The 144179-nt window shown below is 39.5% G+C and overlaps 1 protein-coding gene and 1 non-coding gene across 3 annotated transcripts; both read right to left on the bottom strand.

The window, feature by feature from the left end:
- Window positions 1-49791: 49791 nt before the first annotated feature.
- On the bottom strand, window positions 49792-115805 carry MBD2 (methyl-CpG binding domain protein 2). 2 transcript variants are annotated; one of them, XM_003926119.4, is made up of 7 exons: window positions 115083-115753; window positions 97799-97958; window positions 82655-82792; window positions 60326-60416; window positions 58788-58965; window positions 54432-54570; window positions 49792-50266 (listed from the first exon to the last, which is right to left on the bottom strand). In XM_003926119.4, the coding sequence occupies exons 1-6, from the start codon at window positions 115640-115642 to the stop codon at window positions 54444-54446; spliced, it is 1254 nt and encodes a 417-aa protein (XP_003926168.4). In that variant the 5' UTR covers window positions 115643-115753; the 3' UTR covers window positions 49792-50266; window positions 54432-54443. The 2 variants fall into 2 exon arrangements, with proteins under 2 accessions (XP_003926168.4, XP_039319750.2); XM_039463816.2 differs by lacking the exons at window positions 49792-50266; window positions 54432-54570; window positions 58788-58965; window positions 60326-60416; window positions 82655-82792 and adding an exon at window positions 82799-95871 and having other exon boundaries at window positions 115083-115805.
- LOC120361736 (small nucleolar RNA SNORA30/SNORA37 family) lies at window positions 112768-112896 on the bottom strand. Its single transcript, XR_005577869.1, has one exon. It is a non-coding gene; the product is annotated as a small nucleolar RNA SNORA30/SNORA37 family (small nucleolar RNA).
- Window positions 115806-144179: the final 28374 nt, after the last annotated feature.

The raw sequence follows: 144179 nt of genomic DNA, 5'->3' as shown, positions 1-144179 counted from the left end.
GCTGAGGATGCTGTTGGAGAGTCAATAAGCTCCTGCTCCCAGCAGGCTTACAGTATAGAGGAGGCTGTAGAAGGCTTTCACAGTCAGGCGGGTATAGTCAATATTGCATACGAGGTTCCCTCATCAAGGAGTCACAATATTCGTCAGGAGTAAATGAACCAAACTCTTTTACCACCATGTTTCAATCTCAATTAATGCTTTCATCACAGCACACACATTAAGTCTAGAACCCTGAGAAACAGTAATGTAGATTAAAATTGCTCCAAGAATTCAGGAAATAAGAGAGCAATAAAGACTGGAGTCATCAGAAAGGCTTAAATAGAGGAAATGAGACTGGCCCATGGACAGCTTGATTCTTGTTTTTAGACAGTTTGCCCCCAAACATTAAGGATGAGTTTCAGCCTCTGTTCTATGAAAACATCCAATGTAAACAAGCTTAGCACTTACCTGGTTCCCCAAGGATACACTTGACACAAGGCTACTTGCCTGGTAGCCTGGCCATGTCTGTCACTTGACCTTTCTAGAATGAAGCAGGGATCTTGAGGCCTTACAAAGGAGTTTTTCTATCTACAAAGGACTTTAAAACCATCTAGCCCAGAGTTTCTAAAACTGTGATTATAATCTATGAGTGAAATCCAATTCAGTGAGTCTCAACCAGCATTTTTCTTTCAATAAAATAAGAGGCCAGGCATGGTAGCTTATGCCTATAATCCTAGCATTTTGGGAGGCTAAAGGAGGAGGATCACTTGAGGTCAGGAATTTGAGACCAGCCCGACCAACATGGTGAAAACCCATCTCTACTGAAAATACAAAAATTAGCTGGGTGTGGTGGTATGCACCTGTAATACCAGCTACTCGGGAGGCTGAGTAACAAGAATTGCTTGAACCAAGAGGTGGAGGTTGCAGTGAGCTGAGATCACACCACTGCACTCCAGCCTGGGGGTTGGAATGAGACTCTGTCTCAAAAAAAGAAAAAGATATATAGATAGATAGAATGGAATCAAAAGTATCAGAAAATATCAGAGCATCATCCACAGAAAGAGTGACACTAATTTTTTCTTGAAACTTTATGTTCATGTACCTATTCATACATGTGTGTATGTATACTAGGTTATAATATAAAATTCATTTCTTACTGTGAGTTGTAACCAAAATGTTTAAATGTCCATGGTACAACTTAATACCCTCATTTTATACATGAGGCCAGTCTCATTTTCTCTATTTAAGCCTTTCTGATGACTCAATTAATGAAGAGAAGTAGAGTAGGTTGCTTACAGACACAGAGCTAGCTAGTGACAAAGCCATAATTAGAATCCAGCTCCTGGGACTCCCTGTTCAGTGCTCCTGCCACTACATCAACTATTCAAAAACAAAGTTACACCTTTTAATACAGCACATTCCTGCCTATAAACTTGTTTAAAGATGTATATACAATAACTCTCTGTTCCTTGCCTTAAAACTCTAAACAAGATAATAATATCGACCTCTGTTGAGAGCTATACCAGACGGACATGGAGCCTGAGGCAAACCTAAAGGTGTTTAATTTTTTGCCTTGTAAATTTTCTCACTAAATATGACAGAAGGGAATATAGCTGGAAGCACTATAAACTCCTATTAAAGAAGTTATCTCTTAAATAGATACTGCTTACAAAATAAACCATACAGTCCCATTTTCTCCTTTATGATCTAATTTTCTTGTCAGAAGGGCTTAGATATTTTTTTCCTAAGTCGGGGGAACCTTCTTTAGCTGCAGTGATGTCTTCCTTACTCCCCAGTCAACCAGAGCTAGTTATAAATAATAACAACGTGATCCTAGGTTATAGTAGCTTTTAAATTGCAAAGAATTCTCTCAAGGGATTTAAGTCAAAGGGGTAAAGCCTAAAATATAGTATTTTCAATTAATCTGCTTACTGGCAAAAGTTGCTAAAGAAGAGAAGGAAAATGAATATTGTTTTTGTTTCTTCTTTAAATCTTTTACAAATAATTATGCCAGGTACTTCAGCTATTTAAACTGAACTTCAAGCCTGCAAAAAATATTTGTGCTCATGTTTCTGAAGAGAAATTCTCTAAAATAATAACTGGCACATGGGAAAATACATGCTGGCAGGTGTTTCAAAGGCAAGAACTTTTATTTTTGTTTTGTTTTTTCCTCCAGGGCAACTTTGTGAGCCATCATTTTTCTTGCAAGATTTCTATCCCCTGAGGTGTTCCACATATACACTGTAATAAATGAAACAGGTGCAATTCAAAATGTATGGAAAAGGGATGTGGACAGAATAGATTTGATTGAGATCCCATGGTACTGGCCTGAGTGATGGGAATTTCACTGAAATGCCCAAGTCTGCTGAGTTTATGTTAGAACCATTCACCCCACTCTCCATTCTGCACCTGGTTTGTGAGTCCACAGAGCAATTACCCTGACACAGCTCCAATAAAGGCAAGTCCTAACTTACCAGCATTTGTCTTTCGAATGTTTGCTTTTAATGTGATTAGTTGCTGCTAGATTATCACTTTCACTTTAAAAAATAATGCAATGCTGTCTGTAACAATGATAACAATAGTTCATATTGATGAAGTACATTCTTTGTGCCAATTTTTGTTCCAATTGCTTTACATGCTTTAACTCGTGTCTGTAATCCCAGCACTTTGGGAGGCCAAGGTGGGAGGATCACTTGAGCCCAGGAGGTTGAGGCTATAGCGAGCTAGGATGACTCCACTGCACTTCAGCCTCAGTAACAGAGTGAGACCCTGTCTCTAAAAGGAAAAGAAGCAATTGGATGGCCAAGTAACTGGATTCAAGTTGTCAGGAAATTAAGTCATTATCAAGACAGGCGCAGAAATAAAGAAAATGCATGAGGATGGCCTGAGACGTAAATCAACCTGTGGCCTCCAATTTTCTCTTATTTTTCACTAGTATCACGAAAATATTTTTAAGTGTACACTTCTAATATATTCTAATATAGGCATTTTTCTTTTAACAAATACATGTCACTGTATTACTATATAATAAATATTACAAACCATATGCATAAAATAGATGTTTTTAATGAGATGAAAATAGTTACATGTCACTACTTGCCTATAACACATCAGTTTTCCTCAGAAGTGTATTTTACTGTAGAAGGAAAAGGAGGGGATGAGCCCTTGAAACATGAAAGAAGGATGTCCTAAAACCCCAGCAAAGGCTCCTTAAGGTGAGAATACTGTAAACAGTGAGAATGATGTCCTGTTGGTCAAAGTGATGTATTTCAAGAGATGAAAATTTCAAGAATGTCAAATTCCCCAAAGTCATCTTGTATCATGGTGCTACCTTATTGGTCCACGACAAAGAGGTAAGCTTGACTTAAGAGCATCACATTCATTTTGCTCTTGATAATTCTTCCATTATATTTTTATGTGTTTCCTATATACTACTTATAAAAATCTTGTGATCAAGGCCAGATGTGGTGTCTCATGTCTATAACCTCAGTGCTTTGAGAGGCCAAAGTGAGAGGATCTCTTGAGAAGAAGAGTTCAAAACAAGCCTGGGCAACACAATGAGACCCTATTTCTACAACAAATTTAAAAATTAGCCAAGTGTGGTCGGGCACGCCTCTGGTCCCAGCTACTCTGGGGGCTGAGGCAAACACATCACTTGACCCAGGAGTGTGAGGCTGCAGTGAGCCATGATCACACCACTGCACTTCAGTTCAAGCTACAGAGTAAGACTTTGTCTTTAGAGATAGAGAGAGAGAGAGAGGAAGAGAGGGAGGGAGGAAGGGAGGGAGGGAGGAAAGAAGGGAGGGAAAGGGGAGAGAGAGAGAGGAGGGGAGAGAGAGAGAGAGGAGGAGAGAGAGAGAGAGAAGGAGTTCTTGTGATTACAGTCATTTTACAGAAGAGAAAATATGGTTATACAATCAGTGGATTATGACTTTAAGATTCAAATGCTGAACAACTCATTCTGAGTTCATGAGTTTTCTTATTGTAATCAACTGTCTTTTACTTATAGATTTTAATTAATTTGGGTTTAATTATTTAGAAAAAATAACTTTTAATATTTATTCCACATACCAATGCACATTGCGCATTGCAGCATACATTCACTGTCCTAGTTGGAAACCACTGACAAGCTGACTGAGGCAGTCTGGTTTTTAACTGTGCTTGCTTTTCTTAAATTCATTTTATCTTTGTCTTAAGGTGGTCTTGCTCATGGTAGTAATTAAAGTTTAAATTCTTTCTGATCATAATCTTGCTTAATCTAGATTTTTTCCCACACAAAAATCAATAAAAGACAAATAGCTAAAACGCTGTACTGAATCTCACATCACATGCTCATTTTATGTCATTCCCCAAAGCCATGAGATATTAGGAGGAATTTCTCCTTTCACAAATCAAATGAATACGTAATTTGCTGTAGGCACAAATATGCAATTCAAAAGAGAAATCGAAATAGCCAAATCATGAAAAGAATAGCCAAAGCAATCTTGAAAAATAACAAAGCTGGGGGACTCAGACTTCCCAATTTCAAAACTTATGTCAAAGCTACACTCATCAGGAGAGGGACAGCAGAGTAGTGGGAGGCTAGGGGAGGGATAGCATTAGAAGAAATACATAATGTAGATAACGAGGTGATGGATGCAGCAAACCACCATTGCACATGCATACCTATGCAACAAACCTGCACGTTCTGCACATGTACCCCAGAATTTAAAGTATAATAAAAAAATAACAAAAAAAAAACAGTGCCATACTGGTATAAAATAGATGTATAGTCGTCCCCCCTTATCTCTGGGGGATGTGTTCCAAGATCCCCCAGTGGATTCCTGAAACCACGGGTAGTACCAAACCAGATTGCCATAATCACAACACCCTTCTGCTCACATTTTCTACCCACAAATTTAATACCTTTCCCATCTTAACTAAACATTCATCATATACTTTGGCTGTAACTTTTGCAGTTTGAGGTGTGATAGCAAAACCAGATTTTTTTTCCTGTCTTCACAATTTCATAGACTATTTGTTCTCATCACAGATCTTAGCAACCTTGGCATACAGGGATTTTTTTCTTTCCTGATTAAGTAGAGAACTTTCGCCTTTTCACCTAAAGGAAGCACCCTAAGGTTTCTCTTTGGCATATCCCAATTGCTAGCCTCACTACTCTTGTGCTCTGAAGCCATTACTAAGAGTGACTTGAACTCAAGCACTGCATGACAGTCCATCTGATAACCTAGATGGCTTCTAAGTGACTAACGTAAGGTGGGCAGCTTAGACAGCAGGGATCTGCTGGACAAACGGATGATTCATGTGCCCGGCAGGACAGAGCAGGATGGCACAAGATTTCATCATGCAATTTAAAACTATTCATTTGTGGAATTTTCCATTTAATATTTTCGGATTATAGTTGACCGCAGGTAACTGAAACCTCAGAAAGCAAATCCACATGAGTGAGGACTACTGTATGTATCGATAGAATAGGGTTGAGTGTTCAAGAAATAAATTCATACCTTTATGGTCAATTGATTTTGCAACAGTCTTGTCAACAAATACTGCTGAAACAACTGGATGTGCCCATCTGAAAGGATGAAGTTGGACCCATCCCTCACACCACATAGGAAAATTAACTTGGCCAGGTGCATTGGCTCATGCCTGAAATTCCAGCACTTTGGGAGGCAGAAGCAGTGGATCACAATGTCCAGGGTTCAAGATGAGCCTGACCAACGTGACGAAACCCCATGTCTACTAAAAATACAAAACTTAACCGGACGTGGTGGCACATGCCTATAATCCCAACTACTTGAGAGGCTGAGGTAGGAAAATCCCTTGAACCCGGGAGCCGGAGGTTGCAGTGAGCCGAGATAGTGCCACACTGCACTCCAGCCTGGGCAACAGAGCGAGACTCCATCTCAAAAAAAAGGAAAAAGAAAATTAACTCAAAATGGACCAAAGACTTAAATGTAAGAGCTAAAATGATAGAACTCTTAGAAATTGTGAAAAGATGTTTAAAATCACTAATAATCAAAAAATACGAATTGAAATGTTAAGAAACTATTTTATTTCACCAATTGATGAAAGAAATTCTAAAGACCAGTACAGATTTTGGTTTGGAGGAAACAGAACATGGATATACTTTTTATGGTTATGTGTATTGGCCCCTTCTGGAAAGCAGCTTGGCAACATGAATCAGTGTTAAAATGTTTAACTCAGCAATTTCATTGAAAAGGGATTACCCTAAAGACACATTGGATAAGGATACAAAGTTGTACATACAAAGACGCTCATCTAGGCTTTTTTTATTTTTGAGACAGAGTCTCACTCCGTCACCAGGCACCAGGCTGGAGTGCAGTGGCACAACCTCGGCTCACCGCAACCTCCACCTCCCGGGTTCAAGCAATTCTCCTGCCTCAGCCTCCCGAGTAGCTGGGACTACAGGCGTGTGCCACCACACCCAGCTAATTTTTTTGTATTTTTAGTAGAGGTGGGGTTTCACCATGTTGGCCAGGATGGTCTTGATCTCATGACCTCGTGATTCGCCCGCCTCGGCCTCCCAAAGTGCTGGGATTACAGGCGTGAGCCACTGCGCCCGGCCTTACCTCAGCATTTTAAAGAAGAGCAAGTAATTTAGAGTAAAATAAATGCTTATCAGTTAGGGTTTGGTTATATACAGATATACAATAAAGTAATAAGCAACCACTGAAATCATTGATAGATAGGTGTGTTTTATTGACATAGAAAAAATGTTGAGAATGTATTATTAAGGTAAAACGATTAGGCAACAAAATAATATATTTTTTCTCTTCTTTTTCTTCTCAACTTTTATTTTAGGTTCAGGGGTACATATTCACATTCAGGTTTTACATGGGTAAACTGTGTGTCATGGGAGTTTGGTATACAGTTTATTTTGTCACCCAAATTATAAGCATAATACCCGATAGGTAATTTTTTGATCCTCACCCCTCTTCCCACACTTCACCCTCAAGAACGCCCTGGTTTCTGTTATTCCCTTCTTTGCATCCACGTGTACTGAATGTCTGCCCTCCACTTATAAGGGAAAACATGCCATATCTGGTTTTCTTTCCACCTTAATTTGCTTAAGATAACAGCCTCTAGCTTCATCTGTGTTGCTGCAAAGGACAGTTCTTGTTATGGCTGTGTAGTATTCCATGGTGTATGTGTACCACATTTTCTTTTTCCAGTCCACCATGGATGACCGTTTAGATTGGTTCCATGTCTTTGCTATTGTAAATAGCACTACAACGAACATACACGTGCATGTGGGTTTATGATAGAATTATTTATATTCTCTTGGGTATATACTAAGCAGTAGGATTGCTTAGTTTAATGGTGGTTCTGTTTAAATGTATTTAAATGAAAACTCCAAACTGCTTTCCACAGTGGCTGAACTAATTACATTCCCACCAACAGTGTATAAGCATTTCCTTTTCTCTACAACCTCATCAGCAACTGTTATTTTTTGACTTTTTGATAATAGTCATTCTGACTGGTATGAGGTGGTATCTCATTGCGGTTTTGATTTTTATTTCTTTAATGATTAGTGATGTTGAGCATTTTTTCATGTGCTTGTTGGCCATGCATATGTCTTCTTTTGAAAAGTGTTCATATCCTTTGCTTATTTTTAATCCAGTTGTTTATTTTTTTCTTCTTTTCTTTTCTTTTTTTATTTATTTTTTAAATTGCACTTTAGGTTTTGGGGTACATGTGAAGAACATGCAAGATTGTGGCATAGGTACACACATGGCAGCGTGGTTTTCTGCCTTCCGTCCCCTCACCTGTATCTGTCATTTCTCTTTCATTTTAAGTTGCTTATAGATTCCAGATATTAGACTTTTGTCAGATGCATAGTTTGCAAATATTTCCTCCCATTCTGTTTCTGCAAAGTTTTTCTAGTTTTAGGTTTCACATTTAAGTCTTTAATACATTTTGACTTTATTTTTGTATATGGTTAAATGAAGGGGTCCAGTTTAAATCTTCTGCATATGGCTAGCCAGTTATCCTAGCACCATTTATTGAATAGGGAGTCCTTTTCTCATTGTTTGTTTTTGTCCACTTTGTCAAAGATCAGATGGTTGTGTGTGGCCTTATTTCTGGTTCTCTCTTCTGTTCCACTGGTCTATGTGTCTGTTTTGCACCAGCATCATACTGTTTTGGTTACTGTAGCCTTGCATAGTTTGAAGTCTGGCAGAGTGATGTCTCCAGCTTTGTTCTTCTTGCTTAGGATTGCTTTAGCTATTCAGGCTCTTTTTTGATTCCACATAAATTTTAGAATAGGTTTTTTTTTCCCAATTCTGTGAAAAATGTCATTGGTAGTTTGATAGAAATCGTGTTGAATCTGTACATTGCTTTGGTCTGTATGGCTATTTTAATGATATTGAGTCTTCCTAACCATGAGCATGGAATGTTTCTCCATTTGTCTGTGTCATCTCTGATTTCTCTGAGCAGTGTTTTGTAATTCTCATTGAAGAGATCTTTCACCTTCCTGGTTAGCTGTATTCCAAGGCAGTATTTGTGTGTTTGTGTGTGTGTGTGTGTGTGTGTGTGTGTGTGTGTCTGTGTGTCTATTGTGAGTGGCATTGCATTCTTGATTTGGCACTCGGCTTGAACATTATTGGTGTATAGAAATGCTGCTAATTTAAATACATTAATTTTTTATACTGAAACTTTGCTAAAGTTGCTTATCAGATCTAGGCACTTTTGGGCAGAGTCTATAAGGTTTTCAAGGTATAAAATCATATCATTTGTAAAGAAAGGTTGTATGACTTCCTCTGTACATATTGAATGCTTTTTATTTCCTGATTCCTCTGGCTAGGACTTCCAGTACCACGTTGTTAAACAGGAGTGAAAAGACCATCCTTATCTTGCTCTGGTTCTCAAGGGGAATGCTTCCACCTTTTGCCCAATCAGTATGATGTTGGCTATGAGTTTGTCATAGATGGCCCTTATTATTTTGAGGTACGTTCCTTCATGCCTAGTTTGCTGGAAGTTTTATCATGAAGGGATCTTAAATTTTATCCAAAGCTTTCTCTGCATCTACTTAGAAGATTATGTACTTTTTGTTTTTAGTTCTGTTTATGTGATGAATCACACTTATTGATTTGCATATGTTGAACAAACCTTATATCCTAGGGATAAAGTCTACTTGATTGTGAGGAATTCACTTTTTCATGTGCTGCTGGATTAAGTTTGCTAATATTTTGTTGAGGATGCTTGCAAATATGTTCACAGAGATATTGGCCTGAAGTTTCCTTTTTCTGTTGTGTCTCTGCCAAGTTTTGGTATCAGGATGATGCTGGCCTCATAGAAGGAGGTACAGAGGAGTCTCTCCTTCTCATTTTTTTGTAATAGTTTCAATAGGATTGGTACCAGCTCTTCTTTATATATCTCATAGATGGCTGTGAATCTGTCTGATCCAGGGCTTTTTCTGGTTGGAGAGCTATTTATTACTGATTTCATTTTGTAACTTGGTATTGGTCTGTTTGGGGTTTCTATTTCTTCCTGGTTCAATCTTGGTGGGGTAGGATGTTTCCAGGAATTTATCCATTTCTTCTAGGTTTTCTGGTTTGTATGCATAGAGATGCTTGTAATAGTCCCTGAGGGTTTTTTTTTTTTTTTTCTATTTCTGTGGGGTTGATGGTAATGCCTTCTTTGTCATTCCTGAGTGTGTTTATTTGGATCTTCTCTATTTTTTTTTTATTACTCTCGCTAGTAGTCTGTAAATCTTATTTGTTCTTTCAAACAACCAACTTTTGGTTTTGTTGATATTTGTACGGTTTTTCATGTCTCAATTTCATTCAGTTCAGCTCTAATTTTAATTATTTCTTTTCTTCTGCTAGCTTTGGAGTTGTTTTGTTTTTGTTTTTCTAGTTCCTCCGTGTTTAATGTCAGTTTTGTCAGTTTGTTAATTTGAGGTCTTTCTTCTTGATGGGAGCATTTAGCAGTATAATCTCTTTTAATGCTGCTATTGCTGTGTCTCTGAGATTCTGCCTTTTTATAAAAACAAAAAGATTTATAGTATCATTTTTATAAAAAGGCATAATCTATCTCAAAACGTTAAAAATGTTTTTCTCTGGATGTCTCAATTAGAGCTGATCTTCATTCTTTTCTTTTATATCTTTTTTTGTTTGTTTGTTTTCTGCAATGAGTTTTTATATTTGTAATTTTTAAACTATATGGATGGCATTTGGAAAAAAGAGCCCCTTTCTTAACAAGTATGCAGCTACGTATCTATTCCACTAACTATCATATAGTCGCCCCACTTGCAAAAATAACATGTGACTGGAAAAGCCTCTCTATTCCCACAAGCCTACCCCTCCCCTATAACTAAGACTGAAATTTCTTTAAGAGAAAACAAGACCATGGAGCCATATTTGGCAAAAAAATATATATTTTTCTAGAAAAAGTAGCACATAACTCAAGCATTGAGGATATGTTTTATCTCATTCCTACCCATTCCTCTAATACCTTTCTCTCTTGCCTCTACTCCCTCCTCAACACCAGTATACTTGGCTCCACAACTGTCTGTTGAATGAATTAACAAGATCAACCTATTATCTATAATCAGAGAATTTTCTTAAAGCTGATTTTGATAGGAATATGTGGAGAGCCTATAAACATTGTATTCCTAACACAAGGAAGAGAAAATGCAATAGAATACTATAGAATACTAGATAGAATAGAATACTAAGCAACCATTTAAATTGCTAATGAATACATATATTGATGGACATCAAAAGTATTAAAATCTTATTGTTAAGGTAAAAAGAAAACAACTATGCATTCCTGCCTCAGCTGGGGAGTACAGAAAAGAAAAATTAATATCCATTGAGAATAGCTGAGTTGCTGAAGTTGAACTTTGTCTCCCCGTCTGCTTTTTCTTGGGTCAAATCTGGCTGTATATTTCCTTCAATATGCTACAGTTTAATTTTTTTTTTCTTCAAATAGCTTTATTTCCATTTGCTCCAAGGCTTGTTAGGGTAGTTAGAAAGCTGCCTAGTGGCTGGAGGGAGAGGCTTAGGCAGAAGCCCCGTTATTTTGCAAGGGCTCTTCAGAAGTCGCTGGACTCAGTAGGCTCTTAGTCGTGCTTGAAAGTGAGCCTTTCAAAGAGATACTCGCCCAGCCCAGCCTGTGGGCGGGCCAGCCTGGGAGGATGGTCAGGTGGTCATCCATCTTCTTGATGATTTTCACTTCCTCATCTAGGAAGTGACTCTCCAGGAGGTCACAGAGATGGGGGTCCGTGCGGGCAGAACCCAGGCCATGAAGATCCAAAACGGCCTGGTTCAGATTTTTCTCCAGGGCCATGGTGGCTTCCATGGCATCCAGGGTTTTACCCCACTCATCTCGAGCCGGCTTCCTGATGCCCTGAAAGAGAGCTTGGCCACCCCACTGGTCTGGCATCTTCCGGCCTCGGGCTTCTCCTCGGCCAGTTTGCGGAGTCAGTGGCTCACGCCTTCCAGAGCCACATCATCACGGTCGAAACAGCAGCGCAGAGGAGGCAGGCGTGGGAGGCCTGCAGGTACACACGGACCCGGCGGTTCACCGCCGCCTCCACGTCCGTGGAGGAAGAATTCTGACGAACCTGGGCGCTCATGGTTGGTCGGCAAAGGAGCTAAGAACAAAAACTGTGTTAGCAGGTTCCCAGAAGCAGGAGGTGGCCGAGAAGATGGTCCCGGAGGTTGCAAGTGGAGAGGAAATTGGAGGGCAGTCGGAGGCTTGAAGAAAGAGTCCCTGGGATCTGTTCCGTCCAAAAACTATTGAAGCAAGAGACAGATCCGCGGGACGGCCTAACTGCCTAATTTTTTTCTCTTATAAATGTGTCTGAGAAGAACATGTGCTCCACCCAGCTTCTGGGCTGGAAACAATCTGAACATTAGACCAACAATTATAATCCAATAATTTTAGATTGGCTGGTAGATGTCAAGGAGCATTATTAGACAGTTTTCCCCTATTACTCCAGCCTATGGCAAGAGGTTCTAATCTTTAGATAATTGGGATTGATGATCGAAAGTGACTGGATAATCCCAAAAACTCTAAATCCTTTAAGTAAAACAAATCATAACAACCAGCATTCTCAGCTGAGTGGTGGTATTCCTTTGTACTGTAAAACACAAACCTGAGAAATCCTTCCCTGCTCACTTAGTTGGAACCCTCTGGAGAAAATGCCTGTCTGACCCAAGGAAGAGATGTATTTTTTTCCTCCCACAAACTCCCTGGTGACATGCATCTGTCAATACAACTAATGCCTACCCCACCCCAAACAGAGCAAAAATCAATAGCTTTTCTTCCTATCTCCTTCAAGAGAGTGCTTACAGCATTAAAACAGCACATAAAAGATAAGAGATCAACTGTTTTTATTACTTGTCAACTGCTTGAGCTATATTTCATAACATTTTGGACACACTTCCAACAGCCACAAAGAAGGTCCCTAGATGTACTACATTATGCAGGTATCGAAGAAACCGGGCAGCTTGCAAAGCTCCAGAGACAAAATACCAAGGACTGAGGCACCTGTCTCAAAGCACCTCCTTCCCTTCCTGGTGTTAAACTAAAGCACATATTCTCATTCACTATCCATGTGTCATCCAAGCACAAAGGAGACTGGCATTGCGATGAATCAGGCAGTGGTATGTTTAGTTTCACTCCTGAAATGCTCAATTAAATGTGACAGTAAATTCATATTTAAAAAAAAAAAAAACTGGGCACACATCTGTAACCCCAGCTGCTTGGGAGGCTGAGTCAGGAGGACTACGTGAGCCTAGGAGTTTAAGACCAGCCTGGGCAATGTAGCAAAACTCCATCTCTAAAAAATATTTTTAATTTTAAAAAAATGTTTAAACTCGAGTCAAGTTAATGTTCCAAACAAGTTTCACATCTCCAAGTGTAGGCCATTTCCCAAGGTGGAAGAAGAAGGAGTTCTTGTCATCTAATTCCAAGCATCACTAATGAGACAGCCTTAACTTTCTGTTCTCTCCCTTTCATGAGAAATCTGTGCCCCTGGACCATTGCCTATGCCAGCTCAATTATCCTCAAAGATTTAACCTGATGATATTTTACCTTATTCTGTATCTGCCCTTCCAAAACCCCATGAGATATAGGGTATGGAATTTTTTAAAGAGAAGCACTACTAGACTGTTGCAAGAGGGGAAGGATGTATTTAATCGTGGTGCATGAAAAGCACCTGGCATACTATCAGACAGAAGATCCATTTTTAGTTCTAACACTGATCAGAAAGTGACTTCTACCGTCAATGGTAGGGTAAGTGAAGGGTAGATCATGGAAAACACAAGGAAAAATGGCCAAAGCCCTAAGAGCAATTGGATTGAGAATCAAAAAGCTATCAGAACAAACAGCTGGCATCCCATTCTTGAGATAATAATAACAACAGTTTTCAGAGCCTTCTGGGGATAATAAGCTTCATTAGACAAACACTATAAGTAAAAGAATATCTTGCTGCTTCTTAAAAACAAAATCTTTTGTTTTTCTGCCACTAGGTTTCAGGACGGAAGCAACTGAAGTCTCTGGATACACAAGTATAAGGGGAAAAAATATATAAGAAATTCTTCAGAGAATAATCATATTTTATATAATGCAAAAAGAGATGCCCAGAGCAGACAAGAATAGGGCCTCTTCCCTTTGCATTCACTCATCATTTTCTTACTGAGGAACTTTCTACCAGAACCCTGCTTTTGATTTGTTGTATGTATTTAAGTGCGTAGAAAACCTGTGTGACTTTCATTTCAAAGTATAAGTTCAATCATTATGAACTAATATATCTTTACAAATTTCTGAAGTAAGGACTAACTCCAGATAGCATGGGGGACAGATATCTGAACACAGGGGGCCCAAATGACTACAGCAGTTAGTAATCTAGCACCAGGAGGGAACTGCTCCAACTGCATAAAGAATGTTACTCCAGAAAATCACCTGCCTCCTAATACATTATCTTGGCAGGATTTTTAATCTGTCTGGGAGGACTCTTCGCATTTACTTAGATGACAAAGATGTGATTCTTTCTAAGTAAAGCCTAGAAAAGAAGGCCTATTTTTAAAAACCTTATCTGCCTGTGTGAACAAGCAAGGTTTCCTGCAGATCTGAGTTCTTTGTATTGACCTGAGAAGTGACTCTATGCACAAGCATAGCTAGCCTCTGAGATAAACAACTGTTTGAGATGTAACTGGTAAGTCAAAGCTTTTCAGTGAAGCAGCCATAGTTTCCTTCTTCCTCTTTAGTGTTTCACAGTTATTAACATTCAAATATAGCTACAATTTCTAAGCCAAATACTAATTTTTATTATCTGATATTTTAGATGAATTGCATTATTCCTGCCTCTGTGGGAAGAGATAACAAATCAGTGTTTCACCAGGTTTTTGTAGCTGCCTTGCTCAGAGGTCAAATTCTTGCTCCTTTCTAAAAGTATCAGTAATTGTGCAGTAGATTGCAAAGACTTTGATCCAACAAGCTTGTGTGAAATACTATTACATGCTAGACACTGGATGCATAACAATGAGAAAAACAAAGTCTGTGACCTCCAAATACTCTCGAAGAAATGGTCAAAAACACAGATGGCGCTATAGAAATATAAATACCATGTTAGAGATATGAACAAGACCCATGCGAATCCAGAAGAATTGGTGATCACAGCAGCTATTTCAATGTGGTTTACCAGTTACAGGTAATATTTTGGGGCCCAAGAAATACATTTGTGCTGTTGCTTCGTGTTCTGCTGGAATCTATCTGCTTTTCCTAGGGAGGGTTTTACTGCCAGAGAGGACTTTACAAGCTCAAATCAAGTGTTAATACCACTATTACTATTCATCAGGCTGAAGGGTCGTTTTTCTTGAATTCATCTTTAGGCGTCTCCTCTGATAATTCAACTTCATTGAGGTCTTTGGCTTCATAAGGATGTGAAGCAATAGAGTTATATAGGTTGGTAGATGAATAAAAAGAAGTGATTCTGGACTGTAGACTTAGAGAAATTAGGATGAAATGGGAAAAAGAAATGAGAAGACTGGTTAAGAGCTCTTTCAGAAATTTATCAATAATGAATGTGCACAAAACTACTATCTATACAATCACGTCTCAATTTATGTGTTATGTGCCATCTGAAAAACTGGACTGTGAAGTAATATTTGAGTCAAATTCTATTTCACACATACCCCGAGGCAATTTTTTAAAATAACTTGGATAATTTCTCTGTAAAGCAGAGACTCTCTTACAACGTGAATAATCACTTCCCTATTTTATGTCTTGTAAGTTGAAATTTTGTCAAGTTTGCTTAATGAAAGACAAACTGCATCTATTTATGTTTAAAAAAATAAGTAATATTGAAGAGTATATAGGACTTTATCTTTCTATGCAGTCTACTCATTAGGTTCATGAGGTCAGTTGCTCTAGTTCTGGATCACTGGCACCAAATAGACCAGCATCCCAGAAAATCCTCAGAATAGGAGGACAGTCCCTGCTCCAGGAAACCTCAATTAAAAAACAAAGTGTTATCTAAGCCAGCACTTCTCAAATTTTAACTCATATGCAAAGCACCTGGATTTTGTTAAAATGCAGATTCTAATTCAGGAGGTCTGGAGTGAGACACGAAGTTTTGCATTTCTAGCAAGTTCCTGGGTGCTGACGCCAATGCAGCCTGTCCATGCACCACACTTTAAGCAGCAAGGATCTAAGCTTAGCTGATGAAATAAATGGCAAGAAGCATGTGTTGTACTGTGCAGTTTATCAGAAACTTGAATATCCAGACAAAATATATTTGAGCAAGGTTTCCAAACCATATCATTGATGAAACAAGCAGAAAAAAAAGGAGGGGGACTCATTGAGAAAATGTTTTCTGTTTCCTCCTGTCTTCTCCTATCACCTTCCCATCTCCATCTTCACTTCCATAGGAGGGGGCGCTCCATTTAGAGTAGAGAGTCTAAACCTTATCATTTCCAGCAGTCTTCCTATTTCACAACCGCAGTGAAAAAGCAGGCTAACTGGGGAATGGTCAAAAGTTTAGCTTTGATCTCACATAATATCATTTGTTTGAGCCTCCTATGCTCATTCTTTCAAACAAATTAACGCAATGTCTTTTACTCTGGCTTCTTCCTCTCTTGAGATATTTCTGGAACAGTAGTGAGGTACTGGATATGCTAAGTTTTTCCTTTGAACTAAGGCAAAAGGAGTGCATAGGCCCCAGAATACCTTCGGGCTTAAGCACTGTATCAACTTTGAAACTAACTATGAGACTGTAGCTCTATATTTTTAGAAATACATGTTTAACTGAAAAATTGTGGATAAGCCATTGCACCAATTTTTTAAAAGCCATGGCCCAAAAACAGGCACATAAAGAACTTTCCTCTCTTTGAGCCTCAGAATTATTTCCGTACCTTGGTTTTCTCAATAGTCAAAGAGTAATCCATAAGAAGATATACCTCATATTGCCCTTGTAAAGCTTCCATTTTCACATGATTTAGAGAACTCCTTAAAACCACAAATCAATCATGGCACTCAAAACGATTTAATCTCCAATCGGTAGAAGTAAATTGACAGCAAGGATATTCAAAATCAAAATATTGTCACTTAGAAATTGCAGATAGCTATTCTACAAGCTGAAAAAAAAATCTTCAAGTGGAAAAAAGTAGGGTATCAGAATTATTGTTTCAAAGATATATCAGGCAAAAGTAGGACATAAGAGCAAAAATTCTTGCAAAATGGCATGCCGTGTCAATTAATTCCACATTTATTTTTTTAATCTCTTTTTTGTATGACGCCTATTTTATGCTTCAAAGGAAAACCAGGGTATACAAAACAATTTCTATTGCTAAATACCCTTTCTGTGTCCATAAAACCACTATAAGAATATACATTCACTTTGGATAGATATCAATATTATATATAAATATACTCTAGATGCTCGTAAATATTAAAGATATGCAGAGAAAGATACAGGAATGTAATTCTTAGGTTACGTTTTTTACTAACGTGGTTTTTATTGTAAAACAGAGCCTGTGTATGTTTCAAAAGATATGCCAGATCTGCCCTCTGGTGGAAAGATGGGATTAGCACTTCAAGCTTGCTACTCTGGTTTCCTCAATAGAAATTTGCCTACAAGTAGAGGAACATCATCACTGAACTAGCAGAAAAGTATGGATTCCATCCTTACTGTCATGTTGTGCTAGGAAAAAAGACACATCTTGTTATGTCTTTTGGTCAGTTGGGTAGGCTTTGCAGAGGTATGAGATATGAGAGAGCAGAGAAATGGAGAACCCTTGGGTAAGAGCTCAAGTGGAAGCCATCATGCCCATCCACTTGATGACAATGTTCTAGACGCCAAGGGATAATTTTGAGCACAACACATATTTTTCTCTGAGACTGTCCTCTGGCCCAAGGAGCTCTGGTCTTCTGTCAGAATTTTAGAAAACTGAGAGCTGCTCAAACAGAATAATTTATTTTCAGGGTTATCATAGAAGCAGACGGTAGCATTGCCCTGGAACCAAGAGGGTTTGACACAAAGCTAGGAGAATGATGTCCCCTCACTTCATCTGTCAGCATAGCATGGCACCATCACATCAAGGGCACTGGACATAAAATAGCGTCAGCAGTGTCAGTGTTTTAGCACACAGCAGTAACTACAGGACCCTTTACAGTTAGCACTGCACAACTTCAGGGGCCAAGAGCAAATACTGGTAACCAAGAGCTGCTTAGCAAGCAGCAGCACCAGAATCAAAAGCAACAAGGCACCATTCATTGCAGGGGTCCACATCACCAACGACTTTGGCAGAACAGGTCAGGATATGTTGTTAAAAGAGGAAAATGGAAATGCCTTGTGATGGCTGACAGGATTCTATTCATGAGCAACATGAGACACTCTCTGATGATCCCTAGAAATAACTGGCTGGCTGGCACAGTGGCTCATGCCTGTAATTCCAGCACTTTGGGAGGCTGAGGCAGGTAGATCACGAGGTCAAGAGATCGAGACCATCCTGGCTAACATGGTGAAAACCCGTCTCTGCTAAAAATACAAAAATTAGCCAGGCATGGTGGCACACACCTGTAGTCCCAGCTACTCAGGAGGCTGAGGCAGGAGAATCACTTGGACCCAGGCGGTGGAGGTTGCAGTGAGCCAAGATCGCCCCACTGCACTCCAGCCTGGCAACAGAGTGAGACTGCTTCTTAGGGGGAAAAAAGAAAAGAAAAGAGAAAAGAAATAACTGGTGGTTGGAGATCCTAAAACTGCAGGACAGAAAAGAGCCAGACAAGTAGTATTTACACTACTATTGTGAGCAAGCTACTGTGGCTTGATGAAGAAAGTCCCATTAGTCCTGTGCACCATCTGGAACATTGTCCTGACTTACCAATATACAACATAAACTTTCTTGCTGATAAGGCAGCAACAGTTCTGATGAACAAACACACATCAAGAACAAAAGAAATAGAAGAAGTCTAGAAGAAACTAAAGAGTTTGGTTAAGACTAGAACAATCCAGGTTCCACAGAGATAAACCCCAGCAGATCTTCAATTGTTTAAACCTCAAACGTGCAAGAAACCTGTCAGCATCTGCACTGTGTTAATCATTCCCACCACGGGAGTTCATGCTTTGTATGTTTCAATTGGGTTTTTCACTTGGCTATCTGAACTCCTTATCATCATTCACGTCAAACTTGTTCCACACGTTTTCACCTCTGGGTTTTTCCGTGTCACTTTTAAAATCTATTTCCTCCACAATGTCTGGAACAGAGTAAGGGGCCAATACATTTTAAATGAACATATTTTATAAGCTAAATATTTTCCCCAATACGGAAGGTAAACCATTCTTAAAACTTACATAGAAATCAGGCTTCACTTCACTCCACCTGCTTTTTATATTTATTCCTTCAGTATTAGTTAGACATCAGGAATATCCCAGGAATGAGACATACCAAAATCATCAGATACTAAAATTCTCATCCATAATTCCTGCACTATCCAAGTTTCCTAAAATAAATGTATATTACTTTCAACATCAAAATCAAAAAACAAAATCTTAAAAATCCTTTCAGCTTAATTATCTTCTCCTAAACCATTTTTACCTACATGGTTACTCTCTGTTCATGGTGGGGCCACACCTCCCAGTCACCCAGTATCAAACCTCAGGTGTCTCTGGACTTTTCCTTTCTCTGTTGCTCACCTCCCATATGCAAACAGCCTCCAGATTACATCTGGGCTTTTTTTCCCTTTCATAAAGTATCTTGCAAACATCTTTTTTTTTTTTTTTTCCATTCCCTCTGTCAGGACTCCACTGAAGATTCTATAACCTTATGGCTAGATGGCTGCAATCTCCTATTGCACTTCTAGCTTTTCCCTGCTACATCCTGAAAATATTGCAAGGTTAACCTTACTTTAAAAATAGGCTGGGTGTGGTTGCTTACACCTGTAATCCCAGCACTTTGGGATTCCAAGGTGGGTGAATCACAAGGTCAAGAGATCGAAACCATCCTGGCTAGCATTGTGAAACCCTGTCTCTACTAAAAAATACAAAAATTAGCTAGCCATGGTGGCACATGCCTGTAATCCCAGCTACTAGGGAGGGTGAGGCAGGAGAATTGCTTGAACCCAGGAGGCGGAGGTTGCAGTGAGCTGAGATTGTGCCACTGCACTCCAGCCTGGCACCTGGTGACAGAACCAGACTGTCTCAAAAAAAAAGAAAAAAAATATATATATATATATATACACACATATATATATATATGGGCTGGGTGTGGTTGCTCATGCCTATAATCCCAGTACTTTAGGAAGCTCAAGAGGGAGGATCCCTTGAACCTAGGAGTTTGAGACCAACCTGTGCAAAATAGCAAAACCCCATATTTACAAAAAATAAAGAAAAAGGGGGGAAAAAAAAAGCCTGACTTGATGGCATGCGCTTGTAGTCCTGAGGTGAGAGGATTACAGCAAGCCAGGAAGTAGAGGCTACAGTAAGCCACGATTGCATCACCGCATCTCATCCTGGTCAAGAGGGTGAGACCCTGTCTCAAAAAAATAAATAAAAGATAAACAAAAAATACACACATATATATATTACATATGTGTTATGGATCTGTTTTATATATATATATGTATATCTTCTTTGGTTTGAGCAAATCACTTCATTAAAACTGTCATTCGTCCTGTTATTAGTTAGACACTGCTAATAAAGACATACCTGAGACCGGGTAATTTATAAAGAAAAAGAGATTTAATGGACTCACAGTTCCACATGGCTGGGGAGGTCTCACAATCACGATGAAAGGTGAAGAAGGAGCAAAGGCACATCTTACTCTTACATGGCAGCAGGCAAGAGAGGGTGTGCATGGGAACTGCCCTTTACAAAACCATCAGATCTCATGAGACTTACTCACTATCATGAAAACAGGATGGGGGAAGCCACCACCATGATTCATGGTCCCTCCCATGACACACAGGAATTATGGGAACTATAATTCAAGATGCAATTTGAATGGGGACACAAAGCCTAACCATATCAGTCCCTCATTGCTTTGAATAAAAAATCCAAATGTTCTAGCTTGACAAAGTTTTCTCCAGCTCCTGCTTGGCATTCAGCTACCCTCCCAACTTCTACACTCCCTCTTCTACCTGTCTCATCACTACCTTCTATAAATTCTCTGCTCTCTATTCTTCATACAAACCATCTTATGTATCCCCAGTGAATTCATGTCACTCACTTTTCCACACTTCAACATCTTCTCTCACCCCGTCACTAAGAAAATCCTCCTGTTTCTTCAAGGCCTAGGTCAAGGCACCCCTCTTCAGAGATTCTCTCTGTGGACTCCCAGTTTTGTAGTGATTGCTTTCTCCTCTGAACCTAGGATATCTGTGGTCCATATTACACATTGGACCACATCCTTAATGGGACCAGGTGTCCCCAGTTTGTGTGGAACAATCCTGGTTTGCACCTGTATTGCTGGTGAAATACTTAATAACATTTAAAAATGCTCAAAAATGTCCCAGTCTGGATGATGAAATACAATCAACCACCTTATCAAACCTATCTTTGCAAAAATATCACCTCTCAGCTGGGCTGCAAAGGACTCCATGATGGAACTGTGTCCCATTCCTCCGTATCCCTCTGCACATACTACTCTGTGCTTTATCCAAAGGAGCGGCTCAAACAGCACTTGAAAATCAAAAGTCTTATTATCCTTGACAATGGGAAATGTTCATTTTGCTTACAAACAGATGGAGCAGGTAATTCCATGGGGAATTACCTACTCCATCATCCTCCTTGCACATGCACACACACACACACACACACACACAGAGAGAGAGAGAGAGAGAGAGAGAGAGAGAGAGAGAGACTGACCAGAGTACAGAGAGTCTAAACTTCCACAGACACAATCTTATTCTCTTCTTCATCCCAGCTCAGGGTGGGGAAGGGGTTCCTTTGTGCCTTGCAGAGCACAGAACTACACTTTTAGATTTCAAATGTCCTTACTAGGGATTGGCCTGAAGCAAAATTCTAATGACATTATTGTCAACAATAACACTCATTTTCTCTTTTAGCACATCCACTGCCTCCTTCATTCACAAAACAATGAAAGTCTGCCTTGCGCTAGACATGAAGCAAGGTGCTGTGGACTCAAAAAATCAGCAGCAGTCTTTCCGTCTAGGAACTTGGAACTTGAATCTGGTGGCAGAAAACAATCAGCACTCTACAGGATACACACAATGGAGAAATGGATCCTGTGCTAGGGGAGCATAGTGGAGAAGAACCTAATTGGTCTGCTTGAATGAGTTGGGGAAGATTTCCCAGAGATGACATTAAAGCTCAGTGACCCTGTTTACAAGAGCAAAGACCTGGAACCAACCCAAATGCCCACCAATGACAGACTGAACAAGAAAAATGTGGCACATATACACCATGGAATATTATGCAGTCATAAAAAAATGATGAGTTTGTGTTCTTTGTAGGGATATGGGTGAATCTGGAAACCATCATTCTCAGCAAACTGACACAAGAGCAGAAAATCAAACACTGCATGTTCTCACTCGTAGGTGGATGTTGAACAATGAGAACACATGGACATGGCGGGGAGCATCACACACTGGGGTCTTTTGGGGGGGAATAGAGGAGGGACAGAAGGGGATAGGGAAGTTGGGAAGAAATAACATGGAGAGAAATGCCAGATATAGGTGATGGGGGGATGGAGGCAGCAAACCACATTGCTATGCGTGTACCTATTACAACAATCCTGCACGTTCTGCACATGTACCCCAGAACCTAAAATGCAATATGTATGTATGTATGTGTATATATATATATATACATATTTTAAAGCACAGTCTCCAAATAGAGAATTAGTAGGAAAAGTCACACCAAACAGAATTGCAAAGAAATTGTCCTGGAAAATGTCAATTAATTAACTGTGTAAGAAACATGCCAGGCATGGGGGCTAGGTGTTGGGGAAGGAATGGGCAGAAAATATATTTGGAAAGGGAGCGTGGAGCCAGGTAAAGCCTTTGATAACATGCTAAGAGGTTTAGGATTTATGTTATAGGCAAAGATACACATATACACACACACACACACACACACACACAGAGAGAGAGAGAGAGAGAGAGAGAGAGATTTGTTGTTGGGAAGTGGTATGACTATATTTATGTTTAAGATATCTTGCCTATACAGAAAGCTCCAAAACTCATACACAAATGTTTATGGGCAGCTTTCCTCAAATGAGAGGTTGGGTGGAGAAGCTGTGTTTGCAGAGAAACTATATCATTATACTTACAATGTGTTTACATAGGATGGTTGGCTGGGAAGGGTGGTTTAATCGAGATTACAAAAAAGCAGCTGGGCACAGTGTCTCAGGCTGGTAATCCCGACACTTTAGGAGGCCAAGGCAGGCAGATCATATGACGTCAGGAGTTTGAGACCAACCTAGCCAACACGGTGAAACCCCGTCTCTACTAAAAATACTTTGTCAGATGTGGTGGCACATGCTTATAATCCCAGCTACTCGGAAGACTGAGACAGAAGTGCTTGAACCTGAGAAGCAGAGGTTGCAGTGAGCAGAGATCAGGCCACTGCACTCTAGCTTGGATGACAGACTGAGACTTTGTCTCAAAAAAAAATAATAACTAAAACTCTCTCCATCAAATAAATACCTATTTTACTCATTTGGCACCTTATATATGCCCTTTGTTATGGTTGAATTTTGAGGGAAAGGAAGAAGCCATGATGGGTCAGGAGTGTGAGGAATTAAAAAAAGAGGAAGAGAAGCACCTGGCTTGGTCTACCAGATGGATAATAATGCCATTAATAAAGGTGGAGAATATCGGCCACTGAGATTTGGGGGCATATGATGAGCTTCGTTTTGGACATGCTAAATTGAAAAATGTTTGTAGGAGTTGCAGATGGAGAAATTGCATTGGTTATGTTAGAAGAAAAACTAAAGACAAATTAAATTTAGCAGAGTTTAATTGAACAAAGAACAATTTGTGAATCAGGCAGCCACACACACCAGAATAGGTTCAGAGTGACTCTGGGCCTGCTACATGGTAGGATAAGATTTATGAACAGAAAAATGGAGTAAGGTCCAGAAAATGGAAGTGAGGTACAGAAACAGCTGAATTTATTACAGCTCAGCATTTCCCTTATTTGAATACTTGAGTAGTCAGCCTCCTGTAATTGGCAGATTCTCTGTGATTGGCACAAGAGTAGATTACAGTCTGTTTCCACATCCAGTTGGGTTACAGTTCACTACGTAGGAAGAAACCTTTAGGCTGAACTTAAAATATGAAAGGAGGTGACTTCGACTTAATTTAACAATTGTCAGTGTTAGAGGCCAGGGAAAATATTTGTTCTCAAGCTAAAGATTGGCATGTTTTTTGCACCTGAGTACTAATTGAAACAGCAAGAAGAGATGATGTCATCCACGGAAAGGATGGATACCAAAATGAAATGGAATCAAGGACTGTATGAGAGGCACAATTAAGGGAGGAAGGAAAGGAGGTCTCATCCACCATGTTGACATTGATCTATTGGTAGTGTCTGCAGGGAGTCCCCAAGGAAGACTCTAGGGCCACATTCAGGGTGGATTCACAGAGTTGTTAGTCGGTGGGGGAGGGGGAAGTGGTAGCACCCCAGATTTAGGAGGCTGACAGAGAAAAAGGAGGTAGCAAGAGGTGACGGTACAAAAGAATAACAAGAAAGAACATCAGAAAGACATGTTTAATGGAGGCAGGTGCCTCAGGAGATGATACAGAATTACGTGCTGAGAAAAGGAAGGCTGGAAATGAAACATTTGTGATTTCATGGAGAGCTGTCATGTTGATTTAGAGGGGGCAGAACTGAGGAGAGTTAAAGAGCAAAAGGGAGGAGCTGAAATGACCTTGGTGAGTAAAGACGATGACCTCAAGAAATTCCCAGTGTCTTACCCACACTGTGAAACAATCCAGTTCTACATAAAGGAGCTTTGCCCTTCCAAGACTGCATCTCCGATTTTAAAGTGGCTTCGTTTGCACCTGGCCTAGAATCAGGACTCAGGGCCACCTGATCCCCATGGAGTGAACAATGCTCCCCAGCTGCCCTGGAGAGTTTATTGGGCTCAATAGGAGAAGGTGCATGGTGTCCGGAATCCTCATTGCCAGACTGTCTGTCTGAGCATGTGAGAGTCCTGATCGATTTTCCTCTGAGTAATTGCATTCCAGCCCAGGTGACATAGTCTGCAATGTCTCCCTAGGAATCTCAACATAATTCTTCATCCCAGCCTACCACTTTGGTGTGTCCTGTGCTTTTTGGGTTTTTGTTGTTTTTTTTGTTTTGAAACAGGGTCTTGCTCTGTCACCCAGGCTGGAGTGCAGTGGCACAGTGAGTCATAGCTTACTGCAGCCTCCACTACCCAGACTCAAGTGATCTCCCGCCTCAGCCTCCCAAGTAGCTGGGACGACAGGTGAGCACCACCACACCCAGCTAATTTTTAATTATTTGTAGAGACAGAGTCTCACTATGTTGCCCATGTCCTGTGTTTTTGTATCATCTCTACCACAAAACCCCACACTGCCCACAACGTGCCCTAAACTGAATTATCCTTTGACAATATAATGAAAGACGTAGAAAGTTTCCAATTTAAAAGATAGGCTGGGTATGGTGGCTCATGCCTGTAATCCCAACACTTTGGGAGGCCAAGGCAGACCGATCATTTGAGATCAGGATTTTGAGACCAGCTTGACCAACATAGTAAAACCCCGTCTCTACTGAAAACACAAAGATTAGCCAGGCATGGTGGCACGTGCCTGTAATCCCAGTTACTCAGGAAGCGGAGGCAGGAGAATCACTTGAACCTGGGAGGCAGAGGTTGCAGTAAGCAGAGAAGATTGTACCACTGCACTCCACCCTGAGCGACAGACTGAGACTCTGTCTCAAAAAAAAAAAAAGACAAAGGCCAAAGGGGCATATACATACAAAAGAAAAAGAACACACACAGACACACACACACACACACACACAACCAAGACTCTCCCTAAAAGAAACAGAAGTTGGCGGCAGCTAAAGGGAAGTAAAAGAACAGCAGTCCCCACCTACGCTGGCCTGAACCCATGCAAGGACAGAGGGAGGAGAGAACCTTAAGTTCAGACAGAAAAGGTGAAAAGCATCGCATTTGAAAACAGCATTCCCAATCCTAAATTTCAAATTAGAGCTGCCTTTGATTGCAAATGTTTAAACTTATATTAAAGGAAAATGACCACCAAGGGGATTGTTTCTGGAGCCGGGCTCAGCATGAAGTCATGGGACTGTTTCCTCATTAGAATGAAACAGGAACAAAGCTATGTTTGAAACCTTGAAAGACCGGGCTCCGGGGCCTGAGCTTGTACCATTTTTTACGCTGCACTGACCCCTAGAGGTTCTTCCTTTTCATTCACAATCTGCTATACACTTGGCCCAGGGTAAAAATAAATACAGTAAGAGAATATGTTGCTTTTCTTTCTTACAATTGAAAGGGGTATAAAGAGTAGGAAAGAGAAGGAAAGCGTGATCTCGCTGCCAAGTGCTATCAATTAAAACCACCTTAATATGAGCAAATCTCGTCAGTGAATTTCTCATGCCCCAAGTGCCAGCAGTTAAGCTTGCTACAATATTAGTAAAACATTGGGAACAAGCGCTTGCATTTTAAATGTGCGTCTTTGATTCCCTACCCCATGTGGCAGCTGAGACCCTCGACCAGCTGCCAACCCCGTCCGGTCCCTTCCCAAGGACAGTGGGAAGTTTTGGCCCTGTCTGAAGACCCGGTTACTTGGATTGCTTTATCACTGCCACCTGGCTTAATTTCTCACCCAGAGGAGAAGGTTGAGTCCCCAAAGGGCCCACGTGCATATTAGGTTGAAACACAACTCTGCTCGGGGAAGCAAGCTATGGGGTGGAGGAAAAAAAGAGTGTGGCATGTCCTCACAAGAATCTTAATGACACTCTTATGGCAATAGAAAATTTGATTTTTAACCACAGGCCATCCAGAAATCTGTCCTTTTATGGAGAAGGAAGGGAGGAAATCAGAAACATTGAAGAAGCTGGGATCCCCAGCCTGCAAGTGTGACCTAGGGATAATTTTGAGAGTCCCTAAAATTAAGGAATTAAACCCTCTTCAGGGCAGACCATCCAGAGGAATAAGAGTTCGAAAAGGGACTGGGACATGGGCCCTAAAATGCAAATAATCCACAACTGTGCATCCATCATTATAATTACATAGATTATATTATACAGTTACATATCATGTACATCATCTACAGTCTCACTAAAAGGGAAGAAAGAAAACCATAAGGCCCTTTGGAAACAACAGTTTGAAAACAGTAACTTGGTTACTCTCTAAACATCATGTACAGACTTTTTCACATGTGAAGCAGTGCAGTTCTACCTGAAGGAGACTCGCCCTTCCAAGAAAGCTTCTCTGGTTTCAAAGTGGCTTCTTTTGCACCGGGCCTAGGATCAGGACTCAGGGCCACCTGATCGCCACTGAGCGGACGATGCTCCCCAACTGCCCTGGTGAGTTCACTGGGGTCAGTGGGAGAAGCTGCATGTGGTATCTGGGATCCTCACTGCCAGACTGTCTTTGTCTGAGCATGCAAGAGTTCCTGTGAGAGTCCTGATCGATTTTCCTCTGGGTAATAATGGTCTTACCTGCACGACAGCTTCCCGAAAGCTCCTTTCCTCAGCGGTGGTGATCGTTACCACCTCAAATTCCGCCTCTCCAGAGCACGCACCTGGGAAGAGGCTGAATTTATTGAAAATTGGTGAGCCTGAAAAACGTAATCTTAGGTAAATCTCTTTATCTCTACGAACTTTGGAGGAAGCATTTTTAAACCTGTATAAAGGCTGAATCTTTTTCTTCTGAAAAACGAATACTGAGTAAAGCGCTTTTATCTGAGTGCACGTCTTTGTAACTGATCAGGCTCAGAAAGACAAGACAATGAGGCTGCAATCACGCACTACTCCCCCCTTGGAGCTCTGTATTCATCTCTTGAAACTGCTTGCCAGTGCCACAAATAGCCATAAATTCACCTAAGAATGCTGCACCGGCCACGATTACCCACACACACACCCTGTAGCTTAACAGTGTATAGCCAATCACTAACCAGTGTCGTTTCTATAAACCCATGAGAATTCCTGGGTTTATACAAAGCAATTTTATATCAGCCCACTCCCTTTCCCTCTTTTTTGCCTTTAAGAACATGCTTATAACAAAAGCCAAGGGAAGCCCAGATTACTGGGGTCTGAGTCTTCCAGACAGCTGTCCTCACTTTGGCTCAAGTAAACTCTCTATATTGTATGTTTTGCCTCAGCCTCTTCCTTTTAGGTCTACAAAACTTACAAGAGGAGGGAGTTATTTCTAGTCTAGACATTTGATTTGACAGCAAAAATTAAAACATGGAAAGTAATTAAGCCACTGATGTCCTGTGACTTAACCAGTTACCTTTTTCATGAAATTACACTTATGCCTTAGACACTGGCCCAAGCATTATTCATTTGGAATTTCAGGCTGTCTTTACTACTGATCATCTAGTAATTGATTGGGTAGTGATCTAATTTAATGGGTAAGCTAGCTGAAATAATCGGATTGACAATTTCCATACAAGAGGTGTTCACTCACCACACCATCTTTCACCCATTAGGATGTTATACGTTTACTCCAATAGATTCAAAGAGAATCATTCACAATATTTTCCAATTTCCCACTGCAACTGTTGCTCAGAAAATATGCCAAGAAGCTCAGCAGAAGAAATGCATACATATGTAAGCCCTTATTAAATAATCCACCTCACTGTTGGCAACCTTCAGTCTAGGAGCTCCCATTTTCATTTACTTAAGGAATTTTGACACAGTCCTAAGGCATATAGGACTACGAATGCCTTAAAAATGTATCCTGCCGGGCGCGGTGGCTCAAGCCTGTAATCCCAGCACTTTGGGAGGCTGAGGCGGGTGGATTTCGAGGTCAAAAGATCGAGACCATCCTGGTCAACATGGTGAAACCCCGTCTCTACTAAAAATACAAAAAATTAGCTGGGCATGGTGGCGCCTGCCTGTAATCCCAGCTACTCAGGAGGCTGAGGCAGGAGAATTGCCTGAACCCAGGAGGCAGAGGTTGCGGTGAGCCGAGATCGTGCCATTGCACTCCAGCCTGTGTAACAAGAGTGAAACTTCGTCTAAAAAAAAAAAAAAAAAAGAAAAGAAAAAAGTGTCCTGTTTCCTTACATGTATATTGAGTTTCCAAAAAGTATCAGAACAAATACCAGTTGCAATATTACAAGGCTGCATGGTTACAGCTATGATTTCTGCAAAACTGCGTGCATACAAATATTTTCCAGTTACAGAAAGATGTCACTAGTATTTACTTTCCCCGTCAGTTGTGTTTTGTTAATTAAGCATCTTTTGCCTGAGGAAATAAGGCACTTCTTGTTCTCCCCCGGGCTGGAAGGTAAAAGTAAGTAGAGATGAGGCAGTCACCGGAATCCTAAAAGCAAGTGCTGTCTGGCTAACCCCTGCCCCCACCCTAGCCCAAGGCAAATGATAGAATGTTCTATTTAAAGAAGCCCATTGACAGTACTGTTGTTCTTTTAAAGCCTAGGAGAAAGTAAAAATTGTATTGAGAATCTTTTCTTCCCTCCCTTCAAAATGTTGGGTACACATAAAACGACTGAGAAAAGAAAAATAACTCAGAGAAGTCTGAGCTATGTGAGCTATGCAAAAATGCATCAGTCCCAGAAAGGCATGAGAATGAGACTTCAGTCATTTATCAGGCCCAGAAAGACAGGAGCATGGGACTTCCACTCCTCCCAAACCCTGCCTGGAGGCAACTGTTTAAGGGCATTTTGTTCTTGACTTGCTGCTTCACTCATAGTATTCTTGTTTCTAGACTTTGTGATACAAAAATCAATAACTTGTTATTTTAATGTAGACTTTTGGTGAACAATTTAGGAACTGTCTTTTCCTTTAAAAAAATTATTTTCCTTTAATAACCTACTTGTAACATCTGCTAATAGGAGTATATATTCAGGGCAACTTGAATCTATGCTTGCAATCCTCAAGCTTGAACCAAATAAAGTCTCTACTTGTATTAATTCTGCCTCTGCTTCTTCCTTTTAGGTCAACATACTGTGACATTCTAGAAAGCCTGATACAGTTTTAAAGATTGTTATTTGTATTATTAAAGCAATTTCTGATAGTTATTGAGTTATAGATGCAATTATTATTGTTCATACATCTTGGGCAAATAGAAGGGTTTAATTTAGGAGGTTTGGATGTGTTTGAATGCATGATTGTGGAAACACAAAATTATTGACTCCCTGGAGGTAGAGAGCTGTAATACCAGCAGTTACCAAAGTCAGACGCATACACAGCAAGGGCTTTTACAGAACTTTCAAATTCCTTCTCACTGTAAGTTTTGGGTAAAAATGTAAGTTATGTCAATAGTTACTGATATAGTTTGGATATTTTTCTCCACCCAAATCTCATGTTGAAATGTAATCCCCAGTGTTGGAGGTGGGGCCTGGTGGGAGATGACTGGATCATGAACAGGATTTCTCATGAATGGTTCAGCACCATCCTCTTGGTACTCTTCTCAGGATAGTGAGTTCTTGCAGGATCTAGTCGTTTAAAAGTGTGTGACACATCCCCACTCTCTTGCTCCTGCTCTGGCCACATGATCTGCCTACTCCCCCTTCACCCTCCACCATGATTATAAGTTTCCAGAGGCCTTCCAAGAAGCCAGGCAGATGCCAACACCATGCTTCCTCTACAGCCGGCAAACCTGTGAGCCAATTAAACTTATTTTCTTTATAAATTACCCAATCTCAGGTGTTTCCTTATATTAATCACAGTGCAAGAACAGACTAACACAGTAATGAAGATCATTGATTCTATGGGCACAAATAATATGGCTTGAAATTCTCGTGCATAATAGGGGAAAGGAGAGGCAGTGCAGGGTAGTGGTTAACGCTCTTGACCCAGACCATCTAGTTTTGAATCCTGGCTCTGACATTTGCTAATTCTGCTACCTAAGTTACTTAACCTTTGTGTACCTCAGTTTCCCATCTGTAAATATTACCTCCCTCAAGTGTCCCTGTGAGGATTAAATGAGGTCCTATTAGGGAAGCACTTAAAACAGAGTCTGGCACATTATCAGGGCTATGCAATGCTCTATATGTGTTTGCTGAATACAGAAACAAAAGGTGGAGTGCTTGTTAATTATTGGGAAGATATTGTGAGATGAACAAGACAAAAACCCTTTATGTCAGTCATTAGATCCTTTTTTTTTTTTTGGCATGCCAAACACTTTAAGAGTCTGATAGAAAAGTGATCATAATGTATAACACAATACATTTTGGCACATGATTTCAGCATGTTTATGGACCCTTACTCCATGTAGCCCATGGGCTCTAAATAAGAAGTTTTGCAATAACCTAAAATCGTGTTTATGGTGAAAATATGCTGGCACAGCGGACATTCAATATGAACTTAACAAATATAAACATCTAAGATGTTGTATGAGATATTTAAGGTGTTAAGGGCAGAATTGTGTCCCCACACCCCCAACCCCTGCCAAATTCATATGTTGAAGTTCTAACCCCCAGTGGCTTAGAATGAGGCCATTAGGCTGGGCCTTCACCTAATATGACTAGTGTCCTTAAAAGATGCGGAAATTTGAATACAGGCAGGAAAAGAGTGAAAACTCAGGGAACACAAGATGGTCATCCACCAGCCAAGGAGAAAGGCCTCATAAGAAACCAACCCTGCTGACATCTTCATCTTGAACTTCTAGCCTCCAGAACTATAAGAAAGTACAATTCTGTTGCTTAAACCATTCATCTGTCACACTTTCTTGTGGAAGCCCTAGCAAACCAATAGCCCGGGTAATAGAAACACCTGGAGCAATGAAGTACCCTAGACCAAAAAGTGGAAAGTGTGGCAAAAAAGAAGAACATTTATTCCTTTATACTTTGATGTGCTGATATTGAAAAAAGGTGGAGAACAGCAGTGAATTCTACTGGGATTGCTATTATGAATTTTACTGGGACCTTGTTTTGAAATACTACTACATGCTCTGGAATTCCTAAATTAAAATGTGATACTATGTAAGATACAAATGATTGCTTCCAATGAGTCAGCAATAAATACAAAGCTTTGCATATCCAGATAATTTCAATTATATGGTAAGAGGAAAAGAATTCATAGGCAAGTACTCACAAGCATGAAAGATATAGATGTAGGTATTTATGTTTGGGGGGAAACTGTGACTGTCCCTTGTGAAAAACACTCATTAGGTTTGGCCAGAAGGCAAAGATTGTATCTCCCTGTATAATACCTAGACTATCACCATACATAATTAAGGGTAATGGTATGGCTGTATTTCAGGCAGATAGGAAGTGAATGTTAACACCAAATTGTATGTTCAAGTGAAATCATAGTTTAATTCTGTGAGCAAACCCTGATTGCTTTTCCTCTCCTAAAACAGATTCTGAAATGAAACTATGCAGGCTGTGGTGCTGACTAATGAGAGGAAAGAAAGAAAAGAGGAGGCCGGGTGGGGAGGCTCAGGTGTGTAATCCCAGCACTTCTGGAGGCCAAGATAGGAGAGCCACTTGAGGCCAAGAGTTTGAGATCAGCCTGGGCAACATAGCAAGACTCTGTTTCGACCAAAACAAAAAAATTAGCTAGGGGATGGTGGTATATGTAAGCCTGTAGTCCCAGCTACTCAAGAGGCTAAGGCAGGAGGATTCCTTGCATGCAGAATTTGAAGCTGCAGTGAGCTATGATCAGGCCACTGCACTCCTATTTGGGTGACAAAGTAAGACCCTATTTCAAAAAAAGGAAGAAAGGAGAGGAAAGAAAGGAAAGCCACCCCATCCTAGAAATGGTTGCCGTTGATGTAGCTTGGACAATCATTGCATACCAGCTCTGTAAAGGAATTAGGACAAAATGTCTGAGTGTGGTAAACTTGAATAGAACCTCAGAAGAGTTATTTTAGAAATTTATCAGTGACTTTTTAATGCCTGCTTCATAGAACACATTTCATTTTAAGTATTTCACTGACATTGATGAATGAGCTTGCAATGCTCATCTTAAATTTTCTTGAATAAAAACAATTCAGAAACTGATTTGCACACATATTTTTATATTATTTTTAGAAAGAATGTAGCATTTGGGAAAGATATTAAATTGATGACTTATTCCCAAGAGTACAGAAAGTTTCCCATTTACCCTGCCTGGGTCATTAACTCTGCTTGGCCCATCTGAACCTGAGCTATCTGGACAGCTGGGAAAAAAATGAAAGTAATGAGGCTGCCTCCCCAACCAAAGGCTAGAAAAAGTGAAGCATTAAAGAAGCACAGCAAAGATGCAAAACACTAAAGAAGCGACATTTTCTAAAGTATCTAAATGTGGCTTCTTTCACCATGAGACTATTGCCCTTATTTTCTTTCAATCTTTGACACAAGTTGTTGGTTTTTTTAATCATCATTTTACCTTATTATTCCCTGTATGTATGTGAATGTATACCTGTATATATGAGTATGGTTCTATATATACATTTTAAAATACGGAATGGGGCAGGCATGTGGCTCAGGCCTGTAATTCTAGCACCTTGGGAGGCCAAGGTAGACAGATCACAAGGTCAAGTGATCGAGACCATCCTGGCCAACATGGTGAAACCCCATCTCTACTAAAAATACAAATATTAGCTGGGCATAGTGGTGCACACCTGTAGTCCCAGCTACTCAGGAGGCTGAGGCAGGAGAATCGCTTGAACCCCAGAAGTAGAGGTTGCAGAGAGCTGAGATGGCACCACTGCACTCCAGCCTGGGTGACAGAAGAGAGACTCCATCTCTAAATAAATAAATAAATAAATAAATAAAATAGAGAATAAGAAGGCATATATATGTATATATTTCTATCATAACCCACATTTTCTCACCTTTCTCATTCTTTTTTCATTCCCAATTCCCCTACTGCTCTCAAACTCTCCATTCACCACTTGTTAGAGGTTATTTTACTTCTCTAAATTCTGGAGTTTCTACAATAATTATTGCCAAAAATGTTGTTCTCTCCCTTTAACACAATCCATGTCTCTCTAGGATCATGGTGGTTCCCCAATGCCATTATTTCTCCGAATATACTAACCTGACCCACACAGACAGAATCGAGAGGTGAAGATGGTGTCCTGTGTGGACCCTGGCACCACGCTGCTGGGGTTCAAGGTCTGTCCGAGGCCCACCAGCTGAGTGGCCCTGCTGAAGGTCCTCTAGGACTCAGTTCTCTCAGCTGCAAAATGGGGATAGTAGCATCTTTCATGTAGGGTTATTGTGAGTCTAAATTAAGATCATGTATACATGGTGTTATTGTTATTACAGTTGACCTTTGAACAACACGGGTTTGAACAGCGCTGGTCCACTTACATGCAGGCTTTCTTCTGCCTCTACCACCCCTGAGATGGCAAGACCAACCCCTCCTCTTCCCCCTCCTCAGCCTACCCAAAGTGAAACCAATGAGGAAGAAAACCTGTATAACGAAGCACTTCCACTTAACGAATAATAAATGTTTTCTCTTCCTTATGATTTTAATGCCTTTCTATTCTCCAGCTTACTTTATCTCAAAAATACAGTATGTAATACATATAACAAATATCATATGTGTTAAATGACTGTTTATGTTATCGACAAGGGTTCCAGTCAGCAGTACGCTATTAGTAGTTGAGTTTTGGGGAAGCTGAAAGTTACGTGCAGATTTTTGGCTATGCACGTTATTTCAGAGTCTACTCTATTTCATGAGGTAGGCTCTGGAAGTTCACCAATTTAGTAAAGACTGATTAACATTTTCTATGGCAGCAAAAATTGATTGTGGTAAGAAACAAGAAAGTAATATTTATCTTGGATGTGTCTAACCTGTGTAATTTCCCCAGCAGGAAGGGAATTTATTGCAGGATGTTCTCAACATTTTCCAATGCGGCTCCCTAAATTGATCACAAGAGTGACCCTGGGTTCATGTCTCCTATATCCCTTCCCCTTCTCATGTTTCTTCACACAGTGTTCTAAAAGTAGTGCATCTTTTGAAAACACATTACTGAGTCAAACTGAGAGTTATTTTCTATGCTCACCAGTTCAGCCTACCAATTTTTCATTATTTAGGATTATTAAGATGATGAAATCAGATTTCACCTTTTATTCTTCAGGAATTAACCAAAAATTGTCCCCCAAACTGTCCAAGAAAACAAATAAACTAGTCTTCCATCAAAAAAGGAAATAAATGAAAACTGAAATGAGTGTAGTAAGGAAGATGCGATTATGGTTTGTAAGTTCCACATTTGTACTACTGTGGCTAAGATCTACCTGGAAAGCCTGACTTCTCAGAGCTTCAGGAGGGTAACACTGATAAATGAGAAAGGCAACACACACTTTTCTGGCCAGATCTGCTGAATCTATCCTGCAGGTTTGTGGTATGGCAGATGTTGCAGCCAAATGTGTAGTCTCCTATCCACATTTGTTTAATCATATGATAGCCAAAGAAATTCTGATCTCTAAGGATGAAAGTCACTAAATTAAGAAAAAGGTCACTCAAAAACGCTTACTAGGAAAATGTGGAAATAAATATCAAAATTAAGTTATAGTTCCATAAGAATATCATTAACATTATACTATATTGTTTTCTTTTTCTCTTTAGCCCCACAAAGACTGTGATTACCAGGCAAATCACATCCCCATATTATCTTGGGTTAGGCCAGAGGACAAAAATGATGTCCAACTCGTTGTCTAACACAACTAGTTTATTTTTATAAAATAAATGTGGTAAGATATACATAATATAGAATTCACAGTTTTAACAATTAGTATATATCAAAGTCAAGTACTGTGATGCCTTCTGCTTTGCTTACTTTTGCTTGATTGTTTGGACTGTTCATCATTTTTTGTGGTCCCATATAAACTGGGGGATTCTTTTTGTATGTGAAGAACGTCATTGGTATTTTGACGGTGATTGTGTTAAACCTGTAGATCACTTTATGTAATATAAACATTGTAACAAAATTAATTCTACAAATTTGTAAATAAAAAACATCTTTCTTGTCTTTTACTTAATATTTTTCCAGACAGTCTTGGTCACCCAGGCAGCCATGCACTGACACAACCATGGCTCATGCAGCCTAAACTTCTTGGGCTCAAGTAATCCTGCCACCTCAGCCTTCTGAATAGCTGTGACAGCAGGTGTGTGCCACCATACCTGGCTAAATTTTAAAATTTTGTAGAGATGAGGTCTCTCTATGTTGCCCATGCTAGTCTTGAACTTCTGGACTCAAATGATTTTCCTGCCTTGGTCTCTCAAAATGCCGAGATTAGAGGAGTGAGCCACCAGGCCCAATTTTTACTTAATTTCTTACCTTAATGTTCCTTGGCTTTTAATGTAGAGATCTTTCATTTTCTTGGTTAAATGTATTTCTACCTACACTTTTTATATCTATGGTGGTTGTAATTCTTTCTTGATTTCTTTTTCAGAGAATGTGTTCTTACTGTACAGAAATGCTACTGACTTTGTGTTTTAATTTTGTATACTGAAAGTTTGCAGAATTTATGAATTCTAACAGTTCTTTAGTGGATTCTTTAAATTTTTTTATTATATAAGATCACATTATCTGCAAAGAAAGATTACTTAACTTTTTCCTTTACAGTCTGGATAACTTTGATTTTGTTCTCTAAAGGCTTAGATTTGGACATCCAGTACTATGTTGAACAAAAGTGATGAAAGTGACCATCCTTGTCTTCTTACAGGTCTTAGAGAAAAAGCCTTACTTGTCTTGTTTAGTACGATGTTACCTGTGCATTTGTCATACGGTCAGTATTGGCTTGAGGCACATTTGTTCTATACTGAATATGATGAGTTGTTATCATAAAAGCATGATAAGTTATGTCAAATATTTTTTCTTAATCTATTTAAATTTTATACTTGGTCCTGGGGTCAGAATTTGAAGAAATGCATCCATACCTAGAGGAGTCCCCTATAGGGCATGACATTTAACATTCTGTGGACATGACCTGCCTATAATGTATACTGTGAGTGTCTGACTCCCAGAAGAGAACTGAGGCCCAGGACTGTCATCTTTGTTCACTGAAGTATGCCTAGTTTTTAGAAACACAGCTGTATAAATTAAGTGCTTAATATCTGTCTTCAATAAATAAACACCAACCAGGAAAAACAAAAACAAAAGTAGGATGGTATGCAGATTTTCAGGCATGCTGGAACATTTTAGAATTCTCTACCCTCCCATCCACCCTCCATTCACTTCTGGAGATAGACGGTTACCTGAAAGACAAAATGAAATGATCAGACATCTCCACAGAATCTTAAAAATATATATATTTCCTTAAGCCAGGGTTTTGGCACTGATGATATTTTGGGGGAGTGACCTGTGCATTGTAGGGCTTGTAGCAGCATGCCTTGCCTTTATGCACTTGATGTCAGCAGCAACTGCTCACTTCTCCCCTCATTATGACTATCAAAAATGGTTTAATGTTGTCATATATTTCCTAGGCAGTCTAAGGCAAAGCTAACTTAGATTGAGAATCACTGCTTTAGACTAATTTTAAGAATGACTTCGGCCAAACTCCGAGGCTCATTCCTATAATCATAACACTTTTGGAGGCCAAGCCAGGAGGATTCCTTAAGCTTGGGCAACCTAGTGAGACCTAATTTCTATTTTTTAAAAAAAGAAATTAGCTGGGCATAGTAACACATGCCAGTAGTCCCAGCTACTCAGGAGGCTGAGGTGGGAGGATCATTTGAGCCTGGGAAGCTGAGGCTGCAGTAAGCCAAGGTCTCGCCACTACACTCCAGCCTGAGTGTCAGAGCAAGACCCTGTCTCAAAAGAAAAAAAGAATTAATTTATAGAATTGTGTATGCCAAACTATATCTGGTGTGCTTTATAGGGGTTTAGAGAGTTTTCTAGGGTAATTCTGACTGGTGGATAGAGATATTTTTCACCTTCTCGACTTTGGAACCTCAGAACTCAGATAATGATGACTTTATTATAGAAATAATATATGTCAAGACGTTGTCTCTTGTCCTGTAGCCTCACTGAGTTGGTTTACCTCTTTTATTAGAGTCATAGATTAGAACCAAAATAGTTCTAATATGATATAGGCAAAAAAATGGATTAAAAAGTTTTAAAAATATGAAAGATAGAGAAGACCTATGGCTTCGTAATTGCTGCAATAACTATTATTGCTGAGGTTTAATGGAGATCATTGCTTTTTCTTTCCAGGAGGTAAAGTGTTTGCAAGATTGCTGAGTCTATGTCCCTGTTGTTTATTCCTGAACCATTTATTTGCTCCAGATTAAGGAAAAAGAAAGCAATTATGTCTTAATTATCTTATATAATTTGTGAAGAAAGCGCAACAGAGAAATTATCTTGCTTATTTTATGTGATGATTACAAGAACGTATTCCTATAAAGTTGAAAATAAAGCTTTAGTGGAATGGCATTAAATGTTAATTGTTCTTAAAATATGATCATTCTAGAATACCTAAATAATAATTTGATTGATTATCAAGGGAACTTTTCTCAGGGCCATAGTAATAACGAAATTAGTGTTTACTAACAAAATATTTATCACAAAGTATGGAATAAAGAATTTGACCTTGCCTAAAGAGAGAACTAGCCTTTCTCCACAGTGTCTGGGGGATGTTCTAGGTCATATCTGATAAAAGTGCCTTCTTTTTAGGGTGTGACCTGGTCAGACTGGATTTTAGGGTAAGGCCACTTCCACCCAACAGTCTCAGGGTAGGATCTGACCACTCCAGAAAGGAGGTTTACACCCCCGGGATATTTGTCAGTAATATCTCCCTCTTCCCATGAATATTAGAAAGAATACCATAGGGAAGGAGCATATTCCCTGTTAGATTAGGAGTAATATCATCCTTTTTTGCCCTGGATATTAGAAATAATATCACAGAAGGGGTGTACACCCCCAGCAATATGAGCAGTACTATCATCCTCTCCTTCCCTGGATATTAGGAACACTAACACAGGGTGGGTGTACAGCCCCAGCCACATTGGGAGTAATATCATCTCTCATCCCCTAGATATTAGGAACACTATCACAGGCAGGTTGTGCACTCCCTGCAATATTTGGAGTAATATCATCCTCTCCGTTTTTGGATATTAGAAACAATATTACAGTGATGGTGTACACTCCCTGCGATATTGAGAGTATAATCATCCTCTCTCCCCCGGATATTAGGAACTATATCACAGAAGCATTGTACACTGCCTATGATATTGGAACAATATCACAGGGGCACGTAAACTCAATGGGATATTGTGAGTAATATTATCCTCTCCTCCCTAAGTATTGGAAAATATCACAAGGGGTGATACATCCCTTGTGATGTACATCCCTGGATATTAGGGACTATTTCACAGGGTGGGGGAGGTGTACACCTTCTAGGATATTGGGAGTAATATCATCCTCTTTCCCCCTGGATATTAAGAACAATATCACAGGGGATGGGCACTGCTGCTTTATTGGGAGTAATATTATTCTGTCCACCCCATCACACTGGGTATTAGGAACAGTATCATAGAGGGGGTGTAGACTCCCTGCAACTTTATGAGTAAGATCCCCCTCTGCCCCTTAGGTATTAGGAACAACATTATGGATGGTGTGTACACCACCAGTGATACTGGGAGGAATTTTATCCTCTACCCCCCAGATACCAAGAAAAATAGCAAAGCATGGGTGTACAATTCTTTCAACATTGGGAGTAATATCATCCTTTCCCCATCCTGGATATCAGAAACAAGACCACAGAGGGTGTGTACACCCGCTGGGATATTGGAAGCAATTTGATCCTCTCCCTTCCTAGATGTTAGAAAAAATATCACAGGGGTTCATACACCTTCTGTGATACTGGAAGTCATATCATCCTCGCCTCCTCTGAATATTAGAAACGCTATCATAGTGGGGGTGTACATTTCCTGTGATATTGGGAATAATGTAATCCTCTCCGCCACCCCTGCCCCAGATATTAGGAACAATCACGGGGGTGGGTTAACACCCTCGCAATATTAGGAGTAATATTATCTTCTTCCCACATGGATATTAGGAACCATATCACAGAATGGGTGTACACCCCCTGAGATATTGAAATTAATATCGTTCTCTCCTAGATATTAGGAACAATAAAAACAGGAAGATGTAAACTCTCTGTGATATTGGGTGTAATATTATCTTCTTCCCCCCAGATATTAGTAACGATATCACAGAAAGGTGAACACCTTCTGGGATTTGGGGAGTAATATTATCTTCTTCCCTTCTGAAAATTAAGAACAATAGCACAATGAGGGTGTACACACCCTGAGATACTGGGAGTAATATCAGCCTATCTCGGTTGCCTGTAATCCCAGCACTTTGGGAGGCCGAGGCGGGTGGATCACTTGAGGTCGGGAGTTCGAGACCAGTCTGATCAACATGGAGACACCCCATCTCTACAAAAACACAAAAAATTAACCAGGTGTGGTGGTGCATGCCTATAATCCCAGCTACTCGGGAGGCTGAGGTAGAAGAATCACTTGAACCCAGGAGATGGAGGTTGTGGTGAGCCCAGATCATACCATTGCACCCCAACCTGGGCAAAAAGAGCAAAACTCCATCTCAAAACAAAACAAAACAAAACAAAAACATCAGCCTATCTCCTTTTGGATATTAAGAACAATATCAGAGGAAGGGTGTACATCCTTTGCGATACTGGGAGTAATATCATCTTTTTCAAAAATTAATATTGAAAATAATATCACAGGGGGGTGTACACCCCTTGCGATATTGGGAGTTATAACCTCTCTCACCCCTGGATATTAGAAACGGTATCTCACGGTGGGTGGGGGTAGTGTTAACCTGCTTCAATATTGCAAGTAATATGATCCTCTCCCCTGCCCCCAGTATTAGGAACAATATCACAGGGAGAGTGTACACCCTCTGCAATACTGGGAGTAATATCCTCCTCTCTCCCTCTGGGTATTAGAAACAATATCACATGAATGGTGTGCACCCTTTGCAATATTGAGAGTAATATTATCCTCTTTCCCCCCTAGATATTAGAAACAGCATCACAAGTGGGTTGTGCACCCCCTGTGATATTAGGAGTAATACCATCCTCTCCCCCCTGGATATTAGGGAGAATAAAACGAGAAGGGTGTATACCACCTGCGATATTAGGAGTAATATCATCCTCTCTCCCTTTGGATATAAAGAACCACATCACAGAATGGGTATACACTCAATTCGATACTGGGAGTAATATCATCCTCTCCTCCCCTGGATATTAGGAACAATATCACAGTGGGTGTACGCCTACTGCAATACTGGGAGTAATATCATCGTCTCCCTACCTGGATATTAGGAACAATATCACAGGGAGGGTGCACACTTTCTGTGATGTTGGGAGTAGTATCATCCTCTCCCCTCCTGGATATTACAAAGAATATCTCATGGGGGTGTACACCCCCTGCAATATTTGGAGTAGCATAATCCTCTTCTGCCTTAGATATTAGGAAGAATATCACAGGTGGGGTGCACACCCCTGCAATATTGGCAGTAATATCATTCTTTTCCCCCCAGAATATTAGAAACAATATCATTGGGGGGTGTACACTTGCTGTGATACTGGTAGCAATATCATCTTCTCTCCCCCCAGATGTTAAAAACAATATCACAGGGGTGGTGTACTCTGATATTCAGAATAATATCATCTTTTTCCCCCTGGATATAAGAAACAATATCACAGGAGGCAGGGGTGTATACGCCCACGATATTGAAGGTAATATCATTTTCTCCCCCGACGGATATTAGAAACAGTATCAAAGGGGGGTTGCACATCATGCGATATTGGTAGTAATAATAACCATGTGACTTAGGGTGGGATTTTGCATTATGCATTTACTGCCATCTTGGCTTCCCAGGCTCAAGTGATCTTCCCATCCCAGCCTCCCAAGTAGCTGGGACTCCCGGCACAAGCTACTATGCCTAGCTAATTTCTTTTTAAAAAAATAGAAATGAGGTTTCACTATGTTGCCCAAGCTCAAGTGATCCTGCTGCCTTGGCTTCCCAAAGTGTTGGGATTGTAGGCATTAGCCTCTGGGCCTGGCTAAACTAATTCTTAAAATTAGTCTAGGATTCTCAGTCTAAGACAGCTTTGCCTTAGAATGCCTAGGAAACATACAACAACATAGCTGGAGACTGAGTAAAATCATGTGGGTAATCAATCAATTAATCATGTGTTAAGTGCAATCCTATTAAAAACTCTGAACACCAAAGCTCGGGTGAGCTTTCCTGGTTAGCAATACTGCATGTATATCACACATCAATGCTAGGAGGGTAACGTGCCCTCACTCAGTGGAAGGAGGACAAGGTGGGCTTTATGTTTGGAACCCTTGAAGACTGTATGTCTCTCTGGATAATGTTAACATGTATTCTTTCCCTACAACAAACCATAACCAAGAACATAATCGTTTTTAGTAAGTCCTGTGAGTCCTTCCTATTATCCAACTTGAGGCTGATTTGGGGAATCCCCTAAACTTGCAGTGGTGTCAGAAGTGAGGGTGTTCCTGTGAAGGACTGTGCCCTCCAACTTTGCAGTATGCTTATCCCAGATAATTAACTTATTTGGGGATGAGTTGATGAACTCAGGCTAAAATTCATTCCTTTAAAAGTCATTGTTTACGTCTTAGAGGAACTCATAACCTAGTTAAGATGAGAAGCATTTGAGGAGCAGGCAATATGTACTCACATACAAGGTATCAGGCAGAGTCACACCACTAAGAAGGGACAGATTGGAGGGAGGAATGCATTTGACAAGCCTTTAGGAAAGAAATGTGATACTTTTTGTTTGCTTAGGTAAAAGATAGGATCTGGAAAAAGAAAAGAAAGCAAAGGGTCTAGACTGATTGTGAGAACAAGAAGAAGCTAATTCTACAGAGAAATGAGTAAAAATGAAAGCACACAGGCAGGGGAAAGCACAAAAGAATAGTAGGCAGTTTGAGGCAGAAGATTGAAGCAGGTGTTGTGGTTGACTCCCCAGCAGCCCCAACACTCCCATATGGTGATTAATCTAAGCCATCTGAGGTAATTCTAACCCCCTTTCTCAGCGACTAGTTTAGGAACGGGCGTATTAACCAATTCTAGACAATGAGGTACAAGGGAAAGTCTTTGGGGCCTTCTAAAAAGTAGGCATGTGGCTGGGTGTGCTGGTTCATACCTGTAATCCCAGCACTTTGGGAAGCTAAGACAGAATTGCTTGAGATCAGGAGTTCAAGACCAACCTGGCCAACATACTGAGATTCTATCTCTATCATATATTTAAAAGAGTAAATAAATAAATAAAAGCAGACATAGGAAGAAGTCTATCTTCTCTTGCTTGCCATTGTCGTGTCTGGGCATGTCACCTGAAACCATCTTGCTACTGAGCTGAGGCTGAAGTCAATTCGTGGAGGAGAGGCCATGGCTAAAGAACTACACAGAGGCAAAGCTAAAGCCCTGGTGGTTCCCATTAAGAATCTAAAGTAGCCTAGAATTGTCTTTTAGATACATTTAATATATATTTATTTATTGTTTAAACCATCTGAGACTGATATTCTGTTACTTGCAACTAACAGTGTGTGGCAGGCAGAATGCCCTTCCCCCAAAAACTTATCCATGCCGTAATGTCTAGAAACTGTAATCATGTTAGGTTACACGGCCAAAGTGATTCTGCCAGTATAATTAAGGTTCCAGATCTCAAAATGGAAAGATTATCTTGGATTAGCTGGGTGAGCTTAATCTAATTAAATGAGTTCTTGAAGGCAGAGAAGTTTCTCTGGCTGGAGTGAAAGACATGAGGCAGAAGTGGAAGTTGGAGCAATAAGAAAAATTTGACCTAATTTCTGGCTGTAAAGATGAAGGCAGCAGGCTGGGCAAGGTGGCTCATGCCTGTTATCCCAGCACTTTGGGAGGCTGAGGCAGGCGGATCACCTGAGGTCAGGAGGTCGAGCCTGGCCAACATGGTGTAACCCCATCTCTACTAAAACCACAAAAATTAACCAGGAGTGGCGGTGCATGTGCCTGTAATCCCAGATACGCAGGAGGCTGAGGCAGGAGAATTGCTAGAACCCAGGAGGTGGAGAGGCTGCAGTGAGCCAAGATTGCAACACTGCACTCTAGCCTGGGCGACACAGCAAGGCTCTATCTCAAACCAAAAAAAAAAAAACTGATGACAGGAGCATAAAGGGAGCTATGAGCCAAGGAATGTGAGGCAGCCTGTAGACATTGAGAACAACACCTGACTAAGAGTCAGCAAAAAACCAGGAACCTCAGTCCCACTCTAGCAGGACGAAATTTCCTTGAGTAGGTTGAATTATCTCTATTCTTTAACTTTCACCCATATTTCCTCTTGCCTTTCCACTGATCTTTAAGAATATGGCAGTAGAACCTATAGAATTTCATTTTTTAAGAAAGAAGAAGAGGAAGAAAAACAACAGTGAAGATTGTGACCATTCCTAGAATGAATACGAAGTTCCAGGAAGGTTGAATGTGTCTGACTCACTGAGTAATGATGCATTCACCCTTCCCCCAGCACGCCACCCCCAGTGTTAAATGTTTTCCAACTTAGGTGACTAATTCATCCTCCTCTCACAGAAGCTTCGGTTAAACCAAAATCGTGTTTGTTCCAAAAAGCCACAAGAGTTTCTTAAAATAAAACTCATAGTTATAGGGTTATAGTTTTCTAATTTGTAAAATTTTACTAAGTGACTCGGCTCTTGGAGCAGACAGAGGAAGGGAAGAGAAAGGTTTAAAAAAAGGCATTCATTCCCGATAGCACACTACCATGTTGCTCTTTGTATCAGTCTCCTCAAGTTTCCAAATATTTCTGTGTTCACACAACTAGCTATTGTTTGGTGTAAGGCCTTTGTATGAATCATGTTCAACAAGCATATTCTTGTTTGCTATCAATCTCTCCCAACACACACACAATTAACTCCCTGCTCTGGTTCTCTTTCAGTCCAGGGAATATTTATCCAGTCAGCAAAAATCAAGGTAACTACCCCAAAAGCATGTTTCAATCCCTAATGATTTACCATTGTTTTCTGTTTGTTTGTTTATTTGTGAGGGAAGAGGTTGTTAACATTTATGAAATACATTATTACGTGCAGGCCACTGTATTACGTATTTTGTTAGCACTGATTTATTAAGTCAAAATGGAAAGTCAGTTGGAGCCTACCAACAAATGCAACCACAATAACAAAATATCAAGCTGCAGATGATCTAAATTTTTATGTGCCAGCCATCCTGCCTCAAGAGTGGAGTGAAATCACTAGACCAGCCCTCGGTGGCTCATTCTTGGATATACATTCCCCATTGAGAATTTTACAAAAGCTATTAATACTACCCCAGGGGAAAGGCACATTGTCATAAAATTGTGTATGTAATGGCAAGAGTCTGACAGGCTCCTTGACTCCAGGGGAATATGGACCCCTGATGAGGAGTCCTGCACTGGAGTGGTGGTCTCAAAACTCCTTTGCCAATACATCATTTCCAAAACAAACACATATTTCCAAATGTATGGATATTTACTTACAAATTATATATGTGTACTATTCTACTAATACGTTTATAAGAAAACACTCAAAAATTAGAATCACAAAAATATTAGATAAAAATATTAAAAGGTCAGTTATTTTCCAAAAACAAATATTAAAAGGTCAACTATTTTCCCACTCCCTGTGAATGGTTTTACACATCCCTACATCAGAGGCCCCAACTCCCAGGTGGCAGCAGACTGGTACTGATCTTCAGCCTGTTAGGAAGCCGGCCACACAGCAGGAGGTTAGCAGGTGAGCAGGTGAGCAGCTGAGCGAGCATTTATGCCTGAGCTCTGCCTCCTCTCAGATCAGCCGCGGCTTTAGATTCTCATCGACTCATGAACTCTATTGTGAACTGCACATGTGAGGGATCTAGGCTGCACACTCCTTATGGGAATCTGATGCCTGATGATCTGAGGTGGAACACTTTCATCTAAAATCCATCACCTCTCCCTACCCTGGTTTGTGGGAAAATTGTCTTCCGTGAAACCAGTCCCTGGTGCCAAAAAGGTTGGGGACTCTTGCCCCAGGGCCTACAGTCCAGTTGCATCTTGCTGCCAGACTTCTCAGAGCATCAAGTTTATGAGGCAAAAAACCGAAAGTACTACGAAGAAAATGCTAACCAGCAGATAAAAATAATTCCCAACATTCTGTGATTAAGAAGCTTTACCTAGTCTCACCTCTTTTGTAAGAGAAATAATCCTAGTAAAGATTTCTCAGCAGGGCAGTTTACTAGAAAAGCTTTGGTCACTCACAAAAGAACCAGATTTCCTAGGAAGAATCACTCTGCCCTCAGGCCACAGTCATACTGTACTTATTAAACTAAACTGTGTTGCTTTTTGTCAGCTTAAGACTTGAGTAGAGAACAGCACTGGAGGTTGCATGGCGTTCTAGAAACAGAAAACCTCTACATTCAAATTTCCCTCTCTGGATCTTATTGGCTAGGATAAGTCATTTAATTTGTCTGGGTCTTAGATTCCTTAACTCATAAATGAAGATAAGAAGACTATGTACATATTACATGGCTTACATGTGATTAAAATCCAAAGATGACATTAATGGAGGTGCAAGTGCTCCATAAATTATAAAATGCTATATAAATGTGAGAAAATAAAAAACTTTTTGTTTTCCCATCATTAAAAGTCAAATAATTGAAAAAAATTAACTATTTTCCCATAAAATTTGCATGTGCCCTTGTAGAGAAAACCAGCATGCAAACTGAAATTTTAAAGTCTACTCCAGACCCTTTGAGACATTCATTTTGACAAGCTGCTGCTCCAAGTCCAAATCCACAGCTACTCCGAGCTAATTAGGTTGTAACTGACTGGTGTTCCCTGCCACACTGTGAACTTTGGGACCTCACCCCCGCAGTCAGATGTCCCCTGTGCCCAAGAAACATGATCCAGAGATGTCCTTCATGAATTAAGTCATTGAAGATGACTTACACAAATGTTTTTAAAGCTTCAAAATTTATTGCTGTACATTTTCTCATAGCATTTACTATGGAAATACTAATAGTGCAAATATTTATTTTGGACTTCATAGCATTTGAGAGATCACAAAGCTTTTTTATATCTTTGCAATTATTTATGAAGATTTATATTATTTTTTAAATCCAAACAAGTAATCTTATATTCAAATAGACTGTATAACACTCTCTAGATCTCCTTTGTAGACCAAAAAAACAAAACAAAACAAAACAAAACAAAACAAAACTCTGGAAGCCACCAAGGGCATTTCTTTCCTTTATAATACATACAGCTTCTAACACTTTCCAACTGCAGGACTCTTTGTTCAATCACAGATTCATTCGACAAATATTTAATGACAAGCTATTATGTGCCAGGCACTGGGCTAGGCTCTGGGAACATCAGGATTAAAAAAACACAATCTCTGCTTTCACGGTGCTTACAGTCTAATAGTAGAAACAGACATGCAAAAAAAATTACAATACAATACAATAAAGTGCTTCCATGGAGGTATTTACAAAGTGCAGTGGGAACTGGGAAGGGGGAAAGTACATCCGCCTGGAGAAATCAGGGACAGCTTCACAGAGGAGGTAGCCATTGAGCTGAGACTTCACCAATGATTAGGAACTCACCATGTAGACAGGCAGGCCAAGGGTGTTTCAGGCAAAGGGAACAACAGGTACAAAGACACGGAAGCCCAAGGGGCACCTCAAAGAAGCAAGTAAAGAGGTTTTTCTTGAGCTGAAGGAGCAATGAAGATAGTGGCAGGATGAGGCCAGACAGAAAAGCAGGGGTCAGATCATGAAGAGCCTTTTGACCATTCTTCCATTTATTAAGCAAACATTTACTGAGTGCTTACTAGGTGCCAGACACTCAGCTAAGTGCTGGGGCTGTAAACAGGACATCAGACAAGCACATCCTTGCTCTCATGGAGCTTACATTCTAGTAGAGAAATAGACAAAAAGCAAACAAATAAATAAAATACAGATTTAGAAAATGTCTACAAGGAAAATAAACTAGGTGCTGAGGCAGAAAGTAGTGTCACAGGGATAGGCGGTAGTTAGGGTTATTAGCAAATGCCTCTTGGAAGGGATGTAAAACTCACACCTGCAGGGATAGGGACAATAGTGTGCTCCAATGTGAGCACCCACTATGTGCCAGGCACTGTGCTACACACTTTAGAAACAGTCTATCTCACTGAATCCTCACAACAACTCTATGAGGTAGGTATTATTATTCCTATTTCACTGAGGAGGGACAGGCTCCAAGAGATTAAATAACCTGACAAGTCACACAAATGGCAAAATCAGGATTCAGACACAGGTTCTTCTAATTTCAAAGTGCGTGCTCTTAAAAACCACTCTAAGCTGCATACAAAGATAAGTGAGGGAAATGATACGGTCACATTTGCCTGTTTTGATGATCTTTCTGATGACTATACGGAGGGAAAAAAGGGGGATGGAGAGAGGGAAGGGAAAGGAAGTGGATAGGTGAGCAAAAAAGGAAGCCACTGAAAGTGCAGCGGACAGGAAAGGAAGTTCATACAAAGGCAGTGATCATGGGGATGGAGGAGAGATGTGGGGTGCAGTCAGCAGTTCTAACAGGATTGATAAGAAGTCAGAAGCAAGGGAAAAAGTGGCATTTGGGCCCACTCCAGGGCTTCTGCCTTGGACAACTGGAGAAGACGGCTTGCTTTTACCAGAGTGAAGGAATGCAAGAGGGTGGTAGGTTTGTGGGGATCAGGTGATGAAGTTTTGAACACATTGTCTTGTGGGTATATTGGGAACACCCTGGACTTATGGGATGGTCCCCAAGGGACACCATATAATGGCTTTCATACTTTGTTCTCCACCTGAGCAAAGTATATAAGAAAAAAAAAAATCAGTTTTATATGTGTATACATTGTGTTTTTGCTTTTACAAGCTGTTTATAAAAGCACATATATCTTGGTTGGATTGGTTTGTAAAAAGAATATATGATCACCAAGGTGAAGCTCCCAACCCTGATCACAAATAAAGAATCATGGACTTGGGGGAGGAAGAGAAAAGTCCTTGGACATCCATTCTCACTAGTCATACTGGCTTTTTAAAAAGAAATCACCGTGACTCCTCACCCCACCCCAACTGGGAGAATTTGATGGCGCCAGGGCAGGCATCCTCCACCAATCGGCCTCCCAGAATCCACAAGCTTCCCTGCCCATCCATCAGCAGGACTTCTCCAAGTTAACTAATGGCCCTAGGGCCCAGGGATCAAAGTTGAGTGTAAATCAGAAATTCCAAAAAGTATTTACGTAGTTTGGCATAAAAGTCCCAAAAAAACAGCAGCCCACACCTAGCCACTCATATTGCTTTGACTATTCCACTCTTCTTCCCTGCCTTGGGAACTGGAGGTAGTGGTAATAAAACGTACAGGTGACACTCATGTGGAACTGTCCACACTCCTGACTGCATCATTTAGGGTCTAATTTTAAAAGAACTCAAGAGTTAAGAAGAAATAAATACACCTTTTTTATAGAATAATTCTACTTTGCTCTATCTCTCAAAATTTGTTTTGATTTGCTTATAACCACTCCCTCCCTTCCTTGGTATCAGATTATGTTTCGATTTTAGAACTCATTTAATAAGTAATGTTAGTGTTTATAATTAAATATCAATAAATTCAAATGGTAATGAAAGTTAAACTCATGAATTTCAACAGAAAAATAATGTTAATATTTTGGAAGCCAGGCAAGGTACAGGTAATGGTTTGTAAAGTATTACAAACCCTTTCATTAAGCAACTCTGCCTAGAAGCTGCCTCTCATTATAGCCGGGAGTCTGACCTGCACCTGTTAATTCAGTAAGCTAGTGGACGTTACTGAGTGCCAAACATTCTTTAAAAACCAATAAACATGGACAACTTCTAGTAACACCTGAAGGGTACTTGTGAATCTAATTCATGCCCGAGGTTAGAAAAGGCCTTATTCTTACAGAACTATCAAAAGTCTGAGTCACAGGCAAGAAAAAAAAATGACACATGCTAGATGGTATTTCGCAGCAATTCTTAGAAATTCTGGTGAAAGCACAATTCTCACAATGTCCAGAGGCAATAGTTCATACTGCAAATGTATGCACTACCTTCCACCACCTCCATTTCAAACCTAAGGCCCAGGGATCAGAGTTGAATGTAAATCAGGAAGGTAAATGAGGGGCTCTTTATTGTGTGTGCTCTTTAACAAAAAGAATTCCAATCAGTCTGTGAATATAATCATTTATTTGTCTTTACAGTAATGATGGAAGAATGTACAGGTGTCCCCTTTCAATAAAGTATAAAAATATGTTTATATACAGTGAAGTCACAATAATCTTTAACTGGGAAATTTATTTAGAATTCCTGATCTGTTCATATTAAAACTGTGGGGGAAACAAATATTTTATGTAAGTGCTACATTTCCAGTAGATTGCACCTGGCATCAAAAGCTCAGCTTCATCTTAGGGTCCTGCTTGATATTACAAAACACTAATTTTAAGTCCTAGGACTCAAAATAAACATGATTTTTTTGAATAATAGATATATACATCAAAAATACATCTAAAAAGGCATTGGTTAGTGCTATTAAAAAGCTCTATGTGCTCGGGTACATTTTTTTCTTACAGGCAAAAGCCAGTGGAAACATTTTTGTTCAATTTCTAGGAATTTTCTCTTGGGGAAAGTCGGTCGGAAGTTACCTGTTAAAAAAAAAAAAAAAAAGAACAAACTTAAGTAATCCAGTGATTTATCAGGTGAGAGGCCAGCAATACTTGAAAAAGAATTAGAGAATGAATTCTACTTAGAATCATGTTTTCACAGCCTTGGTGAGCATTTAGTTATAGCACTTCATAAATAAAAAGTACTCAGCATATCCCCTCACTGTTTTAAGTGTTTTATTTTGATGATAACCTTTACTATCCTGTTCATTTTCCAAAGAAATCACATGTGTTCTTTTATATGTTTATGCAACATTTTCTATCTACAATTAACCACTTCAGCATAAAAAGAGAATTCAAAGGTCATACAAATGAAAAAGCAGGATAGATACATCCCAATCCAAACATATTTTGAGAAAATGTAGAAAAATTTCTACTCATGAGAGAGTAGAAATAATTTCGTTTACATGAGAGCATTTACAGATGACAGGTATGCACCGAGTCTTCCTATCCGTTTAGTCTGGGTGAAATGGCACTGTGTGACTGCAAATGGAAATATTTTTGATATGCTATCTCATGGATAGCTAAACATTTTCACACCTTTGTTTTTAGTCATCTTCTTTTTGTAATCACTCCTAAAATATCTGTCTAATAACCTGGCACTTCTCTAGGATTGTAAAATTTAAGTAACACTGTAAATTGCAACCTGTTATTTAACTAACCAAACAAATAAATGAATAAACATCCACCTTACTAATAAGGAGGAACTGAAAGAGCTGAGGCATGATGAGGCTGGCAGAACTGAACGGACCTTGGTTATCTCTTATGAGCTGTGAAGATGGCCACATCCCATCCTTTGCCAATTAAGTCCTACCTATGCCACAGGTTATTATAGACAGCTGATTAAATCACGTGGTCATGATCTAGTTTATTAAACCTTTTAGGTATATATGGGGTTATCTGAGTAAGGTAGCTGTAATTTTCATGATTAAGAAGTACATCTAAATCTTCCCCAATCTACAAGTCTAATAGCTTGGTCTAATAATGCCATTCTCAAGCTTAGAAGATGACATACATAATTTAAATCTCTTCCTACCTAACATGCCAAAATAATGGCTATTTTAAAGAACTGATTAAAATTCTAGTCATTCAACATTAGTTGTTACTACTATTATCCACATTTGTGCAAGGCAATGAGCAGCTGCCAACTTCTATATAAGTATAGTGCCACTGCCTACAACACAGGCTTGCTCACATAAACAAGGGTATAGCCTGATGCCAATCTGCAAAATAATCTGTAAAGGAAGCAAAAGTCTAGTAAAACCTCAGTTAAGTGACCCTTGATTATCTGAAAAAGTGATTTCATGAGAAAAGTCTGAAAGAAAACCAGAAAGTTCCGATAGAAGAGAAGGGCTTTCTGAGAGTCCACTGTGAAGCAATGGTGCAGAAGCTGCATCGGGGAAGATCCAGATCCCCTCTGTGCTCCAGAGACGGCATGGCTGGAGCCGTGGACAGTAGAAACATACTTCAGACTTCTCTCTGAAAGACTTTCAGCATATTAAGTATACTCATCAAAGCCCATAAACACATCCTTGCCAGCCTGGAAAACAAAATCCAAGTAATAACACAGCACCCTCCTGTCTTCAACAAGGGAGGAGAAAAAGAGCTAAAATAGAATAGCACCGAACTGAATTGAAATGATTCTTTCCTTTTTTTTTGAGATGGAGTTTTGCTCCTGTCACCCAGACTGTGGTGCAATGGTGTGATCTTGGCTCACTGTAACCTCTGCTTCCTGGGTTCAAGCGATTCTCCTGCCTCAGCCTCCTGAGTAGCTGGGATTACAGGTGCCTGCCACCATGCCCAGCTAATTTTAATATTTTTAGTAGAGGCGGGGTTTCAACAAGTTGGCTAGGCTGGTCTCAAACTCCCAACCTCAGGAAATCCACCCACCTCATCCTCCCAAAGTTCTGGGATTACAGGTGTGAGCCCCCACGCCTAGCCTGAAATGATTCTGTATGGTCAGGAAACTGTGACCCAGCAGTGCTGCCATGAGTAGACATGTAAATGTAAGATATTATATTTATTACTGGATTTTGGTATTGCTGTGGCATGAGCCACTCCTTGATTAAGACAAAGGCACTCATGGAAGTGTTAACAATTAAACTCACCCTCCCTGCAATCCCTACCCTTAGCCTGTTCCCCTACCAAACAGAATTCCCTCCCACCCAGCTCAAATGAAAACCCTGAGGCATCCTGGCCACTCTCTCACCCTCACTTCCAGTCTGTCACCTGGTCATGTGATTCCGTCTCTAGATAATATCTCAGATCTACCCATCTCCCATCTCTTCTTTTTCTACCAACCCGTCAGCATGTCCTCCTCCTAAAGCCACCATCATCTCTTGCGATACTACCACAGCAACATCCCAACTGGTCTCCTTGCTTCCAAGCTTCCCCTACTCCAATCCTTTTATTCATGCAGCAGCCACAGGGCTCTTGTAAAGAAGCAAATCTGATCATGCTACTGACTCTTCAGTGATTCTTACTAATTTTCTGGATCAGTCTCAAGCAGTCATCCATCTCCCTAACAATCCACCGTTCCTACGTGACTAGGCTCACCGCCCATACCTTCCCCCCACCCCTCCCCAGACATACTACATTCCAACCACACACGATATTTTCTTCATTCCTTAAAGAAACCAAGTTTCTCCTTGCTGTTCCTTCTAATGAAAACACTTTTACCCAAACCTCCCTTGACTCACGTCTATGTATCTTTCAGGCTCAACATAAATGTCACTTTCTCAGAGAGGCTTTGTTGACTTGACATCATGTTAGCACCCCCATCCCTCCATCTGTTTTGGCTTCAAAGGAAACTAATAAATAATCGGTTCTGGGGTGCAAAAAGGAAGACAAGGCCTGCAAAAACAAAGCAGGATGGAAGCTGGGAAGCAAGAGCCCACAGGAAGCCTTGGAGAGCAGCAGGTGCCCTTCTGAACACAATGTATGCCCACAGCACAGAGCTATGAGCCTGGAATGTGAGTTTGAGATAAGATCAAAATGTGTATTTGTGTTGTTGCTGTTTGAGTCAGTCTTACTCCATCACCCAGGCTCGAGTGTAGTGGTTCGATCTTGGCTCACAACCTCCACCTCCTGGGTTCAAGCGATTCTCCTGCTTCAGCCTCTGGAGTAGCTGGGATTAAAGGTGCATACCCCCACACCCAGCTAATTGTTTGTATTTTCATAATTAAGAAGTACACAGGGTCTCACTATGTTGACCAGACTGGTCTCAAACTCCTGACCTCGTGATCCACCCACATTGGCCTCCCAGGGTGCTGGGATTACATGCGTGAGCCAACTGTGCCCAGCCTAAAATCTGTATTTTTTAAGATAAAGTATTTATTATATTTTTCAGTAACTTTCTTGTTCTCCCTGCATCAAATTTGTGCTAGGGAGAACCTAGAAAAAGGGAGAGATTTTGCCTACTTCACCACCATAATTTTAAAGAGGAAGCAGTATTTCCCGGGAGGCTACTGTGATGGAGATGACAACCACCTTCCTTTCCTGGGGCTACTCCTTCCTACCTGACCAAGTCTGCTTCTTCTGCTGCTGCTCTTCTCTAGCGACACCTTACAGGTTTTCCACCTGGCTTTAATAAAGGAGACTAGATCCCTTGCAAGTGACTGCAGGGGAACCAGTGTCCTCCCAGAATGCGAACAAATGGATGCAATAAACTTATATGGTCCTTAAATCCAGCGAGAAGAATCAAACAACAGCACATGCATGACCCTAACAGAGGAGTAGCTTTTTCATTCACTGCTGAGGAGCCCATAAAGGGAAAATAACAGGAAAATATGACATAGTTGTTTTGTTTTTTTTTTTTCTGATATGGGGTCTCACTCTGTTACCCAAGTTGGAGAACAGTGGCATGATTTTGGCTCACTGCAACTTCTGCCTCCCAGACTCAAGTGATTCTCCCACCTCAGCCTCCTGAATAGCTGGGACCACAGGCACATGACACTACACCCAGTTATTTTTTGTATTTTGAGTAGAGATGGGGTTTTGCCACGTTGCTCAAGCTGGTCTCGAACTACTGGGTTCAATCATCTGCCTCAGCCACCCGAAGTGTTGGGATTACAGGCAGGAGCCAGTGTGCCCGGCCAAGAAAACATAACATCTAAGTTTTGAGTTACTCTCACTGGTGTCAGTTTACCTGATCATATTCTTAGGCTTCATCTCCACTGTCCATTTCAATATCCATCTCTTCTGTATCAGCAGCTCGAGACAAGATGTCTGCCATCAGTGCTTCTTCCAATTTTTTGCGTACTTGCTGTACTCGCTCTTCCTGTTTCCTTTTTAAAAACAGAATTAAAACGCACTGAGAATTTGGCAAATAATAACAATATGAAGCTGCTATAGAAGATCATCCTTACTTCAAAACCATTAAATTCCTCGGAAGAATATACTGCGTTTTCAGATTTTACAGAGGTTGCTTCTACACACAAATCAAATCTCACCAGTGAGCCTTGCCAAAAAGAGGAATGTTCACACAGGCACACGTGAAACTCTAGAAAGAGTAGAATGACGTCAGTAACCTTTCCTTCAACTTTGAAAATGTCAACTGTGTCAAGATTTGGGCTTATTCCTATAAAGACAATTAGAAATAACTTAGAAGTAGGAATAAAACATGGAGGGAGCATAAATAATGAAGGAAAGTGACTTGTTCATGGAAGCACTGAGAAAGATGGAGGAAGCAGACATGATAAGCTGGGATTCGACTGACAATCCGTGGCTAGGTTAGTTAGGAGAGAGCTCTCTCCTGGGTTCCCAGGTCTGTAGGCAACAGGTCACCATGAAGGAGCCACGACCACATGATCCTGCACATGGAGGACAGAGACTGAAAAGCTTCTCTTCAACTGAGAGAGAGAGTTGCTTAAGAACATGTGTTCTCATGTTCTCTTTGTAATCTGTGTTTCGGTGATTACAAGGGAACCTCAAAAGTGATGGCTAATAACTCCAAGTCATTAAGAAAGGTCTGAACCATCAGATGAAGAACAAAGCACAGGAAGAAAGGGTATCCGTATATACTTAATCTTTATAAAGTAAGAAAAAAAAAAAAAAACAAAAAACAAGTAGCTCCCCCAGAGGGTAAGAGAGAAATTCCCAAAACATGTCTAGCAAGCAAAGCAGGGTAAATAGAAATTGACATCCAGAACCAAGCAGAGAGGCAATGGTTGAAGAAAGATAAGAGGAGAGAGAAGACTAGTAGGTAAAGATTCCAGTGAGAACAAGAACAGAGCAAAACAGAGGAGGGAGGGTCAGCAGAATAGAAAACAGGACAAACCTCCTGAGACAGGAAGAAAGGAGATAAGGAAAGATGCAGAGTGAGAGATGAAGATGCAACAAGGAATATACCAAGAGTTCTACTGGAAAATAAAAGTAATTTTCTCTACCAATAATTGAGGAAACAGATCATATTACTTCACAGACCTGGGGCAACAGAAGGGTAGAGCAGAAATGCTATGAAGATTGTACTAAGGGTCCCTGAGTATTCACTCCACAGGGGCTCAACCAGTTGCCAAGTTATATTCAGTCTACTCAAGATCACACCCCTTTGACCAAATAAGACTATATCTAAGGTAGTGAAGGTGACATATATGTACTACATCCCACAAAAATGTTGGATATCTTTATTAAACTCTGAAACAACACAAAGAATTAAAAGGTATAGACTTCCACTTATTAAATGAATTTTCAAAAAGAGAGAAGCTGTCATTGGGTCAGTCTTAGCTCTATAGCCTCTGTGATATTAAAAGAAACTGGTGTTCAACAGATTTTCATGTAATGGGGCAGTTAGTCTCACCTCTGGGTCAGTGACCCAAAGTTTATGACAAATGACATAACGGTTTCACTGGCAGTCTCTCACTAACAACAGAGTACAAGGATCTGCACAGCTGTCCTACAGTAACCTCATTAGGAAGATGGGGAAAATGGAACAAATGGCACAATCTGCAGTAATTTTGATGGAGAATTTTTATCTTAAACATTTGCCATTGATTTTTTTCTATCTTGAGCATTACTTTCCACATTTGTGAAAGCTGAAATTTAATCAATTGCCCATTGCTGTAGGCAGAATTCTAAGATGATCCCCAACAGTACCCCTTCCCCACCATCACCCCTGTGCACTCCTTATATAATTCTCTCAGGTTACAAATCAGCTGATTTTTAGTCAATCAAGAGAGAAATTATTGTAGTGAGCCTGACCTAATAGACCCCTTAGTGGAGCTGGGCTCTTCCTGAAGGAAGCATGAAGGGGTAGGTACATGGAAGAGCAGTGAGACAAGGAACTGCAGGCAGCTTCCAGGAGCTGGGAGAGCCACCATCCCATAGCCAACAAGAGAACAGGGGCCTCAGCCCTAAAACACAAGGCATGAATTCTGCAACCACCATATGAGCTTGAAAGAGAGCCCTAAGCTTCAGAAGGGAACACAGTCTAGTGACACATGTAAGACCCAAACACAGAACCCAGTCACGCCAGGCCCAGACTTCTGATCCCACGGATCTTCAAGCTAATAAATGGGTGTTGTTTTAAGCTGCAAAGTTTGTGAGAATCTGTTACAAAGTATTAGAAAATGAAAGTACCCATCAATGCAAATATTATCAAATATGCTGAAAATACTTGAGATGTATCTTGCTGGGCTCTTCAGCTGGAGGTTTAATGTAGACAGAATATTGGATACACAATTAGATAAAGAGTAACAGTTCCATTTGCAGTAATTTATTTTGAACATGTCCTAAATTTAATAAGGAGCGTTTGCTTCCAAATTTCTGTCATGACAATTAAATCAAATGAGCAATTTGTTAGACAAATTTGCCCGAAAAGGAAATCATCCAGAATTGGCTTTGAAATAGTTTCCTCAATTATCAAAAGATCTGATGTTGAAGCCATCAGTATTCCTGTGATATAACTCAGAGAACCTCTGTCAACACCCATAAGGACCTAGTAGAATCCCTGCTGATTAATTCAGTATTCATTCCAAGATGGAAAAGAACTTTTCTTTGGAATAATTTTCTTCCTCAAGGGTAAGAACAATCTAATGAGCAAGTTGATTCCTTTTCTTGATTTTACATTTTATTTTGTTTTCTTAAAAAATAAAGGTTTTAAGAAACTTATTCATATTCATATGCTATCAAGGCATATGAATACAACTCTGCACTACTTTTTATCTTTGCAAAATAATTAAAACCCAAGGAGGGCTTTCCCATTATAAATCTAGCTAGACTTATCCATTTAAAAACATTTTCATGTCAACTTTGTATGGATTAAAAAATATATATAAATATAAAGCATTTTAAAATTAGATGATTCACAAGTGCCATCTGCTGGTTTTGTCTAGGAATAATACTCCAATAAAAATGATTTACATTCAGAAGACAGAAATAGTGATGTATATACAAGGTCATATTTTTTAAAGGATATGCAATATACTACAGTATCACCATAACACAATGATATTGAGGTCAAAAAAACCCATATAAGAATTGCTCTGTGGTCTTACTAACTGGAGTGATTTTGCTTTTCCTGTGCAATGGTTTGCTTCTACTTTCTGGATTGTATCAATCTGAGCTGGATGTTTTCCTTTTACCATTTGCTGCTGAAACCCTAACTTGTGAGCCAGCCTTAGAAAGAGTGAAAGATGTCAGTAGACATCATCTGTGTCTTGTCTCATTCCTGGCTCTGTTTTACTGCTTTACCTGTGGCTTCTTCTTTCTTACTTGTTAGTCTTATTGCTCTACTGTGTAACAAGTGAGCTTAAAAACATCACCACTATCATCTGATTTAAAGTGAGATTTGTTTCCAGACAAACTAATGAAGGAAGCAATCAGAAAAGGAATGACTGAGTGAACGGAGTTCTTTATTTTATTTTCATTTTTCTGAGACAGGATCTAGCTCTGCTGCCATGGCTGGAGTGCAGTGATGTGACCATAGCTCACCACAGCCTCGACCTCCCATGCTCAAGCAGTCCTTCCACCTCAGTCTCCCAAGTAACTGGGACTACAGTTACACACTACCATGCTTGGCTAATTTTTTTTTATTTTTTGTGGAGATGGGGTCTCACTAAGTTGCCCAGGCTGGTCTCAAACTACTGGACTCAAGCGATCCTTCCACCTCAGTCTTCCAAAGTGCTAGGATTATAGGCATGAGCCACTATGCCTGGCAGATAGAGGTTCTTTAGAGTAGAAAGTAAGAATCCCAAATTTCAAAAGACATTGCAAAAATGATGCACAGGGAATATAACTGATCTGGTACTTGTCCTTTGGACATGACCATGATGATAGCCCTGGCATGCAGCATTTATACCTCCTTCAAGCATATGCTTGTTATAATAGTCTTTTTTCACCTTCCATCAGTTTCTGAAAAACTCTGTTAAAAAAAAAAAAGTATCACTTTCTGGGTGATATATCACTTATTGGACACGCCACACTGAACCTAATGAACAATATAAAATATACCTGAATGTAAAAACCCAAAAACCCAAGATTTAAAAGTCATGTTAAACTGCTTTACCTAATGTCTTCATCTGTGACGATAAAAGCTTTGCAGAGGGGTTGAGATGTGTTAAGCCAAACAGCGGGGTTCTTTTCCACAGCAGCGGAGACTTGCCCTGTGATTGGCGCAGAGCTTGTGTGCAAAGCACTGGCAACAGCAGACAAAAGGGTCTCGTCGTTGCTACCTGGACCAACTCCTGCAATGAGAAATAAGTACTAGTTAAAGGAAATGTCTTAATGTGCTGAGCAAACTTTATGTGACCTAAAACAACTGATACTTTTATATTCATTTGGGATCACATATGTAAAATTGACATAGGACAAAGCAGCAAAAGATAATATCTACTTAATAGATGTGATACACCAAAGAATTCAAATTACAGAAATAGTAACAAAATAGGTGAGCATTTTTTCTTACTTAAAAAAAATTCTCATTTTTGCTATCATCTTACAGCTGAGCATTTTAATAATACTTTACTGAACTTTAAAATGCCATTTTCCAAGGTACTAAACTTTTTAAAAGTTGGCTATATTACCTCAAGCAATGTTAATTATTTTAATGAGGTAAGACCTTGTGAACGAGTATACTCTAGCATCCCTTCTAATGTATTCCTAGAGTACTGGTATAGTTTCTCCTTGTGGCTTTTAACATGAATCTTCAGCAATATCTCAACAATTATCTTCTTTGTCTCAGGACTTCAAAGAAAGTCAATGCAAGCTGTACCTGTGGCTTTAACAGCTTTTTTCAAAAACCTAACAAAATATCCAAAACGAGAGAATTCATAACTGCACACCTTGATTACCTGTAAGATACTGGCACCATGGTCACATTTATAGGTAATCCTTAAAGTCCTAAACCAGTTTAACTAGTTAAAGCCAACATTTCCAAGAAATAAAAGCATAAGGCAGTAATTTAACCATGAATTATGAGGATTTTTGAGCAATCCACAATATATCAAGCTTTAGATGGCAAAGTTTTAATACTTGAAAAACAATGCTTCTCTAGAACTTGGAGTTCTCATATGATATGAAAGGTAGACCAGCCACTGAGTTTTGCACCCCAGATCTCACTGGCTGCTGTTGCTGGACCAAAGTGCATCTGTTCCCACTGCTACTTAGAGCACCAGTTTGTGGAGGGAGGGGCAGAAGGAGAGCTGTTAGTTATCCTTTTGGTAAGAGGATGAGAGAAAGAGTAGGTGGTAGGAACAGATACTGCTATAAGTAGGAAGCTTAAGAAATTCTGTTACTCATCTGCGTCTAGCACTAAAAGCAGTACGAGTTGACTTCTATGATGAACCTAACCTAAAGCCAAAATTTTTACACAGAGAAAAATCTAAGATAATATACTACACTGAAGCATCTCTGCAACATACAAGTTTTTCATGTACATTCTGCCTGGGTTTACAAAAACACAAGAGGTACGTCATCCAGCAAGTCATACGACCTTCCAAAACAAAGACCTCCTGTCAGTCATTGCTGAAGCCACAGCAGCTGACAAAGTGCCTGGCATGCAGTAGGTACTTAATAAATGTCTGCTCAACTGAACTTAGATAATACCTTGAAGACCTTTGGGTAGTTCCATGGTTTTTATAATTTGTTCTGTTACATCTGATGCACTAAGTCCTTGTAGCCTCTTCTCCCAGAAAAGCTGTAAAGCAAAATATCACTGTTAATAGATACATTCTTGAAACAAGAAAGTAGCGCATCGATGCTGTTGAATAATGAAATTTAAATCATTTCAATTGTTTCCTATAATTTCCCCATTTTTTTCCTTATAAAAAGCTAAATGATACTCCAAACATGAATTATTTCAACACATCATAATCCTCTCAGATGACACTGCTCAAAAAAGATTGTTTTATGTAAACTCTTCACTTGTTACAGTACTATAGATGGTTATATGCTGTATACTATATACAGTTTTTTTATAAGGTATCTTCCAAAGAATATAATTTGAATTTTTTAAAGATTCATCTGGCATGAAATTTTAATGCTACAACTGATTAGGGAAAAGAAAACAAATTATATGATGTATTATCGCCCTTTATCCAGTATCATTAAAGAAAGAGCTACTCCAATATCTGATTTTTCCAAGACAAGGAAGTTTAGCCCTTTTGCACACTTTAAGGGAGAAAAAACCATTTTTAATGAAAAGTTTTCTAAAATGTTTTAGATACCTTCTTTATTTTTAAACTGTATGTCACATTCATGAGTGATTTCCTCCCTGCTGCACAGGACCTGGGTCATGATGGTCACTTAGTGGGCCCAAGTCATCATAATGGGCATCAGTGAGCACACTGAGAGGCTCTTCTCGGCCTGGGGACTACCGAGGTTTTTGCTTATTCAAACACTAAATGGTCCAAGACAGTTACAGTTTTCATTTTATATCCTTTTCCTATTTGGTTCTCTCTCTTAGTTAGTTATCACTTTTCACTAATATCAGTCATCAATTCAACATATATTTATTGAGCTCCTACTAGGTGCTGTGCTCACCCTCCAGATGTGACAGTCATTAAGGGAGACAACGTCACTGTCCTCTAGCCTCATCCCTTTTCTAGTCTGCCTCATATTTACTGCAGCCAAAAAAAAACAGATAAAGGAATTCTATAGGACTCTGTACAACTGTCTTTAATCCTGGATGCCACAAGCTGTCACATAGTATTGAAAAAATATTTGTGGAAATGACTGAAAATGGGAGCAACTGCACTCAGTGTGAGGATTTGGGGACACGCAAACCCATGCTGAAATCTCAGCTGCAACCCTCTCTCTCTCTCTAGATAGACGACTGTGGACAAGGTCTATAACCTCTTCAGAAGCTTCCATTTATTTCCTCTTCTATAAATGTGGCAACAATGGCTATCACAAAAGATTACGTGTGTGTATGTGTGTATTTATCTTTCCCACCACCAAACCAGGGGAGAAAGGGGAAGTGAAAAGGGTCAAAAAGGAAAGGAGGCTAGTTTAAGAAAAGAAAACACTTAGGCTGGGCGCGATGGCTCACGTCTGTCTGTAACCCAGCACTTTGGGAAGCTGAGGCAGGTGGATCACCAGAGGTCAGGAGTTCAAGACCAGCCTGGTCAACATGGTGAAACCCCGTTTCTACTAAAAATACAAACAATTAGCTAAGTGTGGTGGCACACACCTGTAACCCCAGCTACTCAGGAGGCTGAGGCAAGAGAATTGCTTGAACCAGGGAGGCAGAGGCTACAGTGAGCCAAGATGGTGTCACTGTACTCCAGCCTGGGCAATAGAGCAAGATTCTGTCTCAAAAAAAAAGAAAGAAAAAGAAAACACTTAAGTGGTCAAGATCACTTCCTCTCCAACCTTTCCACCACTTACTTAAAGCTAAGAAGCTCACCTAATTTCACTAGAAAATGAAACAATCCTCAGGAGGTAAATGTCTGTTTACATCTCAGTAAGTTCCTAAGTCACCTTTCTGTATATCCATCTTCTCAGACTCCTCCCTGTTTTATTTGTTTGGGTTGGAGAACAGGGGCAAGGATTCTTTGCGTTTTAAAAGTACATGCAGCAGGCATTACACTAAGTGAAAGAAGTCGGTGTTTCCCACTATGTGTGACTCCACTTCTATGACACCCTGAAAAGGAAAAGCTATAGGAATGGTTGCCAGAGATTGGGATGGAGGGGAGTCTGACAACAAAGGCTCAGCACAAGCAACTTCTTCGGGGTGCTGGGACTGTACTCTCTGGGTTTTAATACATTAAGACTTTATCCAGCTTATATAAAGACCATTTTCTTTTCTTTCCAAGTCTGTTCCTCATGGTCCAACATGCATATCGCCCTTTCTCAAGCCTACTGCAGCTTTATTACCCCATCCATTTTCTAGCCAACTTGCACTAAAGGTACTCTAATAGTCAGTCAGCTCCTCTCACAAAATTCCATGATCTTCTCTCATTACCTTCGGTCACTTTATAGCCCTCGGTGCTTTGGTGCAACATGGGGAGGAAAAGGTCTTCCTCTGCCTAAGTTTAAAAATTAAAAATTTCCTGATCTACTCACTTAGGTGAGTAGGTTTATCCTATGCGATTCTGTTCACTTGGAGGTCTACCCACTCTATTACTTTCTCAACCATTAGAAGTCCAAAGACAGTAATATTCAAAGATGAGCAATATTCAAAGTATTCAAAATATTTGTAAGGAGTCCTCCTCTATGACGGCTACCTAGTCTTTGCACCACACTTCATAAGCACTACCTCTGTCATAAATCCTAACCTACTCACTGAAAATCTGATTTCCCCTGCCAAATCTAGTGGTTTTCTCAGCTTAATCTTGCTGCCTGTTGTGAGGCCAAATAACCAATAAATAGACTAATGTATATGTAACAGTGACTTAGTATTTGGAGAAATTCCCCAAATGTGCTATCTCCCTTAGTTACTACATCTCCCTCTAGTCCTCACTAACCAGACCCTCTGAGTACATCCAATATCTTGTCACCTTCGGCATAGTACAACATTGGCTAGCTCCACATGCGTATCACCTTATAACACCAACGATCTGGGCAATGCCCTATCCAGGCAATCAGCTGATTGAAGGAGAAACATAAGATGGAATTAAAAGTCACTTAAAACCACCAAAGTACCTAAAATACAAGTGACAGTGCAGAGCATCTTTGGGGAAACCATCCCAGTAGTCACTGGAGTTCATCTCTACACTTTTTCTCTTCACAGTTCTCCTAGTAAGTACATCCAGGGCATCAACGGAAGCACAGCTGCATGGACTTTACCCCAATTAGTGTCCCGGAGAACAAACATGAAGGTGTATTACAAAAACTGCTTCTTTAGTGAGATCAATGATCAAATCTGTTTACTGAAAGTAAAACAAACCCACAATAGCATTTTCTTTCGTAATTATCATGTATTTAACTTGGGTTTGGAGGGATTTGTTCAACTTGCCTTATGAAGAATATCCAAAGAGGATGAGAAAGAAACAGGGATCACAAACAACTCTTTGCCACCATTCAGAGACACCAATCCCTATTCTAATGCTCTGGGAACTGAGGCTGATAATGTTTATTATTATTTACTTCCATCACCCTGAGCTTAATAATATTACTCTGAAGAGATCTGTACTCTTTAGTGAAGAACAAAAGAGATGGTTTGCCAGAAAAAGGCAATTTGAGGATCAACAATATTCAACAAATATTCTTTGAATGCCCATGATATGCAACATGTTTTTCTGGCACTAGGGGTGCTTGGTAGGATAATCAGCAACTGCTGCCCTCCAGGAGCTGTCTGGTGGAAAACAAGTAAAACGCTACAAGGCTGACTGCAATAATGAAGACACAAAATTCACTTCAATTTGGGAGAATCTGGAAAGGCTTCCAGGAAGAGGTAGCCCTTGAAAATTGTATAAGAAATTCTATAGGCATGTAGAAGAGAAACGACTATTCCAATCCAGGAAATCGTACAGGCAAGGAGGTGAGAGTGTGCAGGTCAGTGTTTCTAAAGATCTTATACAGAACAATAACCGACGTGGCTTATTTTAAATATATATTCCAAGGTCTCATCCCCAGAAATTCTATTCAAAAAATCTGGTATTAGAGAGCTAATTTTATTTATTTATTTTTTTTAACAAATACCTTAGGTGATTCTGATGCAGGTTCAAGGTATGAGAAAGACTGATGAGGTTCACGGTATGAGAAAAACTAACTCCCAAATTGAAGTCAGTTTTGTATCTTCATACATATAGTCTTCATGAGGCAAGTGTGCTGAAAGAATGGTAATGTGTACGTAGTGGGGGATGTAGTGACCACTATGACCTCCAAGTTTTATTCTTAATTATGCCTAAGGATTTAAAAAATATTCTATTCTCTTCCTTGCAGACAACAGGAAGAAGATATTTGCCTTTCTATTATCTAATTACAGGAGGAGATATGTTGAAGTTTATTTTAAAGTAGAGCTGGCCAGGCACAGTGGCTCACACCTGTAATCCCAGCACCAAGGAGGGCAGATCACAAGGTTAGGAGTTCGAGACCAGTATGACAAACATGGTGAAACACCATCTCTACTAAAAATACAAAAATTAGCCGGGCATAGTGGCACGCAACTGTAATCCCAGCTATTCAGGAGGCTGAAGCAGGAGAATCGCTTGAACCCAGGAGGCGGAGGTTGCAATGAGTGGAGATTGCACTACTGCACTCCAGCCTGGGTGACAGAGCGAGACAGAGTCTCAAAAAAAAAAAAAAAAAAAGTAGAGCTAATAGTTTAGGTATAAATCAAAAAAGGGCTTATCCAACGTTCTGTTTTACCCAGTGAAACTATGCCCAGTCCTACTGTCTTGATGAAATAGGGGAAGGAGGAGGAGGAAAAGTACCACTTAGCCATCAACACCTTTCCATAGGCCTGGCACTGTGCTAAGTGCTTTACGTACAGACATTCAGTTAAATTTTCCTGCAGCATTTTGGAGAAGACATTACTCCCGTTTACAGATAAAGAAACAGAAGCATGGAGAAGTTACATAACTTACACAATCAGTGGTGCGGCTGGAATTGAAACCCAGTCAGTGTGATTAAACAGTCCTTCTCTTAACAACAAAAGCTCTGAAAGAGCATTCACATGTTTGGCTCTTGGTAGGTTATATGATACAAGCCTCAGACACTCCTACTCATGCCATCAAAGGTTGTTGATAATAGATCAGTGAATTTTAAGAGAACTATCAAATTACTCTTTTTTTCTTGCATTTTAGGTTTTGGGGTACATGTGAAGAACATGCAAGATTGTTGCATAGGTACACACATGGCAGTGTGATTTGCTGCCTTCCTCCCATCACCTGTATCTGGCATTTCTCCCCATGCTATCTCTCCCCAACTCCCCACCTCCCACTGACCCTCCCCTATTTCCCCCCAACAGACCCCAGTGTGTGATGCTCCCCTCCCTGTGTCCATGTGTTCTCATTGTTCAAAACCCACCAATGAGTGAGAACATGCAGTGTTTGATTTTATGTTCTTGTGTCAGTTTGCTGAGAATGATGGTCTTAATCCATTTAACTGTTAAGTAATATTGTGTAAGTCATCAATTGTAACTGATCTATGCCTGATGTCTGCCTCTTCCTTACACAGAATTAAGAAGACAGGCTTGTAGCATATTGAGGCTAAAACCAGCATAGAGTTTTATGGGGATATCAAATTGTCATGAGAAGTAGCTCACATGATAAAAAATAAAGAATTGGTATATAACACATAGTCTCTGCAAATCAGCTTTCTTAGACCACAATTTTGTAAATATCAATGATGTAGAATATGAAATTTTTATTTGGTGGACAGAAATTAAAGAGACCCTCTACTCCAAGAAAACACTTCCAGATAAGTGACAGTAACAATGTAACAAGTATTTCAAAAAAATGGAAAAAGGGCACGATTCGCATATATAACTGAAGGCTTTTGAACTTTTTCTGTAAGAATACTGTTTCAGATTAATTATACTAATAGCTACTTCTCATGACCACATTGAAAAGCATCTACACCATATATCCTAGCATGATTTTCATCAATCATTATAATCAATTTGAAAAGTACTGATGTGTCTCTGTTATGCTTATTAAAAAATTCACTAGACAAAAGGAGACTGACTTTCCATGTATACTCATGACCTCAACTTGACAGTCAACCCTCAGGACAGGAATATCTAACATATTAGTAGATTAATGGGATTGGGCTTTAGAATCTGACCAACCAATTGCTTTTTCACTAGCTTTATAAACTTGGACAAATGACCTTTCTAAATCTCGGTTTCACACTGTATGGAATGGGAGAATATATGCAGTCTCAAAGGGTTATGGGAACAAAATGAGGAGGTTTTATTAACACTTGAACATGCCCAGTACATAGCAACTATCATTTTACTATTTTGTTTCACCTGTGGCCTGTAGCACACTGCTGATCCATACAATAGCACTTAACAAGTAGTTGGTCATTTTGTTAAAATTCGTAAGCATAAAAAAGCAAAAAGAATCAATTCTGAAAGGTGAGTATTAGAAAATGAAGAGTCTGAGCACACGAATATGAATCTGCCCTTTCCCCCCTTCCCCTTCAGGTGAAACTTCTTGCTACTACCAATATTTTTAAATTCTTCCTCTTCCTCCCCTCCTCCAAGCCAGATTGCCTCTCACCTGGACCTAAGGTCAGTTGGGAGTACTTTGGTAAACCGTATGGCTGTATAATTTACTGGGCCCAGAACAAAATAAAAATGTGAGATCTCAGCCGGGCACAGTGGCTCACACCTGTAATGCCAGCACTTTGGGAGGCTGAGGCAGGCAGATCACAAGATCAGGAGTTCAAGACCAGCCAGACTAACATGGTAAAACCTTGTCTCTACTAAAAATACAAAAGTTAGCTGGGAGTGGTGGTGGGCACCTGTAATTCCAGCTACTCAGGAGACTAAGGCAGGAGAACTGCTTGAACCCAGCAGGCAGGGGTTGCAGCGAGCCGAGATCATGCCACTGCACTCCAGCCTGGGTGACAGAGTAAGACTCCATCTCAAAAAAAAAAGAGAGACTTGTTAAAAATATATTAAGAATTTCCAGGGTATAGCAGAAGAACACTAAATCAGGCATGGGCCCTTCCTTCTAACTGAGCCACTCTTGTAAGCACAAGATCCTGTGTAACTGCACAGGTCACATGCCCACGAAGCTGACATTGGTGGCAAGTACAGGGCAGCAGTAGAAAGAAGGAAAGAAGAGTAAAGAAAGGAGATCCCTGTGCTGTGCAGCAGTACTTAAGGAAATGCTGGGATGTAATCTCATCCTGAAACTTTCTTAAAAGAAGAACAACAACAGAAAACAGTTCTGGCTGGATCTACACAATACAAAGGAACTTTGCCTTAACTCCTCATTAAAATAATGCAAGGATTTTTCATCCCTGTCATTTCTCATTGGGATGAACAGACTGCCAAGGCTCTCCACAATGGAACAGTGTGGGTAAGGAAGGTTGGAAGACCAGGGAATGAGGAAACCATCATGGGGAGGAAAGGACTGAAGCCTAGAGAAGGATCAGAATTCTGATTTATTTAGTCCAGTGGAGAGCATGGGCAGCTTTTAATTAAGAATGCCTAAAACTATAATTTTCTTGTTATTTTTACTCCATCAAGTTCCATGTTGTGATGATAGTAAAGCCCTTAGAAAAACCTCAAAAGAGCTATGAGCTTGTTTCAAGAATAGAAGGTGGGAGACAATCAGGGAACACAGACTATATTTCTACGCTGCAATGAATCAAAAAAGGAAAAAACAACCCTAACCAGTAGCAACTATCTGGAGCAGAATTTCTCAGTCTCGGCATTCTTGGCATTCGGGGGTAGATGATTATCAACTTGCTTGGTTTATACCCACAAGATGTTAGTAGAACCACCCCAGTTGTTGTGATAACCAAAAACTGTCTCTGGACATTACCAAACGTGCCCAGGTAGGAAGGTGGGGAGTGGGCAGTAAGAGAAAATGGAGAAAGCAGAATCATGTCTAGTTGAGAACCACTGGTCCAGAGAAAGAAAAAAAGGATAGGAATATAGGAGGTTTATAAAGGCAGGCACCCAGATCTCACAGCAGAAACAGAAAGCAGGGCCCCCGCCAGTATGCATCAGCACTGCAAGCTGCTCTCTCAGTTCTCAGCAGTGTCTCTCCCAGCTTCTCATTCATGACCTTAGAAGAACCAATCTAAATGCCTAAGAGGTGGGTGGTTTTTTTTTTTTTATTGTCAGACAACTAGGAGCGGTAGAAAGCCCAGGCATTCTAGTGAGTAAGATAAAGCACAAGTAAGAGAAACTTTTCAGACCTCAGAAAGTTGTTAGTCAACGTATTTGCTGCTAGAAATGTGGTTGTAATTATTTTTAATAATTCAGATATACTTTAGATTAAATGGTCTTTCATGGGTGGGTCTGGGACACTGGCACCATTTATAATATAATTTCTATTGGAAGATGTAGAATTCTAAACATGAAATTTTATATCACAACCTGTAAACTAGAACGTATCTGCATATAGAGATTTTAGAAGAGGCTCTCTTATTTACCACAGGATCGGGGTTCCCACATGTGAGAATCTGTCACTGACTACTGAGAAAGGCACAGCTCCATTTGGAATAACTTTAAGTGTTCAAATGTTAAGTACAGTAGCAAAATAGAACAGACAGATTTATTTGGAACATGTAAATTTCCATAAATTAGCATGTAGCTATCAGTAGGCCTGGCTAATTCTTACATAAAAACCAGAAAAAATTCACCAAACCGAGCCACACAAAAATTTAAAACTTATTTTAGTCCTCATGCATTGTCTTAAAATGCATCTTCCCTTTTGAAATTATAATCTCCATTAGAACAAAAATAAACTCGCCAGAGAAACATGCTGAATTTCAATAATGAAACTAAGGGAAGTTCAGCTAAAACTCCTACATATCCAAACTCCTGAGTTTTTTTTGTTTTGTTTTGTTTTGTTTTGAGACGGAGTTTCACTCTTGTTACCCAGGCTGGAGTGCAATGGCACAATCTCTGCTCACTGCAACCTCCGCCTCCTGGGTTCAGGCAATTCTCCTGCCTCAGCCTCCCGAGTAGCTGGGATTACAGGCACGTGCCACCATGCCCAGCTAATTTTTTGTATTTTTAGTAGAGACAGGGTTTCACCATGTTGACCAGGATGGTCTCGATCTCTTGACCTTGTGATCCACCCGCCTCAGCCTCCCAAAGTGCTGGGTGGGATTACAGGCTTGAGCCACCATGAAACTCCTGGTTTTTAATTGTTTATTTTAGACATCATAAACTGTATATTAACCCCCAAGCCAAGAAGCCTGTAGTGCAACCTCAGAATGACTAGAAAAGCCAGGCGCGAAGCCTGAAGATCTAGAGCCTCTGTGAACTTCATTTCTTCTACTTCAGATCTCCTTTCGTTTTAGAGAAATAAGAATACTGCTGCCCTTCTAAGATTATCCTGCCACCTGTGCTCTTGATCACATCTTCTACCTCCTCCTGACCTTTGCCCCGTCAATCTGCCCAACTTCTCTTCTCATATTTTTCATTTTTCCCTCCCTCTCCTGGGACTTCTTCCTTTGAAGTGACAAAGGCACTCGAACACTGACAACTTAAAACATGTCCTTATTCACACTGCTTCCTCCTCAAACCATCCTCACATTCTATTCATTCTTTTCCTCCTAACCTAGGCTCTGCTCCTCTTATTTATAAATATTAACACCGACCTTGCCCAAGGTCACAGTAACCTCATTACCAAATCCAATGCCTAGCTCAAGCCCACTGTCCTACTTCACTGATACATTAGCCTGCTGTCAGGGCACTGAGGACCTTTCATGATGGTTCTCTGTATGTTTCTGTATTCTTTACTACCATTAAGCAACAAATTAAAATGTCTAACATTAGCAGTCAAAAATTGAGACTATAAGCATTTCTTTTTTCTAATGAAAAAAAATTAAATGCATAAGATACGTGATATACTTTTTAAAGTATATGAGGGAAAAAGTGTTAATGCTTTAGTTACCTTAAAAATCTCACCATTTTAAGAGTTTTATCTGCAATCTACATCTGTCAAGAGAAAGATGCTAGACACAAAATTAGCACTCAGATGTTTGTGGGATGTATTTTTCTGGCTAAGTAGAGGGAGGACAGAGTGATATAAAGTACTGGTTTGGCAGCTAAACGCTTTAATCCTGGCTCAAACACTAAATAGATGTGTTTGGGCAAAGCACTTAATCTCTTTGCATATATTTTCGCTAGCAAACGGGAAATTCTAATAACTGTCAGATCTCTCTCAGGGTATCAAAACAGGAATAAAACATGAGAAAGCTCTTCGAGAATACAAATCTTTTATCAAATTGCTCAGAATTTTTTCTAATGTTAGGAATCCATAAATTCAATGAATATCTTACTTTCATAAGGCATTTAATAAATCTAATCAAATAATAGAGACTGTTGTCACATAATTGTCCATTAAAGCAAAATCCAGAAAGTGTGTATGTTCTAGTCACTCTCAAAAAGCTAAATATACAAGACACTGGGTTGGGGCTACATGGATGAATGGTGTTTCTTGCCAAGAAGAAATTCACTGTCTAGTTTATAAATTGCTTTATTTCAATATTTAAAATAAAGCAGTTTATCTTTGTTTTGTTTTTTGCTGACCATAACTGGACAATTCAGTTATTGTCTAGCCATGGTCAGCAAAAAAAACAAAGATCCCAATGGTGCTGTAAGATTACTTCAAGGAAACCCAATATAGTATCTGAATTGTCTAGTTATGGTCAGCAAAACAACTTAACTTAAATACCATGGCCTGCAAACATCAAAGATCAAGTATGAGCTATCCTCTTATTTTCTAAGAGTGGCCTAAGAAGAGCTGGATAATGACAAGAAAATTATTGCATAAACTGAGGACAAGCTTCCTTCATGTGGCCGTGCAAACTACAATGTAATCTCTTGTTGAAGCAAAAGATAATTTGGGCTAAACAGGATGGATGAATAAAGCAAAGGGCAAGTTTCAGGGTTCATGGAGAGGTACAGTAACCATTTGCTGCAGTTGTCTAAATTTTGCCATGAATACTCTCTAACTTACACACAGTGAGCATATAGTACTTGCCAAGTGCCTAAAAAGGTACAATTATCCTAAGATGACCATGGAATGCGTATCATTCATGGTGCCTAGATTTTTCACGTGCTCCTCCCACAGAAAGAGTTATAATCATTTTCTTATTGATACATAAGTTCATATAGGAACTTAGATGTGCTCCTTTAATACTTTTCACATATTTGTCACATGTCAGTATACTTGGACTTATTTGTTTAGTGTTGGTTTTTCTTATTAGATTACAAGTTTTATAAGGATGGGAACATGTTCGACTTTTTTCTTTATATAGCATCCGTTAATCAGCAATATATGCTGTGGAATGAATGAACTGATGATTTCAAAACCCACTCAACTGCAGGAACTTTGATCTCTAATAGATAAAGATTATCATTAGTTGTTTATAAGAAGATATGCCCTTAAGAAAAGCTTTTTTGAACCTAATTTCAGTAGCGTAACTTAATTTCTACTCTTTTTTTAGGACACTAACAGACACTATTTTCTTTTCTTTACTTTTATTTTTTTATTATTATTATTATTTTGAAACAGGGTATCACTTTGTTGCCCAAGCAAGAGTCAGGCACGCAGTGGGCATGATCATAGCTCGCTGCAATCTAGAACTCCTGAGCTCAAGGAATTCCTCCTGCCTCAGCCACCTGAGTAACTGAGACTACAGGCCCACACCACTGTGCCAGCTAGTTTTTTAAAAATTTTCCTGTAAAGATGGAGTCTCATTTTACTGCCGGGCTGGCCTCAAACTCATGGCCTCAAGCAATCCTCCCATTTCAGTCTCCCCAAGTGCTAGGATTACAGGCATAAGCCACCCCATGCCCAGCCATTCTTCCTTTTTAATACCAATAAACTGACAAATAGAGTACATATGCACTATTTGGAATATGACATTAATCAGGTACTAGAATTAAAATCAGATTACAAATTCTCAACATTACCAGAAGTATACATGTAAATGAAAAACCCAGACCACAGAACAAAATTAGAAATATCAAAAAATAATGGCAAAATATTAACAACAGTATATAAACAGTGATAGAATTAAGACCAAACATATCTATAATACAATAAATGTAATGGTAAACTCACCAATTAAGAAAAAAGACCTTCAGATCATATTTTTAAACAAATAAAAGAAACTCAACTATATGTTTTATGCAAGAGACAGAAAAATAAAGAGACTCAGAAAGCTGGAAATAAAAAGGAAGTGCAAAGAAATAGCAAACAAATACAGGCATTAAAAAAACAAAGATCCCAATAGTACTATAAGATTACTTCAAGGTGACAGTGTCAAGTAAGACGAGGCATAATCCATTATAAAGAAATATGTTCTATAAAAGAAATGTGTTCTTATAAAAAGAAATTTGACAGAATTAGATTTGAATTTCAAGGACGAAAAGCTCATATACAGACTGAGTTCAAAACTTGTTAGGAAAGATCTCCCCAATACTTCATTCCACTTTTCACTTGGATACTACCAGTATCAGAAAAAAAGAATATCACAATAGATGTTTTAAATATTAAAAATATTACTAGAAATATATAAGCAACCCGTATGCCACTAAATTTGAAAATTATAAAATGCATAAATTCCTAGAAAAACACATGATAACTAGAAAGAAAAAATAGAAAATATGAATATTCTTCCATGTACCTATTTTAAAAATTGAAGCCTGAGCAACATAGTGAGACCCTATCCCTACAAAAAGCAGCAAAATTGTAAAAACTAGTCAGGCATGGCAGTGTGCACCTGTAGTCCCAACTACTCTAGAGGCTGAGGTGGGAGGCTCACTTAAGCCCAGGAGGGCATGGATGCAGTGAGCTGTGATCGTACCATTACACTCCAGCCTGAGTGACAGAGTAAGACCCTGTCTCAAAAACAAAGAAAAAAATTAACCCGCCTTGGCCTCCAAAGTGCTTGGATTATAAGCGTGAGCCACCACACCCAGCCTAAGTCTATAATTTAAAATTTTTCCATAAAAAAATTAGGCTGAGATGACTCCCCAATTAATTACTCCAAAAAGAAATTTTTTTTGTTTTTTAAAAGAACTAATTTTACACAAACTTTTCCAGAGAATATAAGAGGAATCACCTCTGAGCTCATTTTACAAAGCCAGAAAAATCTTGATACTAAAGCTTGAGAAGAAAATTACAGGAAAAGAAAAACACATGTCAATTTCAAATATGAACATAAATGCAAAACATCCTAAACCTAATAACAGCAACTCTAAATAGTGATAAAACTCATAATACATTACAGGCCCACTAGGCTTACTCCAAGAATTCTAGATCTGTTTAACATTCAAAAACATCAAGCAGTGAAATGAATCACATAAACCAATCAATATCATACACTGTATTAACAGAATAAATAATAATAATAATTTGATCACTTAACTAGGTAGAGGAAAATAATTTTATATAATTTAATATCCATTCATGAGATATATTCTTAGTGAAATAGAAATAGAAGCAAATTTCCTTAATCTGACAAAGAGTATTTACAAAAAAGCCTACAGCAAATATCATGTTTAATGCAGAAACATTAAAAATGTTCCCCAGTATCATGTATAAGACTAGAATATCTGTTATCATCAATTCTACTCAAGATTGTATTGGAAGTTTTAACCAGTAAAATAAAACAAGGACAACAATAATCAAAGGTTTAAAGATCACTAGGAAAGAAAGAAAACTCTCATTGACAGTTCACATGTTTATTCATATATAAAGTCCAAAAGAATCACAGATGACTTAATAATTTAGAAAGATAACTAAATTCAGAGTCAATATATAAAATTGATTTATTTCTAATAGTAGCAAAAGATAATTAGAATATAAACATTTTATAAATGATACCATTTATAGTGACATAAAATTTCTAAGAATCAATTAAAGATGTATAAGATCATTAGACTGAAAACTATAAAACTTTAATGGAAGAATATACAAGATTTGTGGACTGTAACACTTAATATTACAAAAATATTAACTCTCCCCTGCTGATCCACAGATTTATATCCTAGCAGCATAAGGAAAATATCATTGATGGGCATGTGGCAGAAATTTTAAAATCAGAAAAGGTTAACTATAATTATATTAGAAAACCTAACATACGATTAAAAACAACAAAGAATTACGACAGAGAGGAGTGGTGATGGCAGGGCATGACTTACCCTACCCAGAAAAAATTTCATTCATAATAATGTAAACCCTGACTATTTAACCTATTTACCTAAAATTACAATACATCTAGGTTGGGAGCATGATGGCAGAGAGACAGAACTATGTAGTCACCTGTCCTTGGGGAAAGTAAAGAAATAATGACTAAAATCAACAAAGATACAGCCTAATAAGTATATTAATTAGAAATATGAAGAGAATTATAAAGAGATATGATAAGAATTAAGAATAAATGTTTCTGGCAGAGCCTAGAAGACTTAAACAACTGTAGTAATAAACTACTGTTTTGAGAAGTCATTTTTAAAACCATTATTTCATTTTTTTCATCTGTATTCCTGTTACTTAGAGGAAAAAAAAATTCATAGTTCCTTTTACATGACAGTTGTCATGTTTTTAAAATGAACTAGAAAAATACGTTAAAATTTTGGTAACTATGAATGAACAGCCTATGCATTCCTTAATTTTTTCTTTTCTTTCCTTTTGAGAAAGGGTCTCATTCTGGAGTGCAGTGGCCCAATCTCAGCTCACCACAACCACTGCCTATTAGGTTCAAGCAATTCTCATGCCTCAGCCTCCAAGTTGGGACTACAGGCACGTGCCACCACAAGTGGCTAATTTTTGGCATTTTTAATAGAGATATGTTTTCCTCATGTTAGCCAGGTTGGTTTCTAACTCCTGGCCTCAAGAGATCTGCCTGCCTCAGCCTCCCAAAGTGCTGGGATTACAGGTGTTGAGCCACTGCCTCATTCCTTAATCCAGCCTCATTCCTTAATTTTTAAAAATCCACATATAATGTTTCAATTGCAATTCTTCCCTCCATAAAGACTGACCATGTCTCCAGACTCTCTTGGGCTCCAACCTATCATCTTTTACTAGCTGAACATGCAACAATGACTTTAAGAGCCTAAATTTTCTAATATTCAAATTCATATTTTATTATTGTTTAAAAGCACTGAGCTACCCATTAGTATGTCCATATTTCTGTCAGTGACATCATTCTCCCAGTCACTTTATTCTAAGATTCTTCATATAGGCAGAGCTGATAAGTCAATAAAATTTTGTCAATTCTTTTATGACCAGCATAAAACACACCCTTATCATTTATGCCCTAACTTCCTGTAAGAGTTTCTTTAATAATCTCCTAACCTTGTCAGTCCTCATACTACATACCACTGACAGACTAAACTTCTGTCTAGAATGTTCCTCCATACTTCTCTGCTTTTGAAGACGACATGCTCTGTCACCCTTCCGGTGTTTTTTCATTGTACTTATCACAACATGATACATTATATATACATGTATTTGTCTGACTCACTTCCTATCATCCCACTAGATGGAAAGTTCCATTAGAGGAGGGACTTTGTCTTGTTCACTCCAGTATCCCACTGTTTAGAAAAGTACACGGTGAAGGCTCAAAAAATAATTTTAATGAATGAATAATTTAATTCACTAATTCAACAAGTATACATAGTAAGCACTATAATGGAGAAATGTGAAAAAGCAATGAATAGCCCAATACAGTTGTGATCAGAAAAGAAGAAAGATGAAACACTAAGGATGGTCTCTAAATCCAAACTTAGCAAATCAGAAGTTTTCTGAACAGAAGAAGCGACATCTAAGTTCTTGATGTAACTTGAGACATGAGTAAGAAATAGGCAACTGAAGGCAGGAAAGGAAACAGCATGAAATTCAATTTGGGTATGCAAGGGTCAGGGGTAGAGGATGAAAAGCATATTCAAAAACCTGAAAAGTGTTCCATATGTAGAATAAGAGAACAAAGTGAGGCCAGAGAGGTAAGCAAAAGCCATATCATGAAGGGCTATGTCAGTCATGTTAAAGTGTTCTGAATTTACCCTAAAAGCTACCAGAAAGCACTGAAGAGTTTTCAGCAGTATAATGCTATTAACATTACTAGACCATCATCCCAGCGGAACACCTGGCTACAATATGAAGAGTGAAGTTAGGGAATAAGATAAGAAGCACTTGTGCCCAGGAGTTCAAGACCAGCCTGAGCAACATAGTGAAATTCCATATAAAAAACACAAAATTAGCCAGGCATGGTGGTATGTGCCTGTAGTCCCAGCTACTCAGGAGGCTGAGGTAGGAGCATCACTTGAGCCCAGGAGGTTGAGGCTTCAGTGAGCTGTGATTGTGCTACTGCATTCTAGCCTGGGTGACTAAGCAAGATGCTGTCTCCAAAAAAAAAAGAAAAAAAAAAAAAGACAAGAAGCAGAGAGAGAGATGAGATGAAATAAATGATAGTTACCTGGTATCAGAATGGAGTAAGTGAACATTCAGGAGGTAGGATCAATAGGACTTGCTGGCTAACTAGATGCTTGAGATGAAAGATATGAAGACTCAAGGATGATGCTTGCATTTCCAGCTTAGGCAGCCAAGTGGACAGTGGTCTTTTCACTGAGAAAAAGCACATCTAATAAAAGGCAGATTTGATCAGATGATAAAGGAGTTTAGAGAGATAAAGAGATAAATTACAGGTGCTGGTGAGACTTCCAAGTGAACATGTTAGTAGGTGAATTGACACAAATGACTGAAGGTCAGGATGAAGACATAAATTTGGGAATCATTAACATATGGATGATAACTGAAGCCATGGGAATGAACAAAATCACCCGGGAGGGTTTACATACAAAAAAGAATGCATAGTATTCACTGGGAAACCTTGACATTTTAAAAGACAGAGACAGAAGAACCTAAGAAGGAGACTGAGAAAATAGAAAAGTATAGAGGAAAACCAAGAAGGTATAGAGCCAAAGAATGAAAGCTAATGTTTCAGAAAGAGGGGTAGTCACATTGTTTATTGTTAAAGTAGGGCAAGAAATTTATAGACCGAAACTTGTCCCTTCAGTTTAACAAGGAACATCAGCAATCCTGATAAGAGCAGTTTCAGCGAGAACAAAAACTATTATTTCAGAGATATAAACATTGAGTCAGAGGTAAAGCAGATCGCAAATGCACGCAATGCCAAGAAGTTTGACTTTAACAAGAAAAGAAAGAGAACAAATGCTAAAAGGGGAGGAGTAAGGTGTATAATTTTTTTTAAGATGGGTGGATTTGAATATATTTAAATGTTTTGAGGAAGAAGCCAGTTTAGAGACAGGCTGGAGATAAATGGTAACTCACATACTCCATTGGATGAGGCCTCTGAGAAGGAAGGAGGTACTCTGCAGAGTACAGATGTTGGAGTAGCTTTTGGCCACCAGGAGATACCTTTAAGTTCAGTTCAGATGGATAACATAAAAGCTACTCCCTAGTTAAAAATGATCTAAATGTTTCTCATTTTCAAATTTTAACACAAATGCCTCAGTCTATTTAATTTTACACATATTGAAATATAAATTTATAATAAAATACCCTTTTAAACTACTGAATTACCTGCCCCCAGAAAACAAGTACTAATAATACTCAAAGCTATAGAAAAGTGGTCCTCAACCCCCAGACCACAGACAGGTACCGATCCATAGCGTGTTAGGAGCTGGGCAGCACAGCAGAAGGTAAAGCATTACCGCCTCAGCTCCACCTCCTGTCTGATCAGTGGCAGCATTAGATTCTCACAGGAGTACGAACCCCATTGTGATCTGCACATGTGAGGGATCTAGTTTGCACACTCCTCATAAAAATCTAATACCTGATGATCTGAGGTGGAATGGTTTCATCCCAAAACCATCCCCTTCCCCCTCATCTGGTCCATGGAAGCATTGTCTTCCATGAAATCAGTACCTGGTGCCAAAAATGTTGGGGACTGCTGCTATAGAAGGTAAGCTGAAACTGGAATGGACTTAACTTCTTGATAGTCTTTTAATTTGGTATAACCCTTTGGAAACCAATTTCCTAGTATGTATCAAAAATGTAAATGTTCACACTAATTATAATTCTGGGAATCTAGCCCAAGAAAACATAAAATATTGTTACAAAATATTTTTTACATTTTAAAAATATGTCCAGCATATATCTCATGCCTCTTCTAAAGATTTCTTCAAGCCTCCTAGCAACAGTAACCTCACTTTTCTTGACCACCTATAGCACCTGCCTGTATTAGTCTACTATTCACTTGGCACTTTGTATACGGCATCTTCCCAACATTACCCAGAGTAATATTTTTAAGTGTTATAGGACACATCCTCTATTTTCTCTGTCCAGGCAGCCAATTTTTCGGACCAGAGCAAAGGAATACAATATCCTCCATGAGACTCTGTGCTTTAGCCTATCTATCTGTCATTCATTAAGAACATTATAATGAGAATGTACTAGAAATAACTGTTAAGAGATTAGAAACAAGTAAATGTTGCTAGAATGCCTGAAATAGTAACCCTCTGGGTTTTAGCAACTGAAAGCTAAACTATTTTATGCATTTTTCATACACAATATCTTTAAAATGCACATTTTAAAAATTTGTCTTTCATCAGGAAAGTTTCTTCTAATACATTTAATTCCTTCTAAAAGAAAAGGCTGGCTTCTGGAAGTGGGTAAAGAAAAGTTTCATATTCTTGAAATGAGAATTGGCAAAATGAAATAAAAGGAAAAAAATCTACGATCAAGTGGAAGATTCAAATCTGCTTCTTCACTATTAAACAGTTACTCCTACAAAAAAAGTGAATATTCTGTAAGAAACGTAATTAATATTCAAAGACTGTCAAAAACACCAAAAGCCTATTAGCCCTCTATAATCTAATAATTAAAAGTAAGAAGTAATAGTTCAAAGATGAAACTTCTTTGGTTTGAGGCTAAGAGAGAAAAAGAAGCAATCAAGAGACTAGATAGTATCAAAGATGACAGCAGCAAAAAAGTAAGAAACAGAAATGATAGTTCTCCATATTATGCAGTGGGTAAACTAGAAAAGGCATTGTTACCAGCAAAAATTACAACTCAATTAGACTGAAAGGATCTTGAGATGTGTTTTATGCATCTAGCTGAATAAAGATATCTCAATGATTACTGTTTGGGATAATAGTCTGATAATTGGTAGAGTTCCCTCCTCCCTACTACAGAGGTCTTTTTAATCTAAAAAAAAGACAAGCAATCATCAAATACTCTGATGCTATATAGAAAATGGCTGCCTACTACCCTATTATAACTAGGTTTTACAAATTCCACTGCTACCTTATAATTTTAATTATAAGTAGAACTCACTGCTGAATTCTGTTTAATACTTTTCTTTACATACCCTAATTTGCACTTTTAAAGCTAAGGCATTTTCAAGGAGTCAATACATTAAAAATTCATAATTTATATATTTTATAGAATTCAAATTAGGCTCAAATTAGGCTGCCATATAAATGACCTGGGCATAGGATGTTGGTTATAAAAGACAGAATTATTATTTTCAATGATTGCTTCTTATGTAAATTAAACATTTCAGATCTTTTCACGGCAAAGCCTAGTTAAGATTCAGAAACCTCATCCTAGTTATAGGCCTCAAAATTCAACACTTTAAAAGGAATTACAATACCACTATCTTGAGCATCTTATTAAAAGAATTTGATATAGTTAAAGAATAAAAACATTTCTATCTATCAAACCTCAAAAACAGAAACCTCATTGCCTAATTCATTTACTCTATGATAAAAATAACTTCTCCAAATGGAATCTTTGGCAATTTTTATTACCAACTGAGTCAATGAATCCAAGTAATGGATAGCAAAACTGGAAGAATCACTTTTGCCTATGTATATGTTGCCAACTATCTCCTCAATAACAATAGCTGATTAACAGTCATCTGCCACATGTATATCAAAATAGAATTAAAACCAACATCTTCCCTTTACTAACTAACTGAGTCTAAACTGGAATACTTGGGATAACAGATCATGATTTTTAAGACATTAACACGAAAATTGTCTTTGTATTATTTTCCTATATTCTATCCAATGTACAGTCCTATTTGTGAGACAGCGGTCAAATATTACCTCAATTCTTACACTGAAGATAAAGAAAGAGAAAAGACAACTAATGTCTTAGCATAACCAAAAGCATCCAACAAAAATTGTCAGGTACCATAAGGATAAAGTAAAAAACAGCCAAAGCTTTTGGAGAAGTGGCCCGATAAATAATTTTAACACTTCCTGTCTATGCAAGCTAAGAGGAAGATTAAATCCTGAAAAGATCTGGGTTGAAATGACAGAGGAGATGGAACTTTAGCATTTTGGACACATACCTTTCATTTGAGAATAATCTCATACACCATAATAAAAGACAGAAAATTTAAAACTATTCAACATACCAAAGAACAAGGAGCAACTAGTCTGGTTATTTCAAATTTAAACTTCTAAGTTACCAATATCTTTATAGCCAGATAAACACCCAGTAAATAAATACTAGAGTTTTTTTAAACTGTGAATGAATTTAGGAACAGAAAATAATTAAATTACTGTTAAAATGGCCAGAATTTGCTAATTGATTGATGTTTAAATAAAACATTTGGGTTTATAGACTATATTGAGAATGATTTGGCAAAGAAAAGATAAGGATACGATCTATTAAATACTATCTGATCTCAGTAAGGCAACTCAAATTTCCAATGTGGAACAATATTTTTAATTAAAGATTACATTCCACCTTCATCTTTCAGAATTTTTGGAGCAAATCTGTTTTACCCAATTACATACTTTCAAATTTTTCAATTAATAAATACCTTTGCAGGGAAATGATTTTTAAATCACCAAAAAGTCAAAGGACAAGATGTTCAAGACTTTAGATAGTATCTGAGAAAGAATACAACCAGGGAATGGCTTTATCAAGGTGGCCAAAGTTCAGAATGGCAGAATTCCTTCCCTGTTGTAATGAATATACTGCAACTTCCGGTGGTTTGGTGACTATCACTGGGTGTGGGAGTAAAACAGAAGGGAAAAGCCTCACACAGAAAGCTGAATGGCCCAAAGAAAACCTAAGTGGTGACAAGAGCCTAAAGGCACATGCAGGTACGCATCTTTTATGTTGGATGTGATACACTTACATGGCCCCTGTTGAATCTCTTGGGGACCAACAGTAAAGCAAGTTTAGAACTTCAAATCTTGAGACATCTATAGCAAGATGCTGATCCAATGTGGCTCCAAATATCTTCTGTTTTCCTGGCTCACCTGAAGAGGAAAAAACACTACAGAGGATGTGGGAACTGAATTTCTTTATGTAGTTTCTTCTAGAGCAACTGTCTGAAAGTTTTGGCCCAATCCTTTATGAAGTCTGGAGATGAGACACTTGGAGGACTAGTGAAAAACAAAATTCAAATGAAAAGGTGGAGTGAGACATCTAAAAGGGGAATACGAGAGCAAAAGATAATCGTCGTAGGTAAATCAGTGTTTCTAATCCTTAGGTGGACTCAGGTGGGAGGAGGCAGAGAAAGGAGAGGAAAAAAATGCACAGATGTTTCTCCCTCCACTCCCTCACCCCAATTGCTACTAAAAATTCATGAACTACCTAGGCTTCATGACCACAATTAGGGAGTGAATAAGCAAGATTACTTGGAAGGTTTAAGCATTTTGTCCAGTCTCCCTCCCCGGGCTATATGGCATTATTAGGCAGCAGGGAGGCCTTTCATGTAATGCTTTTTTTTTTTTTTCTAAGAAAAGATTCTGGTGGAATACAGCTTGAAGCAATAAAGAAAGAGAAAAATTAATTGAATTTGTACAAAAATGGAAGTCACAGGACAATATACCATATTGACAAAGTTTATCTGTTTTTCAAAAGGGGTGGGACAGATTTCACGAAATAAGAAATCAGAATAAAAAGTTGTTTTAGCTTCCAAATAATAGAAAATATTTTTAAACTAAACAACACAAACTACATGCTTTATTCTTCTATGAAATATTATCCTTGGAAAGATAATCTTTAAAAAACTAAGATTGACAGAACCAAGTCTGACGTATATGACCACACGAAAAGCCTAAAAATTTAGTCCGTAATATTAATTAAATTCATTCTTAATTAACTTATATTTTTTCTTAAAACATTTAACCTAAATTTTGCATACTCCAGCATTCATGTAATAGCCAAGGACATAAAACAATTTTCTTTTCAAATATGCTCCATTTTAACCAGAATTTATTTAAATTATGTCGGGTAAAAATACTGGTATTTTTCTGAAAAAATAAGATTGGAGAACGAATTAGATCCTTACCTGACGTGGCTGTTCATTCATTCGTTGTGGGTCTGATTTCACTTTATTACTAGGATGATTTGTGACTTTGGTTACTGGTTGTTTGAAAATTGATGCTGTTTGTCTAATTGGCAATGTTGTATTCAAGTCTGGTTTACCCTGTGAATATAAACGTATTTTTATTTAAAATATTAATACAATCAGATGACTTCTAGTTCAAAAATCTATTACTTTAAATCAAAATTATTCCAAACTTCTCAGTCTATTGCAGCATTTTAAATACTCCAAAGTGCATTTAAAGCACTTAATATGTAATACATGCATGAAGTTTCCTCAAAATAAAACGCTTTTTGTATACTTTTAAGTCTAAGAAAATAAAGTTCATATCTGATTAGCAAGGTACTAAAAACTTTTAAATGAACAAATGTTTACTGTTGGCTTATACAAAAAAAGAACTTTGGGGTTTGGTTAGAGATGGGGTCTCACTCTGTCGCCCAGGCTGGAGCACAGTGGCACGATCGTGGCTCACAGCAGCCTCAACCTCCTGGCTCAAGCAATCCTCCCACCTCAGCCTCTCAAGTAGCTGGGATGATAAGCATATGCCACCACACTAGGCTAATTTTTGTATTTTTTGTAGCGATGGGGTCTCCCTAAATTGCTAGGCTGGTCTCAAATTCCTGGACTCAAGCAATCTGCAGGCCTCAGCCTCCCAAAGTGCTGGGATTACAGGCGTGAGCCACCACACCCAGGGAAGAACTTTAAAGACAACAATCAGGATAGCAATCATTTCTACATTCTGCAAATGGAGGAAAAGACATTGATACACTTGGGCATTAAAATATAAACAACTTGATCAGCAGTTAGGAGGCCAGACTTACATAAAACCACATAAATTTACCTCTTTCATATAAAAGTAGTTAAGTAGAAATGGAAATTCTAATTCCAGCAAACAGAACTCAATTTAGAAAAATGTGATAAGGAAGTATTCCTTATTCTTAATATATCATAGGTCTTTGAATAATGTCATTTTGTTATAAGTGATGAGGAAAAAAATAATCCATTCCCAGCCTAAGCCCATCTGTGTGAAGTTAGCATGTTCTCCCAGGTCTGTTTGGGTTTTCTCTACGTACTCCTGTTTCCTCTCACCTCGAGAAGGTGAGTGCACTTTATGTTCAGTGGTGCATCCCCATGGTCCCAGCCTGAGCAAGTATGAGTGTGACCTGTCATGGGATGGGGTCCTTCCTGTCCAGGATGGGGTGCCACCTGGTACCCTGAGTTGCTGAAAGACGCTCTGGCCACCCATGACCCTGAACTGGAATCAGTGGGTGAATAATCTTTCTATATTAATATTTCTTAAATGTGCATAGAGCTCACATTAATTTCAATATTTATCATTAGAAGTGTTTTGGTCTTTATTTAGAAGTTTGAGATGTTTTGTGACCAGAAATATGCCATGGGAACTTAATTTTGTTTATATCAGTTAGCCTAGAGTAAATAGGTTTCATTATACATCATTTGGCTAAGTCAGTTTCCAAGAAGCTATCAACATTAAGTGAGGACTTACTGAATATTATATTTAATACTTTTAAAGGAGACTTAACATTGAAGCTGAAAGCCACATCACTTATTTATCTAGTTTTAATCAACCAATAAATAAAGTCTAAGATGTGTTCCAGTGAGGTCAAAATGTGGCATAGAACTGTTGTTAAGTTCATTTGCAATACTCTTAACAAGAAAGAAAAGGGAGAAAACACAATTATGATGTGTTCTGATTCTGGCACAAAAGGTGAAAAGTTATATATACCTGAAAACAAAAAACATTTGATATATTTTTGATACAGAAATAAATTTGATAAATTTACAGGATATTTGATGAACTTCTATCTTTACTACTAACACCACATAGAAATTGTAATATCAACTTCCATGCTCCAAAACAGTGGTTCTCAAGCGTGAGCATACATCAGAATCACCCAGAGGGCTTGTTAAAACATAAGATGACTGAGTCTCACCCCAGGCACTGGGCATTCAACAGGTCTGAGATAGAGCCCAGGAATCTGTGTTTCTATTAAGGTCTCAGGTGATACTGATGCTGCTAATCCGGGGACCACACTTGGAGAAGCTCCAAAACAAAGACTGCAAATTGGTGGCAGGTGGGGCAAGCCCAACCCAGAGATGAGGGTTCAGTTTTTAGTGCCTTTAATAAATTAAGTCACCACCTAAAAATCTAGTCTTCATATAAAATCCAGAATTCTAGCTTCTTTTAAAAACTGAAAGATCTAGAAACATGGACTTGGTTTGGCAACAATAGGCCATGACTGACTGTAATGGCTGTCCACTAGTGGCCTCGGGTCTACTGTTGCAACATTCCTCAACAACTCACATTTGCATTACCTGTCTGGGCCTGTAGGCACTGAGTTTGTGACCTCTACTTAAAGAATATTAGCATGCCTGGAAAGGTAAGCCTCACAATAATCTGACAATTGTTACAATTACAGTATTATTTAGATCCACTATGCGTCCTCACCTCTACCCCTCCCCACACCACACAGCCCCCCTCTATGTTTGTATTGGGCAATCCTGTCATTCCTTTATCTCATTTTTTCTCCCAATGTCTCTGCTTACCTTTAAAAACTATGCTCATCTCAAATGACTCTAACAGTATTATTTCTCAGGTAGCTTTATCTTTATGGATTTTCAAAAAATATATAATGTGTAAATTTGGTGACAAGCTGCAGAGCAACCATTTAGGTTGCCAACTCTACAAAGTGTGAGGCTCAGGGACACGCATTTTAAATGCTCTTCTGATCATTCTGTGATGCAAAGAAAGTTTGAACACCTCTGATTTATGACATCTAGACCATGTGGAGGCCCTAAATGAAGTCACCCAACCTATTAAAGACAGCAGACAATATTCAATCCTAAAGCAGCTTCACACATAAATGCTTGTAGGGAACTTCTTGTCACTAATTGGGTAAAATCAATATGCATTATTAAACGAGATACCTTGTTTGGCATTTAACGTTTTTGTTTTTGAGAGGAGTCTCACTCTGTCACCAGGCTGGAGTGCAGTGGCGGGACCTTGGCTCACTACAACATCCACCTCTCAGGTTCAAGCAGTTCTCCTGCCTCAGCCTTCCAAGTAGTTGGGACTACAGGAATGCCCCACTACGCCCAGCTAATTTTTGTATTTTCAGTAGAGATGGGATTTCACCATGTTGGCCAGGATGGTCTCGACCTCTTGACCTGGTGATCCACCCGCCTCAGCTTCCCAAAGTGCTGGGATCACAGGTGTGAGCCACCACACCTGGCCTTTGTTCTTTGATAAAGAATGATATACTTTGCTGGTATTAGAACAAAGGTGGCATTACCTGTCTACTTCAGTAGACACACCGAAGTATTTGCAACTGTCTGCATGCGTGAACATATTCAAGTCTATGAGATTCTCATTGTTACCAAGGAGACAGGAGGCAGCAAGAACTACCCTAAGCTGTTCTAAACTATGAATCCTGACTCCATAAAGACAGGGAAGAAACATGGAAGATGTCAAACTATGGATGCTACAATATTGATGCTATTGATGCTACACTGGTAAGATGGATGTTTTTCCATTAACTTTTGTTTCTGTGCACTAAAAAAAATTAAAAGAAAAACCTGGCTGAAATAGTCAAGATATACAATTAACTTCCACTGTCTAATAAGACGGTTTATTCCCCATTGGCACAGAATGGGACATTATCCAAAATGTGCCGCATTCTTCTTCACTCAATCTTATTTTGGTTTTTAATATTTCTTCTCCTTTTAACTGGCATAGAAGCTCTGACAACAGCAAACAAAATATCTTTAATTTAGTATTCTAAAACAATAGCATATGAAGTTGAGTAATCTGCAAGGCTGAACTATTAAGTTTTCCCAGAAACTGTCACAGAAACAGTAAATTCTATTATCGCTACCCTGAGGACTGCCCTGAGTCACTATTAATTTATGCCCAGTCATGTGTCTGGAGTTTTTCTACAGTTTAGAATCGAAAGAACCAATCTACCATCGACTTCAGAGTTAAATGCCAAACACTTTTTTATAGGACAAGATTAAAGCTGTTGATGTACATGCAAGCTACTCTTTCAATATAAGAAAAAGTGAAGCAGAAATTCTTTGTTACAAAATTAAACTGGCAAACACATTCCAATATCAAAACTAAGTTTCCAACCTTTCACAAATCTATCTATCCCTCAAATCAAAATTTAACAAATTTCATAATAATGTATTAGGTTGAAAATATTTTTCTTGAGAATTATTCCCCTAGTTGCAGGGATGAATTTAAAGATAAATCTTTCTTATTTTTAAAAATTTTACTTCTCATCTTTCCAATAAGTATCTGAGATATGTCTTTTGTACACTCCCAAAGGACAAATACACAATAAAAATTAATTTTTAAAATCAGAAAATCAAGGACAAGGAAAAACAGATATCCTTTTGAAAAGATCAATAGTGATATTAGAGCCAAGTATGAAATGTGGATCTGAATGTTCAAGGGGCCTGGGCAAAAAGAGAAACATTCAATTGTACAGATATCATGGTCAGAAAGGACGACACATACCATATAATGAGGAAAACAAAAAAGGTCCAGGTATTAAATCTAGAAGAAAATTAATAAAGGCACTCAACTTCACAATAAATATTAAGCAGATTTCAAATGCTTTTTCTTTTTTCAGTGACTTTCCATAAAAACCAAGAACATAAGTCTTGAACAACTCAATAAAGGTGAATCTGAAAGGGTCTTTGTGTAACCTTCCAGTGATCTCACATGATTAAGGATACTAGAGAATATCTAAAGAGGTAGATGAAGAACACGTATCATAAGCCAGTGGTTATCAAATATTTTTTTATTTCTACTCCTTACAAGAAATCTGAAAATATATATACCCCACCTGCATTTTAAAGTCAGCATGAATATTTCATATTTTAATCAGCTGCAAAGGATGCACTTATCAGAAGTAATTTAAATGCCAATACTTTTAATAATAAACTGTTACATCTAACAGAATCTAAAGATACCCACCATTACCTATGTATATATGAAAAAACTCTCAATGGCTATAAATTTGCATTCTTTGCTCTTTGAATAATTCCATTTCCAAAGTCATTTTCCATTTTAAACTTGATAATCTTTCACTGATTATTTATATATCATGAAATTATTTAACCTTCTGTGACCATAAAGCTCTTGGTGATAAAACAACAAATTTCTTCTGGTTTATTACAATTATTAGCATATAAGTGACCAAAATAAAGCATTACAATATATAATTACATATAAAAGATTGAAATTTATTGTATGTGTGTATATATGTAACTTAATGAAAAGAATTTTTAAAATAGTTTTATATTCTCAAGTGCGTATTATTAATTGCTAGAATGGAACAAGGTATAGCATCACTCCTATTCTTCCTTTTTTATAGATGTAGCACTAAGAAACCCTGTTCACATAAATGAGCAGATAGAATGAATTTTATTCCATGTCATTCAAATTCTCTGAACTCCCTTTGAGTTGTATGATAGAATGTAACAGTGAACCATCAAAAAATTTTAAAAATCAGTCAACATCTACATAAAGTCCTCTAAATTTTGTAGAAAGCAAAAACTGTACTTGTGGAAAAAACTGAATCATTCATGTTCTCAATCCAATATCTCATAGTGTCCCTTTATCAGATATCCATCATTTTGCACCATGGCAATATTGCACACAAGTGAGAAGCATGCTGTTCTGTAAAATGGGAGGTTGATTATAAAGGAGAATTACAGAAAAAATAATGTATACTTCTATCATAGGTTACATTCTCAGATCAGCTGAAGGAAAGCGTGTATACGGACTTTAAAGATATCAAATCGCATTCTTTTAAAACCATCCATGTTGATGTGTATCATGTAAAGCCTCCACACAGCATAGTTTGAACACCAGGGACTTACACTATACTATATTGTAAATACCACTTTTTTTCAGTCTGTGCTTTGAAATAAAGGTATATGACAGTTCAAGTTGTACATATTCTAGGGCCCAAGCCTAGTGAATTCATTTTATCTTTAAAATTCATGCAAATTTTGCCCTTTACCTTAAACATTAGCCATGTTTAAGGTAAAAATGTTACTCTACCACCCAAAATGTTCAAATAAAACTGACATTTTCAAATACTGTTCAAGTGTCATGTTAATTCTGTGGTTTTTGCATGCACCACACACTCCCCAAAAGATACTTATGCCCCAATTTGAGAAGCAGGGACTATAAGGTCACTTGCCTCATCTGGAAATGAGAATAATAATAGCTACTGCATAAGATTCTTATAAAAATCAAATAAGATAATGCACGTTATGCTGCTGCTGCTGCTGCTGCTGCTGCTAAAATGCAGCTTTCATTCAGTTGCTCATTGAACAAATACTGAGTACCTACTACGTGCCAAGCACTGACTGGACCATCCATATATAGTCATTTAAAAAAAAAAAAGAAAGAAAAAAAGAAAATCAGCCCTTAGTAAAACAAGTTTATAGTTTATAGTCATGTTGGTACCAATTCTAAATAAATAGCAGCTGTTTCTTTAATGTAAGCAGGTTATTGAACATGCTATTGAAATTTAGAAATTTACCCTAAGTTTTCCCAGAAACAAACGTATCCCCTCATTCAAACAAACCTATCCCCTCATTCAAACCTATCCCCTGAGTGATACCTTTAGGTCAAATCAAGGCTATCCTAAAAAGTAATTGCAGATTTGCTCCAGAATATATATGGTAGTCTATAGTAAATGTCTTTCCACAAAATCAAATGCCAACAATGGAAGTGCCTTACAATTCTTCATAAGATTTTAATTAATTCATATACCATAAAACTCATCATTTTAAAATGAACAATTCAGTGATTTCTATAAAACTAATTTGTGCAACTTCACAGGCTTTTACAAAAAGTTAAAAAATTATCTGGTATCCATGATGTTTATGCAGAAAATCCACTTAGTCTAATATCCTAAGTTGAGACAAGATTTTTTTAAAGGATATCAATGGCATATTAAAATATTAATAGAATGGATGGATTCACTCTGAGCTCATTAAAAAGGACTACACCTGTTAACAGAAGAATGAAGGATTGCAATTCATCAATGAAAACAAAATTTTCAAGAGTTCTGCTTAAAAAATAACTTATTGGAGCTTTAGTTAACGTGAGGTCATTAACAGGCATCACCAAAGATGCCAGACTTTCAACCAGATATTCTAGAGCCTAGTCAGACAGTTATTATATGGAATTAATCATCTCCTTTACTTCTCAGTTGGCATGAGCTATATACACATCCTTGGGAGAACTGTGGCAATAGTGACACAAATGGTTTGCTGTAGGGCTTAATTCTATTGCTGACCTGGAGTCCACAGGTTAGGTTAACTCTTCAGGACCTATAAAAGCTGGAAAAATAGACCTTGGTTGTCAACAGAACACCTGGGCAAACAAACAAATCTTCTTAAAGCCACACATACCATGAACAACTCTGTCTCCGAATCTACCTTCATTATTAGCAAATCCAGACCCTCTCAAAAAGTTGTCACACACTTAAGACACATTTGAAGCACTCGTTTATAATATGATCAAGCTAATACCATACTGAACAAATCATTCCCATCAGCAGGCCTATTTGCTAGCATGGCTAACATTCTTCTGTTCACTCTTTGCTTCCTAGCAATCTCTAGCCAATCGATGTCTACATGACTCCAATGGAACAGTATTATTAACAGCTAATAACCTTCTGAATATCTTCATTAGCTAAAGATTTATCAGCTAAAGATAAGTATCCTTTACGTATTCACTCATTAAAACTATTTCTATATATAAAATTAGCAGTTATTTGAACAAGATCAATATAAATTCATTCTAGTGTCCTTTGCTGCATCTTACCCCTTCTTCCTTTATTTAATTCACTAAACCAGTACTGTCCAAGTCACCATCATCCTCCACCTGGATGAATAAAACAGTTTCCTAACTGGCCTCTTACTTCCACCTCTGTATCTCTACATTTTCCACATGCTGTCAAAGCAGTCTTATTTCCCCTATATAAAACCCTCAAACTGCATTCTACACCATTCCTTATGCTGGCTGGCACAACCCTATGACTGCTTTGACCAGGCTCGCCTACTTTAACCTCACCTAGTACTCCTTCCCCGCTCACTAAGCTCCAGCCAACCTGACCTTTTTGTCTTCATGAGTGCATCCTTCCTTAGGGAATTAACACTGGCTACCCCCTCCATATGGAAAGCTTTTCCTTCTGGTTTTTGTATAGCATCTCAAACTTTGAATATTCAAAATTGATTTACTCATATAAATTATTTCCCTAAAGCTACTGCAATAAATGGCACCTCAGTCTACCTACTTAATCTAAAAACCAAGAACTCACCTATAAGTACTCTTTTTCTGTTATGCTCTACATACAATTCATCAGCAAAACCAGTCAATCCTATTTTCAAGAGATTTAGAACCTGTCCACTTCTGTCTCCACGGCACCATGTATCTAGATCATCATCATCATCAAAATAATCATCAAACAAAGCAGCTAATTGCTCCTCGCTCCTCACTTCTAATTTCAGTATCAAATTAATAGAAACCTGTACTCAAGAGTGGCCCACACTTATCCCTTGGAGGGACTTTAGGGTCTAGAAATGCTAGACTTATCACCTATAACCTATTTGCTCCCCTTCCCTGCCCCCAGCTTTATCTACAGAGAACAGAAGACACTCCCTTGAGCAAGACTTTAACAACTGACAAAAAGAGTATCAGTATCTTTGGAAATAATTTTACTTTCTCCATAGGTCAGGAACGTTGGTGGAATAAATGAAGCCTTTGTTTTCCATTTGGATGGAGGAATCTTAGGAAGGTAGAAGCCAAGAGGCAGTTCTTAACCACACTATGCCCTACCAGGAGCTGGTAACCACAGTGGTCCTACCACAGGGCTCTGATGGTGATGAACTGGCCGTGAAGTACCTTAGGCAGAAGTAAGTCAGCCCAGTAAGGCATTAACTTCAGTAACTAAAAAATCCATAGGCAAACAAATGCCTAATCTGAGCTGCAGCAAGTGACCTGGCTCTTCACCTACTCCCTCACATCTTCCGCCAAAATCCTTCTCCTGATTTTAAAAAAAGTGGTTATTTGTCAGTTACAGATTCCATTGAGAATTTGAGGAAGATAAGCTTTCTTAGAAAAATGTATACAAGGCTGGATGCAGTGGCTCACTCCTGTAACCCTAGCACTTTGGAAAGCCAAGGCAGGTATCAGTTGAGCTCATGAGTTTGAGACCAGCCTGGGCAACATGGCAAAACTGTCACTACAAAAAAATGCAAAAAATCAGCCAGGAGTGGCGGCCTGTACCTGTAGCCCCTGCACTCAGGAGGCTGAGTTGGGAGGATCACCTGAGCCCAGGAGGTCAAAGCTGAGTGAGCTGTGATGGCGCCACTGCACTTCCCCCTAGGCGAGAAAGTGAGATCCTGTCTCAACAACAATAAAATGTATACACAAAAAAAATTGCACACAATTCAAAGGTTCCTGGAGGTCTGAGCATGGTTGCAAAGATTAGAAACCTCCCTGCCTCTCTATTGGTTCCTTCCAAGTATTTTCTTTGATAATGCATTCTCTTGTGAATATTGTCTTCTCTCTTCCACCACTCATTCAAGCTTCTGAAGAGTAGTCCAACCGTTTTTGTGGAAAGGGTAAAAATGCACGTATGTGTACATGTTTGTAAATGCATATAAGCTCTAGACAGACATACAGAAGTCTCATTAATAAGTTTCCTCTAACGAAGAGGACTGGGACTGAAGCAGGAGAGAGGGAGACATTTTTCAATCTCTGCCCAAATTACTTAACCAAGTAATAAAATTTTAAAACATCCGAAAGAACAGGAACATTGTGTTTCTAATTTCTCATTTCCCAGAAACTTTCTGGCATTCTAGATAGGACTTCTGATCATTTCTATTCATAAAAAACTGGTTATGTAAACTCACCAGTTGCTCATATTGAAAATCCAATAGATAACGTCTATCCTCCCTGATCTCTAAGAAAAACCTTGTTTTCCAGGCTTCTGTAGTACCACATTCTCTTGATTCTACTATTTCCTTTCTGGAAGGTCCTCTTACTCTCCACAAGATTCATTTATTCGTTTAATCCATGGGCCTACAGAGTGACATGATACACTTCATTTGTCCTTATTTTTGGCATTATCAATGACAAAACACTGGGAAAGGAGTTCTCAAAGTGTGACCTGAGAATTCCCGGGGGTCCCCAACGTCCTTTTGGAAGTCCAAGAAAAAAAACTACTTTAACTCATCTTCCTCACTCCACCGCCAGACTTGCCCTAATTCCCCTATTCCTGACTTCCCCGCCCCAAGTGACCAAAGCCAAAATTGCTGCAGCCATCAATTCTCTTTCTATAACCATCAGGTACTTATATCTAAATTTCTCGGGTCTCACCTTTCCATACTTCCTGCCAGAGGATTAATTCAGGCTATCTTATTTTTCTAGACTAAAACGGCCAACTATTCTCCCTACTTCCAGTTTCATCCCTTCCCAAATCGTCTCCATACTGTGCCCCCTTCTATATACCCAAATCTGATTCTTCACCAAGGGTTTCCCAAACTACACAGATACTGCCCCCAAGATAGATGAGCTCTCCACAAAAATTATTATTGAGGATAATTAAAACAAGTACTTTCTGGATCATGTGACTGAGAACCTAGTATACAGCCCTATAAAATTCAAGTCTGTTTATACTCACGATAACATATTGCCACTTTAAATCAAGATAATTCATGAGAAATAAATAATGGCAGACTTAACATACAACTGATTCTATTCAAGACAATATAATGTTCTTTATTTTGAAGTGTATCTATTTTGGGTGAATAGAGAAATGTGATGAAAGACCCGAGTCTTTCCAAGATACTAGAACTCTCAAGCCAAAATAAAAAATAATTTGTTCCATACCATATTCATATTGCAAGCAATTTGTAAAATATATCATATGTCACATTAATGTCAGGGAACTTGAATTTTAGTAGTTTTGTAGATTTATGAAACATCTGATGTTAAGACCTAGAAACACAAATTCAGTATGTTTATACAACGAAAACATTAAAATAAGCTTCTAGTGACAAACCAAGCTACTTGAAGTCCCCTACACATATCTCGCACTTAGAATCACTGTACTCTTCTTTATCCAACCCTAGAGTACCTCCAATTAAATTTTAATATCTTGCCTCTCCTCCCAGTTCCCTGCTAAAAATGTTGACAGTCACATCTGTGAAATCCTGAAACATCTCCTCTTTAAAAACAAACATAAATGCCTAAACAATATTTAGCTTTTGAAGCAAAGGTTTGGTTTTTATTTGCATATTGAGAGGCAAAGCTCTGGAACTGTGCTGTTCAACAGGACAGCCACGAGGTACATCTGGCTATTTAAAGTAAAACTAAAAATTGAGTTATTCAGTCAGACTAACCAAATGTCAAGCACTCAACAGCCAACTGTGGCTGTGGCTGAAAAGAGTCCCATCATCACAGAATGTTCTCCTGGATATACTGCTCTGTAACTTTTCCCTTTAAGTAAGCTCTAAGAAATCTGCTTGTGACTTCAAACATAAATTGGGCTGATGACTTCCAAATCTTTCTCTAGCCTTTTCCCATTAACCTAATGGAGTATCTTCAGTAACCTGCTTGTTATTTCAACAATGTCAGCTGAAGAGATGGAGGTGGTGGCTGGAAATAATTATGGCAGTGTCAAGAAAATCAGTAAGGTATAATGTAATCAAGAATGGAATAGATTTTCAAGGTAAGGTTAAGCTTGAGTTTGAGAAATCTGAAATAGGTACTGCAAAAATAGTAGCAGAGATTAAAGACAATGTCCACTTCACCCTACCCACCCATCCTAAAAGAATTAAAAACCACTTTGCTGAGTTCTTCAAAAGACATCTTTCCAATCACATCTAAAGATAAAATTCATCACTAGTAATTCACTGCTGATATGAAAGATATATTAAAACCATAGCTTATAATTACTTAGTAAAAATTATAATTTAGCCTGTTTCAATGTTTATTTTGTCAATTAAATCTCTAATTCTTTCAAGATAAGAGTTTTAAAAAAAACAAAACAGGCCAGGTGGGGTGGCTCAGGCCTGGGATCCCAGCACTTCGGGAGGCCAAGGGGGGCAGATCACCTGAGGTCAGGAGTTCCGAGACCAGCCTGACCAACATGGCAAAACCCCATTTCCACTAAAAATACAAAAATTAACCGGGTGTGGTGGTGGATGCCTGTAATCCCAGCTACTCAGGAGGCTGAGGCAGGGAGAATCGCTTGAACCTGGGGGTCGGAGGTTGCAGTAAGCCAAGACTGTGCCATTACATTTCAGCATGGGTGACAGCGAGATTCTGTCTCAAAACAAAACAAAACAAAACCATACAATAATGTACTTAAAGCCAGATTTACAACCACAAAGCAAAACATTACCTCAGATTTCTATTACTTTAAAGCTCTCAGCTTTCTTTACATGTACTATCATAAAAAAGACGTAATACAGTTATTAGCCACAAATAGATTTTCTGCTTTACAGAGCTACCTAATATGTTGTTGGTATTACTTTCAAAGAGAACTTATTTTAAAAATGCAAAACTCCACTTTCTATTTAAATAAAATAGATGCAAAAAAAAACCCCCCAAAAAACCATGACTCCAAAAATTCAGGCAGAAAGCTTCAGAAAACAATGAAAATGAAAGGCATTTCCAAAATGATGTCTGGTATATAATTTATTTATTTAATAAACATTTATTACCGCTATACACTTCCAAAATGAGGTGGACAGTAAATCAAATAAACATAAAGCAATATTTATTAAGTACCTACCATGTGCTAGGCTTTGGCTACATATACAAAAACAGACATGGTCCCTGCCCTCATGGAGCTCACAGTCTAGCTGAAGCAGACAAACAGTCACATATACAATGGCAAAGCACCAGGGAAGCATTATGGAAGAAGGGATTGGTTCTGCCTGGAGTATGCAGGGCAAGCTTCCCAGAGATGGAGACAATGGAGCTGGGTCTTGGATGAGTAGGAGTTCGCCAGATGGAGGGGAAGGGGGCAAGCACATCCCAAGCAGAGCAAACAGCATATGAGCAAGCAGAGTCTTGAAAGCGCATGCCATGGTGCAGAACGATGAGTGGTCCAGTGCAGCTAGAGCAGAAAAGTGCACACAAACTGAAGAGATGAATTAGTGTTTGGTTTTCGATGAAACTTAGGTGTCAGAAAACAAATCTGCACATTACACTTAATGTAACTAAACTGTGGTTCTGGCAACAGTACAGTAATCTGAACATACTCTTCATTTCATAAATACTGAAGCCCCTTTAATAGGTACCCAGCACTGTGTTTTAAGATGGCAGTTTTAGAAACATAAACCTGAATTCTCCTCTATACATGTAAGAAGCAAAGTAACCTCAGAATAAAGGTTTCCTGAAGCCGAAAATCATAGTGATTTACAAACACACAAGGTCCTAACTTTTGCTAACTTGCGCTCCCTCTACTGCTATTAGTACCTTTCTTAACATCTTCATAACGGTCAACTCAAATCCACCCCATAGTTAAGTGATACACAGGCAATTTAATTTAGCCTTCTCTTCCTGTTCTACCTCTCTAAACAAGGGACCTGCCAATGTCCCTATGAAAACCAATGCAAAGTATTATGGTATAAGGAAACAGTACATTTTGACATCTGTATCAATTATGAGAAATGGCATTACTATAAACTGCACTGTAATTTAAACTGTAAATTTAAGCTGAATTCTGAATGAAGATAGATATGAAGCAGAGACCCATGCCCCTCAGAAAATGTAAAATGGCAAAAGGGAAGAGAGCTTGGGTCAGAAAGTTTCCAACACTGGCCATGAGGCAACACTGCACCGAGGTGGCTTGGTGCTCAGCAAGGGGGCGGCTTAGGAAACAGCAGTATGGAAAGCAAAGGAATTAACATGGGTCAAATTTACTTTGCTAGATGTTTTATATAAATTCCCATTTACGCCTCATAACAATGCTAAGGGGAAAATTTTCTTACCTTAATTTTACAAATGAGAAAGCTAAGGCCCTTGGAGCCTGAGGAAGCTTCTCATGACTGTATCAGCTAATAAATAGCAGAGCCAGTTCACCAAACCATGCCTTCCTGGGTCCAAACTCCTTTTTACTCCACTACACTCCCAATGGGTTCCTAAAATGAACACAGCACTCCCAAGGGACTTATGAGGTTATATTAGTCACATCTTAAGAAGGAGAGCCCCTACTTCTCCCTCCACTATTTTCACACTGTCAATGTGAAGAAAATGGTGGTGGCAATACACATACACACAGATCCCCTAAGTTCAGAGGAAGAAAAACTAAGAAAAAACAATCATATATGTTTAGTTGTCCTCAGGGAAAAAGCAGCTTTCTTTGTAAAGATACTGGGTCCTTTAATACAATTAAATTAGTACAGGCTTAAGTATCTCTTATTTGAAATGCCTAGGACTGGAAGAGTTTCAGATTTCAGATATTTTTCAGATTTCGAATGCTCAATCCGTATCATAATTCAAATGACATTTGCTTAAATTGCTATACAATAAACTATCAACCAAACAGCTCGATAAAACTAAGAGCTAATGGAAAAATATCCAAACATGGTATTAGAATGAGAACATTATTCCTAAAAGTGATTATCCTCAACATCATCAAAGGTCAAAAAAAACACTGCCCTTTCTCAAGACCTGAATCTGAAAATCAATGAACTATGAGGTGAGAATACCTGCCACATTAAAATTTTGCTACTTTTTGGAGAACAGGAACTATGTGAGAGGGAAAAAAAAAAGCAGACAATTAACACCAAAGGAACCTTTTGTAAATAGCCCCACTGAGTCAGAAAGTGTGATGTACACTGACCTAGAGATACTGAAATGCTGTTTTCTACTGTGCACAATTTACTTACGCTCTCTCTTGCCGGGGCAGGGTGGGAGAGGTGTGGGGACACGCAGGGGACATTTGGACAACCAAAATTCCAGAGACTTAATTACGATGTGAGACACTTTTTGAAGAGCTTTTGAAGTAGCATATACATGGGACAGGTAAATTAACCAACCTTATTTTGATTGAGAGGATCATTTCGTAGTCTCTGTTTGTTCTTCTGTAATTTACTAGGCATCATCTTTCCAGTTCTGAAGTCAAAACTGCTGAGATCAACAGTATTTCCCAGGTACCTTGCCAACTGAGGCTTGCTTCTGAACTTCTTACCACTTGGACTAAAAGAAAAATAAGGTTAATTGAACAAAAGGCAACAACATTTACTCTAGGTCTCTACATAAACCTTTTCTTCATGCCTTCCTCTACCCTCAACTGCTACCCCATGCTAATTTCACATTTTTTAAAGAAATGTTAAAGTTTTGACAGCTGCAGTGGCTCATGCCTGTAATCCGAACACTTTGGGAGTCCGAGGTGGGTGGATCACCTGAGCTCAGGAGTTCAGAACCAGCCTAGCCAACATGGTGAAACCCTATCTCTCCTAAAAAAAAAAAATAAATAAATAAATAAATATATATATATATATATATCTCAAAAATTAGTCGGGCGTGGTGGTGGGTGCCTGTAATCTCAGCTACTCTAGAGGTTGAAGCAGGAAAATCGCTTGAACCCGGGAGGTGGAGGTTTCAGTGAGCCAAGATCACACCACTGCAGCACTCAAGCCTGAGCAACAAGAGCAAAACTGTCTCAAAAAAAGAAAAAGTTAAAGTTTTAAAGGAACTCCATAACTTCCATGTAAGAAGAGATCACATGTCACCTAATACAACGCTCCCCTATGTATCTGGAACACATAACATGCTGCCACAGTCTATCCCACTGGTCACTCAGCATCTATTAACAGAACCTAAATCCAAACTTCATGCGCAGTGTAACAGGTACACTAAAAATGTCTTCAATCTCACAAACTTCCTTTCCAAATTGATTCTGAAATTCTTTTATTTCCTTGCAAGTATTACATATACAAAAATACCAGCAATAATCAGGAAAAAATTTGAGAACAAATTCTTCTGAAGTCAGTAATCCTTGCTTAAAAAAAAAACACACACACACACACACACACACACACACAAATATGAGGAATGCATATAATATTTGAGCTACCAATTCAGGCTCATAACACTCATAATAAAAAAAATTCTTAAATACTGACAACATCTAAATGCTAATACTACTGAAGTGAGAAAACCAGAGCAAAAATTTATGAACGCGCGTGTACAATGCTGGTATGAGTTTTGTCAGCCAAACTCCTCCCTTAGGGAAGCATATGAAGAATAATTTACTTCTTTGTAAGTAACACTGCCAAAGCTGGAAAATTACAAAGTCCCAGAATTATACAGAGGACTAGTCTTTCCTAAAAATTTTTCCTCTGTGGCATTAATCTGTAAGAAATTTTTTATAGGAAGAATGCCCCAAAGTCTTACCTAATAAATTTTCTGAACCAAATAAATGTGCTAGAACGAAGTCAGTGTGATGTGTCACAAGAAAACTGTGAGAATTCTAGAATCGTTCTCAAAGAAATCAACATGTCACATATAGAACTTACCCTTGCACCAAGTGACCACAATAAAAACAAAAACAAAAAAACTCTTAAGAAGACAAAAGGAAAAAGGCTGAGAAACCAAGCAATAAATACTCCCTGGAACAAGAAAACTTCTCTCTGAGTCAAATCCAAACCAAAACACCCCTGACTTGTGTCACAAACTCTTTGGTATTCTGCCCCAACAGACTTCAAGACAACTGAATATCCTATCAACATTCTTTTTCCACAACCACATGACTTAAATATTCCTGAAACACAATTCAAGGTATAGAGTTCAGCGGGCAGATGAAGACAACAACCAGGAACAAGAACAAAGTAGAGAAGAATATAGCAGAAGAAAAAGTGCAGGATCCTACACAAGCAAAGCTCAGCTCCAACTCTAACGTAGATTTCCAGAATACTTGGTATCACAAAATAAAATAGCAAGTCACTCGCAATATTGTACAAAACTTGAATCACCTCTGCCCACCACACAGTTCCACCCCAAAACCTGATCTTCTACGCTCCGCACCTTGTCAGCGGCACTGCGTCCACTTAGTACTTCATCCTCTAAGCTAGAAGGCTACATTATGATCCTTCAGCGCTCCCATGTCTCAGCCACACATCCAGTATCAAGTTCTAAATGTTCAGACTCCTCAATGTTGACAAAAAAGCTTCACCTCCTTAATAAGCCATCAAAAGCTTTACATCTGTTCTCTTTTTCCATACTCTTCTACCACCAGCCTTGGTAGCGTACATTCCAAACTCTACAGCACCAAATATGCCATATAGCTTTGACTCTTCCAGTTACGTCTTTCCAGATGGAAGGATAACCACAGCAACATCCTGCCTGTGAAAAGGCTATTAAATCTCCCAAGCCCGGCTACAATGTCCTCCACCTCCACTAGGAAGCCTTCTGGGATTCTCTAATTCAAGTTAGAAATAATCTACCACCTGCCAAAATTCTATTTCATTACAATAATTTTTATATAATTCCTTGCTGAGTCAAACAACAATGCCACTCTTAAACTTCAAATACCATTACAGGATAGCACTAAACAAGGTAACTTTCTGAGAGCAAAAAACCTTATCAGTTCAATACTAGGAAGTGGCTTTCATTTGCAGATACAATGGGATAAATACTATTGCTTATTTAAAAGTTATATTACATAGAATTTTACAAAACTAAGCTAGAAAACGTTTTCATGATTAAGTTATTTTACTACATAAGAAATAAAGTATTACTAATGACCTAAATTGATATGAAAAATTAGTCAAGATTACTCTGCTATTACGTCACTTACAAAAAGCTGCAATAGCCATATAGTCCTTATTATCAGATACTCAAGTTATTGATAAACAAGATTCTGGTAAACTAGTCAATATACCTCAAAAAATGAAAAACAAAATCTCTCCACAAAATAAAATGACAGTTCTCAGTCAGCTATCCCTCAAATAGATCTCTTTAGTGCAATAAAAAACTGAGCTCAAGAATTGATACCTTATTTCAACAGACTCATTTTCCAGAAGATGAAATATTCAGGCAGTCATTCTTACCAAAAAGATAAGCACTACTGTTCTTAGCATATGGCTTAGAGACAAATAGGAAGCTACTTATGTGGGAATCAATTGACAAACTTCACAAATTAAACCTGCAATAAGTAGTTCCTTATCTAACAGTTGAAATGTCAGTTATCCACTGCAGCTGAAAACATACTAGAGCCTCACTACAGAACAAAACTCTTAGAGATCAATTCATTTTAGATACCTCTCCCCCAAAATCAAGATAATTTAAATACCTAAGAAGTCAATTAAAAGGCTATACTCTCATGGCTAACATGGTGAAACCTTGTTTCTACTAAAAATACAAAAAATTAGCCAGGCATGGTGGCGCAAGCCTGTATCCCAGCTACTGGGAGGTTGAGGCAAGAGAATGGCTTGCATTCTGGAGGTGGAGGTTGCAGTGAGCCAAGCTCACGCCACTGCACTCCAGCATGGAGAAGAGTGAAACTCCATCTCAAAAAAAAAAAAAAAAGACTATACTCATGAAATGTGATTGCTTACATTTATCATCTAGATTAGTAGTTTATTAGTTTAACACAGCTTCATATTATTTATTGATTTTAAAAATGAGATGAAAGGTATTTATTATAAACAAAAGGTCAGACATCCTCTACTAATAAACTAAATTAGCAATGAAGGAAAAAAGGTAGAAGTTTTAACTATTAGCATATCCAAAAGAAAGTTGGAATATTCACTAGCAACCAGTAAATTCTTATTCATAATGAATCACCACTTCCTGTCTTACAGATGGAATTCTATGAAACATCTGTATTGGATAGCTACAAGTATTTGTTCTACATACTGCTGCCTTCAGAAAACAGTAGTAGAAGCCATTTTCTTCTCAGTAACTGTTCAAGTTTGTATATGATGCTTTAAAGAAAGTCAACCTGGCTGTCCCAGAAGATTTTAGGCCAGAGACCCCACTCTTCAGGAGATGAAAGCAAACATGGAGGAGGGCAAGGCCCAAGGGAATGGTTAAGTAGGAATTCTGCCCATGAGATACAGACCAGCTGTTCAGGGGCAAACTGATCCTAGGAGAGGCAAACTGAGAGAATAAATGCTAGATTAATACAAAGACTGTCACCTAAGTTCTAGTTCTTACCCAAACTGATTAAGTTTAATCACCTGTCTACCCTCAATCATGTCTGCTTTAGGTCCCGGTCTCAGAAACACCAAGACTTAAAGTGACTAAGCTTTTATTTTAAAAGCATCAATTCATAACTTAGGAAAGTTCAAAACCTGTTTAAGCTCTAGAAGGCTACAGTGAAGGATATTAGTCATTTCAGTTTTCTCTATCCAAAATGATTACTTCTAATCCCAGTAATAAAATATTATTTCACTTTCAACCACAAAAAAAAATTCCCTATCAACTGCCCCCCAGATACACATTCCTGAACCAACTGTGATCACACCTTTAACTTCTTCTACCCACTATTTAAATAAACTCTGAAAAAAATCCCTGAAGGAACATACTAATTAAATGAAAATCAAAAACATGAATTGTATTTTTCCGGTTCATATAAGAACATTTCATCACTTAAAAATTAAAATAACAACAAAAAACATTTCATCACTTAAACTACGTCTTGACCTCCTTTCATTTCAATTAAACTGTTTAAAGCAATTTTTAAGCCTAATTCCATCTTAGCAATTTTAATGTTTCTATTAGAAGTTTCTATTATCGGCCGGGCAAGGTGGCTCACTCCTGTAATCCCAGCACTTTGGGAGGCCGAGGCATGTGAATCATGAAGTCAGGAGTTCAAGACCAGCCTGACCAACATGGTGAAACCCTGTCTCTACTAAATACACAAAACTTAGCCAGGTGTGGTGGTATGCAACTGTAGTCCCAGCTACTCATGAGGCTGAGGGAGGAGAATCACTTGAACCCGGAAGCCAGAGGGAGGCTGCAGTGAGCCAAGATCGCCCCACTGCACTCCAGCCAGCCAGGCAACAGAGAGAGACTCCATCACCAAAAAAAAAAAAAAAAAAAAAAAAAAAGTTTCTATCATCAAAAAGAAATTTTATGAGGCAGCTGACTTTCAAATCTTAAAAAAAAAAAAAGGTAATTGAAATCAGAAATACTCAAATTACGTTCACTTTAATAGTATTCACATTTTGTGGCACTGTGAACTTACTTGTAATTACCATTACCTGAGCTAGACGACTATAATATGCCCTGCCAGTCTATAACATAAAATTACATCTCCAGGAGACCTGCTGTTTGCATGTGAAACTGTACTCTGAAACCACCGTTCTAATACAACAGACGATACTTTTGCTTGTTTCTTTGGTAACATGGATAATCATGATGTTCAGTCAAACCATTACGAGAAGAACAGGATTCTAAATAAACACAATTCTATTTTCAAACCAATTTCTAATGTGAAGAACTGTGGGGTAGCAGTCACCAGAGTGGAATAAGATGAAATGGCCTGTGAGTGACAAGGGGTATCACAGATGGCAGAAGGCCCGCTAGACAGCTAAACAGCATGTTCAGAGGCATGTCACTTTCCATCAGTATCAGGAAATACTTTGTGGGGAATCATAAAATCTCTACACCAAAAATTCTGTAAGCTACAAGCACTGGAAATGTTGAGATTAAAGAAACATCAACTTTAAATTTTTTTTTTTTTTTCAGACAGAGTCTCACTCTGTTGCCAGGTTGGAGTGCAGTGGTGTGATCTCAGTTGACTGCAACCTCCGCCTCCCAGGTTCAAGTGATTCTCCTGTCTCAGCCACCTGAGACACAGGCACACGCCCAACTAAGTTTCGTATTTTAAGCAGAGACAGGGTTTCGCCATGTTGGCCAGGATGGTCTTGATCTCTTGACCTCGTGATCCGCACGCCTCAGCCTCCCTCCCAAAGTGCAGTGATTACAGACATGAGCCACTGCATCCTGCCAACTTTCTATTTTTTAAAATCTCTTTAAAAGTTGATGCTTACTTCTTACAAGAGTAAGCATTCAAAAAAACATTTCCCAATTTTCTTCAAAATTTCAGCTGAAGACTAAAAACAAGAAATCAGAATTATCGTCTTTGCACTTAGATACAAAACAATCAGAAACCCACCAAATTTAAAAGAATGTATATCATTGCTACACGCACGACAGAGAGAGAGAGAGACAGAGAAACAGAGAGTAATCTACCTAACTCCCCTCCCCTTAATCTTTAAAATGTAGGCCTTTCCTACAAGGCACCATCCTCATCCCTTCTCTACAGCTTGTCCCTGACAGATTTTATCTACTCTTATTTTATTCGTATCTTCCATGTCTGATAACTTCCTAAGTGATCACCTTTAAACCCAGCTTTCCTTTCCATTGCCACTGCCCTAATCAAGTCTCCATCACCTCAGATCTAAATCACCATGATAACCTAACTGATGTTCTCCTTGCTAGTCTCTGCATTCTACGCTATCCACATAGCCCTTCCTAAAACAACATTTTGACCACAGCTCTGGCTTAACAGTCCTCAGTGGACTTTTACCCCATTAGCAAAAAGGATAGACAAACATCTTAGGCCTGCATTTTAGATTGTTTTTCATATGGCCTGCTCTTAACCTTTCAACCCTACTTTCCACTCCTCTTACCTAGTGACCATTGCTCCAGCCATATTGGTTTAGTCACTCTGAATAGGCCGAATGCCTTCTGCAGTTCTTTACAAGAACCACGTCTTTTACTCAGTGCATAATGCATGAGCCCCAGTCTCCAAGAGCCCAGAAATACCAATCCACCTTACATACTACCTCTTCCATAAAGCCTTCACAGAACCCAGTAATACGAATTTTCCTTCCTCTGAACCCATATAGTAATTATTGCCTATGATAGGCAAATAATCATGAACTGCCTGTTGGCCTTATTCTAGCTTTGAAATATTTAGTTCTGCATTGGCAGCAAATTTTCACAAGTTAAATCTTTGCAAATAGGATACTGAATACTTATTTATGAATGAACTTATGTGATGTCAGATTTGCTTCAACTAATGAAGGTTGGGTCAGGAGTAGAAAATTGAGATAAGGATGAAATAAGATTGACCGTGTGTTAGCAAATTGTTTAAGCTGGGGAGTTCCCACTACTTTTGTGTGTACGTAAGAAAATTTCAATATTTTGTTTAAACATTAAGTATGCTAGCTGAAGATATCCCCTGAAAATATGAAAGCTTTAAAAAAATATATCAAGACTCTGGGCAAGTAAATTTGAGCATTAAAGAATTTGCTGGCCACACACAGTGGCTCACCCCTGTAATCCTAGTATTTTGGGAGGCTGAGGCAGGCGGTCATTTAAGCCAGGAGCTCAAGACCAGCCTGAGCAAAAGGGCGAAAATCAGTCTCTACAAAATACACAAAACTTAGCTGAGCACGGTGGCATATGCCTGTAGTCCTAGCTACTCAGAAGGCTGAGGTGAGAGGATTGCTTGAGCCTGGGAGGTGGCGGCTACAGTGAGCCATGATCACATCACTGTACTCCAGCATGGGCAACAGAGTAAGACCCTGCCTCAAAAAAAAAAAAAAAAAAAATCCTTGGCAGTGGGGATGGGGGTGGGGGGGTGGAGAATTATTTTTAAAGTATGAATAAGGAAAAAAAGTATTACAGTAAATTACTGTAGCTAATATTATCTCTATTTCAGGGATCCCCAAGCCCTGGCCACTAACCATAGCCTGATAGGAACCAGGTGGCACAGCAGGAGATGAGCATTATGGCCCAAGCTCTTCCTCCTGTCAGATCAGCAGCAGCTTTAGATTCTCATAGGAGCATGAACCGTACTGTGAACTGCACATGCAAGGGACCTAGGTGGTGTGCTCCTTATGAGAATCTAACTAATGCCTGATGATCAGAGGTGGATCAGTTTCATTCCAAAACCATTCTCCCCTGCCCCCACCCCCAATCCGTGGAAAAACCGTCTTCCACGAAACTGGACCCTGGTGCCAAAAAGGTTGGGGACCACAGCTCTATATCAATTTGTTTTAAAAAATAAATAAATAAAAACAAGGGTATGCCACTAAAATGCGAAAAATGAATATATGTTGAATTCTACATAATCTCATCCTTAGGGTATTTGCTTTCTAAGAAAGGAAAAAAGAAAAATACTGGTTACTTTGGTTAAATTGAGGACTGGACGCTGCTACGAAACTGTCAGAAATTAAGTATGTTTGGGAATTATTTCAAAATATAACTAGGGGGAAGGGGTGAATATAGATAAAACAAGACTGGCCAAGAGCTGGTAACTGTTGAAACTGGATTTTAACTATAGAGGAATTCATTATATTTTTCCATCTATTTTTGCATATGTTTGAACTTTTCCATAATTAAAAGTGTGTTTATGTAGGTATATGTGTGTGTATATGTATACATATATATATCCCCACATATATATCTTACATATATATACACACACACACACGTTAATACATACTTAGATAAATATGCCCCAAAACCAGACTGGAAGCTACTATGTCAAAATTAACAGTGGTTCTCTTTCTTTTTTTAACAACCAACATTACCTGACAAAACAGTAGTTCTCTTTGAGACTATAGTAATGACTGTCATTACTTCACTATACTCTTCTATATTTTCCCAACTTTCTGACCGAGCATGGGTTACTTTTATAACCCGTGTGTGTGTGTGTGTGTGAGAGAGAGAGAGAGAGAAAGAAAAAGAGAGAGTGTGTGAGTGAGTGTGTGTGTGTGTGTGTGTGTGTGTGTGTGTGTGTGTTTAGAGACAGGGTCTCACTCTGTCGCCCAGGCTGGAGTGCAGTGCAGCAACTCCTTGGCTGAAGGAATCCTGCCACCTCAGCCTCCAGTAGCTACGAGTACATGCTCAGGCTAACATGCCTAGCTAATTTTTAAAAATTTTTTGTAGAGACAAGAGTCTCACTATGTTAGCCAGGCTGGTCTCAAATTCCTGCATCAAGTGATCCTCATCCTGCTTCGGCCTCCCAAAGTGCTGTGATTACAGGTATGTGCCACCATACCTGACCTATGTGTGATTATGTTTTTAAAACTTTGAGAAATCTTTATAATCTAAGGTCTGCCCTAATCACATTTTAAAATAGACAAAATACAGTAAACCTTCACATAATTATCAAGCATGTGCTTCTATTTCTATTGGCTAACTAATTAAATGAAAAGAAAGGAGCTAACATTTTACTGATCTAATAACCATCACACACGGTAAATACATTTAATTCCAAAACAACTCCACAAGGTAGAATTCTTACACTAGATTTATAGTTGAGGAAACAAAGGCTTACAAAAACTTATCCATCCAAGATTAACACAGTAAAGCAAGATATAAGCCCCAGTCTTTCGACTGAGAAGTCCTCATTCTTTATTCTAAACCAGGACAAAGCGTGTTCTGTACACAACCTTACTGGTCTTCAAATAAGTGTGCAAGGGTAGAGAAAGCACTTAGAAATTGTCATGGTTACTTGACAGGGTAAGTTTATGACTCAGGAATCTGGTGCTAAAAAGTTGCAACATGTCTTTTGTATGTCTACTTTTACTTGATTTTTCTCTTCTTTTTTAATACAGATCACTCTAGTTTCAAGATACTATAACAAACACTTCACATTTGTAGCCAAATAAAAAAAATTAGTTAAAATTAGGTAGAAACACTGCCTCCCAAAATGATACAAAAGCAATTTCTGAAGATAGATTTGTTTTTAGGCAAATATAAGATTATTTAATATTAAAAATGAAATCAAAAGCCCTATAAATCATTGTAGATCTAAAAGCCTACAGGTTTTATATATATATATATATATATATATATATATATATATATATATATATCAACACTACATATATACAAGTTTGAGGGAAAAAATTACATTTACTCAGCTATTCAATATTTGTATACCTGATTTAGTGCAAGGCAGGATGCTGGTAATTGTAGGGGACACAAAATAGCCCCTATAAGGGCAGTCAGGCCTACTGCTACAGCCAGCATTAACCACAAGTTTTTGGATTAATAGAGAAATTAGCAAGAATTTATTTAAAATGTTCCATATGATACCAGGGACTGTGCTGGATACTGAAGATTCAAAAATGAATTAGACGTAGCTCCTGACCTTGAGGAGGTTCAGAATCTCATGGGCAACAAAGACTTACCAATTATTTCTTAAAGCAAATGGGGTAAGAGTTAACAGAATTATACTCAAATGCCATAGGAGTTTCCCATTTCTGCTAGGCAACTCTAGGAAAGGCTTTTTAAAAGTGATGAATGCCTGTTAAAAAGAATTTTAAGGGCATTCATCCTTGCTTATATATGCATTCTTCCAGTGTAAAAATAACAAAAGAAAAGAATACCAAGATACAGCATTCAAAAAAAAAATCTTGAAAAGGGGATGATGGGCCAGGCATGGTGGCTCACGCCTGTAATGCTCAGCATTTTGGAGGGCAAGACAGGCGGATCACCTGAGTCAGGAGTTTGAGACCAGCCTGGCCAGCATGGTGAAATTCCATCTCTATTAAAAGTACAGAATTAGCCAGGCATGGTGGCACGTGCCGGTAATCCCAGCTACTGGGGAGACGGAAGCAGGAGAATCACTTGAACTTTGGAGGCAGAGGTTGCAGTGAGCCAAGATCACGCCACTGCATGCCAGCCTGGGCAAGAAGAGCAAAACTCCATCTCAAAAATAAAATAAAATAAAAGAGGATAAGTTCTTCCTCACATCTGTAAACACTCGATTATTCCTGAAAAAATGCTAAGTGTTCAATTTCAAAATATAATTTTAAATTTTATTACTTATATTCACATAGAGCTTATGTACATCAAGATCCCAAACAAATGAGTTTGAATTTGTATTGTACTGGGAAAGAATACAGGATGAAATCATGAAATCTGCAGATATTATTCAAACTTCATTGTATTCCATATTTATATTCTCCTTCCGTGGGAAGTTTTAGTTTTTAGACGTTCTGATAAAATTAAGTAAAACTTCATTTTACAAATTTTTCCTAATCATTTCATACTGAAAATGGCAAAGAACAATGAAAGATCAATACATAACAGCTGTTAGAGGTATTAACATTCCAAGCCAAACACTAAATCCATGAAGAGTTAATGATTTATTTCTAATTCATCATGCAAGTCTTGAGAAGATTTTAAATATTAGTAAAAGTTATGAATTTCTATCAGCCCCATTATAGAATCTAAAAAACAAAATAAAAAAGCATCACTTCCTTTAAAATTCCATTAAAACTAAATTATGAAAAAAAGACTATCTCATTATTAAAATTTTAAAAGCAATGTGAAAAAAGTCTACCAATTTCTGTTGGAGATTATTTTTAGAATGTATATGCATCAGTTCCTTTGAGCTACGTATTTTCTCTAATACATACTATTTAACAGGTAATTGTGGGTGTTGTGGCAGATGAGACTTTGCATGTCAGCTTCTAAAAATCAAATGTAGGACAGATGGCAATGCTGTACCCTAACAAAAATTCCTCTAGCAACTCACAAAAATATGTGATGGTACAGCTAAGGAAGATGTATGAGAGCATACTCTCCACCACACCTATGTCTTCCATTTCTGGATGCAGGTGTCAACCACGAAACATCAAGAGAAAAGACTAAAAGCACCCAACTTTCAATTATGGAAGAAGCTCTTAAGAAATATTAGATTTCTTTCCTTTCTCCAACTAGAGATTTTTTTAAACTGATCTTTAGGGTATTATTCAACTGTATTTCAAACCTCAATACCTGAGAAATAACAGAGTTAATCCTAGGTTGAACATTTATCAAAGAGAGATTTTTTTTAACAAATTGATCACTTTTATTACTCAGAACAATACTGCTTTAATTATGTGGATTTATTATATTTTTTTCCCCTCCAGGATTATATAAAGCTGGAGCATCATTCTTTGGTACAATAGCTTCACTACCAGATAGGATTTAAAACTTACCCTTTGACACCTTCAGGATACAAACACAATAGTAAATAATCACATTATTTTAATGGCACACTAAGCCCAATAAAGTAGATTAGACATGAGGTGTTGCAATATTTGAGACTACAAGTAGGAATCTCTATGTCATGCAACAGAGCACGGTGGTTAGGAGTTCTGCGGTTAAAACCACCTGCTTCAGGATTGTAACTTTGCACTTACTAGCTGTACAACCCCAACCATGCTATTTCCCTTTGCCAACTCCCCATCTGTAAAATGGAGATAATTGTACCTATGTCTCATACAGTTATAAAAATCCAATATGATAATTCATGTAAAGCACTTAGCAAAATAATGCTGATAGCTGCCAAAAATTTGAGAGCTGTAACACAAATACACATAGAATTAAGGCACAGAAGACCCTACACTACTATATCCTACATTACAGTCAATGAAATTCAAACGCTGATTTCTCACTTGTGTCTATGCACTATGAGCCTCCTATTTACCATTTTCACTGTATCACTAATATTCAAAATCCCAGAAAAAAGGCTTTCTACAGTACCTTCAGATAGATGAAAATTAGAAACTAGAAAATGTGTAGCCTTATTAATAAAATATCTCAACTAATTTTATTCCAACACTCCACCACAGGTAACAGAAATAAAGCAAAAACTAAGAAGTCATTTTAAGGCCTGTTCTACAAAACGTTAGTTGTAATACCAATTGATAAAACATCGATCTCCCTGGGCTCAGGTTGTCTTCCCACCTCAGCCTCCTGGAATAGCTGGGATTACAGGCATGTGTCACCATGCCCAGCTAATTTTTTATTTTGTATTTTTTGTAAAGATGGGGTTTCTCCATGTTGCCCAGGCTGGTCTTAAACTCCGGGGTTCAGGTGATCCACCTGCCTGAGCCTTCCAAAGCGCTGGGATTCCTGGCATGACCCACCACACTCAGCCAGTAAAATCTTTTTAGTTTCTCATCATGCATCTCTCCCTTTGATTATTTTAATTCTCTGGCCCCACTATACCTTTTTCATTTTTCAGAAGTGTGATAACGTCAGGTGCAAATACATCATAATTTTGATTAAAAAAAAAAGAGTCAAAAACATGTTTTCAATATCCAATCAAATGATACTCTATTGCAGCAGCTGTAATAGTTTACCACTACAAAGTTCTTTAACTCTAGTCATAACCAAGAATCTAGAACTTTAGCAGGCACAGTGGCTCATGCCTATAATCCCAACACTTTGGGAGGTTAAGGTGGGAAGATTGCTTAAGCCCAGGAGTACAAGACCAGCCTGTGCAATATAGTGAGACACTGTCTATATAAATATATATTAAGTAAAAAAGAATTTTTTTAGAGAGGAAAAAGGAAGAAAGGAAGGAAGGAGGGAAGGAAAGAAAGAAAAGACACTAGAATTGAACAAGTTTATACTTGATTTTTTAAAAGGGCAAGAGAGGGAAACTAAAAGACCCTGTGAAGAAGAAAACATTTCAAAAATATCAATCAGAAAATGTTATGCAAGAAACTAGAAATGACAGGAGTCAAGTAGACAAGTTAGAAAATTACTGTTCAAATAATGGGTTCAAATGATGCAACAAACTTTTTCAGAAAATACACCAGTGGATACAATCAAACCACACCCTTTTAAACAAATACATTGGATGGTAACATATGAACTGCCACAACACTATCAGTAATCCTGACAGAAGGCATAATTATATTGCTTAACTGGCAACTAGGGGCATGCCTTCTTCCTATTAGAACTTGGCAGTTTCAAAAAAGCAGCCAAAAAACTACCAAATTTGAGGCTTTCTCGATGAGTTTAATTTCAGTCCAATTAGTAAGTATCTGCCACACTCTACATTAACAGACACAGATTTGTTTAAATTAATCTCCCCAGGGGCAGGCTAATTCAGGGGTTAGCATTATTAGAATCTGTGTGAACAACTGGGTGCAGGTGTTCACATTACCAACGGGAGAATTAACTCTTTACCCACCTACTAGCAGATAGTGGGTGTTCTGTGAACTACTGGAATTTTTAAAGGGTGGAGTGTATATGGGGACACTAATACGTAAAGCAGTGACACTGTAGGCTGAAAAATAATTTGTCTTCCTTTACAATAAGTGACTGCCTATCATTCATCACAGAAAGCTACAGTCACAAGTCAAAGTAACTATCGTATTACAATCATATTATGCTAAGTATATGTTACTGCTTCAGAATGTAACCTTTCAGAAGAAAACCAAGACTGGGTGTTAACAATCCTGTAAAGTAACTAAGCCTTTGTAGATAGTTAATAAACGGCAGACAATGCTCCTTTTGGCCCTGAACTAAACAGGTGTGGCACAAATCTGTTCAATGTGTCCTTTCCATTTTACATAAACAAGTAAAAGGCAAATCATGCTCCAATGTCCCAGAAAAAGACTTTCATTTTAGGGAGTAACTACCTATAGTGGCTTGCGACTGCCTTAAGATGAATTTGTTTAGAAAGTCTGTTTTAAATTGATCATATCCGTTTCTCTAACATAAAATACTAAGTTTGTATTTAAAAAATGTAACACCAAAAAATTTACAACACATTCAAGAAAATGTTAAGTGGCCACAAATCCAAATGAGCACTGCGACAATCTGACTTCTTGAAATAACTTTTCCAACTATGACAAGGAAAACAAACAAACAAAAAGTTTTGAAATCACCGAAGTTAGCTTGAAAAATACATCATCATCCCAAAACCAAACCAAACCATATCCCAGGAGAACCGCCACAGCGAGTAAAATTCAAAGTTTAAGATGCTCTACTGAGAACAGACCAGTCATCTATTCCTCAAGGAGTTCAATCACAGAACAGTCTCGTCAAATATAATTGCCTACAAGACATCAGCACACAGTTTAAAGAAGGTTATGCAGATTGCCTGCTTAGAAAGAAAACAGAATGCTGGTAATGAAAGATACCAAAAAATGAACAATTGTGAACAGCAGTAAGTGAAATTAATGAACTTGAGAGGACTAATCTTTTTTAACCACAGTAATTTTTTTTTTAATATTTTATCAGGAGAAATTGTCCCATTGAGTGACAGCTGCCACTGGCACAGTCCCAGGGCAAGGATGCCATCAAAGGCTTTCTCTCAGCACCAGCTACCAAATCCTGGCCCCACAGCCCGAGGGAGGACCTGTGAAAGTGCTCACAATAATTTTCTTGCCATTAAATCAAATATTTGATGAGGAAATACAAAACAAGATCATCACACTTTTTCTTTTTTTTCTTTAAAGAGATGGGGTTTCACTCTATCACCCAGGTCACTGCAGCCTGGAACTCCTGGACTCAAATTCTCTCACCCCAGCCTCCTGAGTAGTTGGGACTACAGGCAATTATCACTATTATATTTAAAATAAGTTTTCCATTTCATCATATGAGGTTTCAAGATGAGGGTCTTAGATCAAGTGGAAAACTAAGTTAAAATGAAACATCACTTTTTTTACTTGAGGTGAATTTACTAGAACTACTTACTCATCCATATATATAGCAACCATCAGGAATGTGTTCATATTTACATGCTGCAGCAGCAGTGATCACATTCCTATGTGTGCATATGCATATATGTGTATGTATATTTCTTTAACTTTTTCAATCTAGTTAAAAGTATTCTTAGTTCATAAGCATTGTACGTGTACAGACGCATTTTCCCAGAACTACTTGAAGAGGACAGGAAATCCTTTGTAACATTATTACAATGGCTAAATGACTGACAATTGTCTCCAATACCCATACACATTCTCTAAAAAATGTTTCAATCAGTCCACAAACCGTATTTCCAAACCACTGAATACAAGTTTATATTGTCTTCTATCAATGGGATGGCTTATTACAAAATTCAGTAAATTTGTTTCTAAGTCCAAGGGTATTGATAGCCATAAGCACTTTCTTGAGCTTACTGGGTCACACAAACTAAACACATGAAGGCCGGGCACGGTGGTTCACAACTGTAATCCCAGCACTTTGGGAGGCTGAGGCGGAAGGATCACGAGGTCAGGAGTTCAAGACCAGTCTGGCCAACAAACTGAAACTCCGTCTCTACTAAAAATACAAAAATTAGCTAGGTGTGGTGGCACGCACCTGTAGTCCCACCTACTCGGGAGGCTGAGGCAGAAGAATCACTTGAACTCGGGAGGCGGAGGCTGCAGTGAACCGAGACCACACCATTGCACTCCAGCCTGGATGACAGAGTGACACTCCATTTCAAAAAAAAAAATTCTAAAAGACCCACCTGGGAGCTGGGTGAGGTGGCTCATGCCTGTAATCTCAGCACTTTGGGAGGCCGAGGCAGGAGGATCACGAGGTCAGGAGTTCAAGACCAGTCTAGCTAACATAGTGAAACCCCGTCTCACTAAAAGTACAAAAAATTAGCCAGGCATGGTGGCAGACACCTGTAATCCCAGCTACTCAGGAGGCTGAAGCAGGAGAATTGCTTAAACCTGGGAGGCAGAGGTTGCAGTGAGCAGAGATCGCGCCATTTGCACTCCAGCCCTGCGGACAGTGCGAGACTCCGTCAGGGGAGGTGGGGGGAAGACATGAACAGCATGACCACAGGATTGCAAGATTAAGGTGAAAAACCTTTAATTGTTCAAAATGGGATGTCTCAACCTCAGCACAGGTGACATTTTGGGCCAGATCAGTCCGTTGCGGGAGCTTTCCTTTGTATTATCGAATATGTGGCAGCATCGCTGGCCTCTACCCACTAGATGCCAGTATCACACCCTGCCCAGGTGTAAGAACATTGACAAATGTTTCCTGGGGAGCAAATTTTGGTCTTAGAGTCTAAAAACCTAGTACAGTGTGCCAGTTTCAAAAGAGTATACTCTGCAACACCAAGGAAGTTCCCAAAACACCACGCATTCCAAATAGCTTTTAGACAATACTTTCTTGGATGAAGTAAATGAAACCTCGTTACCGTAGATAGCTAATTCTTCCACATGTGCATGATTAAACACTTGATGATGAATCTGGGACAGGCTGGGACAGGAGCCAACAGTGACTGGGTTTTAACAGTTTCGATGAATTACACCTCCTTTTAACCCTTCAGTGGATTAACCATCCCCGCCAGGTTAACCCTTTCTTCGCAAACCATCTTCCCCCGACGCCTTCCACTTAAGATGCCCTCCAGCGGGCCTCCACCTTGGACACTACCTCCCACCGCACTGGAGTCGGCTCTCACTCAAGGGTTCAGCCACCTTGCACCACCACGCCAGCCTGTCCTTGTCACATCATGCTACCCGGGCCTCAGCTCTCATCCTGGCATCCCCCACCCAGGCCCGCTCTTGACCCCTGACCCGGCCTGACCCCGCCGCCCCCTCCCCGCCCCCAGGGAGGTACCTGAAGTAGTAGACATCGCTCTTGCCAGCACTGAGCCCAGATTTTCGGATCACTTCCTCCTTCTTCCATCCGGGGGGGAGGGCCGGGCAGTCCATCCTCTTCCCGCTCTCCGTGGCCCGGGGTCCCCTGGGCCCCGGCCCCGCGCTCCCCGACGGGAAAGGGACCGGCTCCCGCCGGGGGGCGCCGCCGCCACCGCTGCTGCCGCCGCCGCCGCCGCCGCCGACGCCGCAGCCGCCGCCGTCGCCGCCAAGGCCGCTGCCGCCACTCGGGGGACGGCCGCGGCCCCGGCCCCGGCCCCGGCCCCGTCCCCGGCCACGGCCCCGGCCCCGGCCACGGCCACAGACGCCGCCGCCCCGGCCCGCCTGCTTCCACCGCCCCCGGCCACGGCCGCCGCCCCGAGCGCCTTCCCTGCGCACGCCGCTCACCGGGGACGGGGCGAGCGCGCTGCCCTGGCCCCCCTGCTCTATGGCGGAGTCGCCGCCAGCGCCGCTGCCGCCCGCCGCGCTCTCCCCCTCCTCCTGCTCCGGGCAGCAGCGGCCTCCCCCCGGGTGCGCGCGCATCCAGCCCCCTCCCCAGCCGGCGCTGCGCTTCTTCCGTAACCGAGCCCTTGGAATCCCGGAGACCCGCCCCGCCCGCAGCGCGGCGCGCGGGGGACGCGCGCAAGCATCATAGAGCGGGCGCGCACAGAGCGGCCCTCCTGCCCGGGGCGTGGCCCCGGCCGCCGCCTCTTAGGTCCTCCAAGCACTCTGGGCAGCCATCTTGTCTCCGCCTCCTCGGGGCCACGCCCCTTGCCGCGGTTTTCCAGCCCGGACCCCCACCGGGGTGCGCGTCGCCACCACCGTTACGTGATTTTACCTATGTTTGCTTCCCAATTAGTGAATAACAAGCAAAATAGATCTTATATTTTATACTTACTAACTCGGCTATTCATTTAAGGGGATGATAGCCCCTTTTCCCACCTCTGCACAAAGCTTTCAGGGGAGCTTACATTGAAGGAATGAAGCCAAGGGTCCCATTCGCTGAATACCAGTGCCCTCCTGAGCCTGGCTTCAGAGCCATAGACAGATTCTGCTGGGATCTTGTAAGGCTGTAGAAAGGGAAATGATAACTTGGAATCTATCCATGAGGCCCATGGGGCTTACCTCTAGATTCTCCTTAGAATGACCAGAATCCCTAAATCCATCTAGAAATATCCAGATGTCTTTGTCTAATACAAAAATCAATGACCTTTTATTTGGTAAATATTCCCTTCTATTGAAAGTCCAACCTAAGCCACTGTCACAAGCCTTTAAGAAGCTCTGTGGGATTCATTTCGGTCTGCCAACTCATTCAAGAGTGATTTTAAAGCATAATGGCAAATCAATTAAGGAAACTGATTTGAATTTTAGAAACATATTTTCTATAAGTTGTTGAACATTTATAGAAGTGTGCTATTGAAATTCGAAATAATACGTTATGAAATGTTTGGATGATTGAAAAATGTAAAGCACATTTTATCAGCTTCATGATACTATGTTGGTTTTCTATACTCATCTAAAAACTGAGGACCAAGTTTAATGTATAGAAAAGGTTGATTAATATAAAGCAACAAAAATGTAAAATTAATCTCTGGTTTATCTTTGCAGTAGATGCAAACATTAACTCATACACACAAACTTGTCTGTCTCTAAACCTGACCTTAGTCTTTTAATGTCCTTTAGTTTAATGACACTAAATTATGGTGTTCTACGAGAGATTTTGAAATGTGAATCTAAAAATTCATCTAGAAATGAGTTCTGAGGAGCAAGGTCAGTACTGGAGACATTCATTTAGAAGTCATTTGTGAAAGTGACAATTGAAGGAGACCGTGCAAGTAAGATCTCCAAGGAAGAGCCTGCATGGCTAGTAATGAAAGAGGATCAAGAACTGAATCTTGAGGAATGCCAATACTTAAGGTTCTACTGAAGGAATAAAGAGAAAAAAATGAGATTAAAGTTTGTATAGTGTAAGAGAGTGATTTTCACACATAATTGAAAACAAAGTGTAAACATTAGCAAAAAATCTCAGTAGAAATGGTAATTGAGACAGGTAGCTGAGACAACAGATGAGAACAGATACAGTTTTGGAAAATTCTATCTTTTCATGCTGTGCTAATAAGGCTGTAGATCAAATGATATAATGGATATAAAAGCATGCTTAAAGAAATAAATCACAGGATTTTAGGGTGATTATTTTGATTTTTACTACCAGATTCCATTTGCTAAATCCCAGAAGAGGTAGTTTAATGTTCCCTCATTTAGACATTTCAAAAGCTTTTTGGTTGCACTTGAACTTTTCTGCTGTGATACCATAGAGCAAAGTAAAAGAAATATATATTTTTAAATAAAAATAAATGCATTTACTTATTTCCACTAAAAGAAAAAAATACTCCAATTGAGTCAACGATAAATTCCAAAGGGGACTAGATTGTTACCTAAAAGTGCTAAGAATAGAGTGTGATAAAATACCCACTAAAAGAAGATGTTTGTTTTTGTTTTTGTTTGTTTTTGTTTTTATTCTTTGCTTTTTGGTTCTTGGTTTTTGTTTGTTTGTTTGTTTTTTTGCCTCCTGTGTCACTGGTACCACAGGTATATGCGACCACACCCAGCTAATTAAACTTTTTTTTTTTTTTTTTTTGTAGAGATGGGAGTCTCACTATATTGCCTAGGCTGGTTTCGAACTCCTGGGCTCAAGAAATCCTCCCTCCCCACATCCCAAAGCGCTAGGATTACAGCAGTTAACCTCCGCACCCAGCCAGAAGGAGGTTTCAAATATTGGAAAACCTTAACTTTTTTCAATGAGCGTTTTTGCATCAAGGGATAACAGGGACATTAGGTTTTTTTCTCTTAGACTCCAAAACAGTAAGGTCAGAATTTATCAAGACATTACATAGGAGTTAGGGCACAACAGGGAATGGTGGCCGGGGGGGGGGGGACATTTTCCAGCACTAATTAACAGGTTTTATGATTCATTAGGTTGGCCCAACTACTGTTCTCACCTAATTCACAGGCACAACATGTCAGAAGGCCAAATGACACTTTCAAGTGCAAGTGCTTGTAGTATAAGGAAGGCAGAGATCACCTGGTGACCATCAAGCAGGCCATCCAGAGGCAAAACTACTTATATGAGGAATTTAGAGGTAATTAGACTCCTCTATTATCTATACCTGGCATCTAGTTCCAGGCATCTTTCCCCAAAATTTGTAAGTAACTAGAATTTCTATACATCTCCGATGCATGCATGTCAAAACTCATTGTGCAACCCTTGCTGACATTAAGGCACCAAAATGCCTAAAAGTGTTGTCATTTATCATGGCCTAAATCCACTCAGTCCTCTCTTGCTGAGGCGCCCCGCTGCACTCTTCTGCAATGTATTTTCTTTATAACAAAACTATATTTCAAACCTATACCGTTTTCTGTAAATTCTTACTAACCTATGACCCGTGAGCCAACCATTTTCTGATGCCAGGTCTCTGACACCTCAGCTGGCATAATATAAATAAAGGTTTGTTTGTTTTTATAACATTCCCCTTGGAAAGACTACAGAGGAATCTTGCACTGAATAGTTCAAACTAGAAAGAGCAGAGTTAATTACCTGAAAAGCAACAGAAAACAAGGGATAAATTTTGAACCAAGGAAAATCATTTAAGAAGTATGTGGTGTTTTTTGTTGTTTGTTTGTTTGTTTGTTTGTTTTAATAGAGACGGGGTTTCATCAGGTTGGCCAGGATGGTCTCAATCTCTTGACCTCGTGATCTGCCCACCTCGGCCTCCCAAAGTGCTGGGATTACAGGCTTGAGCCACCGCACCCGGCGTATCTGGTGTTTTTTAAATTTCTGTCAGTTGTTACATTTGTCATAAGCTAATGTTTGGGATTAAAGAATAGAGACATGTTTATCTAATGACCCCCCTCCAAAAAAAAAAAAAATGAAAAACAAAATGCAGTGCAACCACTTAAAAAATGATCTTTAGGTTTTAGAGCCCTCAGATACCACGTAATATACTGAACAGTGGTTTTCAACTTTTTTTTCTTTTGAGACGGAGTTTCACTCTCGTTGCTCAGGCTGGAGCACAATGGCAGGATCTCGGCTTACCGCAACCACCACCTCCCATGTTCAAGAGGTTCTCCTGCCTCGGCCTCCTGAGTAGCTGGGATTACAGGCATGCACCACCATGCCCAGTTAATTTCTTTATTTTTAGTAGAGACAGAGTATCTCCATGTTGGTCAGGCTGGTCTCCCAACCTCAGGTGATCCACCTGCCTTGGCCTCCCAAAGTGCTGGGATTACAGGCGTGAGCTACCACGCATAGCCAGTTTTTAACTTAAATTCTGGCTGCAAAACACCGGAATGCTGGGACATGTGATCCATCAGGAACGAGTGCTGACTGTGCTATGATTGCAGTTCACAAGTGAGAGGTGAGTCGTAACTGAGTAAATCAGAAAATTCATCTTATCAAGAGAGACTTTGTACCTAAAATGACTTTCCCGATTTCTCACCCATATCTCACAAGAGGCAGGGCAAAGACTAGAACTCAAGTCTCCTGACTCCCAACTTTAGAACTTTGTCTGCTTTCACTGCCTGTCTCCCCTTCAGTGGTCTCTTCACTCACTCTCACACTTGCTGCTACTTCAAATTGGAAAAAGATTGTTTCCAACCACACTCTCACCCCAACCATCCATTTGGCTAATTTCTACTTATCTGTTAGATTTCACCTTAGGCATCACCTCATCCAAGGTGCCTTTTCTAACCTCCCTAGGAACCCCACTGCTTATTCGGCACTGCCGCCTGGGTTGTATACTCTGCACCACACTAGTTATCATTTGGTACGTCCCCATCCATTTACTGTACTTTATTGAGTTAGTTTTTTAATTGTCTTTTGTCCCCGACCAGCCCACAGGGCTTCTTTTCGTATTCACCACTGCATTCTCAGTTCCTGTTACTGGACTTGCCTGGCACATGGGAAGCGTTCATTAGATACCTGATGAATACATTGAATTAATACTTTTTTTTTTTTTGAGACGGAATTTTGCCCTTGTTGCCCAGGCTGGAGTACAGTGGCATGATCTCTGCCTCCCAGGTTCAAGTGATTTCTGCCTCAGCCTTCCAATTAGCTGGAATTATAGGCACCTGCCATCATGCCTGGCTAGTTTTTATGTTTTTAGTAGAGACAGGGTTTCACCATGTTGGCCAGGCTGGTCTCAAACTCCTGACTTCAGGTGATTCTTTTGTAAAAATTGTATACTCTTAAAATAATAAGTAGTATATTTGCTTCTCAATGAGAGTATAATCACATGGATTATATAAAAAATAAATTCACAGCTCATCCAGTCTTTGAAGATTTCAAAAAGTTTTTATGCCTGAGAGACATTTAACAATAAATCTGATGGTTTCTCTATAAATATGGGGTACAAAGGCAATTTTATTACTTGTATCAATTGTATAGCAATAAAATCAGAGTTTTTAAGGTATCCATCACCCATATATGTTGTACACATTAATTTCTCAGCAACCACCCTATCTGACCCATCACTCTTACAAGTCCCTGTTGTCTGTTATTCCACACGCAATGTCCATAGGTACACAATAGTTATCTCCCACTTAAGAAAAGTGATATTTGACTTTCTGTGTCTGGCTTGCTTTGCTTAAGATAATGACCTCCAGTTCTATCTGTGTTGCTGCAAAAGACATGATTTCATTCTTATTTGTGGCTGAACAGTATTCTATTGTGAATGTATGCCACATTTTCTTCATTCAATCATCTGTTGATGGACACTTACATTGATGCCATATATTTGCTATTGTGAATAGTACTGCAATAAACATATGAATACAGACATATTTTGGATAAAATTATTTCTTTTTTTTTTTTTTTTTTTGAGACGGAGTTCCGCTCTTGTTACCCAGGCTGGAGTGCAATGGCGCGATCTCGGCTCACTGCAACCTCCGCCTCCTGGGTTCAGGCAATTCTCCTGCCTCAGCCTCCTGAGTAGCTGGGATTACAGGCACGCGCCACCATGCCCAGCTAATTTTTTTGTATTTTTAGTAGAGACGAGGTTTCACCATGTTGACCAGGATGGTCTCGATCTCTCGACCTCGTGATCCACCCGCCTCGGCCTCCCAAAGTGCTGGGATTACAGGCTTGAGCCACCGCGCCCGGCTGGATAAAATTATTTCTAAGAATTTCTCTTTTTTTTTTTTTTTTTTTTTGAGATGGAGTTTCACTCTTGTTACCCAGGCTGGAGTGCAATGGCGCAATCTTGGCTCACCGCAACCTCCGCCTCTCGGCTTCAAGCGGTTCTCCTGCCTCAACCTCCCGAGTAGCTGGGATTACATGCATGTGCCACCATGCCCAGCTAATTTTGTATTTTTAGTAGAGATGGGGTTTCTCCATGTTGGTCAGGCTGGTCTCAAACTCCTGACCTCAGGTAATCCACCCTCCTCAGCCTGCCAAAATGCTGGGATTACAGGTGTGAGCCATCGCTCCTGACCTCTAATAATTTCTTTGACTTTGGATAGACAACCAGAATTTAACTTTATCTTAATTTAAAATGAGGCTTAAATTCATTTTACAGATAGAATGTTTGATTATAAGACAATTATAAAATATTATATATAATATCCTCAAAAGTATTGTAGAATATACATCATAGAAGATAATCACAAAATTACTACTTCTAAAAAACTATTTCTGGATTAAAATACTTATCTGCATTCACATTTCTGCTCATTTGGCTTCAAGTAATTTGACTCCCTCTAATAGTCTAAGTTATATATATTCACATGTCTCATGTCTTTTTGTTTATTTTGGAACCATCTACAAAGTTCTCGGAGTATTTTCTTTATGGCTTTGCTCATTTCTAATGGGTCCCTCATCTGTAGTGCTTCTGAGCACAGTTTAAAAAACTAATAGAGGGTTTATAATTTGGTCCCGTGATCTTGTTCTGAAACGCTTTCAGACTTTATATCCCAAATCATTACCTACCTCCAGACTCCCCAACAAGTTAATCACAGTTGTATATAATTGCTTCCCTCCAGGCGTCTGTTGTTATTGCCACATATCCTTCTGCATAGCTTGGAAGTCTGTCCTCTGGGTGGGGGATTGGAACAACAGTGACCCAGCAACTTTCTCTGTCACCATCTGTGGCAGACACACTGGTTGGCAAAATCAAACACCCGTTACCAATCTGAGCTTCCCTTGTCCACCTTCTCTATAGTAACTAGGAAGTATAAATACACACTCTTCCAATCTCCTTAGGCAGGAACAGGAGAGAAGCAAGAGTGACTATGGGAAGGTGTTTGCTTCTTTATTTAATAAATAAATAAATAAAAAGAGGATGAGCACAGTGGCTCACACCTATAATCCTAGCACTTCGGGAAGGCAAAGTAGGTGGATCACTTGAGGTCAGGAGTTTGAGACCAGCCTGGCCCATGTGGTGAAAACCCATATCTACTAAAAAATCCAAAAAATTATCTTAGCATGGTGGTGGGTGCCTGTAGTCCCAGCTACTCAGGAGGCTGAGGCAGGAGAATTGCTTGAACCTGCGAGGTGGAGGTTGCAGTGAGCCGAGAACATGCCATTGCACTCCAGCCTGGGCAACAAGAGCAAAACTCCATCTCAAAAATAAATACATAAAAAAATAAAGAAGACATGATCAGCACCTCCCTTTTTCCTTTGTTCCTGCTAGAACGTGGGCATGATTTCTGAAGCTGTGACAGCCGTCTTGCAACTATGAAGCAAAGAACACTAAAAGGCCAGCATCCTAAAAATAGCGGAGCCAGAAAATGGAGAGCTGAATGACATTATTGAGCAGCTGAACTGTCTTGCAGCTATTTATCTCCAGACTTTTTGTTATATTAGAAAGGCCATGTTTGATTAAACCAGGTTTAGTTTGTGGATACCTGCGGCAGAAAGCATTCTTTGCTGTTAAAATTTCTTCCTTTAATGGACTCTTTAAATCTTGCTAGAATTCAGGCAGCTCCCAAGTTTGAGACCTTGGTGTAAGAGATTGCAAAGAGTAGGCAGGGCACGGTGACTCATGCCTGTAATCCCAGCACCTTGGGAGGCCGAGGCGGGCGAATCACGAGGTCAGGAGTTAAAGACCAGCCTGGCCAACATGGCAAAACCCCATATCTACTAAAATTACAAAAAATAAAATAAAATCAGCTGAGCGTGGTGGCACACACCTGTAATCTCAGCTACTGGGGAGGCTGAGGCATGGAGAATCACTTGAACCCAGGAGGCGGAAGTTGCAGTGAGCTGAGATTGCACCACTGCACTCCAACTCTGGCGACAGAGTGAGACTCCGTCTCAAAATACAAAAGAGAGAGAGATAGATTGCAAAAAGTAAAAGAGGAAGCAAGAGAGAAATATAGAGAGAGATCGGGGGAGAGTGGTTAGTAGGCTTTCCCTTAGTAGCAGCAGTCCCTTGGACTCTAACCTCCTTGTTAGGCACAGTGTGAGCTCCAGCTCCAGAAGGTATGGCCCAATAAATTATCTATGAATTTGATCATTTCATAGCAACTATCCTCTTTTCTGAATAGAGTAACAGGTATGGGGAAGGAGACCCTTGATGAGTATTTCTCCAACTGAGATCCACAGATGGACTCTGTTTGCCAATTCCCTACCACAAAATTTTAGCATGAAATTTTCATTGCAATAATAATGTTTTTATTTTCTTTTAAGCCACAACATAAGCATACAATGGGCTGTCTGCATAATCATCTGGTATCTGAGTCACGTTTCCTTATTTCACCACCCCAGCTTGATCTAGTTGGTAACAAGCAGTGCTACTTTGAATGACATTGACTAACGATAAAGGAACAGATGCCAACATAATATGCAAATAATGAGTTTGTGCAGATGAAGAGCAAGTAACTTCAGGGCACATTGAATGAAAGTTTCCTATCATTCCATCAGAGAAAAGCGGTGGGAAAACTTAGTCACCTGAAGAACACAGTGGCATCTGTAGGCCAAAACCCAAACTATGTGGCTAGTGTCAATCTGTATCATCACTTTGGGATCAATAATTTGGTTTCTGGGAAAATAATCATCTATAATAATGATTTGACTTGACTATGGTTTAATAATTTCACTTGTATTTAACTTAGAAATTTACTCAATGTTGCTGGGCGCGGTGGCTCAAGCCTGTAATCCCAGCACTTTGGGAGGCCGAGGCGGGTGGATCACGAGGTCGAGAGATCGAGACCATCCTGGTCAACATGGTGAAACCCCATCTCTACTAAAAATACAAAAAAAAAAAAATTAGCTGGGCATGGTGGCACGTGCCTGTAATCCCAGCTACTCAGGAGGCTGAGGCAGGAGAATTGCCTGAACCCAGGAGGCGGAGGTTGCGGTGAGCCGAGATTGCGCCATTGCACTCCAGCCTGGGTAACAAGAGCGAAACTCCATCTCAAAAAAAAAAAAAAACCCAAAAGAAATTTACTCAATGTACTCAATGTTTATAATTACATAAGAGCCATAAACATAATGAGATTAAAATGAGTTTTTGCTTTCATGTATTTGTGTAACATCAGAACAATAATATAACACAGGTTGGGCATGGTGGTCCATGCGTGTAATTACAGCACTTTGGGAGGCTGAGGCGGGAGGATTGCTTCAGTTCAGGAGTTCAAGACTCAAGACCAGCACGGGCAACACAGTGAGACCTAGTCACTACTAAAAATAAAACAAAATAATTTGCCAGGCATGGTGGTGCCTGCCTGCAGTCCCAACTACTCAGTTGGCTGAGGAAGGAGACTTGCTTAAGCCTAGGGGGTCAAGCCTGCAGTGACCTAAGATGGTGCCACTGAACTCCAGCCTGGGCAACAGAGTGAGACCCTGTCTCAAAATAATTATTATTATTATTAATAAACTCAATGCTGTGAAATAGAGTCTTTAGTAAATTTTTCCTTGAAAAAGTTCCCTAATTTGCAGTCTCCCCGTCAAATTCTTTCTTTCTATGCCATGAGATTTCTGAGAAATTAGTAAGTGTAAGTGTCTCTAGTGACCCATCTTGAAATTCTTTCTCTCCCTGGCTGATGAGACATTATACTCTTCTGATTCTCCTTCTATTACTTTCCAGTTCTCTTTGGTATACCTTTTTTCTTGAATAGTTTCTCAAATGATCTGTTCTCCCAGGTTCCATCTTTAGGTGCCTTTTCTGCTTATTCTGCCTGCTCCCCCTGGTCAATGTCACCTATTCCTCAGCTTTAGCCACAGAAACTCACCCTTGCCCTCCGATGAGAACATGGCTTATGCAGCATTGGCGAGATCATCCTATATATGCTATAGATACCCTGTAGCAGTTTTCCAGGTAAAAGGTTACACTCCTTGGCTACTGTTGAAGTCTTGAGGAGGCCCCAGAACTAGTACCCCTCTGTCCCTCCTGAGTAGTGAAACTATTAAGAAACAAGAAAAGGAATGAGAAAAATGACATCCGAAATAACCCCATCATGAGAAAGTATCGCTTAGAGGATGTGTGAAAGCTGAATGGGCTTGTTGCTGAACTCCAAAATTTAATGGCCTAACCTACCCAGCTACAACTAGACTGTCGACAATCTCTCCATCCACCTCTTGGGGTCTGGCCTTTACTCTTACATTTTGTAACACGGCCAAGAATAACCAAGAACAAATGTGCTAAGCAGGCAGGAAAATGCCAAAAAAAAAGGAAGAAAAGAGAGGAAGGAGCTGAGCTCCTGTTGTTTCCAAATTCATCATTTATTCTAGCTCTTCAGGGGATTGGGGAAAGAGATCAGAAGCGTGAAGAGAAGAAGAAGAAGAAAAACACTGTTTAAAAACAAGAGTAGAAAGGTGACGTTCTCCTCTGATAGTAATATCATTTGTGAGTGCTAAAACTGTTTCTTTAAATGTTGTTTCAAAATCATATGTTACCCCATAAATGTATATACCTACTAAATACCCACAACAATTTTAAAGAAATTTTTAAAAATTACATATGAAAGAGTTTTTAAATTTTTTTTTGAGAAGTTTGGAAAATATTCTGATGAATTAATACTAAATTTAGAATACTAGATTATAAAATCTAAGTGGCCCAAAAAGATAGAAGGACAAAATATTGCCATAATATTTCAGTAAAGTGAAACAAGTTTAGAGATTTCACTGGGACATATATTGTAAAGATAGTAGTAGCACAAAAAAAGTCAGTAATGTGATTTTTAAAACATATAATTTTATTCAGGTTCAGTTTTTGCCTAACCTTGTTTTATCATGAAACAGTTAAAATAAGGAGATAATCTCTGAACATACTTATTTTAAATGAGCCTTTCGCGACCACGAGAATACATGTTTTCTTTGCCAAAGAAATATGACTTTAGAGTATGTGTTATTTACTCTTCCAAGATACAGCTGAATTGGAGGGGATTTGGGTTGTGCAGATGGCACTTTTTGCATATCCCTTGCTCAGATAATTGGATTGTAGAAATAAGAGAAACAATCAGGATGTCGAATTCTAACATTCCTTTTACTCATAGATATTTTGGTGTTGCTCTGGTAAGCAGAGGGCAGATCATTTTCAGCCCCATAGAAATAGCAGAATGTGCAGGCTACTAACTTCTCTTTCTTGAACTAACATTATGGTATTATCACCGGATTCCTTAGCACAACAGCCTGTTCTTAACTCACGTCAAAATGTTTTCTCTCACTATCATTTTGATTAGACCATCCCATTCTTTGGTTCTTACTGTGCCTTCTTACTCCATATTAAACAGATAAAATCCTTCAGCTGATCACATTTCAAATGTTTCAGCAGGCTGGCGTGATCGCATTGGTTACTTCCTATCTTGTTTCTTCCACCCTTTTATATGAGGTAGAGTTTTCTTGGAGGACACTAGTTAACTTTTCAGTACTTATCCCCAAGTTTTTTTCTAGGTACATAAAAGCCCTGCTTTCTATATGTTGTACTATTTCCTTATTCCTTCAAGACGTTTTTGGTTTTTTTTGTTTGTTTGTTTTTTGTTTTTTGTTTTTTGTTTTTTGTTTTTTGAGACGGAGTTTCGCTCTTGTTACCCAGGCTGGAATGCAATGGCACGATCTCGGCTCACCGCAACCTCCGCCTCCTGGGTTCAGGCAATTCTCCTGCCTCAGCCTCCTGAGTAGCTGGGATTACAGGCACGCGCCACCACGCCCAGCTAATTTTTTGTGTTTTTAGTAGAGACGGGGTTTCATCATGTTGACCAGGATGGTCTCGATCTCTTGACCTCGTGATCCACCCGCCTCGGCCTCCCAAAGTGCTGGGATTACAGGCTTGAGCCACCGCGCCCGGCCTCCTTCAAGACGTTTTAAAGGTCTTCCCTGCCCATATGCACAGAGCTTCCAAACAACTTTCCTGTGTTTTACTCTTTAATAGAGTAGCCAGGCTCTCCAGGCATTTGAAGAAAGCCTTTAACATGGAAAAACAGAACAAAAGAAAAAAAACCCAGCAAAATACTAATAATAATAATAACTTTGTAAGAAACAGAGGCAACAGGAATTGAAAAAGCTTTTTAAAAATCTGATAATATAATATTATTCAGAGATTAGCATACTCGGAAGATTCTTTATTATGAACCAGATAAAAGGAAAAGCTTTTAGAAATGTAACTATAATAGCATACTATTTTTAAAAAATCAATACAAATATCAGAAAATTAAGAAAATCTTCCGGAAAAAAGATGTAAAGTGAAAAAGAGATCAAACTATGAGGTCCAGAAACAACAGACATTCCAGAAACAAATAACAGACATAACAGAGAGAAATTATTTTTTTCTAATTAAGGAATTTTTCATAACATGAGTCCTCCAGGTTGAAAGGTCCACTGAGAAGCCAGCATAATGAAGAAAAATTCTATCCCACTCCTACATACAGTATAATGAGACTTTAGAGCATCACAAGAAAAGGCCTTAAAAGTTTCAGAGACAAGAATATTCACATGTAAAGGATTGACAGTAAGAATATCATTGAATTTCTCAACAATACTCAAAGCTACAAGGTAAAGAAGCAATGCATTAAGAAAAAATGCTTTTAAATTATTTTCAAACTAGGATTCTACAGCCAGTCAACAATTATCCTCAGAACTACAAGGTAGGTCTCAAAAAATGTGTTTCTCAAGCACCCCTCCCTAGAAAGCTGTTGGAGTATGTGCTACCGAAACAAAGGTGTAACTAGATTTATGAAGATGGGGGATCCAGACAAGGGATTCCACTCCAAAAGAGAGGGAAAGGAACCCCAGGATGATGAGGAATTAAGTTCTTAGGTGCACAGCAGGCCCAGAGAGCAATATTCCAGGATAAAGGAAGAGGACAGAGTTTACAGAAGGCACATCTCTAGTGGGGGGAAAAAAAGATCTGTGCAGATGGCTATATAGAAAATATACTAAAAAGCTCTTGGAAGGCCGAGCGCGGTGGCTCACGCCTGTAATCCCAGCACTTTGGGAGGCCGAGGCGGGTGGATCACAAGGTCAAGAGATTGAGACCATTCTGGTCAACATGGTGAAACCCTGTCTTTACTAAAAATACAAAAATTAGCTGGGCATGATGGTGCACGCCTATAGTCCCAGCTACTCGGGAGGCTGAGGCAAGAGAATTGCCTGAACCCAGGAGGCGGAGGTTGCGGTGAGCCAAGATCGCGCCATTGCACTCCAGCCTGGGTAACGAGCGAAACTCCGTCTCAAAAAAAAAAAAAAAAAAAAAAAAAGCTCTTGGAGTGTGTGGGGAAAAAATCAGTGATAGTTACATAAAATACTAAGAAAATTTTAAAAAGAGGTCATCATTGAATTTCTTTCATGAAATTCTTTGATGAAGGAAAAAAGAAAAGAAATATGGTCATGGTCATAATATTGTGATATTTTGTAGTATGAAACAATGCTTAAGTGATTTAATAAAAAATGAGAAGCTGGGCACGGTGGCTCATGCCTGTAATCCCAGCACTTTGGGAGGCCGAGGTGGGCAGATCACCTGAGGGTGGGAGTTCAAGACCAGCCTGACCAACATGGAGAAACCCCGTCTCTACTAAAAATACAAAATTAGCTAGTTGTGGTGGCACATGCCTGTAATCCCAGCTATTTGGGAGGCAGGAGAATCGCTCGAACCCAGGAGGCGGAGGTTGTGGTGAGCCAAGATGGTGCCATGGCACTCCAGCCTGGGCAACAAAAGCAAAACTCCATCTCAAAATAAATAAGTAAATAAAATAAAAATAACAAATTAAAAATAAATGAATAAGTAATTAGGTAAACCTACACTAGAGGAAGCAGCTAAAAAAGCAGAAATGTGTTAACTCTGGGGAATGGGACTGAGAAAGAGATGGAACAAGGTACTGCATATTTCCTTTGTATTCCTTTGTTCTTTAACCTTTTGAACCATGTGCCTGTATTATTTTGATTAAAATTCGACAATTTTTAAAAATTGTAAATGTGATTTTCTTTTGATACCTTCACTTATAACCTCACAATATTAAGGTTAATTATCCCTCTTTCCCAAGTAACTATTACATCCCAGCCCCTGTGTTAGACACTGTGCATGCATCGTGTTTAATCATCACACCACCATGCAAAGTAGATACCATTATCTTCATTGTACAGATGGGGAAACTAAAGCGTTGAGAGATTACATTACCCGTAGCTGTTTACCCAAGTGATAAATAATAAATTTGAAGTTGACCTTAGGTCCATCTAGTCTTAAAACCTAGGCTGTTTTGATTACACATTGTGAGTAAGTACAACTATACCTTTGTTTATATGCAATTTTGATTTTTGTATGTTAACTATTCTCTGTGTGCACTTTAGGTACATTTGAGTCACTGTTGTTTGTCATGGCATTATTCCTTAAGTCAACATTTTCAGCATGTAGCTTACGATCTTCTTCAGGTTCCTAGTATATAGTATTGAAGGACTTGTCATGTTTTTCCTTTAGTTGATCTGAGGTTCAGAGATTGCTCTCAGCTGTAACTCTGAGCTAAAATAAATTTTTTGCACTGAGTGATAGCTCTGAACTGTTCATGGTGTTCACTGGCAAGTCTGATTGCTTGGTGAAGGGAGAATAAAAATATCAGTTAAAGAAGGAGAGTTGTGCCTAGAAAATCAGAGTCCCTGTAGGGTCAGTGACTGCAGAACTGAATACTAGAGAAGCAGTCTTGGGAGACACAGAGGAAAGCTTACTCTTTGAGTGAGAATTATGCCCTCATTCCTTCCCCTTACTCATGTCCTCCATTAATCAGGGAGTTCTACTATAGGAGTTTCATGAAAATAAAAGTAAATAAAAAGATTAAAGCAACATCAAAACATTTAATGAGAAATATTTTTTCTTTAAAAGACATATAAACAGAAATGTTTACAAATGTTTCTTAACAGGCTGTTTGTCTAAAGTAAATACACAGGAAGATGACACTTTTTGTTGGAATCTAGTAGCAATTTTTTAAAAGTTAGGATTATAAATTGATTGTTTTTTAGAATCTAAACTTAGGATCAGAAAGAAATGGTTTTTCAATTGTATCTTGCTTTGTCACATACACTAAAATAACATTTGTACATCTATACTAGATATCTTGTTTTAGCCACTACAATTTGTAGAATAATGTAATTAGCTGGTCCTGGATGATAAATAGGGCATGAGAATCCATAAAAGGAAAATCTCAAACTAATTTTATTTTTTATTTTTGAGATAGAGTCTCCCTTTGTTGCCCAGGCTGGAGTGTAGTGGCACAATTATAGCTTATTATAACTTCAAACTCTTGAGCTCAAGCAATCTGCCCAGTCTCAGCCTCCTGAGTAGCCGGGACCAGAGGCATGTGCCACCATACCAGGGTCATTTTTATATTTTAAATATTTTGTAGAGATAGGAGTTTTGCTGTGTTGCCATAGAAAACTTCTGGCCTTAAGCGATCCTGTTGCCCCAGCCTCCCGAAGTGCTGGGATTATAGACGTGATCAACTATGCCTGATTTTAAAGAGAAATAGAGAATTAATAGATGCAGGAAAATACGAAAAGAGAAATTTGTACTTATTTTAGCATATATCTTCTGCAAACTTTTTAAAGCCAAATCATGATCTATCACAAAGGAAACAAGTGATTAGTGAAACCATAAATTAAAAAATATTAAATTTTACAGTTTTAAAAATGAATTAAAAAATTGTATGATTGCCATATAGATAAGAGATAGTTTCATTTAACTTTGTGATACTTTTCTGGGGAAAAGGCAACACAGAAACTTTTAAAAACAGTGCTTCATGGAAATTACTTAAGGAACAGCAAAGACACCGTACTACGTTATTTATAATCTGTATATACAGTACTGTGTATATTTATTACATCCTGACATATGATATAGGACTTCAGTATGTCCCATTGCTAGTGATATTCACATTTTTATTTTTCTTTTTAGGAGACAGGTACCACTCTATCACCCAGGCTGAAGTGGAGTGGCATGATCATAGTCCACTGCAACCTGGAACTCCTGGGATCAAATGATCCTCCCCCCTTAGCCTCCCAAGTGGACTACTAGCGTATGCCATCGTGCCCAGCTAATCTTTTAAAAAAATTTTCTTGTAGAGACAGGGCCTTTCTAAGTTGCCCATGCCAGTCTCAAACTCCTGGTGTCAAGCAACCCTCCTGCCTTGGTCTCCCAAAGTGCTAGGATTACCGGGGTGAGCCATGGAGTCTGCCCACTGATGTTAATTTTAATCATTTGATTAAGAGGTGTCAGCCAAGCTCCTCCACTGTAAAGTTACATTTTTTTAACCTTTGAAATTTATAAGTATTTAAGTATATAGCTTAAAAAGTAAAAAATGATCAAACACATTCAGATGTGTTTTGAATCTTTTTTTTTTTTTTTTGAGACAGAGTCTCACTCTGTCACCCAGGCTGGAGTGCAGGGGCATGATCTTGGCTCACTGCAACCTCTGCCTCTAAGGCACAAGCGATTCTAGTGCCTCAGCCTCCCCAGTAGCTGGGACTACAGGCTTGCACCACCACACCTGGCTAATTTTTTGTGTTTTTAGTAGAGACAGGGTTTCACCATATTGGCCAGGCTGGTCTGAAACTCCTGGCCTCAAGTTGATCCACCTGCCTCTACCTCCCAAAGTGCTGAGATTATAGGTGTGAGCCACTGCACCCCACTATAAGTCAGCTTTTGATTCGTTGGATATCATTTTATGCTGCTGGCTTAACTCATTTTTGCATAGAGCTTAGCAAGCAGTTTATTGTTTTCCTCAGGTTCTTAGTATAATATTGAAGGATTCTTCTTTATATTTTATTTTTCTCTAACTAAGCTGCATTTCTGAGATTATGCTCACCTACAATGCTGAGCTTAAAGAAATTTTAACACTGAATGACAGCCCTGAACTGTTCTTAGTACTCATTTGCCTGGGAAGAAAGCATCTGTGTTGGTTTTCTTTTGCTAGATAGCAAATCACCACAAATTTAGCTGCTTAAAGCAACACACATTTGTTATCACACAATTTCTATGGGTCAGGAGGGTGGAAATGGCTTAACTTGGTCCTCCGCTAACAGTCTTGTCATGGGATCCTTGGGGTGTTGCTTCGCCAGCTGGAAACCTCTGTGGTCAGTGATGCCTCTGTCCGAGTTTTGCTCTGGCCCGCTGGGCTCATTCCACGCACTCGGCCTGGCAGGCTGTGCTCAGCTCGCACTACTGGCCTGGATCCCACGCCTTCCAAGAATGAGCTGGGCACGGAGCAGTGAGGGATGTATGAGCAAGCATGGGGTCTGGCCACTGCACATAGCCAGGCATGCTGGCTGCAGTGGGATGGGCAGCTCAGGCACCAGCACAGGCACCGGCTCCCTGCAGTGCTGCAGCTAGACCAGGTTACCACATGCAGCTTCCACAGCTGTCACTGGGGAATGCAGTGGTGCCCAAAAGCTTGGAGACACTAAGAGCTATAGATCCCTAAAGAGGGTGTCACGGCCTTGGCTTGGGGAACTTCTAGGTTTGGGCTCAGGGCTGCAGCTCTTCTCTCCTTCTCTTCTAGTCACCCTCAATGTGGCAAGCAAGGGGGCATGTGTCAGCCCTGTTTGTGTCACGGCTTTTTTAGCTCTGCCATTTGGTGGGTCCTAAGTTCTTGTCCTGCATCCAGGAAGAATGAGGTATGCAGACACGTGGAGGATGAGCAAGGCAAAGAGGAGCTTTACTTAGTGATAGAACAGCTCAGAGGAGACCCACGGTGGGTAACTCCCCTCCATAGCCAGGGTGTCCTGATGAGTCAGCTCTCAGCAGAGAGAGTAGCTTCTCTCTGCTATGCAGGTCTTCCTGACGAGTGCTCAGCTCTCAGCAGAGAGGGTAGCTCCTCTCCGCAGGCAGGCTGTCTTGCCTAGTGTTCAGTTCTCAGCAGAGAGGGTAACTCCTCTCTTCAAGTAGGGTATATCAGTGAGTGTTTGGCTCTCAGAAGAGAGGGTAGCCCCTCTCACCAGCTGGCTGTCCCATGTCTCTCCATCCTTACTTCAATTCTGGCTGAGTCCAGGGATTTTTATGGGCCTCAGAGGGGAGGAAGTGTGTGCTGATTGATCCATGGGGGCCATGGGTGGGCCCAGAGCAAAGCACCACAAGTTCCCACTCTGGCTTGGGGGATGGGCAGCCTAACCCCCAGACTTCAGGCCCAGTGGGCTTGAAGGTGGGGCTTTACCAGGGACCCACCCCCTTCCACCCAGGAGCTTGTGTGGCCTCCTGCCTTTGCTCATGGTGCCCAGGCTGTTCATGCCAAGAAGCACCAGCAGGTCAGTGCTGTGCTGTCCTCAGCACCCCCTCGGGCTCCGTCCCATGTTTGTCAGTGCTCAAAGTCTGGAGGGGTCCAAGACAGCAGGAGGCTGGTGTGTCAGCACTTCCCCAAGCTTGTGCACAACCCGACAGGCTGCAACAGGACCTGGGTTCGGCCTGACTTTGCTCCAATTCCAAGATTGAAGCAGGCATCGGAGTGGGTGCCAATCGTGGGGAGAAACCAGGCAGTGGGAGCCGGCACTTCCAAGCCTACAGAGAAAGGGGGTGCTTACTGGGCCCCCGAGAGTGCAGAGATGCCTGGGTCCAGAGCCACAGCTTGAGTGACTGCAGCTACGCCTGGGAGGGTAGAGCTCCTGCCTGCTCCTGGCTCCCAAGAGCACAGGGGTACCTGGGTGGCAGCCGCAGCTTGGGCAGCTGCAGCTGCACCTGGGGAACTTCTGGCTCCCGAGAGCACAGGGGTTCTCAGCTCACAGCCGCGGCTTGGGAAGCTGCGCTTGCACCTGGGGAGTTCCTGCCAGCCAACTCAGAAGGTTCCGTGGAACCCCTCGCAGCCGCGGCTGTGCCTTCTCTCCATGTTTTCTCGCAGTGCCATGGCCCCATCCAACCCCACACAAATGAACCCAGTGCTTCCAGGGCTGGCCCTCTGAGTCCCCGGCTCCATAATCAGCTGGGTGTTCACGGGCTGAAGATGCAGCGGGCAGTGAGGTTGAGGCTGCGGTGGAGGCTGCAGACCTGGGAGCAGTTCCTGCCCAGCTGTGCTAGGTGGGGGTGGCACATTTTTCCGCCTCGGGGATGCCGGGCACAGGGCACCCACCACCACCACTGCTGCTCCCACAGCCGCTCCTGCTGCCACTGCTCGTGCCTCCCTGCTGCAGCCAGCGTGATGGCAACCGCAGCTCCGGACAGCCTACCATTGCCATCAGTCTCATCTCTGAATATTATGCTCTTGGGTGTATTGAAGGTGTTGACAAGGGCTACAGTCTCATCTGAGGCTCAGACTCCTCTTCCAAGCACATGTGGTAGTTTGCACAGTTCATTCCTTGTAGCAACGGAACCCCCTTTTTTGAGCCAGGGTCTCACTCTGTTACCAGGGAGTGCAGTGGCACGATCACACCATACTGCAGCCACGACCTCCGAGGTACAGGAGGTCCTCCTGCCTCAGCCTGTCAGGAAGGTGGGACTACAGGCACAGCCACCACATCTGGCTAATTTCTGTATTTTTTGTAGAGAGAGAGTCTCACTATGTTGCCCAGGCTAGTCTCAAATTCTTGCACTGAAGCCATCCTCCTGCCTCAGCCTCCAAAAGTTCTGGGATTACAGGTATGAGACACTGCATCTGGCCATCTAGCTGTAGAATTATTGGTGGTTTGTTTCTTCAAGACCAGCAGGAGAGTTTGTGACTTCCGTCTTGAGACCTTTGTTGAAAGGGGTCATCTGGTTAAATCAGGCCCACTGAGGATAATTTCCCTTTGATTAACATAAAGCCAACTAACTGTGGACCTTAATGACATCTGCAAATTATTTACCTTTGCCAGCTGACAGCATAATCACAGGAGTGATAGCCCATCACTTTTTCCATTTTCTGTTGGTTAAAAGTTATTTAAAGGTTCTGCTCACACTCAAAGGGGAAGGGAGCATACAAAATCCATAGCTCTTCAGGGTCACACCTAAGGTCTGACAACCACAACTTTTCTGCCACTTGGACTAGTATATTTAAAGTTTTTGTATGCCTTTAGTTATTGACTGTTCTGACTTAGCTTTTTGTTTCCCTTGCCCCCCATTTTATTTATTTATTTATTTATTTATTTATTTAGACAGAGTCTCACTCTGTTGTCCAGGCTGGAGTGCAGTGGTGCAATCTCAGCTCACTGCAACCACTGCCTCCCTGGTTCAAGCGATTCTCCTGCCTCAGCCTCCTGAGTAGCTGGGGTTACAGGTGCATGCCACCATGTCTGGCTAATATTTTTGTATTTTTAGTAAAGGCATGGTTTTACTGTGTTTGCCAGGATGGTCTCCATCTTCTGACCTCATGATCCGCCCACCTCGGCCTGCCAAAGTTCTGGTATTACAGGCGTAAGCCACAATGTCCAGCCACTCCCCTCAATTTTAATTTATGTCTGAACACATAAAACTGTACAACTAAAAACACTCTTAGAACATGTGGGTACCATTGTGAATTATCAGTAACCAGTAAATGTCATATTGAATTGTGATGTTTTCATGTTAGATCATTTTAACATTTATGTTAAATTTTTGTGTTTCTTGCCTGAGTTTTTTGGTTAGGAATAAAATCAGTTGTTAGATATTCTTAGTGATTCAGTTTAGAGGCAAATATTTGTCTGAATCAGTTTAATTAAGAGTATACTCAGTTTTCAACTGGTACTGATTAAAAAAAAAAAAACCACCATCACCATTTGTAACTTCTCATCTCTGTGAATCTTGAATTTCTGAAGACCCTCCAATCCAAACAAGATATAGAAATGAATGCTGATGCTGATACATCACCAATCATCATCCACAGACTTTCTTTGGGAAATCGTGTGGCCATTATTCTTTAGTTACATTGTTTTTATTGATTATATAAGGATTAAAAAGTAAACAAAATAAATACACAGTCATAAAATTCTGCTGTTTACACAGCAGGGGTGGTGATTGAGGTGGGTGTTTGGAGTGAGGTTTTGGAGATTTTGCTTGACTAAAGGGTCTGTTGCTTGAAAAACATTTGAAAGCCGCAAAATAATTTGAGCAATGATAGTAGCATATTGGGAAGCCTGGATCTGAAGCTGGTAAATGAATCTAAGAAATTCAGGAGCCTCATCAAGTAACGATTACATTCAATTCCTCCTTTGATGTAACTTACAGAGCTGTTTTATAATTTGACCATATTCACCTAGTCTGATAATGGGACTACTGATGTCAGCTCTTTAACCTAAGGATTTATTGAACCCACTTAGGACCACATTCATATTCTCCTACAGTTGACACATGATAACTCATCTTGTGTGGCTTATTAAGCCATACATCTGAATAAATAACTCTCCTACCACCAAGAGCTGACTATATTTTATCAGCAAGGTCTAGTCTTGACTGTCAGCTATAATTTTAGTCAACTCTAGGCTGCATGAGGTTCATGATACAATTTTCCAAACAGAATAGATTCCTTGGTATATGCCTTCTAAATGACAAAGATTCCTCTTCTGCATTGGGGCCAGGAAAGTACCTAAAGTGAAAGATCCTAAAGTGCTACCTTTTTCAATGTGTTTTGTTGTCGTTGTTTTCAATTTTATTGAGGTATAATTGAAATACACAAAACCATACACTTTTAAAGAGTACAATTTGATCAGTCCTAACATATATATACACCATAGTCAAGGTAAAGAACATTTTCATCAGCTGCAAAAGTTTGCTTTGCCCCTTGGCAATCCTTCCCTGCCTACAACCCCTTCTCCAGAGAGACATTGAGCATTCCGTAGCCATGGACTAATTAGCATTTTCCAGCCTTGTACATAAATAGCATTATACAGTACATACTTTTTTTTTTTGGCCTGACTTTCTTTCTTCTTTCTTCTTGTTTTCTTGCGTTCTTTGTTGCTTTTCCTTCCTTCCTTCCTTTCTTCCTTCCTTTCAACAGAGTCCTGCTCTTTCACCTGGGCTGGAGTGCAGTGGTGTGATCACAGCTCACTGCAGCCTTGGCTTCCCAGAATCAAGCAATCCTCCCACCTCAGCCACTTGAGTAGCTGGGACTACAGGTAAGTACCATCATGCCTGGCTTTTCTTTCTTTCTTTCTTTCTTTTTTTTTATATGTCTCACTATGTTGCCAAGGCTGGTCTCCAACTCGAAATCCTGAACTCAAGCAATCCTCCCATTTCAGCCTCCCAAAGTGCTGGGATTATAGTCATAAGCCACCATTCCAGCCTTCATTCAGCTACTTATTTTAAGATTTATCTATGTTGTGGTAAATAGTGAACATCAATACTCTGTTCCTTTTTATTGTTGAGTAGTAGTCCACTATATGGTTGTACCACAATTTATTCACATATTGATGGACATTTGGATTGTTTTTGACTATTGCTGAGAAGGCTGCAATGAATATTTGCAGTCATTACATAAGCATATGTTTCCATTTCTTTCAGGTAAATACCTAGAAGAGGAATGACACATGATAGGTGTATATTGAACTCTTTTCTTTTTCTTTTTTTTTTTTTTTTTGAGACGGAGTTTCACTCTTGTTACCCAGGCTGGAGTGCAATGGCGCGATCTTGGCTCACCGCAACCTCCACCTCCTGGGTTCAGGCAATTCTCCTGCCTCAGCTTCCTGAGTAGCTGGGATTACAGGCACGAGCCACCATGCCCAGCTAATTTTTTGTATTTTTAGACAGACGAGGTTTCACCATGTTGACCAGGATGGTCTTGATCTCTTGACCTTGTGATCCACCCGCCTCGGCCTCCCAAAGTGCTGGGATTACAGGCTTAAGCCACTGCGCCCGGCCCATATATTGAACTCTTTAAGAAACTACCAACTGTTTTCCACGGTCACACCATTTTGCATTCCCACCCACAGTGTCTAAGTGTTCTAGTTGCTCCATGTCCTCATCTGAATGTAGTAGAGTCAGTTTTTTTTAAAATGTTGAGACTTTCAATGGGTGTGTAGGGGCATCTCATTGTGATTTGAAGTTAGATTTCCCTGATGACTAGTGACGTTAAGCATCTTTTCAGGGCCAAGTGTGGTGGCTCACGCCTGCAATCCCAGCACCTTGGGAGGCCGAGATGGGCAGATCACTTGAGCCCAGGAGTTCAAGACCAGCCTGGCTAACAGGGCAAAACCCGGTGTCTACAAAAAACCTACAGAGGGGAGAGTTTTTAAACCCTTTTGCTCTTTAACATTTGAATAACGAAGAGGAGTTCTGCTCTACTCTTTCAGAGGCACTGTATTTACACACACAATCTCTCTCTCTCTCTCTCTCTCTCTCTCTCACGCTTTCTTTGTGTCTCCACAGCCTCATCCCCATCTTTGTTCTTCCCCAAGGCAAGAACAGATGTTTATTTAATTAGTGACTGGAGAGTCAGACAATCAGAAGGCTATTTGTGGGGTTAATGGTGCTGTGGCCCAGGCTTTAGAACCCTTTCTGGGTTTCCTCCCCCGAGGCATTGCGGGCTCACTGTGTTTCAGGGTCTCATCAGTAAGCTGGCAGGTGTGTTCCGCCTCCTGCAGGCCCCAGCAGGCCTTTATTCTCTCAGAACCAGCTTCTTACCCTGCCACTAACTGGAAGAATGAGGTTTGCTGTTCACACGAGGCTCTTTATTTCCGATTCACCCTGGGTGGAGCTATGAGAGATGTAGGAAGCAGACTTCAGGAGAAAGCTGCTTTTTTTCCTCCAGAACTACTTTTACTGCTAATAAAGTTGAGAATCAAAACATTTTCTACCTTCTTGGATCTATTTCTGTGTTAGTAGAATCTGAAGGGGATTTTAATTATGGGCTTTGAGATTAAAAAACAACAACAAAAATAAAATGCTGTCATTGACATATGTAAACACATGGCTCCATTGTGTTCCATTCCTTTTGTGACCGAATTGCTCAGTTCAGCAGAAATGCAGTTTATGAAGAGCTCTGTTTGTTGCTCCACGCTCTTTGTAGATGCCTTCAAGATCAGACTCCCTAGTCTCTCCTCTAATGCTTTATTTTATTTTTATTTATTTATTTATTTTTGAGATGGAGTCTCACTCTGTCACCAGGCTGGAGTGTGGGGGTGTGATCTCAGCTCACTGCAACCTCTGCCTCTCGGGTTCAAGCAATTCTCCTGCCTCAGCCTCCTGAGTAGCTGGGACTGCAGGTGCCTGCCACCTGCCCAGCTAATTTTTGTATTTTTAGTAGAGATGGGATTTCATCCTGTTGGCCAGGATGGTCTTGATCTCCTGACCTCGTGATCCGCCTGCTTTGGTCTTCCAAAGTGCTGGGATTACAGGTGTCAGCCACTGCACCTGGCCTTCTCTAATACTTAAGTATTTAGATGCCTTGTAAAAAGGCTGTGTGTTACACAGGCATTTGCTAGACTTATAAGACACAGAGGAAAGCAAAAGTCAAAGAAACAGTAAATTTCAAGGCAGAAAGGGCTGATTCAAAAGCAGTAAATAGAGCTACAGTCTGATAACACAATGCTAACCTGAGAAGCTCAGGAATTTTTCTTTGACGAATTGATAAAGGTGACTCAGGTAAAGATGACTCAGGAGAAATACCAGAGCAGGTATGAATGCCAACAAATCTGGTTTGTTTCAAAAGCAGATGACTTCTCCTTTTATTTACTGAGTTAAAAATGCATATCATATTTTTGTGGCATACATTTTCCCCCTAAATCTGTATATTCTTCGTGATCATGATCTTAGCAATAATAGTTTTGCCAACCACAGTCCAATTCAGGGACATAACCTCTATAATTGATGAAGGATTATCATGTTGCTTTTAGATTTGGCAAGGGGAGACAGGGAGGAATCATTAAATATAAAAAGAAAATAATTTATATGTTCTGTTTGAAAAACATTATTCTCTGAATAGGTTATTATTAATTAAAAAAGAAAAGAAAAGGAAAACAGAAGCTGGAGGTACATCCAAAATACCCATGGGTGTTGGAAGAATACCCTCTTTGACATTATAAAATTGTAAGTCATATCAACATTATAAATTATATTGATTTGTTCCTGAATTTTTCTCCAGATATTTAAAAACAGATCAATAAAAATCTTAAAACTGACTTTATCCTTCTAAAGTCTAAAATTTCATGACTGGCCAGGTGCACTGACTCTAGCCTGTAGTCTCAGCACTTTGGGAGGCCAAGGTGGATGAATCACCTGAGGTCAGTAGTTGAGGCCAATCTGGCCAACACGGCAAAACCCTGTCTCTACTAAAAAATGCAAAAATTAGCCTGGCATGGTGGCATCCACCTGTAGTCACAGCTATTTGGGAGGCTGAGGCGGAAGAATGACTTGAACCCAGGAGGTGGAGATTGCAGTGAAATGAGATCACATCACTGAACTCTAGCCTGGTGGCAAAGTTAGACTGGGTCTCAAAAAAGAAAAAAAAAAATTCCATGATTAGTTAGCCAGTTAGAGGTACAAACTTACATGAGGCCATTAGCATTTGGTAATTTTTAGTGTTACCATAAATTTATTTCCTCTGAAAATATCTGTAAAATCCTGGGTCTGGCCATTCAAACTTTCACTGACAGTAGGGTTATTCTGGTATATGAGATTATGAAGGTTCTGTACCTGACAGAAATTTCGGAGACTTTTTAAATTCTATCATCTTAAGACAATTGTCCTGAACTTGGGAGACTGCAATCTTTTCTCTGATTCAAATCTAGTAATATCTCATCATATAATTCACGTGAATAAAAGGTTCGAATTAAATAGGTCATACAGTAAAGGCTTTTGCTATCAGAACAGTGCAAAAAACCTCAGATTTGTGGGCTTCAAGCCAGGCCAATCTTTTAACCTTCTTATATTCAATCAGTGAGATCTATTTGAACGGACTAATGAGCAGATTCAATCCAATGTCAGAGGGTGTTCTTCCAGCACCCGATGCTACAGACAAATTAATTTGTTGCCTATTTCATCCACAAGTTATGATAGCATCCTCTTCAATAATTGCAAGTCTAAATTTTCACATCAATACTGAACTGGGTTTCAGGCATGACTATTCCACTATTAACCTGTTATACTATTTTAACATCTTATAATTAAGTCAATTGAAAAAAGATAATATTGGGCCTGGTGCGGTGGCTCATGCCTGTAATACCAGCACTTTGGTAGGCTGAGGTGGGTGGATCACGAGGTCAAGAGATTGAGACCATCCTGGCCAACATGGTGAAACCCCATCTCTACTAAAAATGGAAAAATTAGCTAGGTGTGGGCACGGTGGTGCATGCCTGTAATCTCAGCTACTCAGGAGACTGAGGGAGGAGAATCGCTTGAACCTGGGAGGTGGAGGACGTTGCAGGTAGCCAAGATAGAGCCATTGCACTCCAGCCTGGCGACAGAGTGAGACACCATCTAAAGAAAAAAAAGATAATATTGGCAGTTTGTATTGGCCATTTAACAACCTTAAACTAAAGGCTAATCTGTACAAGCTCAATATAGATCCTGGTTGTTGACACTTTTACAAAACCTGTACTTCAGTGGGCAAGAATAATATCCTGGCATACTTCAAATAATATCCTGGCATATTTCAAATAATGTCAAATACAATTCTAAGTCACCTGTAATTCTTCTATATTTTCTTTAAATAATCCAGCTTTTTCTAAATTTTATATTTATTTAAACTCTTTACAGTGGGTGCTTGGCTTCGCTGGGTGTGGTAGCTTATGCCTGTAATCCCAGCACTTTGGAGGCTGAGGCAGGCAGATCACGAGGTCAGGGGATCGAGACCAGGAGATTGAAACCATCCTGGCTAACATGGTGAAGCCCTGTATCTACTAAAAATAAGAAAAATGAGCCAGGTGTAGTGGTGGGTGCCTGTAGTTCCAGCTACTCAGAAGGCCGAGGCAGGAGAGTAGCTTGAACCTGAGAGGCGGAGGTTGCAGTGAGCAGAGATTGTGTCACTGCACTGCAGCCTGGGCAACAGAGTGAGACTCTGTCTCAAAAACAAAAACAAAAACAAAAACAAAACTTGGCTCTTGTGTTCATGTTCTTTACAACATCAAACCACAATATGGAGAGGATAAACTTGAGCCACCAAGAAGTGGACTCTGCCTTGGAAGACAGTTTGCTGAAGTTAAAAAGCACTGGTCTAGGAACCAGAAAACCTGATTCTGTCCAAGAGTTAGAATTGTGAGCAAGTTCTTTCTAGTTTTTAGTGTCGTCATCTGTAAAATAATAACCCAAATGGACTGGATAATCTCTATGATCCCTTCCACACTCTGAATGCTTGGATATCTCCTACTTCTAAATATTTTGGCATTTCTTATAAAGTCCTTTCACATTTACTTTATGATTTTTTCCTCACAAGAATTCCTGAAATAGACAAGGCAGAAGTTTAGAGGACAGATAGATAGGTTGGGTATCATTTTAGTTGTGGTAAGTAAGGTTAAGGGAGATTAGATGTGACATGGTTTGGCTGTGTCCCCACCCAAATCTCATCTTGAATTCCCATGTGTTGCAGGAGGGGTTTGGTGGGAGGTAATTGAATCATGGGGGCAGGTCTTTCTTGTGCTGTTCTTTTGATAGTGAATAAGTCTCATGAGATCTGATGGTTTTAAAATGGGGAGTTTCCCAGTACAAGCTCTCTTTTCTTTTCTGCCGCTATATGAGACATTCTTTTCACCTTCTGCCATAATTGTGAGGCCTCCTCAGCCAGGTGGAACTGTAAGTTCATTAAACCTCCGTTTCTTTTTTAAATTGCCCAGTCTTAGGTATGTCTTTATCAGCAGTGTGAAAATGGACTAACACAAGTGACTAGTAAAAATTACCTATCTGGGGCTGGGCACAGTGGCTCGCTCCTGTAATCACAGCACTTTGGGAGGCCAAGGCAGGCAGATCACGAGGTCAGAAGATTAAGACCATCCTGGCTAACATGATGAAACCCCCGTCTCTACTAAAAGCACAAAAAATTAGCTGGGCGTGGTGGCACAAACCTGTAGTCCCAGCTACTCAGGAGACTGAGGCAGGGAGAATCACTTGGACCTGGGAGGCGGAGGTTGCAGTGAACTGGAATGCAGCGTGAGTCTCCATCTCAAAAAACAAAAACAAAATTACCTATCTGGTAAATAGCAGGACTGGAACATAAACTCAGATCCTCTGATTCCACCAAATTCCTACATAGGCCACCAAAATACACACAACAGGAAGTATAACTGCTTGGAATTATTAGTTATATGAATGAATTACTATTTTTTTTTTTTTTGAGACTGAGTTTTGCTCTGTTGCCCAGGCTGGAGTACAGTGGCAGGATCTCAGCTCACTGCAACCTCCGCCATCCCGGTTCAAGTGATTCCCCTGCCTCAGCCTCCCAAGTAGCTGGGACTACAGGCACCCACCACCACGCCCGGCTAATTTTTTGTATTTTAGTAGAGACAGGGTTTCACCATGTTGGCCAGAATGGTCTCAATCTCCTGACCTCGTGATCCACCCACCTCAGCCTCCCAAAGTGCTAGGATTACAGACATGAACCACCACACCTGGCTTGCATGAATTACTTCTAAAGGAAGTGATACTTCCTTTAACTACTACACTTAAACTCAAAGTTAATAATAGAAATAAAAGTAATAAAATAACCAGTGCTTTATTATAATATGATGTGAAGGTAATTACAATTGATTAGAAAATAACAGCTGAGTTCTGAGGGGTAGGTTTGAGGCTACAGTGTGGGGCAC

The sequence above is a fragment of the Saimiri boliviensis genome, chromosome 13 (genome assembly GCF_048565385.1).
Source record: "Saimiri boliviensis isolate mSaiBol1 chromosome 13, mSaiBol1.pri, whole genome shotgun sequence".
NCBI lineage: Eukaryota > Metazoa > Chordata > Mammalia > Primates > Cebidae > Saimiri > Saimiri boliviensis.
This window is presented reverse-complemented; position numbering and strand designations above follow the sequence as displayed.

Bases quoted from the DNA above. Each gene is read 5' to 3' on its own strand.
- MBD2 (XM_003926119.4), bottom strand. From the start codon at position 115,642: ATGCGCGCGCACCCGGGGGGAGGCCGCTGCTGCCCGGAGCAGGAGGAG. The intron at 58,966-60,325 runs GTATTATCTAAG...TTCTCATTGCAG, and splicing joins ACTACCCAAAGGTCTTCAAG to GAGTTGGTCCAGGTAGCAAC. The intron at 54,571-58,787 runs GTAAAGCAGTTT...GTTTTTAAAAAG, and splicing joins GTCACAGATGAAGACATTAG to GAAACAGGAAGAGCGAGTAC.